This window comes from Primulina eburnea, chromosome 1 (genome assembly GCF_022965805.1).
Source record: "Primulina eburnea isolate SZY01 chromosome 1, ASM2296580v1, whole genome shotgun sequence".
In the NCBI taxonomy this organism is placed as follows: Eukaryota; Viridiplantae; Streptophyta; class Magnoliopsida; order Lamiales; family Gesneriaceae; genus Primulina; species Primulina eburnea.
The window spans coordinates 2,025,079-2,131,549 of record NC_133101.1 but is presented as its reverse complement, the minus strand read 5'-3'; the positions used below and the strand labels follow the sequence as shown (position 1 = coordinate 2,131,549).

The window sequence follows — 106,471 nt, the reverse complement described above, 5'->3', positions numbered from 1 at the left end:
GTAGCATCATCCAGTCTATGGTTTTCGCATAGCATAAATAATTGAAAATTTTGCAAATTTGGTTATTCACGTTGATTTTGATAATCTATATTATCTAATTTCTATTTTAGTCTATTAATTTATTATTCTTATTTCACTCTTTTTTTTTTACATATACGACTCTAATGTGTCATGTGTGACATAACGTAAAATACGTAGGTCTTTTGTGAGACGATATCATGAATCTTTATCTGTGAAACGGGTCAATTCTATCGATATTCACATTAAAAATTAATACTCTTAGCATAAAAAAGTGATATTTTTTCATGGATGACCCAAATAAGATATATGTCTCACAAAATACGACCCGTGAGACCGTCTCACACAAATTTTTTTGTCATGTAAAAAAGACTAAAATTGCAACACAAATTACCAAAATTGGTATTTAAAAAAAACAATAATAACTAAAATTCAATTATGCAAATATTACGAAGAAAAATCGCAAAACATAAAATATAGAGGTAAAAGATAATTTAAAAATATAATGTGTCCCAAATTCATTCTGTGGTGTAAGCATCATTCAATCTATGGTTATGTTACTTATGAACAACATTTAAAAAAATGGTATATCATAAAATTTCCACCAAAATTATAGTTCATGCCAAAAATGAATTAATTAATGTTCGCAAGAAGAGAAAAGCATGATGTGGCAACATTAGACATTAATACTTGGAAGTAGAATTTCTTGATAGAACATTAGATAAGAGATGAATTCAAGCAATGCTCACTTTCCTATAATTTCATCGTCATTCGTCAATAATACTTGGAAGTATTATCGACATAATGATGGATATGCACTCTTTGATGCCTTTTTTTTTTTATCTCACATATATTTCTCCATTAAGATTTAAAAAAAATATTTTTATTATTAAAAAAAATATTTTTTCATGAATTGAATCGGATTGCAAATTCGTTTTAAATTGGATCGTGACAAAATTAATTTGTAAGACTGTCTCACATGGATTTTGTGTAAACCAGAGACGGTGTAATAAAAATGCCAACATTCTAAAAATACAATATCAAGACACGCATACTCATACAATTTTTCGGATTACATCGATAATTACACGGTCATGACTTTCATACATAAACACTTAAATTGAGCATCGAGTATATTGGAATGATTCATCACCCAATAAGGGTAATTGAATAATAACTTTAAAAATGGAATATAATTTTAGTCCAAGGTGATACGTTTGAGGGATATTTGAGAGAATAGACTTCATTTGTAAAACATGTCTCTCTGATAATTGATTGGTCACGCCACAATGTCCTAAAACTTGAACTAGACGGCCGCCTAGGCGTTGCTTGACCGCACCGAAAAGGTTCTAGGCGGCCAACCTATGCTGCAAGGGCGCCGGGTCAAGACGGGCCCAAGTGTTTAAAGTGTTTTGGCAAATTTTTTTTGAGCTTTTAGTTTTTGAAAATCGAAGTAAAATAGAGCATAACATAAATAAAGAAAATTATACTCGTGCTTTTAGTTTTTTGTGATTGAAAATCCAATTAAAACCACGATTTGTTAACTTGCACTTGCCCTAAGCCGTCACTCTCATCTTCTTTGTTTGTTTACTTCTGCACATACAAGAAAATCGAACCAGACCTCAACAATAATTTTTTTCTTTATTTTGATTTCTTTTGCATTGTTTATTATTCTGATCATTTTTAAGAAGAAGAAGCACAAAGAATGAACCAAGTATCAATTGGATTTTAACAAAATTTGAGCTGAAATTTAGTCTAAAAATGATTACAAATATCTTCATATCGTGGAATCCGCCTAGCGTCGCCCAATCCCCGCCTAGGCGGCGTAGGCTCTAGACGCTAGTCTGGCGCCTAGCGAATTTTAGATCCATGTCACATAGTAAAGATAGAGAGGGAAAGTGACGAGTTTCTTTTGGGCAGAAGACTAGACCTCCTTATAGGAGACAATTGGAGTTTACAGTTACCTTAATAAATACACAAAAGCTCAACCTCGAGCTCGACTCAGCACATCCACAGCCACAGTTTCGTGGATATAATCTGTCCCACGGCATAAAACTTGATCTTACATCTTAATGCCAAAATGAGTTTTCCCCGTTTCAAAAAAAAAAAAATTATACCGTGAGCGTAGCACATAAGATCATCAAATATGACCAAAAAAAGTTGATCAAATCCAAGTATTTTAGCAACTGTTCATCATAAAAACTGGAAAGTACGTCTGCAAATGCTGTACATTGGTTACAGAATGACATAAGATCTGAAACGCTATTCGTTCCTTTAAGACGAAAAGGGAGGGAGGAAGGAAGGAAAGAAAGAAAGAATCCTTAAGTTCTACTAAAGCCCTGGGAATACTCAGCTTATACCAAACCCAAAACACTTGCTGCTCCTAAGCATAAAAGCTAGTAGTTAATAAGTTAAAATACATAGTTCGGAACTACCTTGTATTTAGTAACATAAGGAACTCTTTGAGCAGGATTGATAGAAAATCTGAATTCAGGAAGAGGAATCAAAAAAGTATTTCTCTAATCATGAGTTAGCAGCAAGCTGTTATTTCCCAGTCATTGGTTCCAAATACACGCCCTGCATACAAGGAAAAAAAATCTATGTTTAGTTAGCTTAAGATAAGTATCACATCTGCTGGGTCAGAAAATCCTGGAAATACGGATATTTAACCAAAGAATATGGGGAAAGAGATGAGAAGGAAACAAATGGGAAGCAACAAAATATTAAAAACTTATACTTCAAATACAGCGAAGACAACAGAAACATTAGCTTGGGCACATAATGTGTGTGCATTGTTTGAAAGGGCGTTGTGGAAAAAAACACATGAGAACTTAAACAAGAAAATTCGAGTAGCTCAAATTAGTAGTAGTGCAATTCTAGATTTTATAATAACACTTTATTTCTATCAAAGAATAAGATCGATGCTTTGATTAGTACCAAGAATTGGATTACCAGGCCACTGATGGGGAAGATTCATACAAACCCAATAACTAGAAACACAACCATAGAAAAACCAATATATGCTCTCCAAGAATTGCTTCATTGTTTATATGAAACATGAGTCTGTAAACCTACTATATCAGACAATGTTAGCTCATGCTCATCCCACTAAAATGAATGCAACAACATTTAAACAGATAATATTACAGCTCTCACTGAACAGTTACCTCAGCAAAAACAATCTATTCAAACATCTCTTTTGAACTTTCCTTGATACTTGAACTCCACCATATCTATCTACCTCCTCGATGCAGGTCCTTGACTATAAACATTTAACAAACTCACTTTGCAGAATGACACTTCCAGAGTCATTTATCCATCCACTCTATCAGCAGATAATGCGTTGAGAATAAAAGGAGGATATTGGAGTAGATAAGTAACGTATATGATCTTTTCGTCACGGTTCAATCTGCATTATGAACTGTTTCATGTCCTCGTGCTTTCAGATAGTGACTCAGATCTGAGGACCAATATAGCTATTTCACTTTCCACTTGTGTTTTAGAGGCTGGCCAGTAATTGCTGAACTTTAATATTGAGTTTGAAAAGAAGTGGTTAAAAGTGATTAAAGAGAGTAAATATGTTCAAAGTAATACTGGTCGCTCATTTTTAAAAAGACAACGCAGGTTGAAATTTCCACCCATTTATTACCAACCATCCCCTTGATAAGTTATCAATGCCAATCACTCGATTCTTTTAAGTGATGTATCAGTAGGAAACAGGGAAACAACTTTCTTGCGCTTGCTTATTCCTTTGTGGTCAAACTGGTATGCAGCAAATGGAAGACAAATACATGAAGCACTTTAAACTCATTCCCCCTTGTAACTCTGCACCACTTCTCTAGCCTCAGTTTACCTCAACAAATATTTATCTCACTTATTGGTCCACCTAATCAGAAGCAGGTTTATTCAATTTTATCTATCTATTTGGAACGAGTGACATATTAAGGTTCTGAGTGAACAATTAGTTATTTAATACATCAGTTCAGCCACTTCCGTATTTCTAGCTTATTGATATCTATTGCAAGCATCCTCACCAAGCACCTATGCAATCTATCTGAAAACTCGCAAGCATACTCATTGATGCTCTAACTTTACCTTATTTAGGCTGCCATCTCCTGCTAAGGATGAAAACTAGTTAAAAGAAGTTTAGAAATTCAAAGAATTATCAAAATCTCTTTCAAGTTTACCAAATATTATTAGACATAAGATGCAATAAAAACAAATCTAGAATTACTAGCCTTCTGAAGCAAGGAAACTAACTTCATGCAACAACGAGTAAATTTAAATAGTCGAAATATTTCCAGGATCCTACCCAAGATTTCCAATTCCATTATGTGGTTCAACATACTGCAGCTGAAGCTGATGTCCATAATGCGGGAGCCCAACTTGTTGCAGTGGCTGCACGACATTCTCCTCTAAAAACACTGCTGAACCAGCAGCTGGAGCACCTTTCCCATCCAAGAGCCTCCACATGTACCACGCCCCAATTGACCTATAAGGTCTCCACTTATCACACAATTGTTCTATCCTGGAAGGCCTAGGTAGCTCCTCCAAACCATACAGCAATTGCACACCTTTCCTAACACCTAAGTCACTTACGGGTAAAACATCGGGCCTGTGCAGGGAGAATATCATGAACATATGAACTGACCATGAACCTATTCCCTTCACCATTGAGAGCATCGTGAACAAAGACCTGTCATCCATTTTCACAATTGTCTCATCAGACAAAATCCCTGATTTATACTTATTCGCAAGGTCATATAAATAACTGGCCTTCCGGCTGGACACCCCAATTTGCTTAAGTTGTTGGGGAGAAAGTGCACAGACAGAATCCGGGAAAACAGCATCCTCACCACCACAAAGGGACACGAATCGCGTATATATAGAGGTTCCAGCTTTAAAAGCAAGCTGCTGGTACAGGATGCTCTTTGTGAGGGCGAGGAATGGGGGGTGGTGGGACTCAAACTGCGGCGGCTGGTGAATATCGATAAGGGAGGCAAGCAGGGGGTCTGCCACACGGAGGTGGCGGAGGCCTAATTCAATCTCTCCATCGGCAGATAAGGGTTTGATGATCTGTGGCAGAGCCCTGGAAGCTTGGGAGGCGCTCCGCCGCCTGCTTTTAACATTATTTGCATTAGTAGGTGGGATAGTCGTTGAGATGGCTGCAGAGGAGCTAGAGTAAGAATCTTCCCCAGTTGTTTGAGGCGGCGACGTTTGGTCTTCCGCGGTAGCAGACGCGGAAAGTTTACGGATTTTGGGGGGCCGAATCGGAATTTTGGAAGGGTTTTGTGAATTTTGAGAGATTTCAGCGAGACGGGAATGTGGAGATTCAGCCACAGAGCTGGATTGAGGCGGAGGAAGAGGAATTTGAGAATTAGAGTCAACAGGTGTAAGGTACACAGGCTGATAAATACAGTCTGGTCGAGTTTCAGGGGTTTGGGATTCTGGTTTGGGATCGGACAGGGCTTTGATTTGCGTGAGCTTCTGATCCGCCATGTGAACTCAACGCGAAGAACAAAAACTAACTCCGGCGGTGTCGGTGGCTGCTGCGACGGCGGATATTAGGGATTTGTGAGCGGAGGGGGGGGGGAGGGGAATTGGGTGTAGGGAGATACTGGTAATTTCGCGGGCTTAGCTAAGGGAAAAATTCAAGTCAATGGACAACCCTTGGGCCCAATTCATTGGTTATTTTTTAATATATTTTAATTTAGTTTTTTAATATTTTATATATTATAGACTCAAAAAAAAAAAAAAAAAAATTTATATATTATTAAGTATTTTAAAATTTAAAAAAAATTAAAAAATTTTAAAATTTCATTATCATTACAAAAATCATTAAAATAACATATTCAAATTAAATAAATCATATATGCATACTATATTATATTATAAAGATTTTCGGCATCTTTGCTATGATTTTTTTCGATAAATACTATCCAGTAAGTTTTTTGTGAGACGATCTCATGAATCTTTATCTGTGAGACGGGTCAACCATACCGATATTCACAATAAAAAATAATACTCTTAACATAAAAAGTAACATTTTTCATTGATGACCCAAATAAGAGATTCGTCTCACAAAATACGACCCGTGAGACCGTCGTACACAAGTTTTTGCAAATACTATTTACACTCCACAATCCACATTTTGTTAAATGCACTATATCTTAAATTTTTTTATCATAATTTAACGATAATATATTTTATTTTTTAGTAAATTATTAATAATGGTTTCAATTGCAAAAATAAGTTTTCAAAAACTTAAATTTCTAACATATTATTTATAGCTAAGTTTTTCTATATCCCTAAATATAGAAAATTGTAAAAAAAAAATATTGGACATTTTGTTCATCAAAACAATTGTTTCTTGAACTTTCATCTTCATCGTGTTTTTAATTCAATCTCCGAATCAAGTCATGTTTCAATTTTATATTTTTAATATTTTATTCAATATCATCTTGCTTTTTATATGATTTTATAAGATTTTTTTTTTCAAAATTAATCACAGCACTTCATAGAGAAGAAACAATTACTAAAAAACTGTTATTTTACCAAAATATTATTTATCAAATTTTTAGTTAATACATTTTGTTTATAAAGTGTAAGGCCCAAGATTTTGATTATTGTAATCCGGAATAATTCGAGATTATTGATTTAGGATCTGATATGATTATAGATGCATTATGCTGAGACCGAACGGGGCCAAGTGTATGAATTATACAAGAGTGGACAGAACTATTGGCGCCCGAGCGGTAGTTTCTGACCGCCCGAGCGCCAATGTTCAACAGAGATATGTCTCGGGCAGAACGTTTGGCGCCCGAGCGGTAGAATATTACCGCTCGAGCGCCAATGTGTGATAAGCCAAGCATCTGGGCAGAGAGTGCCGCGCCCGAGCGGTACTTTCTTACCGCCCGAGCGCAAGACGTGCATCTTGAAGAGGGAGCCACGTATCTTTTGACATGCATTGATATATATATATATATATATATATATATATATATATATATATATATATATATAATATATATATATATATTAGTTCTTCAATTTTTCAGAATTCAGACGGAAAGAAGTCGAGTAAAGGTTACGAAAAAATCCCTACGCCTTTTGTGAAAGATCCGTCCGTCCGATTTTGAATCTGACTGCGGTACCGAGTTCCTATCGACGTAGGCTACGACTGGCGCTGTGCTGGCGCGCTGTGCTGGCGCCCATGTTGTTGCAACGAAACAACGTTTAGCGACGGTTTTTAAGCATTCGTCGCTAATAGCGACGGATTTAACAAATCCGTCGCTCTTTGCGACGGATTATAAAAATCCGTCGCTAAATGTCTAATTTTTTAAAGAAAAAACCGGACAGAGGGGGCAGAGGGGCGTTCACAAAATCGATTCTTCCGTCCAACCAACCGCCCAACAACACAGAAAAGTTTGAGAGAAACACAACACAGAAAAGTGAGGTTCAACTGAAGGCAAATCTGGAGATCTCGTGCAAGGTTTTTCCGTGCGCCTCAAATCCGAAGGTAAATCGATGTACGACAGTTCATCGCCGCTGTTTTCTTCCATTCTACAATATGAAATGAACAAAATTAATTTTGGTTAAATATTTAAATTCCTTTATCTATACTATTATATTAAGGATGAGCACATGATAGTAACTATCTAGGAAGACACCAAGTTTTTTTTCCAATTTTACCCTTACATGATATTAATATTACACTTTTGTTTTTTGTTATTTTTTTTTCAAATTTCAACACACACTTTTATTTATTTTTTTTATTTCAACAATTTAAATATCAATTTAGTCACCCCATAAATTATCAAATTATACTGTAGTACATTGATAATGATAAAAAAAAAAATTACACACGCATCGCGTGTGCATAGTCACTAGTATACATTAAAATTGTGAGGTTTCAAGCAAAGTGTGATTTTGAGGCGCACAGAAAATTTTTTATTTGAGCCGCACTTACATTCACACATACATCGAACCAAATTTTTATTTCTAACAACTTCGATTTACATTCACGCACATATTTTTATACCCGAGGTTTTCTAACACATTCACACACAAATTCTACCGGGAGTGAGAAATTTTCCGACAAAATCGAGTTACCTTCGGATTTGAGGCGCACAGAAAAACCTTGCACGAGATCTCCAGATTTGCCTTCAGTTGAACCTCACTTTTCTGTGTTGTGTTTCTCTCAAACTTTTCTGTGTTGTGGGGCGGTAGGTTGGACGGGAGAATCGATTTTGTGAACGCCCCTCTGTCGTTCTTTTTTTAAAAAAAAATTGAAAAAACGTTTAGCGACGGTTTTTAAGAATCCGTCGCCAACAGTTGGCGACGGAATCTTAAAAACCGTCGCTAAACGTTTTTTCAATTTTTTTTTAAAAAACAAAATGCACACGTGGGCGCCAGCTCAGCTGTCGCCCACGGAACGCTCACCAAGGGGTGAGCAGCGTAACATTTTCGTATATATATATATATATATATATATATATATATATATATATATATATTATATATATATATATATATATATATTAGTTCTTCAATTTTTCAGAATTCAGACGGAAAGAAGTCGAGTAAAGGTTACGAAAAAATCCCTACGCCTTTTGTGAAAGATCCGTCCGTCCGATTTTGAATCTGACTGCGGTACCGAGTTCCTATCGACGTAGGCTACGACTGGACGTAAGTTTTGCTACGTTTTGATATGTTTTGAAAATATGGTATTGTCAGAATCTGATATGATTCATATACGATGTTCTTGGTTTGTTAAACATCGTATAATTGAAACTGGATTGAGGAACAGATACCATATGAAATTATTATGATTTTTAGAGTTGAGTTGATTGAGAATTGATATCAGAATTGAGTTGTTATCGAGTATGAGGTGTTGGGATTGATATCTGACTGATATGGCAGTGCTGGATATATTGAAAAGATAACGTTATGTTGTTGAAACAGAATTTGATTGATTTCTGATTTTATCCAGTATTGATTGAGTGGTATATTGATATTGTACCCTCGATATTGTTATTGTCAGATTGAGTATTGACAGGCTTTGAGTTCGAGACTTCGACAGGGTCAGAATATCAGAAAGAAAGGTATACATTAATGTTGTGTTGGGAGTGCACAACTCGAGGAAGATTTGACTCGAGTTTCCCTATATCACATACTTAGTTTATTACATTGATTCTTGTAATTGACGAGATTGATATATTTATTCTATTGATTTATAGTCACTGCATGTAATGACTGCTGATTCGCTAGTCATCGACTTATTTGCTTAGATACTGAAGGCATGTATTGACTACTGAGTCGTTGAGTCATAGGCTGATTCGCCTAGTCACCGGCTGATTCGTCTGGTTATTAACCGATTCGTCTAAACTTAAGCTGATTCGCTTAATTACCGACTGATTCATCTGGTTATTGACTGATTCGTCTAAACTTTAGCTGATTCACTTAATTACAGGCTGATTCGTCTGGTTATTGGCTGATTCGCCTAATTCTTGACTGAGTCGTCAATTCTGCGGCTGTTTCGCCCAGACACTGGATATATAAATTATATCGATGCCGTTTAGGGATTGATTCATTCCTATCGACTGAGATTCGGTATATTTATCATTATCCAAACATCAGGATCCCTAGGTTAGAGTTGAGTCGAGTCCGAGACGACGCGTCGGTTGGGTTGAGTCTGATACTGTAGTGACCCGTTCCAGAATCACCTACTAAACAAAAACTAAGCATGCAATTAACCTAATTAACAATAATCAGAGATAACAGCGGAAAAAGGCCGAAGAATCAAACGTTATACAACCCAATCGAAATCTAGAATAACCCAGAATAAAAAATATTCGGTACAACCATATCGAATCAAATGGAAAACACTGAAAACTAAACCAACCAGCTACTCAACGTCCTCCTCCTGCTCCTCCTGAGCCATCCAACCTGAGGCCTGCCCCGTGGGAATGGGGTGTCCAAGAATAAACAAAACCAAGGACGTGAGCGATAAGAACGCCCAGTACAAAAGTATGAGTATACAAACCTATATGAAATGCACATGCTATGATATGATACCAGGGTAGTCAAGAAACAGGAATCACAAAGGATCTCAAAATGCTCAGTCTAGAGGCGCCAAGTGGATAGTGCCGCGCGGTACACCTCTGGGTCACTGCATCCACTACAAGACAGACGTGGACCTAAAATGTCCCGGACCACCGAAGCCCTCCCGACCCGTCGGCCACTGTGTACTCTCGGTGTCCATGCGTCCACAAGACAAGGCTGAGCGGCCCCAAGATATAGCTTATCTCGAAAGAGATACAGCTCAACAGTAAAGGCTATCTCGAAGGAGATACGGCTCAACGTGAAATGCAACGTGCAGTAATAAACGTGACATAATAGCATGTATCAAATGACATATATCAATGCACCACATAATCATGCAACACATATATGAATGTATACTCAACCAGGATATCTCGGATAGTACTTTCGTACCTCTATCACAGCAATCCTAATCCACTGGAACAACCAGACAACAGGTCTAATCCAAGCCTATTCATCAAGTGAAAACCATCACTAAACTTATCTACCAGACTTAACTAGATAATCCTGAGATAAATACTGATAAAATTCCAAACCTTCGTCCGTCGCTAGCCCGCTGATGCCGCTAGCTCCCAACTAGAGCACAGCTCTGCTACAAGACCAGCAGCTCCCCGCTAGTGCCCAAATCTCGGAACAAGACTAGAACCTGTCAGAAACGACTGAAATGCTATGGAATTCTCTGAATTGGCGAGTCAAAATGAGGAAATCCGACCACTATTTATAGGCCATGTTCGGATCGTTCGAACCCTCTTCGGAACGTCCGAACTCTTACGTGTCCATCAGCTCTTGACAGCTCATGATCGGATCCTCCGATCATACACTTCGGACCGTCCGAACATGCACGTGTCCATCGACTCTTGACACCTCATGTTCGGATCCACCGAACTCACTTCGGACCTTCCGAACTCTTCGTTGCTACCGAACCATCTTCGGTCCGTCCGATCATGACCACGGTCAAAATTACACATTAAACCTTCTTAATCACCATTAATCAGTTAATTACCCAATTTTGGAATTCGGGCTACTACATTCTCCCCTCCTTAAAAACGATTTCGTCCTCGAAATCAGGCTTAGAGGATGAACAAAATGAAATAACAACATTGTTATTACAGCTCAATGGTTGTTGAATACAACTGATTACAACTGAAAACACAACATACATCTGTAATACCACTACAGTACAATTCAAAAGAGCTCTGGATGTTCTGAACGCATACGACTCTCTAACTCCCAAGTAGCTTCCTCAGTGCCTCTGCGCTGCCACTGCACTAAGACAAGAGGAATGATCTTATTCCGCAACACCTTGTCTTTGCGATCTAGAATCCGAACTGGTCGCTCCACGTAAGACAAATCCGTATCAAGTTGAACTTCAGATGGATGCAAGATGTGAGACTCATCTGCTACATAACGTCTCAACAAGGATACGTGGAACACATCATGAATACTTGATAGGTATGGCGGCAACGCAAGTCTGTAAGCTAAATCTCCCACACATTCCAGAATCTCAAAAGGACCAATAAATCTCGGAGACAGCTTACCCTTGAGACCAAATCTCAATATCCTGCGAAAAGGCGAAACTCGGAGAAACACCTTCTCACCCGGCTGAAAATGAAGAGGTCGACGCTTTGTGTTCGCATAACTAGCCTGTCGATCCTGAGCAGTTTTAATCCGTTTCTTGATTACTGCAACCTTATCAATAGCCTGCTGGACTAACTCCGGTCCCTCCACCTGTCGTTCCCCAACTTCGTCCCAGAATAATGGAGTACGACAACGTCGCCCGTACAACGCCTCAAATGGTGCCATACCAATACTACGATGATAGCTGTTGTTGTACGCGAACTCAATCAAAGGCAAATGATCCTGCCAAGCGGGTCCGAAATCCATAACACAGGCTCGCAACATATCCTCAAGCGTACGGATAGTCCTCTCTGATTGACCGTCAGTCTCCGGATGATAAGCAGTACTCAGACTCAGTGTAGTACCCAAAGCTGACTGGAAACTACCCCAAAACCGTGAGGTAAAACGAGGATCTCTGTCACTAACAATACTGACAGGCACTCCATGCAAACGTACAATCTCCTGAATGTACAATCGAGCCATACGATCGAAAGTGAAATCACGATTATATGGCAGAAAATGAGCAGACTTGGTGAGTCGATCCACCACTACCCAGATAGCATCGCTGTTCCTCGAAGATAATGGCAAGTGAATAATGAAATCCATCGTAATATGCTCCCACTTCCATTCTGGAATAGGTAAGTTCAACAATAATCCTCCCGGTCGACGGTGCTCTGCCTTAACCTGCTGGCAAACTAGACACTTGGAGACAAACTGATACACGCTGCGCTTCATCCCTTTCCACCAAAATCGAGTTCTCAAATCTTTATACATCTTATTGCTTCCTGGATGAATACTCAGCTTGCTTCGATGAGCATGAGACAAAATCTCGTCCCTCAAAGTGTCATCCTCTGGTACTACAACCCGATTAGATAAGCACAGAAGACCATTGGACTGATAATGGAAGCCGCTATCTCCACCCGCTAACCGAGCTAATCTCTGAGTCTTCAGATCAGACATCTGAGCATCTCGAATCCGAGCGAACAAAGCTGGCTCAGATAAAATGGTAGCAACACGAATGCTCTCCATACCTTTCCGATGCTTGAAGTTAAACCCCAACGAGCAACTATCCTGGATGGCACTAGTCATAGCACAAGTCTGAAGTGCAGAGGCTCTCACCTTGCGACTAAGCGCATCAGCTGTGAGATTCGCAGAACCTGGATGGTACTTGATCTCGCAATCATAATCCTTCAGCAAATCCATCCAACGACGTTGCCTCATGTTCAACTCAGCCTGAGTGAACAGATATTTCAGACTCTTATGATCAGTAAAGATCTCAAACTGAACACCGTACAAATAATGACGCCAGATCTTCAGCGCAAACACAATAGCTGCCAACTCTAGGTCATGAACTGGATACTTCTCCTCGTGAGGTTTTAGCTGTCTAGAAGCATAAGCTATCACATGACCATTCTGCGTCAACACACATCCTAAGCCTTGCGAGGAGGCATCGGTGTAAACACTGAAACCATCAGATCCTGACGGTAACGCCAAAACAGGTGCGGAAGTCAGAAGTCGACGAAGCTCTCTGAAACTATCTTCGCACTCGGATGACCACTGAAATGGAACATCCCTCCGAGTAAGTTGCGTCAATGGTCTGGCTATCTGAGAGAAATTCGAGATGAAGCGACGATAATACCCTGCCAGACCTAGAAAACTACGGATCTCAGTCACCGTCGTCGGACGTGACCAATTCAGCACTGCTTCAATCTTGCTGGGATCCACAGAAACTCCTTCCTTGGAAATCACATGACCAAGGAATACCACACGATCAATCCAGAACTCGCACTTACTCAGCTTAGCATACAATTGCTTCTCGCGAAGAATCTGCAACACAATCCTCAAGTGTTGGGCATGCTCTTCCACACTGTGGGAATAGATCAAGATATCGTCAATGAAAACCACCACAAACTGATCCAGAAAATCTCGGAAGACTCGGTTCATCAGATCCATGAACACCGCTGGCGCATTCGTCAATCCGAATGGCATAACTAGAAACTCGTAATGCCCATAACGAGTACGAAATGCAGTCTTGGAAATATCATCATCTCTGACTCTCATCTGATGATAACCCGATCGCAAGTCGATCTTGGAGTAAACAGAAGTACCCTGAAGCTGATCGAACAAATCATCAATACGGGGTAAAGGGTACTTGTTTTTGATCGTCACCCGATTCAGCTGGCGATAATCAATGCACAACCGCATCGATCCATCCTTCTTCTTGACAAACAAGACTGGAGCTCCCCAAGGTGAAACACTCGGGCGAATATAACCCTTATCAAGAAGATCCTGCAATTGCTGCTTCAGCTCTCTCATCTCTGACGGAGCAAGACGATAGGGGGCACGAGAAATCGGTGCAGTCCCTGGCATTAAATCTATGCCAAATTCCACCTCTCTAACCGGAGGAAAACCAGGAATCTCATCTGGGAAAACATCAGGAAATTCACAAACCACTGGAATATCCTCTAGACCAACACTACCTGTGGATGAATCAATCGCATAGATGAGGTAGCCTTCCCCGCCCGACTCTAAAGCACGACAGGCTTTCAGAGCAGATACCACTGGCATCGGAGGTCGCGCTCCCTCACCATAGAAAAACCAACTAGAGCTTTCAGTCGTACGAAACTGAACAAGCTTCTGGTAACAATCCACAGTAGCTCGGTAGGTAGTCAATAAGTCTATACCCAAGATACAATCAAAATCTTCCATCTCTAGGATCATAAGATTCGCAGTCAACTCGTTACCCTCAAAATCTAAGGGACAACCCATCACTAGACGCTTCGCTAACACCGAATGACCCATCGGAGTAGAAACAGAAAGAATGACGTCTAGAGAAACATAGGGTAACCTATGACGCTTAACAAATCGTGCAGAAATGAAGGAATGAGAGGCTCCTGTATCAATAAGAACAAAAGCAGGAATACCGCATAAATGAAAAGTACCTGCTATGACTCTCTCCGTCTCATCTGCAGCCTGATCCTGGTTCAGCGCAAAAACCTGACCTTGGGCACGAGGTCGAAGATTCGAACTACCCACTGCCTGACCCTGCCTCCTCTGCTGAACAGTCGTCTGAGATCCCGAACCGGATTCTGCTCCACCTCGCAACTGAGGACAATTCTTCTTAATATGACCCATCTCTCCGCACTGAAAACAAGCTCCTGCGGCTAATCGGCACTGCTCCGACGGATGGTTCTTCCCACAATGCGCACAAGACTCCTTCTTCTTACCAAAACGGAAAACACCGCTAGATCGAGATCCAGATCCAGAAGAAGAACCAGACTTCTTGAAAGACTGAGATCGAGGCCTCAAAGTACTCGGAGGTCTAGAAGAAGAAAGAATAGCCCTACCACGCTGGAGACTGATCTCTGCCTGGCGACACCGGTTCACTAACCCATCATAAGAAGTAGGATTATCACAGACAGTGACTCGATCAAAGATCTCCTGATTAAGGCCCTGGAGGAAATGATCATACTTGGCCTCAGAACTGCCACTGATATGAGGAGCGAAGGGTAACAACTCAAAGAATTTCTGCTGATACTCATCAACAGACATACTACCCTGCTTAAGGTTCAGGAGCTCAATCGTCTTGGCCTGGCGAAGGGCTGGAGGAAAGTACAGCTGCATGAACGCTGCACGGAAATCGACCCAAGTCGCTCTACCCTGGGACTGGACTATCGGCGCAGAAGTCGATCGCCACCACCTGCGAGCACGGCCCTCGAGAAGAAAACTAAGGGTCTCCATCTTCTGCTCATCGGTGCACTGGAATGCGCGGAAACAACTCTCCATGCGCTCTAACCAATCCTCCGCATCATCGGGAGTCTCACCGCCGACTAAAGGCTTAGGCCCCATCTGCATGAAACGATGCATATCGAAACGCCTAGGACCATTCCGACGATGACGATGCTCACGATGACGTCTATGATCGTCCTGGTCACCCCATCGACCTACACTCCCCTGACTACTCCCGTCATCAAAATGGTCAGCCATCGCTACAAGATAGAATAGGGAAAATGGTAAAATGGTCAACGGAAATCCCAAAACAGAATCTATATCCCAAAATCATAACCTGGCTCTGATACCATAAATGTAGTGACCCGTTCCAGAATCACCTACTAAACAAAAACTAAGCATGCAATTAACCTAATTAACAATAATCAGAGATAACAGCGGAAAAAGGCCGAAGAATCAAACGTTATACAACCCAATCGAAATCTAGAATAACCCAGAATAAAAAATATTCGGTACAACCATATCGAATCAAATGGAAAACACTGAAAACTAAACCAACCAGCTACTCAACGTCCTCCTCCTGCTCCTCCTGAGCCATCCAACCTGAGGCCTGCCCCGTGGGAATGGGGTGTCCAAGAATAAACAAAACCAAGGACGTGAGCGATAAGAACGCCCAGTACAAAAGTATGAGTATACAAACCTATATGAAATGCACATGCTATGATATGATACCAGGGTAGTCAAGAAACAGGAATCACAAAGGATCTCAAAATGCTCAGTCTAGAGGCGCCAAGTGGATAGTGCCGCGCGGTACACCTCTGGGTCACTGCATCCACTACAAGACAGACGTGGACCTAAAATGTCCCGGACCACCGAAGCCCTCCCGACCCGTCGGCCACTGTGTACTCTCGGTGTCCATGCGTCCACAAGACAAGGCTGAGCGGCCCCAAGATATAGCTTATCTCGAAAGAGATACAGCTCAACAGTAAAGGCTATCTCGAAGGAGATACGGCTCAACGTGAAATGCAACGTGCAGTAATAAACGTGACATAATAGCATGTATCAAATGACATATATCAATGCACCACATAATCATGCAACACATATATGAATGTATACTCAACCAGGATATCTCGGATAGTACTTTCGTACCTCTATCACAGCAATCCTAATCCACTGGAACAACCAGACAACAGGTCTAATCCAAGCCTATTCATCAAGTGAAAACCATCACTAAACTTATCTACCAGACTTAACTAGATAATCCTGAGATAAATACTGATAAAATTCCAAACCTTCGTCCGTCGCTAGCCCGCTGATGCCGCTAGCTCCCAACTAGAGCACAGCTCTGCTACAAGACCAGCAGCTCCCCGCTAGTGCCCAAATCTCGGAACAAGACTAGAACCTGTCAGAAACGACTGAAATGCTATGGAATTCTCTGAATTGGCGAGTCAAAATGAGGAAATCCGACCACTATTTATAGGCCATGTTCGGATCGTTCGAACCCTCTTCGGAACGTCCGAACTCTTACGTGTCCATCAGCTCTTGACAGCTCATGATCGGATCCTCCGATCATACACTTCGGACCGTCCGAACATGCACGTGTCCATCGACTCTTGACACCTCATGTTCGGATCCACCGAACTCACTTCGGACCTTCCGAACTCTTCGTTGCTACCGAACCATCTTCGGTCCGTCCGATCATGACCACGGTCAAAATTACACATTAAACCTTCTTAATCACCATTAATCAGTTAATTACCCAATTTTGGAATTCGGGCTACTACAGATACGACATGTTGATTTACATGGGTTATATCATTCATGTTTATGGAATGATTGATATTGATTTATATTTCTGATAGGAGACATGTTATAAATAATTCTTATATGCTTTCGTATATGCTTTTATATGATTGCATGTATACATTGTTTATACTGGGATATTTATATCTCACCGGAGTTATCCGGCTGTTGTCTTGTTTTGTATGTGTGCATGACAACAGGTGGAGCTGGATCAGGGTCAAGAAGAGGATGAGAGAAGATTAGATAGCGTGGAGATCCGGGCTTCGAAACAACATAGGATGCAGCACTGATATGTAGTTGAACCTAGTTGAATTCTTGTAGATAACACAAGATTTGTATGTTCATGTTTAATATGTAATTTGAGTAAATTACATTACGTTTCCGCTTGGTATTTTAAAAAAAAAAATTTAGACCATGTTTTATAATTGATTAATTAGTCTCAATAATGATTAAGAACTTGATTAGCATCCGGGTCCCCACATAAAGATTCTTCAAAATATAAGACAGAAATAAATTAATTTTAATATTTAGTGTTTGCCTATATAAAAATATGGCAAAAACTTGTGTGAGACGGTCTCACGGGTCATATTTGTGAGACGGATCTTTTATTTGGGTCATCCATGAAAAAGTATTACTTTTTATGCTAAGAGTATTACTTTTTATTGTGAATATGGGTAGGGTTGACCCGTCTCACGGATTAAGATCCGTGAGACGGTCTCACATGAGACCTACTCTAAAAATATATATGTTCATAAGAATATTTCAAAATAAATTTTGTTCATGGGTTAAAAAATTCTTAGTTAAGTCCTTGTTCTAACGTATATAGAGTTATCAAAATTGGTTATATTTATTCATTCTAGTAAGTTGAATTGACAATTTTCTTACTTGATCGAATAGTGGGCGGGCTAACTAAAAACTACCTAGGTCTATCGAGTCGATGTATCATAGACGAGTTTTTATTGGCAATTTTCAAGGCTTTTTTTATTAGTTTATCGTATTTTTACAAAATATTTATCAAAGTAATCGTAATTTTCATATTTTTAGCAAACTATAATAATTTGAAATATATATATATATATATATATATATATATATATATATATATATATATATATATATATATATATATATTATAATAATAATTCATGCACAAAACCCCTCCTTTATAGTGGGCAGGGCAAAATAATATATATTATATATATTTATTATTTGATGTATTTATATTATATATATATAATATAAATATATATATATATGTATGAATAATATGTATATAATATAAATATATCTTTAAGGTTTTTTAATTTGTTTATTTTGTTTGTTAAAATTTTATCAGAGCAATGCGTTTTCTTATAATTAGTCAAATTATTGGGAAATTTGACATTAAAAAAAATTGTATAAAAAAGCAGGGATAAAATAATGAGTAATTTATTTAATTCAATATGTCATCTGATTGAGTTCAAGCTAACCTAACTCTTAATCTAATTTCTCATATTTTACCACATTAACATTATCAACATTAATATTACTTCATGTGAGATATAGATCCTTAGACATATGATTGACGTACTATCCTAAAATTAACATCTCACTAACCTCCAATATCGATGTACTTAATTTTAATATTTATTTTAAAATTGTTGTAATGTTTCACGTAAATATTTTTTTATTTTAAATTATTGTAAAGACGAAAAACCAAAAATCAACAAAAATAATTTAGAAATAACGAAACGTACCATAAACTACAGAAAATTCTTGTGAAATCACATGTTCGAACTTTGTAGTTGATAATCGCGTGCGTGAGAACGTTTTGCATGGACTTTCTATTAGAGATGGTCTAAAATTTCGGAATTCTTTCTTTCAGTTTGTTACGAATGATATATTCGACACTGTTCATGATTAGATATAATTATCATATAGTATCATTCATTGTAAAAATGGTTGAGTTTGATCAAAATTTATCGTATAGTATCATCCAACCTATGGTTATCATTTAGCATAATTCATTAGGAAAATTACAAATTTGATCATTTATATTTGTCTTCTTGCTATTTTGGTCATTTTTATTGTCGAATTTCAGTTTTAGTCGATTTTGTTTTTGTTGTTACGTATTTTCTTACCGTAAGTATACAGTGTTAAGTTTTAGCACTTGAATAAGTAAGATTGTAAGAATATCATCCCTGGAAAATGAACAATTTAATGTTATACTAAGTAATATAATTAAAATAATATTAACTTTATTTATAAAATCATGTAGGAGATTTATAGTGTAAAATAAAATTGCAACAAATGAATGAATGATTAACAAGATTAATAATGAGAAAAATCAACAAAGACAAATAATATTAGATATTCGATTTCACTTCACTTTTCGAGATGTATAATTTTTATCAATATATATCATTATAAATTTTTCTGGTTTATTTACCAAGAATTCTCAATCTTTTCTACTCATTTTCCTAAATGACAAGTAGAAATTTATTACCTAATATCAATTCAAATATTCGTATTAAATATCAAATAACATAAACAACGCAACGACTTCAATGAAGTTATATGTCTTCCGAATTCTATAAACACCAAAGATATATTTTTCTATGATTTTTTATTTAAATTCTCCTTTTTCTATTGTCAGATTTCTAACAAATATAATTATTTAATTAAATTGATTGAATGCAATCAATTCAGGAAAACACAAATAATCTGACGAAGATACCAAATATATTAATCAAAAGATAAAAAAATCATAGTTTCAAATCAAGTTACGTTATTCTTCTACACACCAAATTTAGTTAATATCAGAATAAAAAAAGAAAAACAAAGTATGTTCTTGAACGTCATTCAAATATCAAAAGAAAGAGAAAATTAATTAAAACGACGATAGAATATGTTTCTCTGTCCGCGGATGTCGTTCGCCCTTCTTTGATTCAAGTTTGTTCACTCTACAATCTATGTCGCACATCTATCAGCCATCCTCTCTTGTTGCTCTACAAAATCTGCCAAAAGTACCACAAAAACGAATAAAGTTTGTCTTTTAAACTTCTAGAGTCTGAAGTCTCCTCGTCATGTACTTTTTTCAGGCGCTGAGTCACTTAGGCACCTGATTAAAAGTTTCCAAAAATAATTTATGCAAGGCTTGGGCAAGGCACCGGTGACAGGTGCTTAGGCGTCTTTGCTCTTGAAACAATGGCGCTGACAATAAGTAAGGTTGAGGCGCTTGTCTCTCGCGCGATTTCAATCTTCTATCGGCGTCAGTCGCTGAGGTGCCTGAATGTAGGCGATTAGGCACCTAGCTCTTAAAAATATATTCCTTCAGCGATTGCTCTTCATTCCATTCTTGTTCAATTTCACCTTTTTTGTATCTAAAAATTGCATGTCACTTTGATTCTTGAACAAATATGAAATGCATAATTCTGCCAAAAAAACTCACGCAAATCTAATTTTAAAACAGCGAAAATCAGAATGCACGATTGAATTCAGTCAATTCAGGAAAACACAAATAATCTAGCGAAGATCTCAAATATATTAATCAAAAGATTGAAAAAAAACATATTTCAAATCAAGTTACGTCATTCTCATACACTCCAAACCTAGTTCATGACGGAATAAAAAACAAAAATAAATTGCAAAACAAATTACTAAAAATGTCAATCTTTTCTATTTATGTGGCTCTAATGTGTCACGTGTCACGTAAAAAGTTTTCATGTGAGAATGAGTAAAATTGAAAAACAAATAACTAAAATTGGCCCCAAAAAAAATTAATGAATAAAATTCAATTATGATCAATATTCTAAAAGTCTTCATTTATGCTCTAGACGGTGGTACATCACTCCGATTTTTAGAAAGACGATGATTTTGGGCGGTATTTAAAAAATCGGTCATCTAGAGTACTGCCTAAGTGGTTGCCTAATTTAAGATATAGTTTTTTTTAAAAAAAAAAAATATATCAAAAAGATTGTTTGACACATTCTTAAATTTATATCAAATAAAGATGATGAATATATCATTGATTTTTGAGTTTGAATCTTATATATAGGAATTATTGGATAAATATAGAGATGAATATAAAGAACTAGATATTTAGTTAAAAAAAAAAAATCGATTTGGCAGTGGGTGGCCACATGCCTACAACTTACTGTTTTTTCGACACTGATCATGATGATATTGTAGATCAAAATCAAATAATGTCAAATATAGAGGGAGAACTGAAAAAAAAAATTCCCAAATTCGTTCTATGGTGCAAGTATAATTCAATCTATAGTTATGTTACTTATGAACCACATTAATAAACAATGATATATTATAAAATTTCAATCAAAACTATATGTTATGCCAAAAATGCATTAATTAATATGTTCGCAAGACATTAAAAAAGGCATAATATGGCAACATTAGACCTTCATACTTGGAAGTACAATTTCTTGATAGAACATTAGATAATAGATCAATTCAAGCAACGGTCACTTTCCTATAATTTTGTTTGTCATGCATCAATAATACTTGGAAATATTCTCGATATAATAATGGATATGCAGCCTTTGTTTTGTTTTTAAATCTTAAAGGATATTTCCCAAGTTTTAAATACGATGTATTGTAAGACGATCACACAAATTTATTTTTATGAGACAGACCAACCCAATATATAATTAAGATGAAAATTAATATTTTTAACATAAAAATACTTTTTTTTTCTTCATAAATTGATTCTGTTTGAGATTCGGTTTAAAATTCACTCGTGAGACAGTTTCACATGAGTTTTTTTTTATAAACCATATATAGTGTAAAAAAATCTCAACATTCTACGGATACAATATCAAGACACACATATACTCATCATATTTTTCGGATTACATCTATAATTACATGATCACGACTTTCATATATAAACACTTAAATTGAGATATTATAATGATTCATCACCCAAGATGGGGAATTTTACACTAGCTTTAAAAAAAATGGAATATAATTTTGGTCCAAGTCCAAGTTGATATGTTTGAACAAAATGGAGCATGCCAAGTACTTAGCTTAGGTGACCTAAAAATACTTGAGATAATTGATTGGTCATTGAGAAAAGATAAAGAGGGAAAGTGGTGAGTTTCCTTTGGGCAGAAGACTAGACCTCCTTCTAGGAGACAATTGGAGTTTACAGTTACACCTTTATATGTCAATTATTATATCATTTTTTTGACTCTTTTTTTTTTATCCTTCCCAATTCATGAACTTATAATCACATTATATATATTTTAATATTTTTTTTAAAAAAAACCCACAATAATATATATATATATATATATAAATTTATAATCTTTGTAATGTAATTATTTTAACTGAATGATATATTGTTTTAATTTTATAATGATAATATTTTTAAATTTTATGTAATTAGTTTCTTTATCTTTACTCCATTCCCAAAACCCCTCAAAGGCATCAATTCTTTAACATTATACACTGCCAAAAGTAGATCCTGTCAACAACGACGTTACTTCAGCTGTAAACAATGTAGACCAAATTCTCTTTTAATTCATTTTAAAATGACATATATATATATACACACACACACCATTTCTTTTGAAAATAAATCTTACAAACTCCGAGTCTCCCAAATACAAATTTATTTTTAAAAAAATTATTTTTCATCAAATTCAAGAAAAAAGAAAACATATGTGTGTGTGTGACATATTATAAATTCAATTCAAATAAATATAAATATATAATAATTGAAAGGAGAAAGAAAAGTTGGGAAGTGTGAATGAGTAATAATTCCCAGTCGTATCTCTCTCGCTCGTTGCTTTTGAGGAATGTTTTTTTTAGCAGTCCAACACAGTTTTGTTCTTGACTTGTAGTAGAAATCTAACATGTTTCTTTAATAATGGCCACTGCACTCTCTTTTTGGTGCCTACTATAGATTAAAAAAAACATTACATCCCCATCCTGAGCTTTTTAATCCTAGACATTTAATCAAATTTAAAATGTATGTATAATACTGTGTGAAACTTTGTGTTTTTGCTGAAATAATAAGAGGACGTTTACATATTTTGTTACTCGTTTGATACATGGTATGAGATAGTTTAAAACGATAACATAAGACATTTTATAGTCTTGTTATGCTTATACATGCATAGTTGATTCCATATTATGTATCAAACGATGTTTGTCTATGTAAGCACGATTTACTCGTCCAAGATATTATTTCTAACACACATTCGATTATGTTCCGAGTATGTTGTTGCTTTTTATAAATTATAAAATATAAAAAAGATGAACGAAACATAAACATGTTCCTTAATTAATTTAATATTAAACAAAAAAAAATAGAGTATTTTGTGGATATGTTATTAAAATATATATATATATATATATATATATTTATATATATTTGGGGAAATTATGTGACTCAGCATGCATGCATAGATTAGCCACGTGGTACGTGGGTTAATAACAATGATTAGGGACTTTTGGGGGATGAGAAGATTTGGTGTAATTATATCGCAATATTTGGAGAATTGGGCCCATCTGTGGGCCCCAAAGAATCCCGCATGACGTCATCATCACCACCTGCATGATTCCAAGGAAATCCCCTCAAACCCCGGGAAGAAAACATTAATGGCGTCCGTGTGGAGTTTTGTGTCATTTCCTAAATACAACCAAATTTACATTAATCGGCAAGCATAGTATAATATAATGGAGAGTTGTTTTTTTTTTATACGATTTTTCGGATTTATATTTGTGAAATGAATTGATCGTATGAAGTTTTATGTTCTGAATATATGAGTCTATGTTTATATTTAATATTATATTTTCTACTATTTTATTGGTATACATTTATTAAATGTATTAGTTACTTCCAACAATATTTTACATCATATTAAAAATATTTATTAAATAAATGTAAAATTTTATTTGGAAAAATTGTTTTTTAATAATTTTCGTAATATGTGTACAAACATATTATATTAATAATTTGGAATAAATGTTGTGTTGTTTGTATTTAGAGTATACATTATTATTCCGTATAAAATTTTATATAAAATGTATATTTTTAAGATCGTTTCGTTTTGTTTTTATAATTTAATCTAAAATGAAGAGGTTTTATGTTTTCAATTTTTCTAAAGTGAAGTTTACATTTCTGTGTTTTAAATATTTAATTTTTGTTGTTTTGGAGATACTATTTTTGAGAATTAATTTCTCGCCAAATTGGTGATATTCATCCCATCATCATGTCTCGTGAGAGCACAGTGGCGAATACTTCGTAATTCGTATTTTCAAATTTTTGACAAAGGGAGTAATTAAGGACTTTATAGATTATTTTTTTCTTATTTAAAACTTAATTATATATATATATATAATATTTCTCTTATAAAATATAATAAAATGTCTTTCTGAAAGAAATAGTAAAAAACTGTTGTACTGTTCAAATGAACTATAAAAATGATTATTTTTTTTCTAAAATACATATCAGGTATTTAGAATAAAATTGGAAAATTTATATTAATAAATATGAGAATAAATTCGTTAATTATATCCTAGATTTTTCAGTTACTATAACGATAATATGAGTGAGTCTCATGTGAGACCGTCTCACGGATCATAATCTGTGAGACGGGTCAACAATACCCATATTCACGATAAAAAATAGTACTCTTAGCATAAAAATTAATACTCTTCTATGGGTGACCCAAATAAAAGATTCGTCTCACAAATAAAACCCATGAGACCGTCTCACATAAGTTTTTGCCCGATAATATTTACAAAAGTTTTATGACATAGAGTGGATTCCAAGTCTTCTCCAAATTCTTTGAATATCTTTGTTGAAGAGATCTATTAGAGCCAAGCACAGTATATTCCATTTTATTACGAATAATTTTGAATGAATTATACTAAAATTTTAATGTTAATTACTATATTCAAAGAGTCCCCAGAATAGTTGGATCCCTATTTTTGTAAATGTGGGGCAGCATTTCTAAATAAAACATCACACATTAAATATTGCAAAATAGAGAGAAGTAAATCGCCCCCTTGCAAACTGCATTATTTGAACTAAGTGAGTCAGTCTCGTAAAGATATACGTGAGATCCTCTCACACAAGACTTATTCTCGAGATATTGAAGCCATTTTTCTAAATTCATGAATTTAAGTTCATTTAATTCAATAAGCTTCACGGAAATAGATATGTGAGACCGTCTCATACAAGAATTATTATTAAGATACTGAAACCATGTTTCTAAATTCATGATTTTTAAGTCCATTTAGTTCTTTGTTCGATATATTTATATTATGATTTCATATCCAGATCGTGGAGAAATAGTATATTTTTTGTGAAACGGTCTTACAAATCTATATATAGGTAAGACGAGTCGATCTAATCCATAGATATCATGAAAAAATTATTTTGTCTCACAAAATACTTTTTTTTTGTGGAAAAACGTATAAAATTCATAAATCAATAGAGTTTTCTCAGCACTCTGCCCAAATAACAGCGAAATATGTAATTATCCTACCACTACTTCTCCTTTTTTGTTATACACAATTATTGATTCCGCAAATATAAATAAATAATAGAATGATGATCAATTAATGTCAAGTAGATTATATACTCGACCTTTGGTGTAGAAAGGGAAGCTGAAAAATCTAAGTTAAAATAAGGAAAACACATATAATTTTTTGATTAACAGTAAAACGGCATTGGATAATAAAATAATTAATTGTGAATAGTTTGAAAAAAGAGAATATATCGGAAAGCGGTGTTTGTCGAAGGGAGATGACTCCAATCTCAAGACGATCCGATTCTCAATTTGTGTCTCTTTTTCTTTTGTTTTGTGCTGTTTACGTATTTGAATCTTTGGATCGATATTCCAGAGGCATTTGTTCCGCCTTCCCTATCATTACTCTATGTGCCCCCCCTCGCCTTTTCTTCTTTTATCCTTTCCTTTTAATTTGTCCCCATTTCGAACTCATCGAAATCTAAAACATTTTGACCCATTTTTGAACAAAAAACAAATTAAGAAGATCGAAGTTTATCGTTGAGACGTCGAATTCGAATATATTTATAATTAAAGTACTTAATGGATTTGGTCGAATTAGTTTATACCATTCGACGCTTATCCAACATGTCTGATCAGGTGGGATTACTTCATTATGAATACCAACACAAGCTTTGTTCACTTTTTGCATGTTTCCTTGCATCTTTGGGTCAAAGATTTCTCTAAACCCACAAAGCTTTGATGATTGCAGAGTATCTCTTTCACTTTTTCCTATTGTCCCCCCCACAAAAATAAGATAACTATCTAGGAATACATGTAGATTTGAGGAAAACTTTTTGAATTTATTATTTTAAATTATATTCTCAATTATTAAATATTATATCTTTTTTTAAAAATAAAATAAAAATTCTTCTGTATTCGGGCATGAGGAGGGTATGATTGAGGAGACGACCAAATGGATTGTTTCCGTCCACTTCACGTGATTCCAGGGGGCGCACCTACTGATTGTAATAGTAAGATTTAAGAATATCGAATATAAATTTATATTTTATTTATTATGAAAATTGGAATTTTATGGTAAACTATTATTCGGGAGATTAATTAATTTATTTTTTTGCGGTTTTTTGTATGCATACGTTTCTAGGATCTTATTTATCAATAGTTATTATTAGAATTAAAAGTAATATATCATATTTTCAATAAAATTTTAAAAATAGATTATTGTTGATAATATATAGTTATATCAGAGTAATGAATTTATTACAATATATTTCTACGGGTAAGAATAAAGATTTTTGTTATAATTGAATTTCGAACTTGAAAATTCATTACAAATTTGAGATTCTGATAACATATTTACTACAAATCATCGATATTTTTAGGATATTTTTAAAAGTAGGAGCTAGATGTATTTTTTTTTTGTTTAATTTTTTACGAGAAAAATAATTATTTTTTATAGTATTAAATTTAAGTGTATACAACATTGTAACAAAACATATGTATTTTAAATATAGATTTTTTTATGGAAAACATATATTTAATTGGACGTGAGTTTTTTTTAATTATTATTATTTTAAGGATTATAATGTCCATCAATCATATCCTGTGTAGTCCGGCAAATGGGATTGACAGACGGATTAGACAGTCTATAACAACAAATGGATGATAGTACTTATTACAATGATAATTACCAAGTTGAATTCAAAATAAAGATAAAATTTCCATTTATCATGAGTAGGTGTGGATACGATACGATATATCGTATCGAACTATAGTATTATATATCGTATCGAAAATATCGGTATGAAATTTTTTCATATCAATATCGATACCTGAAATTCGGTATATCAAATTTTCGGTATGAAAAAAGTTCATATCGGTATCGAAAACATTTTCGGTATACCGAACTTAAATTTTTTTAAAAATAATAATAAAAAATTATTTTATATACCGAAATACCGAAAAAAAATATTCCGTATCGATACCGATACCGAAAATTTCGGTATACCGATTTTTTCGATAAGTTCGGTATTTTTTTCGATACGATTTTTCGATATTTCGTTATTTCGATATTTTTTCTCACCTCTGATCATGATTCATAAAACGATCGGATAATGATTCAACCGGTCTATTTTTTTTAAAAATCTATTCTACCAGATTATTAATATATTTAAATTTTGAAGATCTTAAACATTTATATAAATAATAATAAAATATATTGATCGAAATTTAAAATTTAAACAACATACATATAATCTAATATAATTATATCTATATTTTTTGGGGAAAAATAATCAACAAAAATAATACTAAATTAAAAAGAATAATTGATTGGATCAATTTTTAACTGGTTCATCGGTTCATGATCGGTCGAACCAATGTTTTTGACAATAAAAAAACGATTACTAAACTTGGTACGAACGGGACGGTTTTCGGTTGAACTGAGTTTTTTTTTTTTGTTGTCGTAGTATTGACATGACGTCAGATAATGATATCATAATATTGAAATTTGATATTAAAAATCGATCTGAATTAAGAATCGTGATTTGCTTAAATAGCTGATCTAGGGAAGTATATCACTTTAATTTCAAAACACTCGAGTTCGTCTAGTAAAATGTAAACTCATGTCGTATAGAAAACACACTATCGTCCAAACTTGCTAAAAAGACTTAAAAAAAATCATTTAAGTAATATAGAATTAAGCCGGATCAAGGCACTTAGCCCCCAAGTTATTCACAACACGACATCCTAAATACTATGTAGAGTAATGAAATCAAATATTACTTTGTTTTTCTCAAATTTCAGGGTAACCTATTGTCACTTGCTGAAAGTTAGAAAAGTGGGGTTTATTGACCAGTTATCATCCTTTTGTCACTTACGGTGAGGGCAGTCTGAGTTGAGAATAAATAATATGTACGATTTCGTCTCATATATTTAGATTCGAAATTATTAGTCTTCACGACACGACGTTATAGTTACGTGTGTGAGTTTTTCTCGTGGATCTATATCCGTTTCTGTGTGACAAAATAATTTTGATATAAAAATATTAATTTTAATGAGTCGGGTTGAGTACAAGATTAATATAATAAAACTGACTCCTAAAATGATTTCATATGAGTTTTTGTGAATACTAATAGTCATATTCCAACAACATAACACATCATTAAATACGTTGGTGTTTTTTTTTTTTATGAATCATTATGTGTCCCAAAATTAGCATTGAACTAAAGTAATTTAAATTTTATTAGACAGGATTTATTTCACAGCAAATTCAATCAATAAATTTCTTTTTATTTTACAAACCACCAGTGAATATGATATTTTACCTGTATTTTTTTATTAAAATTTTGATCAACTCAAGCACATAGATATAAGATCGACCACAATATAGAAAGACCAAAATCGTATAAAAACAAAAATTGAAATTTTTGTCGTATATTTTATTAAGACTAGAAAAATGCACGTGCGTTGCACGTAAAAAACTAAACTACTGAAAATATATGTACGAAATTTTAATAATATTTAAATGAATTAAAACATGGTTATTAACATTTATCAACTGAAACAAACTAACCCATAAAAAATAAAAAAATCATGACCATAGACGGTATATAAATCAGAGAAAGTATCTTATCTACTTGACACACTTTCCAATATGCTTCTTGGTTGATTTTGACAACTCAACAGCTCTTTGTCGTAGTTTGTTATAACATAAATATAATTAATTTGATATGCTCAACAAGTATCTGATCGTCTTTAACATCTATTATGTTATTTACAATCCTTATCCGGGATCTGACATGCTCGTAGTTTGCTTCTTTATCACGACATTTTTTCGATTTTCTATATTGTTTTTATTTGATAATCTTATTTTTCCGACTATTTTTTTGTTGTTAAATGATTTTTCAGCTTTTGACAATAATCAACTATAACTCATAAGAAAAAATGCTTTTACTCGTGATAAGTTTTCACTTGTGACTAAAAGTATTTATAACCTATATATTCTTCAACAACATAACCAATGAATGGTGTTGCACCTTCTTCAAATATTGTGATATTTGTGATATCATTTTTATATATTTAGTATCATATTATCAACATATAGCTGTAAGGTTCATAAATTTTTAACAACTATTTCTCAATCAGTGAGAGAAAAATACTTGAATTTTTTCAAATGGCTATATCTTAGAATTGTGTCCTCATTTAATTTGACACAATTCAAGGAAGTCATCTTGATCGTCATTTTTTGGAAGCTTTGAAATAATGATTGCGAGCATCATGTCATGATGATGATATAGTTTCAATCTCATTTGTTGCGTTTAGAACATAATATTATATTATTCATTGAAACAAAACAAATTTTCTTCTATCGAGTTTATATTTTGTTTTATAATATTTTATATCTTGTGGAACGATATACAAAATTAATTATTGTATTTTAAAAAGCTTGAGAAGAGATACGAATAATGTTATTAAGATATGCATATGAGATATCATTCAAATATATGTCAAAGTATTTGTCTTATTCAATATCTCATCTAATAATATAACCATTTAGATTTGATGACCATTTTATGATAGTCAAAATTAATTTGATGAAATATTGTAGAATTTTATTTGAATTTCAATATTTTGTTAAGTGAATTTATTTGACGAGGATTTTTCTATGCTATCATCATATATGTTATAAATTAGCTAGTTAGACACTTTGACTAAAAAAAGAGACAAAAACAATCTCGTATCACCTCGAAATATATCGAGATAATATTGGAGAAAATAAAGTGAAACTGACTCAATGTCTCAATAAAATGCACAGAATTGATCTGTTATATTGTGTCAACAAAGTTTTAGAATTGTTCTCATACCATTATAAATAGAATGAGAATTATGCACAATTTGTTTTTCATGTATTTCTTTTTCTAAATGAATAATTTTTTTCTTTTTGAAAAAAACTATTTTATTGAGAAATATTGACATTTTATATGACATTCATATGTCGCACAACCATGAAGTAGCAACATAATCATTATATAACACTTAACGTACACATACAATTCTTCAATTCCTTCTTCATTATGTTTCGTTGAAATTTAAATTTGAATCATTCTTGATCTTAACATTTTGCTTTAAATATGATTTAATATATATGTATATGTTTCATGTTACTTAATTAGACCTAATTTCAAATATCTATAAAAAAATATGCTTGAATTATATCATACAGAAATTAGGACATATTATGTAGGACCGAACGCTTGTCGCTTTACCAAAAGCTATAGCTAGTAGTAATGGTGCAACTCAAATCTTTTAAATCGCGCAGCAGCTCAAGCACCATAGTTCGGCCGCTTAAGCAAGCAGGGACAATTATTGCATCCTTGTCGTTCACCAGAGGACTCTTAGACCTACCAAATTTTGTAGTTCACCTATTATTTTCATGATAAATAATATTACAAAAATAATATAAGCAAGAACATAAAAACTCAAATTAAAATGCCTTCTATCAATTTAAGTAAAAAAAATTGATTAGAGAATATAATAATGTCGTAAAAAATTTAAATATTGATTTATAGACAGAAGTTTGAAAATACATTTGCCCCAATAAATAAAAAATGTTATCTCTTGATATTATGAGACATAAGGTAAAAACGAATAAATATTTCAATCTTTTTAATATTTTCTAAGTCACTTCAAACTAAGTAATCTAAGCAAACAGAAAACATGCATTATGTGTTTAAAAATTAACAAAATATCTCAACAATAAAAAATTGAAAAATAACCGTTTTTGTTGGATATTTGATTTTGTTTTCTCTTTTCTTTGTGCAAACAATCAAATCACATAAACAATGCAAACACAATTACATGATCAATACAAAAGACATATAACAATCAAACATGTTAACGCTAGGGTAAAAAAAAACTCCTCTCATTGCAAGAACACAAAATGATCAAATGGAGCATATTATTTAGTAATATTTATTTAGCAGCATTTATAAAAAAAATTGACTAAATAACTTAAAAACAATGTTTGAAATCACTTAAAGACAAATATTTCTCTCAATCACATATCTTTATTGACACTTAAAGAGTCTGAAAATATTTTTATTCTAAATGGGAGAAAGAAATTTTGTATGAGATTAATATTTATAAATAATTTATTTTTATTCAATCCGAATCATTTCCCTTTGTCTTCCTGTTATTATTTGATGGCAATGTATAAATTTAAGTAACTAAAATTAAATTTAAAGTAAATTAAAATAATAATTAGTTTGATTGAGTTAAATACACTATTAATGATCTTATTAAACTAAGAAAAAAAAATGAATTAAATAACACCATTAATATGACAAATTGTAAAACAAAAAAATAATATAATAGTAAGCTAACAAATGAAAGTCATATACTTAATAGATTAATAATAGATAATATATCATTTAGTAATATGTATTTAGCATCATATATTGAAAATTGATTTAAAAAAATATATATTAATGATTATTATTAAATGAAGGTCACATTCATATATTTATATTAGTATAGATTAGTATAGATAGATATAGATTATTTGTAAGGTTTTTTCACAAAACAAATTTTAATCTCGGCTATTGAATTTAAAAGTTTAGTAATTAGTAAATAAATAATAAAGATAAGGATTAAAAGTTTATTAATTAGTAAATAAATAATAAGGATAAGGACAAAAGAGTAAATGCATAATTGTAATTAATAATTAATAATAAGGATTGAATTTAAAAGTTTAGTAATTAGTAAATAAATAATAAGGATAAGGACAAAAGAGTAAATGCATAATTGTAATTAATAGATAATAATAAAGATAAGGACAATAGAGTAAATTCACAATTCAATCTGTATATTTATATATATATATAGATATAGATTGATTAAAAATTTTCGAGCAACTTCAATTTTCTTGGGGGAGTAGCAATGCCAGTGGAGAGATTCGTATGCGGACACAAGTTTGATGTATTGGGTTTGAGACTATATATTGCCTCGTGATCGGAGAAGGCAGATCCATGGAAGACTGTTCCCGCTAGTCACGTGGGCTCTTTTGACTGCCCAATGACCACACCCACCCCCCACCCCCTCTCCGTGTATCTATATGTGTACGTACATATCAGCTGAGCTCTATAAATACTCACACAATAACGCTTCAATCTCCATAGCTTAACCCCACTTCGTGCATCATTCTTGAATCATATACACTGCACAGTGTAATCTTTGTTCTTTTCTCTGCAAACGTAGTTTTGTGTGATATTACTATTAGTATTAGTTCTGCTTATGTATCCAAACGTCACTTATTGGCGATCAAACTGAACTTGGATCCTGCAGATGACTACTGATATTTCGCCATTTTAATAGCTCTGTGTAGCCAACGGACAACGCTGGTCTCTGCTATTTCGTACACTCAAAGAACAGCTCTCTTTCCCAAGTGGTAGTTGTTCAAATTAATATTTTATTATTGTCATTACAAGTCGCTGTCAGATAACTATTTGCTCCCACTTCTTTTGTTCTCTCTCTGTCAAATTTATGTTCTTTGTCCTCTTCACCAGCATCTGCCCTAGTCTTGATCAATTTTTTCAATATTATTGGAGTTTACAAGAGAACCCTTTTGTTAAAAGATTGGATTTTTGAGTGTGGAAATCTCGAAGAATGATGCACAGATGCAGTAGCTCGAACATGGTGGGGGGTTGCACCTGTGGGATGTACCACACGCAGAGCTGCAATTCGTTTTCGATGCTTTTCTCCATGAACAATGGGTATCGAGGATACGAAGAAGGAGGGGAGATGTACTCTTTCTCGAATTCTCCTTCGTCTTCTGTGGATTGCACGCTTTCTTTGGGCACGCCTTCCACTCGTCTGACGAGTGACGACGGCAATCATGGTGAGAAGAAACGTTCTTCTCGTATATCTGCTTTTGGGTGGAACATCTTGCCTTCGAAGCAGACGCCGGCGCCGCCGTCCAGCTCCAAAAGCCACCGTGGAGGAAGTAGTGGGAACTCCGGCGGCGACCCCCTCCTCGCCCGCCGCTGTGCTAATTGCGACACCACCTCCACTCCACTGTGGAGGAACGGTCCAAGGGGTCCTAAGGTCAGTTTTAATTAATCAACAAGTTTCATTTACTTTTACAAGGATTTCCCCCACAAATTTTACCCAAAAATACATTAAATTGTGGTTGGTTTTGAGTCTAATTTCTCACAAATTTCATTTAAATAAATTTAAAGTCTGTCCATCAACTAGATTCTTGGGTCCCTTTAGTAATGGATGGCATCTGGAATATAGCCTTCAAACTTAAACTTGTTAATTTCCTAAAAAGATATATACACAACAAAAACGTAACATTTCAAGAAAAGAGTCCTAATCTGAAAATCAAATGAATTGCTGCAGTCACTGTGCAATGCATGTGGGATTCGCTTCAAGAAAGAAGAGAGACGAGCCACAGCCACAGCCGCCGCCGCCGCCACCAGCAACAGCGGAGGCGGCAGCCACGGAGCCATGGAAGCTCAACAGATGATGAACAACAACACATGGGCAGCATCTCAACCCCACAAAACACCCTATTACTACGGGAACGAGTACCAGTTCCTGCAAGAAGACAACCACCTCAATTCATGGCGCTTCAACGTCACAGACAGGCCAAGCTTCGTCCACGATTTCACCAGATGATCATCAATCAAATTAATTCCCAGAAAAAAAAGAAAAAAGAAAAGAATCCCATTAATCATTTGTCATCTGGAATCAATATAATTCATTCATTAATCAATCAGAATCTGAAAAAGCTACACACAATATTCCCTCTGCGCAGTTCGATGGCGATGGTAGTCTGATAGCTCAGTGTCACAGAGGAAATCTGATGTTTTCACATAGGTGGAGTGAAAAATGAGTTAATTCGATGTCACTTAGATCGCTTTTGGTTTTTTCATGTCTTCTTTTCTTTTTTTGTAAGAGCTTTCCCTTTTTCTTAAATACTAATGGTCCCTCTTTTTCTGTTGGTCTGTTTCATACACTTTTCTTTAATTTGACAAGTTTGAAACAAGCAGCTTTGCTTTATAAGCATATATATATATATATATATATATATATATATATATATATATATATATATATATATATATATATATATATATATATATATTTATTTATTTATTTATGTTGTTTTCTATGTAATCAGATGTTCCTTTTTGTACTATCTATTTTGTATATTTTGAATTTTTTTTATATATCCTGTTCAGTTCATATATGAACAACTTTACATCAAAAAATGACTAAAATAACAAAAAAAAACATGTTAAGATCAAAAATTAATAATATATGAAACTAAAATAGCAAAGAGACAAACATAGATGACGAGAAAAACAACAATCGACTCTAAGCAAATTTGAATTTAAAAGGATGATCTCCCTATTTTTGTCCCACAGTTGAGACTATCTTCTTATATCTAACTGTCTCAGATTTAAATATTATTTCATTATTGGGATCACATGATTTTTGTGAATGAGGGAATCATGATTTTGTTGGAATATTTTTTGTTATTGATTGATCGATATTGGCAGGTATTGGGTCAAGGAGGTCAGTGAAGAACAGTACCGAATTAATTTAAATGGGCCCATTGAATGAGCAAATTGTCACCCATTAATTAAGGCCAATAAACGGCCCATTTCAGCCCATGCCCATCCTTGCCCTAGACATTGCTTTACAACTATTTTTTTTAAAACAATTTCGTAATGTTTCTAGAAAAGTTCGAAAATTATATCGTGTCTTGATTATAAATTTCCAAATTTACCGTTTAGCATATAAAAGGAATTGGATAGATGGTATTTTCTTGAAGAAAGTAGGAGAGAATGAATGATTATACAAACTTATGCGATCATTTATATATAGATTCGTAGTACCACATATAAAGTTTTAGTTTATGTTTAATTTCTAATGGGAAAAAAGATTTAATCTTGAATTTGAAGCCTGATATTTTAACTCAAATCTAAATATTTAAATTTTAAAAATTTTAAAAAGATTTAAAATTTCAAGGTATTATCATGATATGAGAACTTCAAGGTATTGTCATATTATGAGAACTAATTGAAAGATATATATATATATATATATATATATATATATATATATATATATATATATATTTATTACTTAAATATTATTCATGTAAAATAAATAAAAAAAATTCATATCACAATTATTATTAGTACTTATTAACAATAAAATGTGGACAAATCACACACAAGTTGTTGGAAAATTCGATGCTGCCGCCTGCACGGGCAGATCCAAGGGCCAGAAATTTTCTGGCCCATTTTATTTTATTTTTTTTAAAAAATTCCATCCCCCATGATTGAATCTTGACCCTTGATTGGGTGTGAGGGCACTACCCCCACACCCAGGATCGACTCTACCCAAGTTGTTATGTTTAAACCCCAAACGACCCGACCAAAATAGAAAGTTAAAAAGCGCGGGATGAGGTCTCCCATCAGACCACTGTAAACTGTCCCCCAATAAAGCATCCATTGTACGACGTCGTTTCGCCGATTCCACCCTCTACAGATAAATAAAAGCATTTGAAAAAAGAAAGCTCCAGCAAGAGAAATTGATTCCAGAAAAATGGTGCACAGCGCCTACGATTCATTCCAGCTAATCCCAAATTCCGTATCAAGAATCGACGCCATCGAGTCTTGCGGCTCCACCCTCCTCCTCTCCTGCTCCGACGGCTCGCTCCGCATCTACGGCCCCGAGTCCTCCGCTGGGGAGGATCGATCCCCGCTGTCTACCGTTTCCGAATTCTATCATCACACGCTAGAGCTGAAGAAGGAGCCCTATGTGCTCGAGCGGACGATTAATGGCTTCTCCAAGAAGCCGATGCTCGCGATGGAAGTTATTAAGTCGAGGGAGCTCCTGCTCTCGCTCTCGGAGTCGATCGCCTTCCATAGGCTGCCCAATTTGGAGACTTTGGCTGTGATTACGAAGGCGAAGGGAGCGAACGCTTATTCTTGGGATGAGAAGAGGGGGTTCCTCTGCTTCGCGCGGCAGAAGAGGGTCTGTATTTTTAGGCACGATGGTAATTAATTACTCGTGCTTTTTTAGATGAGTTATAGTTTTTTGTTGGAATTTGTTTTTTATCTTCTGTTTTGAGAATTGAACTATTATATTTTGCTGACGGTATGATGGGGTATATGCAAGAATAGTCACGAGGATAATACTATTTGGCTGTTTCTTCATTGAGTTTTAATGATTGAATTTATGCCTGAGGCTTGATGGTAAACACTGCCTTATATACGAAAGTTTCAGTTTGATTTCATTGATTTAGGTTCTGGGATGCTGTTACATTTCCATTAGTATCTAGGAAGGCTTAAACTTTAGACTGCCAAAATAACTATGTCGTCTTTTGATTCTCCAGAAATCATGGAATCTGCGTTACAAATTAAACTAATCATCATGCATCTGTTTTAGTACATAATTAGGAAATAAAAGTGGATTTGGTATTATTTTGGTCCGTCGATCATCGGAAGCAATTTTCACCTAATTGTTTTATTTGTTCACTTCTCACATTCATAGCCTTCCTGACTTAATGCTACTTTTGCTTGTAGTGGGAGTTCTTTCACTTTTCGGGCCGTGGTATTCATTGATTTGGCATGATAAAATATTAATTCTCTCGATTAGGCATCTCAACATGTTTTACCTTGGAAGTCCATAGAATGATTTATTATTTCTGATTTATGATTTCTTAGGCGGGCGTGGGTTTGTGGAGGTGAAAGAATTTGGTGTTCCAGACCATGTGAAGTCAATGTCATGGTGTGGTGAAAATATATGTTTGGGGATTCGAAGAGAATATGTCATACTGAATTCAACAAATGGTGCATTGTCAGAGGTTTTTCCTTCAGGGAGAACTGCCCCGCCATTGGTTGTGTCTCTTCCGTCTGGAGAGCTTCTTCTGGGGAAGGTAACATATTTCTTTGTCATTGTCTACATGATGCCAACAACCGTGTTTTACACCCAAAGGTTTGTTTAATGGTGATTAGGTCTATCAATTACTCATGTCCCAAAGTTTACGGATTAAAGTACTAATTTTGAGCAAGTCTTGCATAAGTCCTATCCAAGCTTGACGCATAATGCAATTGTGTCTTGTTGCCTAAGTTTCTAGATGTATTATGTGATGAAATTTACCTGTGTTTTCTCCAGGATAATATTGGAGTATTTGTCGATCAAAATGGTAAACTTCTTCAGGAAGGTAGGATTTGCTGGTCAGAGGCTCCCACATCAGTTGTTATTGAGATGCCATATGCAATAGGTCTTTTACCAAGACATATTGAGGTATTTGGCATAAACTACCTATCACCTGAATGGAAAATGGTCTTGGGAAATTTTGCAATTAACAATTCTTTTTGGAAACGCAGATACGATCTCTTCGAAATCCTTATCCAATGATTCAAACTGTTGTTCTTCGTAATGCTCGCCGGCTCCTTCAGAGCACCCATGCTATGATTGTAGCACTTGAGACTTCTGTTTATGGGTTTTTTCCAGTTCCCCTTGGTGCACAGGTGCATTTCTTTTTCCCCCCCACAATCTCTGTCCCTTCCATTTGATTATGACTTTGTTAATTGTGCCTGTACCAAAAAATAATTGTAAACCGTACATCTCTTATGTGTTAGTCTTGTTAATATTGGCCATTCTTTCGTCCTATTATTAATTATATGGTGTAGTACCTGTTGGATTCAAGAAGTTGTACGCCTATTCAATTACATGGAGTCATAAGCTCGTAATGTATTCATATAGAGCAAGGGATAAAATTATGCTTTGATTTTCTTCATGACATTTTATTATTATAATTTATTTACTGCTGATTTAATATTTATATGGATTTTGTGATAAAAAACATAATTGCAGTGAGAAAGTTGATGTCAGAATTACTAAAAGAAGGCTCTAACGGTCATGTTTAACTTGAATTTTTACCCAATGGAAAAGATTACCATGACCTTATAAAATTTAATGGATATGTTTATTCCATTTATCCAGATTGTTCAGCTAACAGCTTCAGGCAATTTTGAGGAAGCACTGGCTTTGTGCAAGTTACTTCCACCAGAAGATTCAAGTCTTCGAGCCACTAGGGAGCAGTCAATTCATATAAGGTGGTTATTTTTCTTTGTTCTTAGTGTGTTTTGTTAGGTTTTATTTTAGCTCATTTCGTAAAAAGAAAACAGAAAGAAGACAAGGGTCGGAGTTATTCTACTGATACAAGGATGATGCTCATAACAAAACTCTTAAACTATAAAAACTTCTTATCTAGTTTATTGGAGTCAACTTTAATCGATTCTCCGTATCTTTGAATGGTTATGTTTAATCAGCAGACGTGTAAATTAATATTTATTTGTGCATAATCATGTTATCTTTTTTTTTATCCCCAACTTTTATAATCGTACTTTTTAAATCTAACAGTCCAATTATTCATAATTGAATTTAATTAGATTTAATCGCACTAAGTTTTTTTAGAACTTCGGGTTTTCAACCTGAAGTCGCATTGAGAAATCGAATATATGATTAGTCAGTTTAACTATATGTTAGTTGATATAGTAAGCAAATATCAATCTATCGCTTTCTGATTTTAGAATAACCAACAAATCATGCAATTTAATTGGCTATATTAAAAGCACACGTGATAAACGACACCAATCAATGAGTCAAAATAAACAAATGAAATCAAATTGAAAAACATAAAAAATAACTTGTCTCGACTCTATCGTGGTCTTAATCTACAAACATCTACTCCGTAAACTCAAAACAAAAACAAAACTCGTGTTCAAATTCATAGGGGAAAACATGATAAAAAAGATTGAAAGAAATATCAGCGGTTTAGGCACGTGTTCTTGAGAATATTGAAATATTCCTCTCAACTTTTCAACCATAGCCTTCCTTATTCTCAGAGAAAAGTTTCTGCCTCCTCTGATGTTCTGTTGAGTAAAACTCCTTGTCAAAATCTTCTTCTCTCTCCAATTTGTATATCCTGTTAATGGGTCTTAATAGAGGTGATAAGTCTCAATCTTTTAAAATTCCAAAACTCCCTTATCTAACAAGGTGGACTCCACGTGGATGTGGCAAGATTTTTTTTCCAAATTATATTTTAATAAATTTAAAAATCCCAAGTGAATGGGAAGGAGTTTTCTTTTCTTCTTTTATTTACTTATTTATAAAAATCATCTTGGAAAATAAGACAAAACCCTCCATCTTTTCTTTCCTTAATTATCGAGATATCGCTGTGTTTTCTACTTCCATCTTTCTCTGGGTTTTTCCTACATGACATTAAATTGTTTGACTTTTATCTCCAAAATTAAGCTTTTTTCACATTTTGGTTAAATCTATAAATGATATAAAATTAAATCAAATAAGCATAAAATATGGAATAAAAAAATGTTAGAAAAGCACGAATATGATAAAATAAAATCCCTAAAATATCTATAAGATTTTGGCTTATCAAGGTGCTTTTAGGTGTTCAACATAGTTTGTCCTAGAAATTTTTTCCACAACTGATAATTTTGTAAATCCAGCTGTAAGACATGAACTAGAGATGGTTAGTACCAGAGATTTGGGAAGCAGAAAGAGAGGGAATAATCTTTTGAAGTTGGATCTATAACTCATTTCCTTTTGAAATGAAGGGATTACAACTTCTAAATGGGAACAAGGAGCACATAACTTGATTTGTATCTTGTTATAAGTCATTGGCTGACTAAAATTGTTAAAAGCATCATAGTCCCGAGCTAAAACTCAAGGAAATCTGGTGAAATGTTTAATTCCGAGTATAAGAAACTTGAGTCGACATTGGATATCCCCTCCATTGAAATTTGGCTCATAGTATATTTAGAGAAGGAGTCTGTCTAGTCATCTTTCTTCTCTGTTTTGATTTCCAAACATGACTCCATGGCCACAGCTGGGCTATTTATGAATTAAATTTCAACCTGTCCAACTTCAATTTGCTGTAACATTGTTAAATATACACATTCGAAGTCATGTTTTTTTTTAAAAAAAATATATGATTTGCTATTGCATTGCGATATTAGCGACTATAACTGGTAAAATGAAAATAATTTGATCAAAAGTTTCACAGTCAAAATGATGTTTGATTTAACAATCCAACATGGGGTATGTAATGGCATGAGTTACTCTTACATGCGGAAAATTGTGATGTCAAACCTGTACATGGATGCAGATATGCTCACTATTTGTTTGAAAATGGTAACTATGAGGAGGCCATGGAACATTTTTGGGCATCTCAGGTGGAAATCACTTACGTGCTTTCTCTGTACCCATCAATCATTCTTCCCAAATCATCTGTTGTACCTGAACCAGAGAAATATATGGATAGCAGTGGAGATGCTCTAGATCTCTCAAGAGGTTCCTCGACCTTGTCAGATGATATGGAATTTTCAATTCATCCTCATGCATTGGATTCTGATGAGAGAGTAGATCTTGAATCCAAGAAGATGAACCACAATACTCTGATGGCCCTGATTAAGTTCTTGCAGAGAAAGAGATTCAATATTGTTGAAAAAGCAGCCGCTGAAGGAACTGACGAAGCTGTTTCGGATGCTGTCGGAAATAGTTTTGTTTCATATGGATACAATCGGCCCAAGAAACCAATTAAGGTGAGGTTTTTGCTATCTTTCACAGTCGTAAATCTAGATATGCCAAATTCTTGTTTTATAGATAAAGGTCTCAACTGTAGCAGAATTTAAGCTTGCGTTCATTATGGTTAACTGTAGCAGAATTCAAGCTTGCCTTCATTGTGGTGACTCGTGACAATAAGTAGTATTGTTTACCTTAAATAATTTTTTTGATTTGTCACCTTTGATTATCATTAGATTCCATTTCATGCCTAGTAGCACCTGTTGGACTGATTATTGTTTTATGTATTTCATTTTTGTGTGATTGTAATCTTTTTGGGGTTCTCATAGGGTCGAGCAAATGCACCCATCAACTCTGTTGCTCGTGAAATTGCGGCTATACTTGACACAGCGTTACTTCAGGCCCTTCTATTGACAGGACAACCTTCAGCTGCTCTGGAACTATTAAAGGGTCTTAATTATTGTAGTGTAAAAATATGCGAAGAGTTTTTGCAGGAAAGAAATCAGCATGTTTGCCTGTTGGAACTTTATAAATGCAATGCAATGCACCGTGAGGCACTCAAGCTGCTTCATAAATTAGTTGAAGAGTCAAACTCAAACAATCCACCAGCCGAGCTCTCCCAGAAGTTCAAACCTGAAATGATTATCGAGTATCTGAAAGTAGGTATATTTTACCATTGTGACACTATACTTGACACAAAGAAATACTTTGGCATTTATTTCAGCTGAAAGTGTTTCCCTGGGTCAGCAGAATCTATCATAATGCAAGTACACTTTCATACATTATATCCGATTTACTTAAAAACGAAGGACGCCAGGAAAAGTTTACTTACGGTTCTAGCTTTTGTTATACTTTTATTAATTGCTTTTCCTTTCGATTATTTCTCAATTGTGTATTTATCAGCAAGTTTTCTCTTACCAAAGCATATTGAGTGCACAAATATGAACAGTTTTGTGTAGATGGCGTAATGTTTGAATGCATCTAATTCAGTATATCAATTAATGTAAAAGATTGCAAGTTCCAAACAACTTGAAACTCCAAATTAATTGGTACAGCATCCAGATAACCCTGAATCATCTCCAGCCTCGACTGTTTAAGGAATTTTCCAGAAATACATTGATTGCAAATGAATTTTTTATGCCCTATTCCTTGATTTTGACTTCTGAGATCCATATTTGTTCGTAAAACTTCATGTCAAGCCTCTTTGCCAATATTAAGTACGTCAAAGTTCTTTACATAGCGGTAACGACTATAATTCATATTTGAGATAAATTTCGTGAAGTTAGCATCAAGCAGGATATTACTGCTATAGATATAATTTTGTGCCTGCTATTGTCTGACACCAATGACCTACTTCAACTATTTTTTTAAAAAAATCTGTCTATTTTTTCAGCCTCTCTGTGGCACAGATCCGATGCTAGTCCTAGAGTTTTCAATGCTAGTTCTTGAAAGCTGCCCCACGCAAACTATCGAACTCTTCTTGTCTGGAAATATTCCAGCCGACCTGGTAAACTCTTATCTAAAAAAACATTCTCCAAGCATGCAGACTACATATTTGGAACTTATGCTTGCAATGAATGAAAACAGCGTCTCAGGAAATCTCCAAAATGAAATGGTAAGGAATTACACATTCTGTGGCTGCTTTAGACTATACCTTTACGGCTTTAATATTCATGAAGTTTGTTAGGTAGAGATCTAAGTTATCAAAGTGCTAGTTTTTTAAAAAAAAAATACTTGAGGAAAATGAGTTACTTTTAATTGGTGGTGTAGTGCGCATATGACCTCCTCTCGAAAACATTCGTAAACTTATTTTCTGTCAAATAAAGACGGTATCATAACCAGATGGCTTTGTTGAAATGTTCTTTTGTATTGCTAATATTACTCATAATCTGTTAGTCTAATATGAACTAATCTTCTGAAATTAATTGGTTCATCCAGATACAAATATATATGTCAGAAGTACTCGACTGGTATGCTGATCTTAATTCTCAGGGAAAGTGGGATGAGAAAATTTATTCTCCTACAAGGAAAAAACTGTTGTCTGCTTTGGATAGCATCTCTAGGTACAACCCGGAGATAATATTGAAGCGTCTTCCACCAGATGCCCTGTATGAAGAACGTGCAATTCTATTGGGCAAGATGAACCAACACGAGCTAGCTCTGTCCATTTATGTTCATAAGGTAACTAACTATGTTCCCTGGTTCCATATTTTCCGAGGATCGTGCGTTTGATACCAAATAAACGTGTCATTAACTTTTGGTGTTATATGGATGTGTGTTTTACGCCTTTTTCAATTTTTTTTGAATTTTACTGGAACCCTTCTCTAGGAAGTTCTCCATATGAACTAGATAGACGTTGTAGCAGATCTACTTGCCTATTCACTAGCTTCGGACATTTGCTGCTATCTTAATTTGTAACACCTATAAGTACTACTCCAGGGATGTTTACTCGTGCATTGTAGTGTTGAGAAGTGCACAAGGTCCTGTGCACAAACCAATGTGCATCACTTCACTTTCATGAAGTGCGTGCATTGGCCGTGGAGAACAGCATTACAATAAAGGGTCAATGCATGCTTCAAGTATTATCCTTGTACATCAATGCATATTTGTTTTTTAATTATTCAATAATATGTAAATACATAATGGATTTATGATACTATTTTTTCATATATCTAGATTGTAAAATAACATCATTCGGATTGTCCATATACCTAAAATTACTATGTTATGTTTAATATGTTGATGAGCTTTGTTATTGGTGCATAGAAATAGGGTGTTAATATATTAGTAGCATTTAATGTGACATGTTTTATGTGTTTCGCCAGTAAAATGTCCTGCTCGTGTTTTCTGTATATCCTCTCTTCTTTTCTCTCTTTCTTTTTACCCATTGAAGCAACTCATCTTCATTTTCACGCAATCTAATCCTCTCTTCTTTGGTGTGTGGATAAATTGTATAGCTTAACGTTCCTGAACTGGCACTGTCATATTGCGATCGGGTTTATGAGTCCGCAGTTGGTCAACATGCAGCAAAATCTTATGGCAACATATATCTTACTCTGCTGCAAATATATTTGAATCCTCGGAAGACAACCAAAAACTTTGAAAAGAGAATTGCCAATTTGATTTCTTCTCAGAGCTTTGCTGTTCCTAAAGTTGGTCCTGGAACAGGTAAAACCAAAGGTCGTTTAAATAAGAAAATTGCGGAAATTGAGGTAGCGGAGGAGACTCGCATCAACGCTAGTGGCACTGACAGTGGAAAGAGTGATGGTGATACCGATGATGCAATTGAGTTAGGAGCTTCTATCATTATGCTTGATAAGGTCATTGATTTATTGGGCCAAAGATGGGATCGAATAAATGGAGCACAGGCCTTAAAGTTGCTACCTAGAGAAACTAAGCTAAAGGTAATTTCCTTGTTGGACAGAGTATATATGAATATAAGAAGCGGGAAATGCATGCGAGTTGGATTCTTCTGGTGTTCCTTGAGATGAATTACCTGTGATGCGATATGTCTAGACTGCTCTCTTACTCTTTTTTTTATTGGCTCACTGCAGAATCTACTTCCTTTTCTTGGTCCACTTTTGAGAAAATCCAGTGAAGCATACCGAAATTTTTCTGTGATAAAGAGCTTGAGAGAGAGTGAAAGCCTACAGGTATGTTTCTTTCAAAATGTTTGGGGATAAATTGGAATTTGTACACTCACAAAGGCCTGAATGTCAATTAATACACTCATTTCTAGCATGTACATATGTCAAATGTTAACAGACGTTGCCTTAGGACTTGCGTTTACATTTTGCTAATGAATGAGGCAAATGAGAAACTAATCATGCCAATCATAGTTTTCATGTACTCTTTATCCGAGCATTAACTGTGTAAATAATCTGTTGATCGTCAAATTCCGCCATTTTCTATGTAAAGATTGACCTTCTGGATTTGACAGCACATCATAAAGATTCCAATAAAACAAATTTAACTAATTTCCATGATTGCATTATGTTTTAGTTTCTTTAAATTATAATTTTTTTCTGAATCACAGGTAAAGGATGAATTATATAGCCATAGGAAAAGTGTTGTGAAGATTACTGGAGACAGTATGTGCTCTCTTTGCAACAAAAAGATAGGAACTAGTGTCTTTGCAATTTATCCCAATGGTAAGACGATTGTGCACTTTGTTTGCTTCAAAGATTCACAGAATATGAAAGCTGTGGCAAAAGGCTCACCGTTGCGCAAGAGGTGACAGTGCATCGATAAATAGCAGCAGCGGTGACAATATTCCCTCCATTGCAGTGGCAACTTTCGACGTCATTTGGGAGGTCGAAAATGAATTACAACGCGCTTTTTGTCTTCTCTCTATCTTCCTTTTCAACAAGGACCAGTTCTCCACTCGCAAAGCTGCTTGCCTTTTTTCTGTTTCTTGCTCTTTTGACTGAGAAACTGCAGTACACGAGAAATAATGGAACGGTGCCATCAACTTCTTGTATATCTTATTTATGATGTGCCAGGCTTGAAGTGTTCTGTTGTCGAAGGGTTTCATTTTTTTGGAAATTGCTTTTGTTGTAAATCAGTACCACACGTGATTGTGAAATGATAATTTTCTAATTTAATGGAAGAGCAACTCATTCCGTTGGTTGTCACTTGTATTACTTCCTCTTTTTATCTAGTTCATGTTAACTTCCTACATCAATTTCACTAACAATTGTGGAAGTGGGGTTGATAAGTTTGAGTGGCATTCCCACCTACAACATTAATGCTTTGGCTTTTGCTTATGGCATAACTTCGGTGTTTTTTGTCTGAGTACTCACGCAGCAAAAAGGCAATCCAGATGAGTCTTCATATATATTATCCATTGTACAAAAATCCCCCCAAACCAGACTATTATAAGTAGACACATGCATACAATTAGCTACCATCCCCTCAATATTCTTCGTCTCTTCCTCATCAGGCAGTTGCTGTCAGTGGTCGTTCTTGCCGAAATAGTCTATTTGATTGTGAGAACGCGAGCTTTTTCACGAACGTAAAGGATTATTTCCAGGAGTTTATCCACACTCCCATGGAAGATCATGTTTCCAAGTCAAATGGCAGATGGTAAGTTGTTTTATTCACCCGAAAATTACGTATTCTTTTGATTACGTACGTGGGTTCGAATGCTTTTCACTTATGGGTTTGATTTTTGATTAAATGCAGATGGTTGAAAAGTTTTCGAATGTAACAACTTCTGGTAAAAAAAAAAAAAGAAAAAAAAAAGAAAGGGTTAAAGTCAGGTGAACCTTTGGGCGAAACAAGAACGTTGCAATTTATGGAATGTTAGTAAATGGTGGATAATTAGTCTTATTCCTATGGTTTCAGTGTATTGCAATTTATGGAATGATTTTATTTTTATTTTTAATCGGAATTTCGAATGTTAGGAGATAAATTTTAAACTCATTAATTAAATTAAAGTCACCTAAAAAACTAGAATAAATTTGAAATTGTTGATTTGAATTCATGATTATAATTTCATAATTTTAAATTACTCAATCCGAATAACTCGATAATGTTCAAGATTTTACATCGATTGATGTAGATCCAAGTAGTATGTTTCATTAATTACATTCTCTTAGTAAAATTTCCATGCTATAAGATTGGATAAAGTTCTGAATAGAAATATTATAATCTCGTAGGGGATTATATAATAAATTTTAAGTGAAAATAATGGTCCATTAATTTGTTATATTTTGAATTTTGGTTGACCAAATATTCAAAAACTAAATTAGATGTAGCGATTTTAAAAAAATTTGGTCTCTAGAACCTGATAATGTGGGAGTACCGACGAGATGCTGGAAATTGGTAAAATATTCAGCATTATGTTAACAATTGAATCAAAATTATTGAATATATATATATGTGTAAAATCTCCGTAAAAAGTCTAAAAATATAAAATTTCTTTAAAATATCAATAGATTAATACTTTTATTTAAAAAAAAAAACAAACACATTTCACATATATATTTTATAAAATCAAATTTAAACTTTTTTATACCTGTTTTTTAAAATATGACATCTAAAATGCTATTAATTTCATAAAATAATTTTTTTTTTCCTGGAGATTTGATGCAATTATCCAGTTAAATTACAAGTAATAATAAAATAAAACTGCGCGGGCTTTTCATTATGAGGTTATATCTGTTGTTTTCTGGAACGCTGATGCTTCTGGTCCTCCAAATGGAAATAGATTCTGTGGAAAAGCTGTGTAAATTTGTGAGTTGCGAAATCTCGTTTTTCTCGCTTTTTTTAGCGTTAAGCTAACTGGATTGCTGATTGGATTTTCACAGTTGATATCTTCTGCGTTTCAAAGATGCCGCCAGTTGGATTATATTTGCAGATTATCTGTTTTCCTCAAGCCCGAACCTCCTTCAGTTCGAATCTCAGGTATATGTTGCAAATTTATGATTTATTTCTTGCTTGGATTGCTGAAATTTTGGACTCCATTCAACGTGATTGTAGCTTGAATTGGCCAAATTCTGTTGTCTCCATCAGTCAAGGATTGACAATTTGTGGCTAAATCCATGTGGTCTTTATCATATTATGCAAAAAAATTATTGCATTTAAAAAGAGAATTCTGGTGGGGAGAAGTGCGCACGGTTGGGAGAACTATTAAAATGTGTTTAGAAAGTCTTCTGCAGAATTGAGTACTGTGGATAATTTTATGTTTCTGATGAGTTGCTAGAAATTTGAGTTTGTGGATCATTTTCAAAAGTCTGAAATTCGGATGACTTGCATTAGTAATGTCTTCCCTTTCAACAGTTTCTGACACAGGTGTTGGAAGCACTTTAGAGGAATTTCATGAACTGAAAGTTCGAAATGATCCCATTTTGACTGGTAAATGGGGTAAGTGAATCAGTTATCCCATTCTATCCTGATCATTTTGGTAAGAACCATCTTTTTGTCCATGAGGATTGTGCTGTTCTAATTGAACTTGCATTTATACTTATATGGGTATGAAGTCTGCATAGTTTTCGCATGAATCAAGTTTCTTGTTATTTATTTCACATTCACGGCGTAACTCTGGTCATATAATGTTGCTGTCTTCTGATTTCCTATCCCCTCTATCATTGTAATTTTTTCCCCATATAACCCAACCAGGAAAATTAGCTGCTCATCGGATGCTTTCTGTTAAAATGCTTTAATGATTACTTTTAACAATCATATTTTTAACCATCCAAATTGTACCTTTTCAATAATCTATTGATCCTGACATATTTAAAATATTTTTTACTCTTTATGCCCGGCAATTCTCTTAATTCATGTTATATCAATTCATATTCCCTTACTATTTGTATGTTTTATTGCAGATGGAGTTCTTAGCATTGCTACCACAGGTAAGGTCTCTCTCGAAGTAAATTGTTTTTTGCTCAATTGCTGGGTGTTGTGTAATAATTAAAGCTTCGATTGTGGATGCATCTGGTCCTGGAACAAAATAAAGAATGTGAGGCTATTGTTAAAAGTCTCAGAACTAACTATTGAACGTATTACTTAACCAGTGGAACCTAAATCTAAATTCTTCTCTAGTTCGTTTTAACCCAAACTAATCTGATCGAAATGGCACACACTTGAATCAATATGGGTGATTCATGTGATAATCGATGGCATATATGCAAGATTTGACTATTTTTCAGTTTAGGAAATCCCTTGAGCCACATAATTGTGACGATGATATTATTTTAACATTGATTGTTTAACTTAGTACAATTTATAGGTTAAACTTGTTTGCATTGTAACTGGTAGAGAACTGGTTTGCTTAAGAGTCATAAAGATTTTCCAGAAAATAAATGTGAAGCCTGGCTGCTATTTTCATCGTTAGATCCACTTGATCAGGCATCACTGATACTGAGATTCATCACATGAAACTCGACTTGAAAGAAAATACTTCGTCAAGAAGGCTTGTGAGATTGCCATCAGCGGCAAAGAATGGCCCAAAATTCAGGCAATGTGTTTCCTCTTTTCTGTCATAAATGTGGAAACTTCTCTATAGAAAAGATTCTGGATCTGTTCTGTTATTCTTTTGCAGTGGAACTGAAGTATCATTGTCAATATCTGAAAAAATTGATGTTCTACTGGCAATGATGACAATCTTCATTAGGAAGGTTGATTTCTGATGACTGATTCATTTTCTAGATTTAATGAGTGTTGGGATGATTAATTAACTACACTGCTGATACCCAATTCATTTGCTTACTATTTTTTGCAGATGCTTGTTCTGAGATCTCCAGTGAGTTCTGATTGCCTCTGTTGATATGCTATTTTTTCCGCAGCATATATGTGTTTGTTCCTTTTGGTTTTACCTTTCCTTACCTTAGAAGGACCTCTACATTCGGGAGTTACCAAAGAGACCAAACTCCATTCAAGATGGTTAACAATTGATATGACATGTACTTGATCATTAGCTAATATGTTGGATCAAAATCATCAAATTGATTCCCCCATCTTCTAATTGATTCCCCATTTCAACGCACAAATGAAAGTGCATCTTATTTCCTCGGGTGATGGTAATGATCCTCTCAGTCTACGAAGTGTTTGTCTAGACTGCAGTGCCTTTTGAAATTTTAAAATTGTGTGTTCAGCAATTAATATAACCTCGTGATCTTTTGAAAAATGCACTTTGTGATTTTAGTACATTAAGTTATAATTTCTGGAATAACTCTGATGTAAGGTGATCTCACTTGTTGCTCATCTGCGCTGATATCTCCAGAAGATTGCAATTGAACTCTCTGTTGATTCTGGGGATATCACAGGATCACAACATAAAAGAATTGTACTGGAAAATGCATGCAGTGTCTTGCCTGTGGATGCAGCAAATGTTGACTTTCTGAAGTTGGGATTTGAAGACTATGTCTCTAAGCATGGAAACAGACTGGTTGAAGCGTGCCAGTCTTGCTCCTCAACTGGGTGTGTCATAGAATTTCAGTTTTCTTTATATGAACAGATTTATAACTACCAAATCTTTTTAACAGTAATCACATGGATGAACATCTGTAGATTCTGTCGAATTTTTAGTATGCTTTCACAGTATCGAAAACATAGACCAGCCCTGCCGGTAAGGCCAGACAAATCTTGAACAATGGCATGGCACAGAAGCTATGGTGTCAGAATGGATTATTAACCTTTGATTCATTATGTTTTCACGCAGAATAAAAAAATCATCATTGAGAAGGCTCTCACTTAGTCTTTCAGCATCACCTTCTGCGGACTGTGATAGTTATAATCATAACTCTGGCTTGACTGTATCATAATTCTATTTTTATTTTGATAATGTTCACAGAAAGATTCTCAAAGTTGGCACTGGGGTCGCGTGCAGCTCTGGAAACCAACAAGGTGGTGGACAGGTGATGGACGCTGTTATCATCATCAGTGAAACAACAGTGCCAGCTCAAACTTCCTGCTGCTGTTTGTATGGCAGAAAAACAGAGGTTTGTTCTGGGTTACATATTCTTTATATTATAAAGCAAAACTTATTGGTGGTAATTCTCGTTCAAATATCTCCCATGGAATTTTGTACCGTTTGGATCTGATAGCGTATTCTATTGAAGAAATAGTTTCAGCAAGAGCACATGCTCAGCGTGTTGCCAAATCCTCCCATAGTATAACATAATCATTCGCTGACCTACTATTGAAGTCTATGATGATGTCCTAAAACTTCTTATACCACGTAAAGGTTTAAACATATTTTTCATATTGTTTCTTCTGATGGATTTACAGAGATTAAAAAAGAATAAACAAGGACCTGGTGAATGGGATTATATTTTAAAATACAATATCAACAAATGACTTAAACTGATATTATTATTTGAACTAACTTATACCACCAGGTCCCTCTGAACACATTATATTACGTGGAAAAAAAAGCACAAAATGATCAAAAGAAAACCGTGGACGATTCTTGCTTTTGCCCTTTCAGCCTTTGTCATCTTGAAACATGGGGTTCTTCCTTCTTAGCGCTGATAAAGAAAAGATTTCCTATATGCAAATTTTTTCCTATGGGATTATATTTAAAGAATTTGCATTTCTGCATCTAGGTCTTGTATAACAGAGATTTCTCACCCAGTTCAATGCCGCAATCATCTCTTGACGCACTGACGAGCGTTGAATGGAAAAAGTATGGATTGACTCTAAGAAGTCTTGCAGATCAAGATGGTCTTGTCTTACTGGAGTGGGAGAACCTGCCACCATGTGTCCACATCGACATTGTTCTCCATAGATACAATAGACAATATCCTTGACTGTTGTTACAGAATTACCATGATATCCATCATAGATTCATATTCCTCTGAACTTTTGGTGTGCCCTACTACTTGGTGTTATGTTTTCTTCCTTGTTTTCTTAACTTGCGGCAAGAACAAAGATGTCTAGCTCAGAAAATAGTCGAGTTGATCGAACTCTAACTAGAAAATCTGTCAAGCTTGCGCTGAAGGAAATGAAGGAAAAGAATACAGGGGTCTTGCTCAGTGAGCGTGCACTTAAGGTTAGAATTTGTGGTCTCTCAGCTCTGTTAATAAACACCTTAATATCAAGATAGAAAGTTTATGTACAGTAAGAAGATATTTCCCTTCTTTTTCCCTATTTTCTTTGATGGTGTTCTTTATATTTTAGGTACTAACAACATAATTCAACTTAGAAACCATCACGATATAAATGGGAAAGCATCCGAAAATTGGGAATCACTCCAAAATTTCTTGCCGTTCTGTAGTCTCAATAAATGTACATTATACCTAATTTAGCTTGACATAGAACATTATCGATACGAAACTTACAGTTACAGTTGCCTAAGAACCAGCATTTTGTATTATGCTATGATAAGGTATCCAAGCAGAAATTCCAGCTCAAGTGGAACAGTTTCTTGAACTTACGTACCACTTCACATTTTCTTACTGAGCGTGGATGTAGAAGTGCTTGTGATTATATTGATGAAGATTTGTTGAAGTATGAGTGCATCATACAGCTAATTTTTTCCCACTAGTTTTCGGTTTAGAAGGTTGAAATTCATTCTTTGCAGATCTCCAACTATGCACCTGATCTTGCCAAGACAATTACAGGTCTAATATTGTCCTCAAACGACTTAAACTTCCAAGGACAATGCCTTTCTCTTCTTGGTTTGCAGTGCCAAGAAAGTAATAGGGACACTGTTGAGAAGTGCATCAAGGATAAATTAATCTCTGTTATATCGAAACATGATAGCAAATCTTGGGAATCCAGAGAAGCTTCGTCTCTTTTTGTAGATGACTATTCTCAACAGAAGCGAATTGGCGCAGACGAGGAACGTGAAGAAGGTGATGAAGTATTTCCCTATCCTGATTTCTAAAGAGAGATGGATTTCTGCAATAAAAACATATTTACTTTGAAATTATCTTTCTATGTCTTGAACTAGAGGTGCAATTCACATGCTTTTAGGCTGTGGGTTTTCTTACAATTAGAGGGGCAGACCAATTTTTGATAACTGCATTGATATTATTGGGAAAAGGATATGGCAAATCGAGTGTGCCAGAATCAAATAGCAAACTTAAGATTGACGAGTGGATTTCAGATTTCTCAGTCGAATCCATACTTTATGTTTTGAGTAAAAAATTTGAGCATATATTTCAAGTTCCTCTTTTTTTTTTTTTTGTCTTTCCTATAAATTTTGAAAGATTTTAAAATTATAACCAACGATATAAATCATACCACCTTATATTCTTTAAAATAAATCATTTCATCCTAGATTAAAACATCAATTAAAACACTTGAAGGGCGTCTAGCGAGTAAATGGGCTCCCTCACTGTGGAATTCGGGCTCAACTACACGAATCTCAAGTTCATCGCATAGAGTCCATCACCCAACTTTACATTCTCTGTTTTGACACTGGCCACATTGGCTTTTGGTTATATTGTCTATTTATATAAATTTTTAAAGTTTAAAATATATTATTTATTATATTATGTTAATATTTTACATAATATAATAATATTTTGGTCTGACCGTCTAAGTAAACTTAGGTTAGTTCGATCTTGGGTGTGGAGACAGTGCTCACATCCCATATCAATGATTGAGATTCCACTTCATGAGCAAAAAAAGTTAAAAAAAAAAAAAATTGGGCCAGAAAAAATTCCAGCCCTTGGATGTACTCCTGCAGACACTGCCTGCAGAGGTAGGATAGAATAATCCGTAAACCTATAAATTTGAGTGGATATTTTTTTTAAAGATAAACTGTTTCCACCTAGGTAAAACATTACATATTTTGATTAAAAAGGTTTACCTTATATTTTCTAAATAATTTTCCTAGCAAGATAACTTGTATCTTAGAAGTGTACTATCAAGACTCTGGAACCGGAAGACTGATTTCAAAGTGTCAATTTATATACACACTGTCAGCGTGTACATAATTTTCAGTCAACAGGAGAACTGTACAGTCCTTATTGCTTCCTCAACCTAAGACAATAATAAGTGCTTTTTCACCTCAACCAGTAATCTACACTCTATCCAAATGCCTCTACTCTAGCAACCAACAATAAATACAAAAACCAATTGTCATAAGATTTATGTATTACTTAATGGGCGTGGATAAAATGGCAACTCAAAGGAACCACCACTGTGTTACCCTTGGATCTTTTCTGGACTCTTTTCCCGGCCTCTAACTTCGATGAACCCAAACCTTCCAGCAAAGGTCGCGAGTGATTTTCATTTCATAACATGTAAAACTCGCAAAAATATGTATTTCACCTTCGCCGATGCCCAAAATGCGCCATTCTTCCCATTTTTGGGTCTATACCTGTCTACCCCATTGGAAAACCCAAAACCTTGAAGAAAATGACATTCTTCTGCTGCTAAATTATAAAAACATATTATGTGGTGCGAGTTTCACTAGACGTGCAAGTGCTTGAAAGAAATACCCACGTCAAGAAAATAGACTACACAAACATAACACGGAAACCCCATTATGCTTTCCACACATTGGTTTTCTTCTTCGAATATGGAATTAGTTTCTTCAATTGGTTGGCCATAACACCGGACGTAACTCATGCAATTTTTCCAGTTCTTCAAATATTAAAAAGCAGGAGACCGATTAGTGCGAAACACCAATAATTCAGATTCATATACACAGTTGCAATTGGTCTTCAACTAGTCATGTTACAGAACAAACAATTAGGCCATGAGTTAAAACTGTAAAATAGAGGATAAAACAACCAACAAACACTAATCATTTCGGTAAATTAACCATAAATTCGTACTGAAATCAGTGGAAAAATGAGTTGGCCCCCAAAAGCTTCAAAACTATTACTCTGTCCCTATTAGTAAGATGCATTTCATCTACTCTTGCAACTGATGCATCGCTAGGATAAACACGCAAACACAGTACAGTTCATCCAAACTGACTTCATTAGCAATCTCTCTTTACTGATTTCACGCCAAGGATGCAAAAAAATTAACCAAGGGGGTGAAAAACACCGATAAAATTCAGCCTGATTCAATCAACACCAGGAAGAAACAGTGAGCAGTGGAACATCATTCCAAGCTAAAGTAAGAAACCCCGGTATAGAAGATTCAATAATCTTGTAAAATGAGCTGTAACTGTAATTCCAAAGAAGTATTTTAGCCTGGCTTAATGCATAGTGGCTGAAGACTAATGGCTGAAAACCGGCACCCTCCATCAAAATCCTCCATCTTTCTTTATCTTCCATGCGCTCCCTTCTTTGTTCTTCCGGCCCAGCTACTCCAACTATTCTGTGGCCAAGCACCAATCTTTCAACCTGGATGCGCTCGGGTGAGTCTCGAGCCATATTCTGGTCTAGGGATTGAAACACAGCGGTGTAGTACTTGAGGGCATTCTTGAAACGAGGCAAGAACCCAACCCGATTCAAGCTCACTTCATACTCACCTAAAGTTACAACCTTGGGATTCAAGGACTTTGCAAGCTTTAGGGCTGTCTCTACGCCCTCATCACTGTCGTCAAGTAAATTATACAATTGAAGCATGAAGTTGACAGCAGTTACCTCATCCGGCTCAACCCGGAAACTCGAGTCCTTCAGCTCCCGAACCGGTGTCAAAACGGGTTCAAACTCAAAATTCAAATCCAAACGCTTGGCGAAGTCTCGCAATCGCTTCCCGGTAGCAAAAAGTGAAGCCGCCTGAGTATGCCCAAGAGCAGCGGCCGGTATTCCCGAAAGTCGAATCCTTTCAGGCTTCCCCGACGGTCTTGTCGCCAAAGCCTGCAGAAAGGCAGCCCATTGAACTCCCTGAACAATCCCGAAATCCACTACATGGATTTTCTTTACTTTCTCAGTGGCTTCTAAAATTGCTTGGTTTGCAGTAAAATGGGCGAATTTAGAGTTAGGGCAGGCATCATTAAGGGCTTTGTACGACGAAGTGAACTCTTCACAGGTAGTATCACTAACTGTGGCAGCTTTTACACGTCGAGGAGAGATTCTGCTATAAAGTGCCCCGGAGAAATAGTACGATACTCGCTCGAGAGGATCGCCGTGCTGGAAAACCGAATCCCTGAGTCGTACAAGTGATTTCATCGCCTTTTCTGGGTCTGAATCAGAGAGCCGAGCGCATTCTAATAAAGCTTTAAGATATGGCTTCCCTTTGGGGAAGGTTTCAGGAGAACTAGTGGAAGCAACAGTGTTACAATCACCAGCCACTACGACGTCTTCTTCAGGGAATACTGGTTTCTTTTCTTTCACGGCAGAATAATGCGGGACCAAGGCAGAGGTGGGTTCGGAGAAGGTAACTCGGGCAGGATTGGACGGCGGAGATGAGTTAGAACCGAGTCGTCTCGGGAACGTATCAGGATCATATATGTGAGCGGTAAAGTCAGAACCGGGCCGCCACGCGTCGCAATCCCTCCGAAGATTAGAGCTCTCCGTCGGATGCCCGCCGCCAATCAAGCTCTCTATCCACTCTTCCGATTCAAAATCGCCCCCCGGACCGTCGCACAAATCCGAAAACCTGAACCCTGTCGTGGAGTGGTGTTCCAAGCTGGGAAACTGAAACCCAGATTCGGTCGTCTCCTGCTCTCCACTCGAGACACCAAACGGGTCAAGAAACCCATAGCTGAGAGATGCTGAAGCCTGAGCATGGTGTTGAACTGCGACGGCGGAACTGGTCCCTGGCCATGGGCTGAGGCAGAAAGGGTTGAGGAACTGCTTCTGCTCCTGCTCCACTTGCTGCTGCTCCTGCTGCTGCTTCTGCTGAATCACTTGCTGCGCAATCGCCATCAGATTCCCGCTGTCCGTACACATGTATGCCATAGTAAAGCCCTTCTTCACCGAACCTTACAAAATATTGGAGCAGCCGCAGATGACTAGACCAAAAGTGCAAGAAAATTTAGGAGATGAGTACGAAAATACAATGAAATTTGAAGGCATGGAGAAGGGAGGGAGGGGTGCTGAAGGGAAGTCCTGCGAAATTTAAATAGTGAGAAGGGGGACTGTGAACAAATAATCTTAGGAATTCCTCGCTCTCGTAAGCATTAAATTATATTATTTATATTATATTTATTATTTATTTATTATATTATTAAAATATCTCACATTTAAATATTTAAAATTAAAAATAAGATCCATGTCAAATTTAAATGGGAAGGCACTTCCCCATTGACCATGTTAGACTTCCCTAGAAGATAAAAAAAGACTTTTATATATATATATATATAGTATGATTATTGGTTGAATAATTCATATTTATCTTATCAATTACATCAATTAGTTTGTTTGCTTGGATATGATTATATAGATGAAAGAAAAATTATATTTGTATTTATATAATTAACATATTTTTACTAACCAATGTCGATGCTGACATGAATTTTTGGAAGTAAACTTGCATAAACGTCGTGATTTTTTCAAAATATCATTTGAAATAAAACATGACAGATTTCAATAAAAAAAAGAAAAAAAAACATACAAATTACAAGATTAAAAATGCAAATTTATCCTTAATATGACAAAAAAAAAGAAAGAAAATATGTAAGTTATAAGACTAAAAATAAAAATTCATCGTTAACATCACCAAAAATAGAATAAAAATGCAAGTTACTTGACTAAAAAAATTTATTTTTAACAGGGCTAAATGAAAAAAAAATTACATGATAACAAATGTAATTATCCCTGTATATTAATAATGTTGTGATGGTAAAAATATTTGAGTAGGATGTGAAATTGTATCGAATAAATAATATTTTGAGTAGGATGTGAAATTATATTGAATAAATAATATGTTTGGTTTGATTCATTAAATCTGAGATTAGATGATGTATGACAATTTTTGTTTTTCCAATTAATATAAATGAAAGAAAGGTGCACATGATAATATTTTAAATTTAATCCAATGATTTGATTAAATTAATACAAATAATCAATACACAAATTTACAATCAAACATGACATAGGGTTCGATTGGATTATCAATTCTATCAAACCAACCAAACACAAGATAAGAAAATAAATTTACTGATTTTCTTATCAAATTTTTTCAAGCGAATTTCTGGTACATAATTTGTATGTACAGTCTAATTGACTAACATAATTTACAAGTTTTAATTCGAATTTTATCCATTTCACATATAAAGACAACGTCGATATATTTTTTATAGTCATAAAAAATAATTATAATGAATATCATTTACACTCCGATGTTATAATTTATTTCTTTTTAATATAGTAATTTATTCATAAAATATGATGTATAATGTACAAGGTGGTACAAAGAACATCACCCATGTATAATATGATGCGACAGTACGTTGTGAGTTACTTTATAATATGAGTGAGTTTTATGTGAGACCGTCTCACGGATCATAATCTGTGAGACGGGTCAACCCTACTCATATTCATAATAAAAAGTAATACTCTTAGCATAAAAAGTGATACTTTTTCATGGGTGACCCAAATAAGAGATCTGTCTCACAAATAATACCCGTGAGACCGTCTCACACAAATTTTTGTCTTATAATATATATGTTAATTCAAGTTCATGCTACTCAATAATTTAATCTTATAAAATAGATAACATTTGCGTTAACTCAAATGCCACCTAGCATATATTTCAAACGACTTTGTCGTATATGATTTCCTGTCTGTTTTTATCTGATTGTGGTTTATAAGTTTGACAAAAATTTGTGAGAGACGGTCTCACGGGTCGTATTTGTGAAAACAGATCTCTTATTTGGGTTATTTTTGAAAAAATATTATTTTTTATGCGAAGAGTCTTACTTTTTATTTTGAATATAGATAGGGTTGATCCGTATCACAGATTAAAATCCGTGAGACGGTCTGACATGAGACTCACTATAAAAGTTAATATAATGTATGATAAAAATTTAATATAAAATAAATAGATATATTTTTGTATATATCGTACATCTTACGATTTGGATGTGTGGTCGCCAATAGATTTCTTAGCACCGTCAAAGACGACTGACGATGACGTGGCTCTCATTCAGTTGTTCGTCCCATCTCTTCGCTCCCGGCCCGAACGGGGGGGCACAGTACTTCAGTGCAGTAACTGCGTTGCGGGGCCCACTGCTGCGTCACCGTACGTCTGATGACGTCATCAATTTATCGATGTTTGAAAATCTTTGATCTTGGCCGTTGGTCGGGATCGAACGGTGAGATCTGCCTGCTTCGTTTTCCGTTGGAAGGGGAAAGCGTGCTAGAGGAATAGTAGATCGACACGTACACAAAGCGGAGCGTAGTGGGCCCCCGATTGGGCCGGGTAAAAAATGGCACAGAAATGAGGTGAAAAGGGTTAATTGGGGGAAAAGGTAACCTGCCCCGATGCCTATTTCACACTTTGTGCCCTCTACGCCATTTATCCTATTAATTAGAATATGGTTGGTTTTATCATGTTTAGATTTTAGTATAAGCTACTCAACACATAAAAAAAAAATTAGAAACTATATTTTAAAAAATGTATACTGTATTTCATAATTTTTTGTAGTCGTACAATTTAATCGAAATGTGTATTAGCTTGTAAACTACACACATCATGAAGATATTTTATGTTGAGTACAAAATATTATTTTTTAGGTATTTTAACTTCATTCCTTATTTGCAACAATTATTGAATTCATTCGAGATTTATATTCAAACAATGATGGAAATGAACAAGTCAGGAATAATATACAAAGTGAGAAAGAAAAAGATTTTTTTACAAGAGATTTATCGTATATTCGTCGCAATTATTGCAGAATAATTAAACAATATTCTTATACAAATTTAAATTACCAATATTAATTATTTTAAATAATATATAATTTTATGTGTGTTTATATAAATAGCATTTATATAAACAAAATGTAAGCAAATATCAATTGTCAAACAAAAAGTAAATGAGTCAAATTGAATCGAAGTTTTTAGAAGATGAGGTGTTAAAAAGAGGAAGGTGTTGGGCCCAGTTTACCTATATCAAGGGCCGTTTTGTTTTGGCCGGTTTGGGCTCAGTGGGCCACATCGAGTCTCTATGGCCCACATCAAGTAGATTAAAAGGATAAAGGCCAAACTTTAGGGCCCACTGTTAAAAATATACGTAATAAAGCGAAAAAGAATTAAAAGCAATCTGAAAACAATTTTGGCATGAGAGCCCAAAGCGGCGGTAAAGACTTTTACACATAAATAAATTAACATGATTTTTTACTCATTTGCGAAAAATCATATAAATAAATAATAATCATTACTTTTCAGTTCCATTATGAGGAAAACATATAAAAATCTTATTCGTCAAAATAATCATAAATCGTGAATGACATAACATCGAGATTATTCTATGGTCATTCGATATCGATTTTTTTTTTTTTTTACTTAAAACGGATTTTGTTAGGATTATTTGTGTAATTTTTGTTGTATTACTTTAGTTAAAGCGTACTCACACCATTAAAGCGTAACTTTCCTCTTTTCTTTTCATTGAAAAAATAAAATAATTAGGTGTATTATGTACACACACACACACACACATATATATATATATATATATGTAATTTTTGTAGAGTGAGTCTCATGTGAGACCGTCTCACGGATCTTAATCCGTGAGACGGGTCAACCCTACCCATATTCACAATAAAAAGTAATACTCTTAGCATAAAAAGTAATACTTTTATATGGATGACCCAAATAAGAGATCCGTCTCACAGATACGACCCGTGAGACCGTCTCACACAAGTTTTTGCCATTTTTGTATATATATGTAATTTTTAATAAATGTGTCTATTGAGTGTAATAATTGTCTATGTGAGGTAAAATAATCGAAACGTGGTGTTTGAACGGCTATACGAGTTAAAAAAAAATTAGTTTTACCGTTACTACCAGTTATAGATTTTGGTAAAATGACAAATATATGATCCTAGATAAAAATAATACAAATGTCTTTACTTCGAGGGTTATCTTTAGAAAATGAAGATAGATATTATCTTATCGAATTAAAAAATATTTATTAATATTGTCTTCTTTTATTAAAATTCTATTAACATCCTTTAACATAATTGTCACACCAATTAGGATTGTCCGAAAATTAAATATCATCATCATCATCATTACATATCTCCCAGATGAAAACGACGTTCTTAAATATTTTAAATAATATCTAATAATTGAAGATGACCTATACTTGTTTGATAAAAAAATTAAATTTAATTAAAATCAACCCTTTAAATAATTCAATATGAAGATTTTATTACAGATACATGAACCAGCCCTTTAAATAATATTAGGAAAATTTAATTAAAAAAACTATTGTACAAATATTTATATCAGAAAAACCATAAGATAAATCTTAGAAATCCATTCTCTGCTACATTTCACAACATAAAAATTATTTGTTCAATTAATAGCCCAGTGTCTTCTTACTGACTCATCGAATAATTAACCTGTATGGAAAATAAATTAGCTTTAATTAAAAGTACCATAATTTGATTAAAGAATATTTATTTTAATTATTATACTAGAAATATTGATATTTTATTTTCAAATAATTAATAAATTTAATCACATCATAAAATTCTCATAAAAAATTGTCACATTCAATAAATTTTTTATTTAAATATTAAGTTTTTAAAAAATTTGAAAGAGTTGAGAATGACAGTAATCGCAAACAATCTATATTTTTTGGTTAAACCTGATCAAACCACTCATGGCCATACTATTCCTTTTCACGTTTACATTCTGAATAGATCGATTTGCGATTTCTACAAAGACTCATTGGTTTTAGCAAACAGATCACAATTATAGATACGTGAAAGCTAGCAAGATTGAAGTTTTCACCATAAAACAGTTGTAAATAAATATATATAAAAAAAATTTGTAAAGTGACGGTAGCAACGACGCCCGTGACTTTGATAACAACATTAACAACAACAGTGAAATGAGCTGATAAAAATAGACAATGTGAAAATGAAAATGAATTGGAAGTTTTTAATGTTTGACTTGAACATTAATCGTGATTGACTCAGAGTTTGAACAAACATAGACAAAACAAAATTATATAAAGAAAATCATAAATGAAACATGTCACAATTCTAATGTCTTAATAGGATGGAATGAAGTAGGAATGATGGTCAATATTTGATCAATTTTATGCGAACAAAATCTAGATCATTTTCTGCAGTAGATATTATTCTACTGTATGGTCGAAAGACACTGATGAGAAATTAGATCCTACGATCGAATTTCTTGTCAAATGAACCGTCGTTTGAGTTGTTAGTTTCATGAATTCGAACATTTGGTACTTATGTATTCCACCATAATAAAAGCTAAAATTTTTGATAACTTGAGGAAAGATGCTATTTCAAGTATCCACGGAAACCATTGAGGGGTATTTTCGTCAATAAAAATGTGAAAAAGTTGAAAAAGGATATACGACCACAAATAATACAAATTTAAAAGGCCCAATTTATTGGTGTTTGAACTAAGGGCCCAATTTATTATGGCCTGATATTACCGGCCCGAAAACTTGTGAACAGTTCTTCTTCCTCGGCCCAATGTTTAGTAAGAAATTCTAACATCTAAATTCATATTATTATCAATAAAATCCAGCTTAAAATAATGATTGGGATATTGGCTAGAATATTTTCTTTGTCATTCTGATATTTTTTCCCATGGTATCGCGCTCCCGTGGCCCTGAACATGTCAAATTTGTTTTTGATTTGCTTGGATTAATCAATAAGTTGTTTTCAGTTTATTTATAATTTATCATCAAGTGATTTAATTTTTAATATTTATAAACATTGTTTAACTTGTTCGTGTTCATCATTAATTAAAAATTGATGTGTTTTATCCAAATTCAATGGATTAAAAAAAATATTTATCGGGATATCATTTTCTTACCTGACGGAATCCCGAATATTCGGATCTCAATACTTGTCGAGTGCGATTTGAGGAGAAAAAAAATCTCATTTCTAATCGGGAAGTGGATTGGTAGATGAGTTACGAGTCGGATCCCTGTCCGATCCCACCCCTATTAAATATGAGTCGTCCAAATATGCAAATATCAAATTAAAGAAATGCACCATGTTACTCGATTTTTACTTTCTCCGTCACATGTATTTAAGTTTTTGTTCGTTTTCACATATATTGAGAAAATTATCCAAGAAATAAATTTATAAAAGAATTTCATTTGACTCTTATTTAATGAATGTTTTAATAGTATAAAAATTTATTGGAAGTAGTTATTAATATTTAATGATGGAGTAGATTGGTAAAAGAATAAAGAAAATAATTATGTATTAGAAACTCATGAAAAATGAAACGTAACTTTTGTACCGTCTATAAGAGACCTCACTTTGAGATGTATACGGATTCCTAAGGTTTATTTAATATGTGGTAGAAATTTGTGTGAGACAATTATACGTGTCGTATTTTGTGAGACATTTCTCTTATTTGAATCATCCATGAAAAATTATTACTTTTTATTGTGAATATCGGTAGAATTAACCCGTCTGACAGATAAAGATTCGTGAGACAGTCTCACAAGAAATCTATTCTTAATCTGGATATTTAATGACTTTAAAATTTCTTAGATTAAATACACCACCACGATTTATCTTCGGTATCAAAACCATTCTATGGTCCCTATTTCTGAACACATTGAAACTTCAATAAACCTGTATTTGTATTTTCAGTAGAGTAAAAAAAAAACCAGGAAACTATGAAATTAAACAATATATCAACTCATCTCTTCGGTAAAAAAAATCAACTCATTGGATTTGATCCAAAATAACTACTGAAAAAATTACGTGTATATGTAATCACATAATCTGAATAGAAACTACATCAATATCAATATAAATTAAAAATCGAACACCTACGAGAAACTAACTAGTTTTTTCAGGACATAAAATCGAACAGATCTGCTCTTGAGCCCGACTTTTAGCTAAACATTGGAATACAAAAAAAGTTTTTCTCTCTGCAGAATCCAAAGGCTCTACTTTACCATATCAGATGTTTGGTAACTTGGTATTTCCCTACGTTCATGTTGAGTTCATCTGGAGTAAAAAAAGTGCCTGGTTCAGTCAATATTTACAATCAGGAGACGGTGAAGCAACGAACAACTCAATTGGGGGGTAGTTATTCCCACTACTGGAAACTGAGTACAAGAGAGTTTCTAATCACTTGAGCGATAGTGCAAGCTTCTTGTGTTTTTCTCCAGCAACTCTAGATTGCTCTTGTATAAATTCAACGAGAAAAGGGTCGGAAAGAGCCCTACCAATATTAGAAGTCAGCAAATCAATAATAATGAGCTTGCAGAGTGGGCTTCCCAAGAAGCGAAACCTCTGTTTACATCAGGTAAATAAGTGTCTATTGCCCAGTAATAGTTGAGAACATTCACATGGATAAAGGTAGCAACAATCTTCTATCCCTTTTTCTTGCAAGCGACTGCCGCAAAATTCTCAAACGTATAGGAATAAGGATGCCAAGGCACATGATAATGAAGGAAATCCAGTAACATTTCAACAAGAGGGTACTATACGAGGAAACTAGAAGTACAATAAAGAGCAAGGCCCAAAATATAGACACCGCAACATCAGTCCTGAGAAAGTGTAAAAACAACACGGTGAAATAACTGAAGAAATATTTGATGGCATTATGAACTAAATAGAAACAAGAAAAGAAGGGAGTCAAACATAAAGGATAAAGATGGAAAAGAGTTAGTGTCTTTACAGGGTTACAGAGCTTGTTATATTACTGAAACATTGTTCACCATGAACTGAAAGAAAGTCACGCAGATCAAGCAAAATCCACTATTTGAATAATTGAGTCTATGCATTTGGTTTCTCAAACCCAACAGCAAGCACACACTAGATATTTCCTTTTCCACACATATATAACTGTTTAAATTTAAAGCGATCGAAAATTAACCAGGAGGCCGAGTGCCGACCAGTATAACAACTTCATTGCTGGAAGAAACAATTCAGATCGATAAACCAAAAGTAATGACAAATAGTTGCAACTTTTAATGCACCATTCACCATAGGCTGCATCGACAATTTCATTACAGTATAAAGTCTTCAAATGGTTCTTTGAGATATGGCTGAGCATTAAAATCTTTATGTATTTTCAAAATTGAGACGGAGACCAAAATTTTACACTATCCAGACAAGTAGCTTGTTTACATTATGCATGAGAAATCGCATTGAGTTCTAGCTCCCAACCATTGTTTCTCTCAATAAAAGCAGTGATCCTAAATATAATTCAAAACCATGTGCACAGTCAATTCAAGATTCCCATTCTGAACAAAGAAAAACTTGCATCTTTTCACAAAATTGCAATTGTATGAACGAACATAGAACATAAAAAATTCACAAAAATAATCACCAATTTACCAAAATATAATATATGCAGGTTAATTATGAAACACAACAAAGAGCAAAAGCATGAAATTACCTGGTGGAGAGAATGGGTTTGGGAGAGAAGACAGTGAGAGCCGGCCACTTGTGCTGAGATCGGATCTGGTAATCTCTCAGTTGCTCCACCAGCTTCGACCGAGTTATCATCGAGTTGATCCACCTAACAAGATCCCAATCCTGCCCGATAACAGTGTCCAATCGAACTGAAATGGGATCACAGAAAGCAGATTCCGCAGGTTAATAATCCTCAATCGACTTGTGATTTTTGCGGAAACGATGATTTTCAGATTGGAATTAGGTTTTATCTTTGCCAATTAGGAGTGGGGTTTTGGGAAACCGTTCATTCTGTTCGGCCTGCCAAAAAATGGAACCTAAGAAGGGAAAGGAATGGAGGTGTTAAGTATTTTAATAAATACGTTTTATCAAAATCACAACGACAATCCATTGTCGTCCAGCGGTTAGGATATCTGGCTTTCACCCAGGAGACCCGGGTTCGATTCCCGGCAATGGAACTTTTTTTGGATTCAACACAATAATTAATTTATTATGTGTTTATCCTCAACCAATGTATCGACAGGCGTATAAATTGAACCAGGAATGGCAAGATTTGGCGGCAGTGGCAGCCCACGTACGCTATACTACGCTACGCGGCTCTAATGTTGAGTACTACTGCAGCTACTACTACTAGCACTTGTGCTTCTAGGACCACCACCTTCTATATAAACCTGAAATCTCCCACAGATTTTACTCACAAAAACAACTACCAAGGTCTCACCAGGACCAAGAACTTGCTAATTGGTCCACCAATGGCACCAAATCCACTCACTGCAACCACTTTATTCCTCTCAATTTGCCTCCTACTGCCACATTCCCATGCCCGAAAAATCGGGGACAGAACGGAAACGAAGGCTCATTAGCCGAAACCTGTGCCACCGGACTATAAGTTCGTAAACATAGTTTTTCTCCCTACATTTGGCAATGGCCAGGCACCTATGATCAATTTTGCAGGCCATTGAGATCCTTACGCTAATGCCAGACAAGTTGAAACTTATCTTTGGAACAATTTTTTGGGTGGAACATCACGCCATTTTCCCTGGAATCGACTTTGGCATCGAGGGAGGAACGAACCTTTAACGGGACAATTTAGCACGATTCCTTTTTAACTATGGTAAGAGGGGGAAGAAAGTGTACCTTACCGCAGCATCACAGTGCCCGTTCCCTGATTACTACATTGGGAATGCACATCAGACCGTACTTTTCGGCTATGTTTGGGCTCAATTCTACAACAATCCTCCATGACAATTCACTTTTGGAATCACGAGCTTTGAAGAAGTATGCAAGGATTGGAACTAAATCCCAGCAAGAGAGAGATATTTCTTGGATTACCAGATGCTGCTTGCACGGGATTTGTTCCTGCAGGAGAACTTCACAAGTGCTTCAAGCGATTACGGGTTCTGCAAAATATGGGGGTGTTATGCTGTGGGACATATACCATGATACAAGGTACAGTTCTTCCATCAAAAACGATGTTTGATCCATTTTTCTCCTGGTGATTTTTAGTTGAGTTTGTCATGTAAAATCATGCGTAAAATCATGTCTATGTATTCGTGTTTGTTTATACGTATGTTTGAATTGTTGGCGGTAAATGCTTTTAGCTTCTTTGCAGCTCATCACCAGGACAATTGTAAAACTATAAGAATCAATCACAACAGAAGATTCAAATCTGTTCGAGGAGTCCAGATAATTTTTCATTTTTATCTTTTTTAATTAATTTGTTTGATCCAATATTTATTCGGAAACCAACTTTCCCTATGATAATCCTATAACGTTTATTAATTCAATTCTCACGCAAACAATATAAAACAAAGTATTTTTCAAAGGAAAAAAAATTTAGTACTCGGTGTCACTTGTAAAGTTTTAATACTGACACAACATTATATGTAACGTAATATGTAATATATGAATGTATGTGACATATTTTTTTTCTAAAGTTTTGATTTAGTTATAATATTATAAAGAATTAAATATGATATAAAGTTTAATAACATGATTTTTTTTTTCTAGTTATAAGATATGCAAATTTAATCATAAACCTGATATATTAAATAAGAAAATAAATAAAAAAACAATTTAACGAAAAAAATTAAATATGATAAGAACTAAGGAAAAATGATCCAATAGATCAATGACTCGTCTCACTTGATCGGCCCCCGAAGAATAACCACCTCCTCTCCTAGAGATCTGCTTTCTTTAAAAAAATAAAATAGAAATAAAAAATTATGATCATAAGTCCATCTCTCTTACAATATTACACGGATAATCACAAACTCTTATCACAGATAAATCATTCTTATTTTAAACGTGAAACGAGTCAACCCGACTCACGTGACACTCGTATATAATTGTGCACCAGAGTCGCATACCCTACTATGGTACGCACCAATAATCCCACCAAAAGCCGACCCTCCGTCTAATTCTCTCAATCAAAAGCTTTAATTCGAGTTTCCACAAGATAACCTTTTATGATTAGTTTAGTAAAGTAAAAATTTGAATGCCTAAAGTGTAAAGAAATGGATAAAAGGGGAAGGGGGTGGTAGCAGTAAGCGGACAAGGTGGCAGGGAAGTATCGAAACTCCCTCATTCTCATTTCTTGAAAGCTAATAAATACATCAGAAATTAAAATAGGAAGAACAAGTGATGAAGCATCGAACTTCTCTCATTCTCGCTTCATGAAAGCTAATACATCAGAAATTAAAGTATATCCTCACTTGACCGGACCTAACCAGTTGTCTTGTATAAAATATGAGCTACTTGATTTGCTGATGGCAAAAAAACAAACCATATTATTACTGACAAGTGACAAGATGTAATGGAACAGTCAAAAGACAACAACAACGTTATCATATCCAAAATAAGAAATGTAGTAGCAAGGGTCACGCATTAGAAGCCATAAAAACGAGTTTCAACGAACCCAGCCCCAAATACAGGAGAGAAAGAAACCAGCATCCATAGTAGAGAAACAGTCTGCTTTAAAACATATAACACACCAACTCGAATAGAAACCCACAAAATCTCAACGCCTGTAATCCCTTTCTTGAGGCTCAGATGCAGAACGATCATAACCGTAACCATCCTCATCCATGCGATCATAACGGTCATCACCACGATCAGTTTCCCTATAGCGGTCATAAACACCCTGACCATCTGGATCCTCATACGAACCTCGACCTTGGCGTTCATGATAGTTGTGGCGCCCATGTTCGCGTTCAGGCTGATTGGGCCACCCATGATCGTCTTCTGCATCTGCATTGTTACGATCTCTGTCTCTAGTACCTCGGTCTCGCTCATGCTTAGAATTGACACGATCGTAGTCATACTCACGGTCACGGGAATGTCCACGATCGTTGCCGTCCTCAGCTTCATAATCCTTTTCTTTTTCCCTTTCCCTGTCACGGTTACGATCTCTGCCACGTTCCCTGTCACGATCATCATGATCACGACCTCGATCACGGTCGCGAGGCCGATCCCTCTCACGGTCTCGACCATGATCTCTCTCCTTGTCCCTGTCTTTATTTCTGTCACGATCCCGGTGGTGCCTATCTTCTCTTCGGTCACGATCCCTTGGTCTTTCGTGCGATAGCTCACGAGATCTTTCCCGTTCTTTCTCTTTGTCTCTTCCCCTTTCACGAGATTTCTCCCTATACCAGAAAATTTGTCAGTTATAAATTTTAGTTTCATAAGATGCCCAGGAGGCAATCATTGATAAATTGACAACCGATATAACTTGTCCTGGATTTTAATATGCGATGGTACAGATGAGTCGATGACTGTTCTCAAAATAGACAGACTCATGATCCGTTACTGAACCCAGCTTCAACAAGTTCAGCAGTATATAGGCCATAATTTGTACAAAGTAGATACAGGAGTCCCATATTGTCAGGGGCTTTACCTATCTCGTTCATCTCGAACCCTTGGCTCCTCAGACACAGATTTTCCTCCAGACTGTCCTTGTTCTCTACAATACCAAAAAGAATATTAACCTTGTGTAAATTCTAACAGGTCGATGATGCAACATCATACTAACATGCAAGCCAAAGAGTGTGGTACTGTGGTTGGTAGAAGTGTCAAAATCATGATAATCACTTGAAGTGAAGAAAACCCATGAAATGTATGTAGTTCAGAAAAATAAGCACAAGTACAAATTAATTATCAGCTGCCGTGAACATAAAGTGGGTTAAAAAAGAGTAAGAGGGTAGGTGCTGATAAACGGAAAGATTTTTTTCCAAAGATGCTTCAAATTTATAAAATACAGTACCAAATAATTTATACCAGACAAATTATTAATTGGAAATAAACATGAATTGTGGCTAAAAACACAGTTGATCAAACGAAGAAAATAATATATGAACATTGCAACCATATTTTAAGCAAATTGCTCCAATGCATAAAACAGGTTTAAGTAAATAATTTCCCCTGAATGTAGCTAGGATCAAAAGCACCATAAGGTGACAATGAAATCAGCAAGTTTTAAAATATCATTATAAAGACAACAAACACTAGCGATGTAAACAAATCGAGCATGTTCGCGGACTTTCGAGCTGGCTCGATAAATATTTGATTTGTATTCGAATTTATCGAACTCGAGCCGAACTCGAACATGTTCGAACTTTTTTCGAGCTGAACTCGAGCTCAAATTATTTTGTTCGATAGTTCGCGAGCGGCTCACGAGCATTAATATTTTATTCATATAATATAATCATATATTAAATATATATACATTTCGTGCTTTCGGACATTTCGAGCTCTTAAGCTTTCATTCTCGAATTTTACTATCCAAACAATAATTCGTACAACTCACGAATAGGTTCGAGGATTTCGAGCCGAACTCGAAACTCTTTTCAAGCCAAACTCGAACCAAAAAATTAAAAAAATTAAGCTTCGAATCGAGCTCGAACTCGAATATACTTAATTCGAGCCAAATTCGAACCTTAAATTTGTACTAATATTCGGCTCGATTCGGTTCGTTTATACCTCTGACTAAGACCAACTAGGTTTCAAATTTCAAACATCACACAAAATTCTACAGCATCCTCGATTTTTCAACAGGAAAACTTTTTTTACAGTCTTGATTCAAAAAGGTGTGCAGCTGTCATGCATGTTCACACAAGACTTACCTTCCTGCATACTTCTGATTAACTTCTTCACCACCAACCCGACTTGTTCCAAGTCCACCACCAAGCCTGCGAGGCCGCCAGTTTGGAACGGTTCTGCCTCGCTCAACATCCACAAGCACCCTCCTGTTATCAATTTTTTTGCCATCGGCTTGTTTGTATGCCGCTGCATGACATATAAGTATAACCACCCATTAATAAGCATAAAATTACAGGAGAATAAATAGAAGTAAAGTCATGAGTGTGAACAAACCTTTCATATCCCGTGTATGCATAAACTCGATAAAAGCATAGCCTCTAGGCTTCTTTGTATCTTTATTTGTGACCAAGCGAACCTGAAAAGTAAAAAAGATACAGCTAGGAAACAATATCTACAAAATTTTTAAAATATACTCGAAAAAGACAAGTCTTCTAGTTATGTCTTGATTTTGTACTACGCCTACGGTAAAAAAATGCCTAAGGGCACGGCAGACAGGCACTATGCCTAATTAGCCGTGCTCACCTTTCAATCATAGAGCTCCCAAGCCAGACGCATCACCATCACTGCTAGAGTTTCCATAAAACGGTGGCCAATATACCAGTTGACATACACACACTAACTTCCCCTTACCAGGGATATTTCTTAATATAAAAAAATGACTACGAGTAATATATCGAAGACGATCTATCATCATAGTCATTGAAGCTTTTTAATACCTCTAAATAGAAAGATACTGCGTACTAAAATTAAAAGGAAGAGAGAGATGCTATTACTCCCAAAGCGATTTACCCATTGCAGGAAAAAGTTGCTTCCCCATGTTGCTTGAAATAATGACCAAATGGCACAAGGAATCATAGCTCTTAAAAGATTCAAAATTTTACCTTTGTAGTTATGAGGTTCCGTTTCTCACTTTGAATGGTCACTTGGGAAAAAGTTCATGCAGATGAGAGCCAATGTAGGAAATTTTACCCTCTTACCAAGTTTGAAACTAACATTTAAAAATGAAGCATGACTAGAAACTAAACCACCACCTAGTTCTGAAATATTTCAGCCCCAAAAAAAGGGGGGTAAAAGGAAGTAGCAGCCTAACTACAATTTCAACCAAAATAATACCTGGGTGCTACAGTTTCTGTTTTCGAATTAAACATGAGGTCCAGAAGGCATGAAATGCGAATTATTCTAACTAGCAAATCAGAGGTAAGGTTACAAGTCAAATTTCATGCATCCTCAAATAGAATCCCAAAACATATGATCAAGACACCTGACTAACTGCATACCAAGCATAGATCATCATTGAAGTGATGAAATGAGAATTGTTCTAAAGTTTAAGTAGAACAGTCGCAAATCAAATTTGATCTACTCTTGAAGAAAAAACAGAAACAGTTCCATGATCTATAAGCTATACATCTGATCACATACAGAGTGATTAGAATGTTTGCTTTACAAAAATACTAATTTTCATATTTTAAAATCTTTTGATCAATAGCACAGAAGAGGCAATCCCAAAATTTCTTATATTTTACTGACGCATGCCACACGGTTTCAATTGTACTAGATTAAATTATAATACCCATAATTCCTCCGGTTCCCTTCTTTCCCCAGTTCTGGTGGAGTGGTACAGTTGAGGGGAAATTCTTTGAGCCAAAAAAAAAAGGTTTTCTTAGACATGAATAACAAAAGGACAGTGTAACAGCGAATGTACACTCTTACCAACCCAAAAGATAACCTGAGCCCCGCTTGGGGCATCCTACAATACCTACCCTCTTGATTGGCCCATAAGCCTCGAACTCCCTTTTGATCCTGTTCTCAGATGTCTCATAGTTCTGGAAAAAGGAAAAAAAATCATATAAGAACAGGAAAAAAATCAACAGTAGCAACAAAATGATAACTAAGAAAAGGAGAACTCACAATCCTAGCAACGAACAATGTTTTGTATGGATCACCAGATATATTTGGGTCCTTACTTGGATCATCTGTGAAGAAAAACACAGAAACAAGATTAACAAACATTTGAATCCAAGTTCATCTGGCACTAGTTAACTACAGACTTGTATTGTATGGAAGGGAGAGATTTCGAGAATATATGAAATATCAAATGCCACTAAAAGCTGAATGAAAGCTGTAGCTATTAGCTATCTTAAGATTTAAGAAGTTTGTGAAGCTATAATCACATTTCTCGAATTCCTCAGCAACTTTTTTCGCTCCTTCCACCAGCCGAATTTGGTGAATCCTGGCCTTCCTTTGTGCCTTCATACAAGAAGAGAATCAGTAAATATGTATTGCATGCCCAAAACCAGGTCTTCTAATATCAGGGAGTGGGTTCAACCGTTCAAGCGCTGTGATTATGAACTTTAACTAAAACAGCAATACATAAAAAAAGGAAACTAACTACCTCACCAAAATATAAACTTTTAAGTGCCAAAAAGTATCAAAGAAATGAATCTCAAAGTTCTAATCATATACAGCAGATTTTGAGATGGAAAAATCTTACCGGAGTCTCACCCTCATCGACAGGGGGGGCATACTCAGGATCACCAGGGTTCGCAAAATTACTAACCAGTTGTGCAATACCTGTGAAATCAAATAAGATCATAGAAGCAAAAGTCAGGCCATATAAATTGGTGAGTGTGAAGCTAAATAAATGCAGAACAGACCTGTATATGGCAGGCATTTCCTCTTCTCTGGAGGTGGTTTGTATTCCAGAGGCGGGCGTGGTTCGAACAACTTCAAAAGATTAGTAGTTAAACCAGTGGGGTGACTTTGACCAATCTACAAGAACAATCATAGAAAAGCATTCAACACCGAGGGATTTTTCTTTGGCGAAGACAATGAAACAGCCCAAATCACAAACTAGTTATTATGAAATTCAGGAAAACTAACGAAGCGATATAGCGAGTCCCCTTCCTACAACTTAAAAATCTACCCACCTGAAAAAACAAAAGAACCTTGCTTCATTTCTCAAACAAAATAATTAACAAACCCAAAAGAATTCAACCAAGCATCTTCAATAGGGAGGGAGCAATACACTAATCCCTACACTACGTCCGTAAACCCAAACCTTGAAGGAATTAAATTTCCAAAATAAATCAAACTTCTACAGACCGGATAGACATTATATCTAGCGTATCCAACAAAAAGAAAATTCATATAAGCCAGCATCGACATAAATCCCGAATCGATGCAAATGATAAGAGTACCATTTTGAGTTGCATGAGATTGGCGCGGTTCTGAGCCTTAGTTCTCGCCTGCACGGCGGCGTTCTGGTCGCGCATCATTGCATCGCCGTAGTCCCCCATCGGACTCACCTTAGGGTTTTCGACTAAAGACCTAACGGAGTTGACTAACTCGCAATTTCAATTTTAGGGAACACCACCACGACTACTAGATAGATAATCACGATGCAACACGGAACTACCAATATATATATATATATTATACTTTCTGCTCCATTTTTTATAATTCATTCTATTTATAATTAAATAAAAATCAAAATATAATTACAAAAAATAATAAAAAAATTAAATTATAATTTTGATATATAAATCATAAATTAAATTAAATAAGAAAAAAAAATCAAAGTTGAAATTAAACATATAATTTAATGTTATAAAACAAAGATCATGTTCGTAAGCTATATATAATTATTAAAACATGTCATGATACCAAAAATTAGTTATTTTAATTATCTCAAATTAATAATATAATATATATATATATATATATATATATAAAATTTAATAATATTAATATTAAATAAATATATATTAGAATGTAAAAAATCATTAAACATATTTTGATATATTAATTTTATTGTATTTCAAATTGAAAATATAATCAAGCAAAAATTAGATTCACTCAATATCTTTCTCAAATTTTAAAAAATGAAAAATATTGAAAATGATATTTGAAACATTTTATATCCCAGGTGAGTTTTAAAAAACACCGTGATGGTCATGCCAAGTTTTTGTTGTTTTCCTGTGTGTCTTCCACGTTATCTCCCTTGGCAAAAATATGTGTGAGACGGTCTCACGGGCCATATTTTATGAGACAGATTTTTATTTGGGTAATCCATGAAAAGGTATTAATTTTTATGCTAAAAGTATTACTTTTTATTGTGAATATGGGTAGGATTAACTCGTCATATTGAGATCTGTAAGACGGTCTCACATGAGACCTACTCCTCCCAATATGACATATCCAACATGTATCACTGTTTTGTTTGTGTTCTAGCTCGGGTTTGTTCGACATAAAAACTCATGTTCATAAATTATAAACCATGAACTGAACAATATATTTCAAACATAAGAATAAAAAATATGTTGCACGATGTAGAATTAAGGTCCGACGGCATACTTCAATAAAAGTAAACATAGGTTTTTGGATGGTAAAATTATTTTTCCATTAAATAACTATGTAATTTTTTTAACTCGGTATAATTTAACTTGATTTTTATATCGATTTAAAAAATATATAGTGCACGATGCATTATCGGATTAACTTTGAAATAAAATTTATTTAAAAAGTATTTTAGAACGTTCCCAATACTAAAATGAATTCATATGTTACAGGAAATATGGTCAAGTTTGTGAAAAATAAGTCAATTTTTGAAGTTCATACACATGATTAATTCTCTAGCTATGCATGCACATTGTGAAGATCATCATCTTTGGCATAGAACTTGGCCAATAATAAACCAGAGAATGAATATTTTTACATTACATGTGATTTTTGAGGCAATGCTCACTCAGTTCTATGCCATATACCTTTAATGACATTTCTACCGCCTTTGCTCATCGGAGCTCGGTTTATCGGTCTCTCTCGAGTCACTGCTCGACGAAGATGGGTTCAATCCGTACTCACTCGTTGCTCCATACTCACTGCTATTGAATTCATGGCTAGACATCACCATCTTCTTGAACTTCATCATGTCAGCATTATAGGCACGTGTATCGTATGTCTTTGCGTTCCCGTTGGGGCTCATGTAACTCATGCACTGGCCTGGATTTACGCCCTCGTTTAGATCATCCAGTGAAGCATCTCCATCCAGTGTTCGAACAATCTGAGACACACAAGGTTTCACACACATTAATCAAGGAAATTGAGAAGTTTGATTTATCAAGAATTTTTGCTAGGTGGCATTATCTTCATACCTGGCTCATCTTTGGGCGTCTTCTGGCAGAATGGCGTATACATGCTGCAGCACAGGAAACCATAAGAGCTATTTCGTGTGGGATGTAGTTATCTTCCAGACGAGGGTCGACTAGTGGATCATAATTGCCATCTTCCAATGATTTGGACAGAAGGGGCCTAGCCTGTTTTGTAACCAAATGAAGTTAGAGTAAACGAAATATATAAGATTGAAAACTTGTAAATTTTATAAATTATTCGTTATCCAAACATCACATTCCAATCGTTCTAATGTTGTGCCATACAGATAGCAAATATATCAAAGAGAAGAGTTTATAACAAACCCAATCTACTAAGCTGTCTTCCATGTTCTTATTCAGAGGCCGGCGCCCGGTTATCAGTTCCAAGAGCATGACTCCAAATGAAAAAACATCAGATTTTTCTGTAAGCTTGCCGCTAGAGGCATACTCGGGAGCCAAGTACCCGAAAGTTCCCATTACGCGCGTAGATACATGAGTGAAATTGTCAGAAGTAAGCTTAGCTAATCCGAAATCAGCCACCTAGATTATAAGTCGAGTGGACATGTTACTAGAAAACATGGCCATCGATGATCTTCTTAGGTTACTTTGCTTTTCTAATACTTACCATGGCTTCGAAGTTAAAGTCGAGAAGAATGTTTGCTGCTTTAATATCCCGGTGGATGATACGAGGATGGCCTATAATCACAAGGAAAAGTTTTAAAATTCTGCCATTTTAACACACGTACGAACAGATGATTGTAAGAAGGTAAGAAATTTCATACAATCTTCATGGAGATAAGCAAGTCCCTTAGCTGATCCAACAGCGATTCGAAGCCTTGTTGCCCAATCCATTACTGGTTGGCCTTTTCCTGCACACAAAATTTACCCTTTTGAGGGGTAAGAATCTACACATTGAATTCAACAAAGGAAGATTTCAAGTAACTAAGCTTACCATGGAGATGAAACTGCAGTGTCTTATTCGGAACAAATTCATAAACAAGCATTCTTTGTCCATCAGCAATGCAGTATCCAACAAGGGACACAAGATGGCGATGATGGACACGACTAATAATCTCGACCTCGGCTTGAAATTCACGCTCCCCTTGCCCACTGCCGGACTTGAGGCTTTTCACCGCCACCTCCTTTCCATCAGGTAAAACACCCTTGTGTACGAGCCCGAAACCACCTTGGCCCAACAGATTGGATTGAGAGAATCCATTAGTTGCAGAGTTTAGCTCTTCATAGGTGAATTGGCTCTTGGAACCAATGCCTCCCATGTTTGGAGATTGAGGTTGTTGCATAGGTGTAAGATGCTGGCCCGAGTAACCCGAGCTGAAATCGCTGCTAGTGTTGGCCGCCGGAGGAGGTGAAGTAATTGGTGCACCCCATCCCCCGCCAACTACGACAACAGGTGTGCCCACGACTCCCGGAGGGGGCTCAAGATTCACTATGTGGTCCATTGGAAATGGACTATGCCAATGTGTTGAAGGGTTGTAGTATAGATCACCTCCTGAAATGAAAATCAATGACCCGTAAAGATTATTAGGTTCAAGTTGGATCTAATATCTTAAAATTTATTAAATTGTAGAAAACTTGAGCACCTGTGGGGGGGCATCCTGGATCAATGTAATAAGATGGTTTTTTCTTCCTCCTGGACAATATCAGGCAGGCAATAATAAGGGCAAGAAGCACTACTCCTCCAACGATGATTCCGGCGATGATAGCTGAATTTACAGTTGCATCAGGCGGTGGAGGGACAAGGCCTGTTGAGGAACCAGCTGGGTGACTTGAGGACCTATTGGTGGCGGCCGAGCGTGGAAGATGAGGAGGTGACAAAGATGGTGATGGAGGTGTTGGTGAAGCGGTGGCTCTTGGTGGTGGTGGAAGGATTACAGGTGCGGGAGGAGCTCCAGGGGCTGGAGGGGGGTTCAATATTGGAGGTGGAGGTGAGGAGGGAATGGTGGATGGCAGTGGCGCCGAGGAAGTCGGTGGAGGAGGTGAGGCCGAGTCATCAGGCGGAGGGGCTTGACGAGGTGGTGGTGATGGAAGGAGCGGAGGTGGGAGAGATTCTTCCGGAGGCGGTGTTGAGGCTTCTGGTGGAGGTGGTGAGGCTTTAGGTGGAGGAGAAGGTGGGGGAGGAGGAGATGTTGGAGGTGCTGGTGGCGATAATTCTGGTGGTGGAGATGTAGACGGAGGATGTGTTGACGACGATGTCTTGTCTGGATGTCCCGGATTTATTGGGAAAGAATCCGCAGTAATAACATTGTCGCTTAGCGATGGAGAAGTCTGAGGAGATTGCTGAGGCGATGAATCCATTTTAACAATGAACTCCAGGCGAAGATATGCGCCAATACATACGCCGGAAATTGAATTCTCCGGCGAAAACTCCTCTTCTCGACAATCCAATGCACCTGATTTCATTCATTACCATTTACCAATATTGCAAACTTGCATTAATGGTCATTCCATGCAGATAAAAATGAGGGATTAGCAAACTTGCATTAATGGTCATATATTGGCTCAATATTCGTGAACTTGATCCTTAATTCTCTTTGGTTCCCACTCATACATATACAAACCGGAAACAAGATTTCAACTGAGTCAAAGGCAAGATTTTTGCATTTACAGGAAACCAAAGACCAATTTTTTTGCAAAATTTTAACATACACATACATGCAAAAAAATGGTGGGTTTTGTCCCATTTCATGCATTGAATCCTTAAAAATGTTTCTTGCACGGGATAATTCCTAGATAAATGAACATAGATTCCCATGTTGTTTATACCGTTCAGAGAAAAATGGTACCTGAATGAAGAAGATTGAAGGACCCTCAAAAGGCAAGAAAGAGAGAGCCCTTGGCATTGTGTATTTTTGCAATTTTCGAAGGCCACACCCTCCCTGTGTCTTCCGACAAAAAAGGGCTCCTTTAATTGTCTCTTTTTAAATCTTATCATTATGATGGATATATTAGTTTCTTCTAAAATAACAGGATTATTTTAATTGAAGTTGAAATAATTATTTACTAATCACTTTTTTTTACTAAGAGTATTATTTTTTATTATGAATATGTGTATAATTGACTCGTCTCACAGATTAAAATATTTGAAACGGTCTCACATTAAACACACTCAACTTCTTATTGAGAATATGACATATTAAAAAATAATTATTTTTCACATTTTACGAATCCACCTATTTAAAGTCACCCCGATGGAACCAACGATTAAGCTCGCCCTGCGGCAGATAACTATGGCGGATGTGGTATGCAATCCAAAGCCCTCCAATAGAGCTATGCAGTCGCCATTTGTTGGCGCCTTCAGTACCATTCATCATCTGCAATTGCTTGGAACTCGCACAAAATCCTCTTCCTCGCGTCGTAGGTACAGTTCATATCCCTGTCTTTCGTGCAATTACAATGACCAGAGTAGTGTTTGGAGTGAGGATTTATGGACTCGGCTGAAACCTCGTGGGGAATTTAAGGTTGGTTGCAAAAGGGAGAAGGTGAACACGAAGGGGAAGGAGAATGTGTGGAGTGTCGATAATGAGATGGCAAAATTTGAGAAAGGTAAGGAGAGGTTAAGGAGGAGGAAAATTAAAGAAGGGAAGAGGGTGAGGAATGTGAATAGGAAAGGTGATAGAGTTATGGTGTCTGATTCTATGTTAATGGAAGTAGAAACAATTTTGCAAACACAGGTAATATCCGGTGATGCTTTGAAGAGTCTTGTTCTTTCATTTTATCAATCTGAAAATTTTCTTTTTTATGCTATGTGGTGATGTTATTTCAATCGGGTGGTGTGTCTGATTTTTCAACTTCGAATAGTCTTTTCCTTATGCTGTCAGTTGGACCATGGATATTATAATTGTTCGAATTGTGTTGTATTATGCCCTTACTTATCCTATGAGACATCGCAAAATGATTCTGAAAAGTAAAGTTTGGGTCACTATGGGAGCTATGATATTTAACAATTACAGTATTAGGTGCATATTAAAATTCTATTAGCTTTGAATAAATTGGTAACTGCAATCCTATCATAATAAAAGAGAAGTTCTTTATTTATCGTTTTGTAGATTAGCCTCTAGTCGTTGTTCAATGGGTCCATTTGCTGTTGCATTACCTTTAAACTGATGGAGATTCAAGAAATCAGTTCTATCAGAAACCCTGTATGTTTCTCAGTTATAGGAACGTGCTTTGAAAACGTATGTTCAAATTTATCATTTGATTCCTTTAGCATATCCGTAACAGTGACGATATTATGAAAACTGGCGAAGTTATTTTCTCATGTGAATTTGGAGACAGTTGTCCTCTTTCATGTAACTTAACAAAGTGAATGAGAAACATATGAATCTGGAACCCCAATCTGCTTTTGGTTAGTCGGTCAATTGGTGCTGAATGAAATGCACTTTTAACTGCTGGTTCAGTTCGGAGGGCTTCATACCTTCCATCCCTCCTCCACACACATTTACCTAATTTAATCCATGTACAGTATCATTGTTTCAGGAACCAGTTATTCTTCCTGCATGGAACACATTTACAAGTAGTGTCAGTGGAATATGGAAGGGTGTGGGAGCTGTTTTTTCTCCTATCACTGCCAGGATGGAGGCAATTGATATTGGGAGAAGGAATGAGAACCTATTTGACTGCTATACCGTGTCTCATCTCGACGTCGTTCCATCTACTTCTGGGACTCGAAAGTCTCATATTCAGAGGAAAATAAATTGGGTTACACTGAATCCTTTTGGTGAAGCTCAACAAAGTGGAAGTGGTGTTGGACATAAAGACGAAGATGCATCTGTTGGAAAATTCAATGTTTGCCTTTTGCCGAAATTTGATTCCTTTGACCTTGGAAGCAGTGATGTCATGGAAGAAGATGTAATGGGAATGGAACCTGGTCTTGTATTCTTCGAGGTAGTACCAAATATTGTGTATCTGTGCCTTATGTTGATCCCCTAAATTTTATTTATTGGTAGCTAACATGCGCCTTGGTTATTTCTTGGAGAGAACTAATAAATCTGTTGACCAAAACTAAAAGAAAATAATTGGTTTAAGGTACTTTGAGTGGATGATTGACGAAAGCTTATGATGTTTGTGGACGAATAAAGTCATGTAAGCTTGGTCATGGATTTGTTCATTTTTTTTTTCAAAACGAAATTGCAGGATGGATCTTATTCAAGAGGTCCAGTGGATATTCCGATTGGCGGATTAGAAGAGTCCAACTATTACCTTTCCCCAACTTTCAAATTTGAACAAGTATGTTAATTTCCTTGAGTTTCTTTTTGTTGTTGCCTCGTGGGTCGTCCTTTCTTGTTTAATCACATTATAAAATGTGTTGTAGTGATCTTGGCTACATTTGATTTCCCCAAGTATGAGATAAAGTGCCTAAATGCCAAGATTTAGTGCAGTAGAATGGTCATAGTTAGATAGTTTGACCCTGTATCATAAAAGGATGGAGTATTTGAAAAAATGTTGAAGTGCTTGTCGAGTTGAAATTTTAATGCATCGATAACTGAAGGTGTGCATTACATTTTTTTTCTCTATCTCCGAGTCTCCATGGCCAATCCTAACCTTACTTCTGAAGTCAGTCAATTCTATTTTTTTTTTAATGAATTTGTTGCATGGAAGCTGCAAAGGAATATGTTACTGTTATTTGGATCCAAAGGTTTTAACTATAATTTATAAGAGCTCCCGGCGAATCTTGAGAACCATTTAGTGCCTTTGTCCCCATCTGTCTCCATGCTTTGGCTCTGTCTTTCACCACTTGTATTGATTTTCGTCATTATCTGTTTTGTTTCTGTTGTCAATTTGGAGTATTATGTTTCAAGTTCTAAACGATTGTTTTTTTTATTACTGTTACCTCTTCTCTTCCTCTTTTTATTTCTCTGCATGTTTTGGTTCTAAACCACTAAATGAATGGCAAGAATTGGGCATATGATCTGATTTTCGGTAAACTTGTTTATGATGGAAACATTTCTTCTCTCGTTTCCTTGATTAAAAAAAATATGATTAATCTTTCATGTTTTCTTTCCAGTGTTTGGTTAAAGGTTGCCACAATAGGTTGCGTGTTGTGCATACTATAGAATTCAGTGATTCAGGTTCAGATATCCAAATTATGAGGGTTGCCGTTTATGAAGAGAAATGGGTTAGTCCAGCCAACATTTCTGACTCCAGGTATGGTAGGTCACCACGTAATTTTTCCCGTTTTAATGCGTTTCAAATTTTTATCGATATGTTGCAAACTTCCTTTTACCCCTTCCATTGGCTAACATGTAACAATCAGTCAAGGAACAAGATTTTATTTTTTGCTAGCGAGCTTCGTCAAAATTACCTTATGTATACATTATGGATCCTGAAAGTTGTTTATGTATTTTGTTAAAATCTATTCCACCAGGGCTGATTTTGTTCGCCATGGTTAAAACTTGTGTAGTTTATGAAAACATGTGGCAAATGGCAGGAAACGGTTTGTAAACTCTTGGAAACTGCTTACTTAATTTGGGGACACCGAGCAACCTGGAAAGATTTCAGTTTCATGATGCTACTTTTCTACGCAACTGATTTCTCTACTACCAAAATACACAAATATAATCTATGTTAGCTTAATGCCCATCTAGATTTTTTTTGTTCATATTTTTCCTCATTATACGATATTGTGACAATCCTGTGCCTAGTCACTATTGACTGGCTTGATTGCTCTTTAATCAGATGGATGGATTTTCATAACTGGAAAATGTCTTATTTTGAGGATAGCTGGAAAATGTATTGGCATGTTTTAAAACTTAATGCAAAAGTTGGTTCTTGAGCTCAAGAGATGAGTATCATTCTTGCACTATTTCATAAATAATCTTGAGAAATTCAGGATTTCTCAAGATCTTTTGGTAATGAATAATTAGATCCTCTGCCTGTCTGACATCTATTTAGCTCATATTTTCAATTTTTGTCACAACAGTGGGTCCGAGCTAGACCTGATGCCATTTTCCCAAAGGAAAAGAGTCCAACCCTCACAACTGACCGGATCCTGGAAAGTATTTGAAATAAGTGCCACACCGATATACAATGAGGAGATACCAATACAAGAAACCAACGACACGCCTTATGTGTATCTCTGCATGGAAAACCTAAAAAAGAGAACCTCCCCGGAAAACCTCGTGTACTTTGGTGAAGAAGAAATGCTGGACATGCAGGATGTTGCTGTCCTATGGCTGCCGGGAGGCGTTACCGCCTATGTCGATGTAAAGGAAGATGGAATTCTGTGTATTGGCGTTGGTTGGTATTCAGATGAAGGGATCAACCTTGTCATGGAAAGGGATTATGGGATGGATGGAAAATTCAAGGAAGTTAGATGGAAATCTGAAATGAAGAGAAGATGGTATAATCTTCCCGTCGCGTGATTTGTTGACATCTTCGTATGTTTTTTGGGATTTTTTTTCTTTGTTCATAGTTCATGGAAATGAAAATTTGATCGCTTAATGTATTGTAATTATGTCTGTCCGGACAGTTTTGTTTATATATTTTACTCGAGCAGTTTGCTCTGTGACAAGCAGTATCTGGTTAGGGCGGTTTTAACAATATGGAAACATGAATTATGGTTATGCACACAATTATTATGAATTTTGAGGGTTGCTTTGATTCTATTGGGTAGTACTACCAGATAAATCCAATGAACAAAAGAGAGAATCACCTATTTTTGCAATGTGCTATGTGAAAAAAAATAAAAAATAGATGTGGTCTGTTTTCGGTCATTTGATATATATATACTTGGAAGTTGGAAGTAGTATTACTCCAAAGATAGTATCAAGTAAATCCCATTCGAAATTATCGAAGTTAGTTGTTATAGTAATGTCTTTAATCTAAATGAGTAAATTAACTTTGGAACTGTATGATATTATTTTCCAACAATAATTATTACCACATACTTGTGAAAGGAAAGTACAAAGTGTATATATTTCGATATAAGATATAGGTACAAACTTCATGATATCATATCTTTTTATGAAATCTAGATATATTGGGAGTTCGTGTTATACATGTTATGTTTAATTCTGTTATTCAAACTTTTGTATTTGAATATTTATGCAGAAATAGAGTGCATTGTTTATTTTACACTTTGTTTAATTGAGGTTAAAGTTTTGATTTCACTTTGATAAAAGACCCATTGAAAATTGACATGAATAGATCATCTTGACTGTGATTTTTATGTCACATGTTCATGATTGATATATGTCATTTGATTGTATTGATATACGTGACATATATGGTTTAGTTGTGGTAGATACAACAAATACTACATTGATCCTATGTCGATATAATTAACGAATAAGATTGTTTAAGAAATCATATAGTTATGATAATAAAAGTTCTGATCTCACTAAGTTTAACACATTTATAAAATTACATATATAACCAAGTGAGATATGTTTGGAATTTGAAGGGTCGTGACTATAATTATAAAAGTTTAAATGTCATAAACTGATGTGGTCTAATCTAGAATAAGAATGGACTTAAGTATTTAATTGTAATGATATTATTGTGTTAATATCATCAATGATATCTCTGATTTGTTGAAAGGCTAAATTAAAAATAATCAATATTGTTTAATTATAGAACATATTATAATCGCAATGCAAAAACATGGATTCGGATAAGCTTCCGCAATCCTACGTATCATGTTTGTTATCTTGAGAACTGAATAGAATTTGGAGATTTTTACATCGAAATCTTTCGACCAAATTGATTTTTTTTCTTCATATATATATTTTTGTTTAAGATAATACAACTGGATGTGGTTATATCTTCGTTTAATTCAAGACTATGACATGGGTAGTTGTTTGAGTAGTTGAAAACATACCGAGCTCTTCTTGGGCACTTTTCAAAAGATAAGCAATGATACAAGTATAACAATGATGAGTGATGTCGAGTATGATTAATTGATGGGTTCTTGTGCATATGATTAGGGATTCTTTTGATCCGGCTCTATGAAAGATACCAAAACTCTTAATCATTCGATGGCTATTTAAAACTTGATATATTGTCATATTTATGGAAAAGGATGCTATCAAATTTATATCATATTTGAATTTTTTTACATTTTGACGAATGCAATCCAATTATTGTGACTATACTGACTATAACATTGATCGAGTAAGCATGTGTTGTTTTAAATATTTTTAATGTTCGTTTCTGTAATTTGGCCTGATTGTCATTTATGTCTTCTAATTTGTCAAATTTTAATTTTTAGTTTGATTGACAATATTAGTTCTTTTTTCGGTCGAAGTATTGGTGTAATGTCACTCATTTATGATATAGTACTGTGTCGTATCAATAGTACATATGAAAACGAGCTTAAATTGTAAAAATATACCGAATTAGCAAACAAAATTAGACTGAAATTTAACTAGTTAAATGACCAAAATCAGGTCAATTTCCATGTCTTTCTATCTCAAATATAAAAATTGTGTTTTCTTTTTCTTATATCTCAAATATAGCAAGTACAATGCGAACATCTTGTATAAAATAGAAAGTATTGAATAACCTCAAACGATTTATTTTTTATTCAGATGTTCACGAAAACAAATCGTGTAAAAAAAATACTATGAATGAATATCCAAGTATAACATAGAATCATCCATACTGATACGGATTGATACATGCAATACTAATTTTGCAAAATTGACTGCAAAAATTTCTTATGTTATTTGCATGCCAAATGTTATTTGTAAAATTATGATTTAACTGCATAAAGTTTTTTTTTAAAAAAACCATGAAATGTTTTTTTTAAAAAAAAAATTATTTACAAGATATCGTGATAGCTTTTTAGGGCCCCGATGGCAAGAACAGTAATGTCTGAATCGGGTAATATCAAGTGGCCCAAAAGTCTGACGAAAAAGATCCATTTTCATGGCGTTGGCCCACCGCATTACATAAAATCCCCCACCGGATCTTCCCTATTCCAGAAATCATTCAATCGCTGCAAAATCCAACGATCTTCGCATGAATCTTCATTTTCTGCATTCATAATCTCTGTCGTGGACCCATTTTCCTTGGATTTGATCGGGAAGATATGAGGGATGATGACGCGTTGCCAATTTCAACGCCCACATCTTCATCGATTGTATCGTCATCGTCCTCGGGGATTCCGAAGCAGGACCATCCGCCGAGTTCCGTCGGCGTTTTCGGCCGCGGACGGTACAAGTTTTGGGCTCTCGCAGCAATTATATTGCTAGCATTATGGTCAATGGTCACCGGGACCGTCTCTCTTCGGTGGTCCGCTGGGAATCTCAATCATGTTGCCGATGACTACCATTTCCCTTCCACTGATGATCTCGATGTCCTTGTATTGTCGATTTTCCCGTTTTATATGTTTGTAGATGCCTTAGTTGCGATTGAGGGTTTAAGTTAAGTGTGGTTTTTTATTTGTTCCTGTGTTTTAGGATTTGGAGGAGAGGGAGAAAATGGTGAAGCGCATGTGGGATGAGTACACCAACAGTCAACGGATCAGATTGCCTGGATTTTGGCAAGAGGCCTTCGTGGCCGCTTACGAGGATTTGACTAGCGAGGTGCCTGAAGTTCGACATGCTGCCGTTTCGGAGATCGCTAGGATGTCCGCGCTCTACATCAAGCTTGACCCTCCTCCTCTAGAATCTTCTATATCTTTGGTCAGTTAATCTGCTTAGCTTGGTTTTAATTTACTTTGGGTCTTTTTGTAATGGCTGATTTAAATATGGCTAGCTAGCTTCAAATCAAATACGGTAGTGATTGCGGAATGCAGGGTATGCATTTATTGAACTTGATTATGGAGTGAGTGAAATTTTATCAATACCACCTACTTATTCAGGCTCCTTAGCAGCATCCTAAGGTTCAATATTGATATGCCTGATTGTGGGGGAAGAGCGAGGTTCTAGGGGCTTTATTACTGCGTGCAAACTGGTTGTTTTTCATCAATTAATTTCTCATGAGCTTGATGTTACCTCGAAGAACCATTGGTTTGTCTATGAATCTTTGACTGCGTGTTGTTGAGAAAACCTTGTGAGTTGGTGAGTGTTTTTAAGGAAATTGATTGCCTTCATAAGACCAAGAACTCCCCGTGGGCTAATGAGTAAGTTCCAAATATTGGTTTTTAACATCCGTGGCTAGCCTAACCTTGAAGGACACAACCATGTCATCTCCGGTGTCTCCAACTTTTTTAAAACTGGCTTTAACTGTGTCTAGTTTGGTATGGCTCAAAATCTGGAACATAAGACACAAGCTCCATACCATTGTATCGTATCCATCCTCGTGTCTACTTTACCAGCTCAGCATATAAGGTGCAACTTAAGCTTTTGTCTTTCGGTCTTTATGTGGGGAAAAGAATAAAAACGAGCACATGAGGCGGGAACTTCATCTTTTGCCATATGAGGCTCTTAATATCTGTATATAATGATGGAATATTTTTTCCTTTCTCCCAATGTTATCCAGAGTTAACATGGTAACTGTTAATCTGATTGTGTTCTCCGTAGTGCTTAGTAGTAAACCTTAAATTATGCTCTAGTGGTGTGCCAAATGACTTGGTACCTAACCAGGAAATTTGGGCTGTCAGAATGAAATTACCTTCTGCCGCCTCAAATGTCCAAAATCTGGCCACGTAGCCAGATCGACAATTGACTTGTACCGTCAATGCTAGCAGAATCCTTCTGCTGACATCAGCAGAGCTTCACCTAAGACCTCAGATTCAGAAACAAGGTAATGGTGTATTTCCTTTGGTTCAGAAAAATGGCTACTTTGGACCTAATCGTTTCTATACCCAAAAGATACTTCTAACTCTGTGTTAGAAGCCTGTCATTTCCATTATTGTGTCATCTACATAGACAAAAAGTACCGCAGTTTGACAATCCCGCTGCTTGACGTACAAGGAATGATAATGACCTGGCAACTTACCTTCATCTCTTTAATGGCATTGAAAACTACAAATCCACCACACTACTACCATTTGAGGAAACCAACCAGACCACGATATCACTAAGAGATAATCTTTATTTCATAATGCTCGATGGTGAGTTTTGATTGTTGCTCAAGGTCAGAGCACTCTTCACCACATGAATATATGCGAACTATTTTAAAAGTTGCTTACTATGACGTGGAGTTTCTTTTATAACTTGTCGAAATATTATCCTATAAAATATCGTTTCATTACTGGAGCAGTTTATAATACCTATGGAAAGAACAGGTGGTAAAATGAGATTAAAATAAATCGTTAGATACGTTGCTTCGATACATACTTTATGTTCATACTCCTTACATAGAACATTTTCTCTTTACATTTTCAGAAATTGCGAAATTTGAATCGAAAGGAAGCTGAGTACACATCTGCATAACGTAAATCGTGACTTGGAAAACATGGAAGATCAGAGCCTGATGGTTGTTTCTTTGCATATACAATCAGCCTTGTTCAACAGTCTGTTACATACCTAATTTGAGGAAATATGGTTCTTAGTTCTCATTATTTTTTAACACAGATAGTTTTTCTTTTAGTTAGGCATCGTTTTGTGTTTTTTTTTCTTTTGATCATTTTGTGATCAACATATTACTATATGGTTTAAGAGTAAACCACCCATCATTCTTTTGATTTATGTAAAAGTTTTGTTACCATTTCTTTTGCTCCGGTCCGGAGATTATACCATCATAATTATTATTATAGTTGCGGTAACGACTGTTCTGCTCATCGCAGTTGAGTTTTAGCCTGCGGAATGAGTGTAATCTATAGATAAACACCATCCCATACTGTCATTCTTGAGGAATGAATGGAAAATTTGAAGGAAATTAGAGATCGTGGGCATGGTATAGTGTTTATGTGTGTGTGTGGGTGGGGGTGTTATTTATTTAATTTAATTACTAAGATTGTGTTGGTCTAGTGATTTTAATGAATTTTTGAAAATCTTTCTGTGGTCCCATTATTAGATACAAATACAATTGCATTTACAGTGACTATGTTTCCCTGGATTCCCCCTTTTGTACCGACGCAACTTCACTATGGAACTGAATCTAGTGTTGTATGTCAGATCAAAATATAACTCTAATGATTTATGAAAATGATTTGTTTGAAATAGAACTCAGCAGATTTCTTCTTGATGGAGACATAAGCATCATCTACTGTTTGAACAGTAATACATAAATTTAAATATGGTAGGACCAAGTACAAAATAGAAATGACAAAATTAATATTATTTAAAATAAACAAATTTAGAAATTTTCCGAACATCCTCTATGAATCAATAGATTAATACATTACTACCATACGCAAAAGATTCATTTTGTTGTTTATTTTTTAAAATTTGATTTTTAAGATGATATTGAAAATTTATTACATGTATATGTTCGATTTATATACATATATATACAATGAAGATGTATGATTTCTTATCTACACTATCCACACAAGTAGGATTTGAACTCAATTATTTGATTTTCACTCTATCTGCAAGTGATTATTTTCTTTTACTTTAAATGACACTTTAACAATATATTAAGTTATAATATTTTCATTAGTTTGCATCATGTTTCAAAATTTGATGTGTTGTAACATAAAATATAGTGGAGTGTAATTTCGATACATATAGTGGAGTGTAATTTTCACTCAATATTTTGATAAATATACCCTACCATTAGTTTTCGTAGTATACATTTTGTTGATAGTTTTTTTCATATATATTATTATTGTGAGTAAATGTATGTTTCACAAATAAGTTATTATTTAAAAAAATTACTTAAAAATTAATAATTGAATTGATTAGTGGAATCCTTGCCGAAAAATTTAGAAAAACCAATGTGCTAAAACGTGATAGGTGAGTGACACCCGCTGTATAGGGCATAGACACCTATGCAGTAGCTTAGGAGTCTATGCAGATTTTGTTTTTAAGGTTAAATGTTAATTTTTTTTGTACATCAGAATATTTATCCAACATTTTCTCTGTATCAGATTCAAATTCAAAATCTTACAAAATAGAGAAGTGCTGATGTGATAGACATATACATATACACATACTAACCCGCCTAGGCGGCGACCTATTAATGTCAGTCCAAACGAGTCATCATTTCAAAAATCGAGGCGGTAGATGACTGTCGGATATTATTTCGGTATCAGAACGAGGTCATAAATTCAATTCTATATTATTTACAAAGAAAGTGATCAACATGACCAATATAGTAGCAATAAATTAAAAAATAATAATAAAAGTAATATTCTATTAATATTTTTTGGAGTGTAAATAAATTTTTTTATATGATATAAAGTAATAGAATATTTGTAACATTTAAAATAAATTAATAATTATGTCTTAAGATGAAATAAAAAATAATAACATTTTTTACAGAAAAACGATAATATTTAGTTTTATTTTTATGCTCGAAAAATGCTTCCAACCAAGGACGGCAAAATGAAAATGTCACAACCCATATGTTTCCTCCACATGTAGTCCCAATTCGAGCCCACCAACCTGTAAATTGTAGTGATTCTGTTCATGCGCAGCTGTTGCCTTTCGCAACTTCGTACATCTCCAACACATTAATTCCATAATTATAATTTCAGAAAGGTTGTTTTTTTTTTTTATCATTTCGATCATCTATACATGAATTTACGCCAAAACTAAAATTCTCAAAATAAAAAGAATGATATAGAAAAATATAAACATTTCAGCCGAAGGGTCTTTCAAAACAAAATTAGCATCATATAAAATGTTTCCCTTGCATATAATTTATACCATCACATCATGTGTGCTCCATTTACGTAATCCTATAATCATATATTAAATTTGTAGAAACATTTTTTTTTCCGAAATTACATAACAAATTTAGATATAGCATAGAAGAGGGTATTACGCTCTTATTATCAATATACATGCAAAAACGTTGCATGTGAAATTACTAAACTCTATTCATCTATTTCATAACAAAAATTTATGTGAAATGATTTCAGGGGTCGTATTTTGTGAGGCAAATATCTTATTTGAGTCATCAATGAAAAATATTATTTTTTTATGTTAAGAGTATTACTTTTTTGTATGAGTATCGGTAGACTTGATCCGTCTCACAGATAAAAATTCGTGAGATCGTCTTACAAAAAACTTACTCATATTTATTTGTTGAGACAAATTGATTTGGATCGTAATATCGACGTCACAATCCACCTATTTTATGTGACGAAACGAGCTTAGCCTAGCAATTTTTAACAACTATAATTATTAAGAGTCCAAATTTGTGCTATATGAAATGGTACGTCGAAAATTAAAAGAAAAGGTGAAAAAGCCAAGAAAGTATTTCCCCTTTGGAGGTGTCTATCGGTCTATATAAACGCATGTCACCTTCCTTCTACATTTGCACAGCAACAATGGCGAAACGATTCAAGCTCAGGATCTGCAGAGCAATCGCTACCACTTTGCAATCCTGCCGTTCGAAAGACCCTTTCAATCTCCCGCAAGATCCTGTCCCTTCATTCTGCCGCCTCTCCCAGGTCAACGCCAAACGCCCAAACTGCCGCCACAGCCCCTCCGGCGGTTGTTTATCTGAAAATACGAAAGCTTTGGACAAAGAGATTACGGTGGCGAGTTGTCCGAAGCAATTCAAGTGGGAGAAGGAAGATAAATGCAACGTGGTTGCTAACGTCTGCCTAGAATCCAAACCTCGCCGGAAAATGTACAACTCATCCACCTCCCACGGCGACTCTGAAGACGACGACTTTACGTTTGCGAATCCTCCTCCGCTGCGGAAACCCGCGGCGGAGAAGAAGAAAAGACGCGCGAAGAGGAACAAGCGGAACGTCACTAGAAGGGTTCGCAAGAGCACCTCTTCAGGTGATAGTGGGTGGTTTAGCTGCGAATGCTGCCGAGGAGGAGGCGGCGGATACGAGGAGACAGAAACTCTCTTCTCCTCTTCCTTAACTCTGTCCACCGACTCTTCCTCAGAATTCAATCCTCATTTCCCATTAAATCCCATCCGAAAGACCCAAAACTCGACAGAAAATTCCCCTGAATACAAAAGGAAACTCTCCAAAGCTACGAAACGTCCGGTTTTAAACCCGGCGTCAGAGGATGAAATTCCGGCGAGGCTGTCGATGTTCATGAAACTGACACCATGCATCGTCGACGGCAAAATCAAGGAAAGCTTCGCGATCTTGAAGAAGTCCAAGAATCCGTACGAGGATTTCAAGAATTCAATGATAGACATGATTGTGGAGAAGCAGATGTTCGAACACCAAGATTTGGAGCAGCTGCTGCAGTGTTTCCTGTCGCTGAATTCCCGACATTACCACGGAATCATCATTCAAGCTTTTTATGAAATCTGGGATGCCATTTTTTCCGCAGAAGGTTAAAAAATTTTCTCCGGTAGTAGTCTCCGGCGCGTTTAATTCCAGATTCGGGTCCCTTTAATTAACCATCGGAAGAATAATTTTTAGATGTTCATCATATTTTTCTTTTATCCATCTATCTGTACGTATCTTGTTTCAGTATTTATTATTATATACTAAGTTATCATATGTTATTCACAATATTAATTCACCCATTTGAAATAAAATCGATCTCTTTGGCATATATTTTCAACAATTATATATTGAAATAAAATCTATATATCTTTGGCATATATTTTCAACAATTATATATTGAATCATAATATAATTTTATTACAAAGTTTAAATTTAAATAACCAACAAGAGAAGTAGCTCAAAATAAATACATCATGAGATACTTTATGCAATTAAATATAAATATTTAGTGTTTACAACTTATTTGAAAAAATTAATTATAAAATTTTCATTTACAAAATTTGAAAATTTGTAAAACAAAATGTCATAATAATATTTTAAGCATTTATATACACTTCTAAATTAGTTTTCATGCCCGTATAGTACTTATAAAATATCAATTTTTGATATACTATTATATATAAAAGTATAAATAATATAGATATATTTATTTGTTATATCCATATTTATGCATCATATACAATGAATGCCTAAATCGTTAAAGCGATTTGCAGACTCGAGATTATTCATATTTGTGCAATATCACATCGGATTTTGCTTTTATTCAAAATTATTTGATTTGATTTCGCACTCGTCCATACATTTCCATGCATGTTGCTCAAATTAACAAAACAATGGTGTTACTTTAGAATATGATGTTTGATAGAAAAAACGCAATTTCCATCAAATAACTCAGTTTCTTTGCAATTTTGATTATTTATATTATCAAAGAATAATTTATTATTCTCTTTTTTTAAAAAAATATTTTTCATAGAAAAGTTTTGATGTCACGTTGTTGTACACGCATACTGTATAAATAATATGTCACGCTAAAAATAGATGTATAATTTTACTCGATTTATCTATAACAATTTCTAAGAATTGAAATAAAATTATATTGCCTTTTCTTGAATAAAACTAAAGTAAAATGAGAAATAATTAATTTTAAAATATATAAATACAATTTTTTTTTAAAAAAAATGTGCATGAGAAATAAATAATTGAAAATTTCAAGGGAAGTTATTAACCAAACTCATTCAGAAAGTACATATGAAATTTGTTTTCTTTTTACAAACTGGATTTTGGTGTACGTTTCTTGGGATTGTATTGTGCTGTAAATCGATGGGTACGTTTGCTAGAAATGGCAAAGATTTACCCCATCCTCACGCTATCAGAGATTCTCTTACCATTTCATTAATATCCACACTATTTACCCGATCACTCAATATTTGGGATTATTTACATTTCTACAATTTTTTATTTTTATTTTTGAGATATGGGATTTTTATTCAAGATAAAATGCCAATTGAATTTCATTTGAATTTTTTAAAAATTTTTTTATGGGGTTTTGATTCAATTTTTTCATCGTTATCATTATACAATAGACATGTAGAATAATTGATTTTAAGTAATATTAAATGGTTTTAACATTTGGTACGTTTTGGAGAAGAATAATTTATATGGAGAAAAGGCCAAAAGTCGGGAAAAGGCTACACCGATTGGATTTTAATTGACATGATAGAGCAATACTTGGCTGATCCTGAGTGGAACGTGTCGATATATGGCATCGATTTTAATTGGGATTTTTTTTTTAAAAAAAGAAGAATTTTCATTTTTTAATTCGACGTGTATTTCATAAATTTTTAGATATATCAAGTTAGTCAAATAAATCGAACTGGACAAGTTACGTATGATATACTTGCACGAAAAATCATTGGGTATTGGCCAAAGAATTTCTGACCATCAGAAAACGCTAACTAATCTACTAACGTGAGCACTCTCTTGGAACGGAAAATTTCTTTTTATTGAAAACTATATTGTTGTGTTTTGATACCTTCAGGGAGGCTCGGGCCATGGGTGTTTTGGGCCAATCCGACAAATAGTCGGACAAATGAATGCTCAAGACATCTTCTTTCCAGGTTATCAGAAGTCCGAGCTTTGAACAAGTTCTCGGGTGATGACTTTTTACCCGAATTACCTCGATAATAGCACCTCACTCGAGTACATAAGTATGTGGTGCCTTATCTTGGCAATCGTTTATGACAAAATTAAATGGATTTGCCAAGACGAAAGGGACAGTTTGACGTGTCAGAAAAGCAGGATATGTGCAACATCTTGCCATAATTAGTAAATGAATACTGAAAACAAGGTCATCATTGACTTTCTTTCTATAAATACCAGGCTTGTTTAAACTTAAAGAATTCATTGACTGACATATATCTTGCCCCCATCATTTATCCTCTATAATATACATCACTTATACATCATTCTCTTTGCTACATTAGTTCTTTTCGTTCACCTGCTGACTTTAGCATTGGAGTGGCCACGTCGGACATCCCTCTAGCGCTCATTCACGTGGTTACCTTCGTGTTCGTAGGTCAGCACCAGCTTTTATCAGGAGAAAAATCTCTGGTTTGGACACATATTATTTTCATAACCCAACTTGGTGAAATTGCACACGCATCTTGCACCCATTTTTACCCGATCTCATCACGTTTAAATTTATTGAAATGACTATTTTGAAAAGTGAATTTGAAATTAAAGAAAAAAAAGTGCTTATGCTCAAATCAATCATTCTAATTTTGAACAAAATAGATACAATAGCATGATGAAATCTTTTTCCATCATGTGTGTGATTATTTTTATCATAATATATTTAGAAATTTTTTATTTAAATATGTGGCGTTTATTTTCATGTTCGTTTTTTTTTAGCTCCAACTCTTATCGTCGTATCCAATGCCAACGGAAGACGCTAGACATAGTGTACGGAAAAAATGGCTTCGAAAAAGAATAAAATTTGATTGGAAAAACTGAACATCAAAGTAACATGTCTATGAAAAATTATATATTTTAGGTCAATGTAACTTTAAATTTTTTTATTGTCAAGTTATCGATCAATTCACAACTTTAAATGAGAGTGACAATTTTTTCTCACGGATTCGGTGCCCCACGAAGAAAACCCGAAATGAGGTGGGTTGAGACAAGTATGAGATGTTGTCATCATCCTCGAATCCTCGCCGATAATAGTAATCATAATTATTTTATGAATAATAATAATAAAAATAATTAACAATAAGAAAAAATTTTATTGGCCAATTTAATGGGGATATGAAAGGGGTGGGAACGGAGACAGGGACGAGGATGATGATTTAATCTTCGCGGTGTTTGGGATGCGTATATAATAATGCAGGGGCTGAGATAAGGATGAAGAAACCCGTCCTATTGCTCATGAACATTTCTTATGTGTCATATATCATTATTATGGCAATGAGGTGCATTTGTCATTCCTCACAACTTTACCCACTAATTTTTTTTTAAATTTTAGTTTTTTTTTTCACCGAAATCATGACATGATATCATATAATAAGAAATGTTAGCCGTTTTACCGACATTTTCCTGTGTTACATCAATTTTCTGATGAAAAATGACTGAAATCGACAAAAGTGCATATTAGTAAATAAATTAAGACAATAAATTGATCGAAAAAAAAAACACAAGTTAGGACCCGTGGCGGATCTCGATTTTTTGTCTTTTGTAAACTGTCCCCAAAATCGGAATTCTCAATCCGCAAGACAAAAAGAAATGAATATATCTCACAGTATGTCTGATTGATCACTGAATAGTTTGTTGAGACAGAGGAGACAAGGTAGTAAGTGATCCATATGTCTACCTTTGATACAGTGGGGGTTGTTAAAAGTTAAATTTAAATGCATGGATTGGCATGCAATAAAAATGTACGTACGTAGTAAAATCTTTTAGCATGAGCATGGCATGACTGCCTCGAGCTAACTAACTCCTGCATTCCTTTTTTTTTTTGTACTAAACAATATCAACAAGTAGTAAATGAGCTCACCACCCTTAAAAGATATTGAGGTAAACATAGCTATAACCATGAAAACGATCTACACTTGGTGTTCGACTATTGTACGATTTAAAATCTTAATTAAAAATGCATCTTTCATCTAACTGTAATTTTTAGTCGAGCAACACGCGTTCGATCATACAAATTGTAAGCAACTCCTGCTTGCCGGTTATTAGATAATTTGGATATATCTAACTCCATTGGGATAATTTGAAATTTTAATGTGCTTCGGTAAATTTATTTGATGACATAAAGAGAAACAATATATAATATCGATAATTATAAACCATATATGATAAATGCACATTGTATTAAACATGTTGCTCACTGCTATTATCAAATATAACTTTTGGTTAAACGACAAGCGTTCGATAAAAAAAAATATATCTTAATGCATAAAATTGATAATAATGAAAATTCGATTCTACCAAACCACGATATGTACACGAGTGAAGTATGATAATATACCCTGCCTTGCGGGTTCAGGCTGACCCGATGCTGGATGATTTCTTGGGCCTTTCTATTTTAAGACCAATGATGTAAGCCATCACGCGAGAGGCTAGTTGCCCAAATGAATCGATATGATTTAAAAACATTTGATTTATATTTGAAATTATTGAATTTAAATCGAACTCATCAACTTTAATATTTTATTAATATGATATAATTTTATTAAAAAAATAAAAATATTTCCAACATTTATAATATTTATTTTCGAACAATAATTCAAATAATTCATAACAAATATTTTGAGCTCAAGGTCTAATCCGAGCAAAAAAATTAAATATCCTAATTTTGATTTACGATCGATCTCGAATATATCTAATCAGAGCTTATTCAGTTAATTGGCACCCCAACTACATCTCCAGATTCTTCAAGAAAAAAGCTATTACGACAAGTAATCAACAAATGGAAAAGCCAACAATCATAGGCTAAAGCCGACACTTGAAGATAAACTGAATTTCGAGACGACTTAGGGTGGTGAATGGTAAAAGAAGATTTTCCCTGCAACTAGCACTGATTTTTTTCTCCCTTGATCTTTTCTCTTCTCTGCTACTAGTTTTGTATCTAACAAGAATAATTTCATCACTCTGTCCAAATTACACAACTATACTTGAATGATACGACACAATGTTTATCAAAGTGGAAACATATCAATTCAAAATACCAAGAATTCAGACTCTTCCCAAGTATATTGCAACTTTCCGGGTAGATGGGGGTAAATATTTCCCAAAAAGAAGCATAAATTTCAAAATGCATACGGAAACGAAACAACTTTATAGTATTGATAAGCTTAACAAGCTTCGTTATACCATATAACAGATCACAGAAATTTGTTCCCATTTGCCAATCTCAGTTTTATTAGTCCATGTAAAATCACAGGATCAAATTTAAATTCATTGAGAAGAAAGGTCTTACAGACTTTTCTACGCGAAGTCCCAATTATCAATAAGGAAACAACACGAGGCATTGAAAAAGTTGAAACCTCAATTTTTGGATAACTATTCAAAATGTGTAAGCACCTAAAAAACAGTCGGCAGGCACTCAAAATACCAAAGATACGTAAAAACATGCACAAAGCACAGAAACTACTGAACATCAAGTATGTTTCTGCTGTTCCAAGCCTCTTCCAATTCAACATAAAATACAACTTGAGTTCCAAATATATTCTCCAGTATTGAGCTAGAATCATCAGCCTTGTTTCGTGCTTGCGGCCGAAGGCTTAGAAAATGTCATGCAACAACACTCTTCAATTATTCCTAAGACACGACTCACGTACTGCTGGTCTTTTCTGTCTCATCAGAATGAACCCCCTTGTCTAGCTCACCAACACCGGTTTTCTCAGTGTCACCAATGACCAACCCAAGATCTACTGTGAGCTTTCCCCATGCCTTCAACATATTAGGGGGGTACCGCTTATTTATTATCTGGATCATATCTTTTACCTCTTCTGTATGCCCGTTCTTCACCAACCCTTCTGCCAAATACTTCAGGGTATTAAAATCTGGTATCTTGTACACCTTCGCACTCTTCTTAAACACCTTATATCCCATCACGTAACGCTCGTGCTTGCACAAATTAAATATCAAAGTCCTAAAAGTGGCCATATTTGGATGACACCCTTTCTCCTTGAGGTCATCATACACCTTCTTGGCTTCATCCATCATCCCATTTCTAAGATAGCAAGTAATCAAATAGTTATAACTAACTGTATCAGGTTTTATCCCAGCTTCACTCATTTCCTCAATAAAACCCTTAACAGCATCGGGATCCCCATCTTGAATATGCATCAGCCTCACGTTGTAAGACCCCACATCAGGCAAGCATCGTTTTTTCGTCACCATAACATCCCAAAAGTTTTCCGCCTCGTCGCCTTTCCCTTGCTTGTACAGTGCTTGCAAGATTGGAGAAAATGTTGCAGCATTAATCTCAATCCCCTTCTCCTCCATCTCATTTAGCTTACTCATTGCCCTCTCAGGGGAACCCATCTCGCAGTAGGACTTAATCAGTATCCCATACGAAAATTTATCCGGTAAAAATCCAAACTTTGAAGGGAACTCATCAAAATATCCAGGCACGCGATCAAAGAGCTTGGAATGGAGGCAGGCTTTGAGGAGTGCGTTGAATGATATGGCAGATCGAGGGCTTCCTAAATCGGTCATTTGCTGGTAGGTTTTGAAAGCATTTTCAAACATTCCGGCAATGCCATAGGAGCGAATGAGGGAAGAGAGGAACGGCTCTTGGGTGATTTGAGGGAGGGATTTGTGGGATTCGAGAAAGGTTTCGATGTCGGATAAACGGTGGGATTTGGAAAGACGGCGGACGGTGGATTCTTGGGCGTAGCGGGCGGAGACGGGGTTGTCGTAGGAAATGTTAGCGGCGGCAGTGAAAGAGGAGTAGATTTTGAGGGCTTGATCAGGGTCGTATGTTTTTTTTAGTCTGTTTTTGACAGAGGAAACAGTGAGCGGTTTGGCGGCGGAATCCGTGGCGGTGGTGAGGCGGCGGACAAGGCGGAGGGTAAAAGACCGGGACATTTTAGGGTTTGAGAGCGGATAATTTGAGCTGGGTTTATGGGTTGTGGAGGAAACAGAGGGCTGACTGTCGAACAACCTTTTGTTGAAATTATTTAAAAATTGTTCAATTTAAATTTTATAACAAATAAGAATGAAGAGATGTGTTGACGAGATGGTATGAATAAATAATGAGTGAGTCTTATGTGAGACTGTTTCACGGATCATAATCTGTGAGACGGGTCAACCTACCCATATTCACAATAAAAAGTAATACTCTTAGCATAAAAAGTGATATTTTTTTATGGGTGACCCAAATAAGAGATCCGTCTCACAAATAATACTCGTGAGACCGTCTCACACAAGTTTTTGCCATAAATAATATAGTAATTATTTTAAAATTTTAAGAGATATTTAATATTATAAAATAAATAACAGGCGCTTTTCCCTTGCTTGAAGTGCATGTATTTGTACTTTATTTTCAGCAATACGTACTTTATTGTAAAAAAAATGTTAACATTTTATATCTAAAAATTATAGCTACATATCTAATTTGATTCGGTTGATATATAAAATTTGTATATTTATGTTATAATTCAATGATTTATACCTATATTTATTGTTTTGTTTTTTCTGTCTTATATATGGAATAATAATATATTCAATTAAAAGAATTTAGGGTCGGAACAAATAATTTATGCTATAATTTCAACAATTTGTACCATGTGAAGTCAAGAAGCTCCAACTAAGTTCTGTGAGATAAAGATTGAAAGATCCCCTCGTTTCAACATGTGAAGGATATTTTATGAAAGGTTATTTTTCCGGCGGCGGCCAATACATGGATCACATAGGCGGCTAAAGTCGTTACGCATTTGAACCACCCTTTTTGGGGGCCTCCTCCCATCGGGTGAATTTATGTGAAATCGAGCTTGTATTTTGATTTCCTAGCACAATTTGTTTCGTTATTCTTCATTAGTTTCTGAATTTCTTGAGCTTACAGGAAGCGAAGATCAAATCGAGGGAAAGAAAAAAGAAGCAGCGATGAATTGGGTTCAACGTAAAATCTACCTTTACAATGTCACGTTCGGACTCTACATGCTTGATTGGTGGGAGCGTTTACTCTTCAGTATCCTTCATTCACTCTCATTATCTTTCTCGAAGCATGATTCAAGGGATGGGATTTTTTTTATGCCTATTTGTTCTCAAAATTCAACAATTCAATCCCAAAATTACCTCGTAGCACCCCTATCTCCCTGAAACTCGCCACTTTGTCCTAATTCTCGGATCTACTCCTGAGTAAATATTATGAACATGTTATCATGTGTTTAGAAATTAGAATGATTTATTTGTCACCTAATAGGATTACGATTTATGAGTTAACTTCCATTTAAATTCTGGAGGTTACAAAAGATGAATTGGAATCTTGGATGATGGATAACTGCATGTGCCAAAAATTAGATTTTTTTTAAAAAAGATTGCATGAAACATTTAAGATGCTTTTTTATTCGAGGGGAGAGATTATCAGTGCTTGTTGCACTGAGTCCACTCCCAAGTACCCTGGCGCAGTCCAGATTTAACGATTCTAAACACGAGTTCTTGTAGTTGGGAACCTTAATGTGAGCAGATGCAGTGGTGCTTGTGTTAATGTGGTTCGTTTGCCTAAACGGGGCTCATCATATATCAGAGATTTACAGAAGGTATGGAGTTTTTCTTATATTTTCAGTTTAGAGTTGCATCGAGGTTGGGAAATAACCATCGAATTTCCGACTCATTTATCTAATTTTTAACATCCTAACACTTAGTTAAGATCAGCTGTATGGTGAGAAGTTGCTTGAAGCAGACAAATAGAATGATACAGCAACATTGACACACAGACTTGTGGTTTTACTATTGAATAAGCATCAAACTTTTTCCATCTCCTTTGTTGCGGATCAGTCGACACTCGAATGATTCGGTTGAAGTCATTTGTATTGTGTATCTGTTGTCTGTGTTATTATCTGCCTGATAGAACGGAGAACAAAGTTTCCATGAGTTATGGCTAGCAATCATTTGTAAAGATAGGCGAACCGAGGATAATCCTGAGGGGGACTGGTTGGGTTTAGAGGGACAAATAAATGGGGGATGAAACTAGTGTTTCTGAAAATTTTGATTCCAATTTTGTTTTTTGGTTGATGCCCCCCTGTTGTGTTGGCCATCGTTAGTAAAATAGTCACTACATGGAATTCAGTTAATTAGTTACATACGTGACACTTGATGCTCGCTTTTATTTTTAATTTACGGCTTATTTTACAGTTTATCCTCAAATCTCCATCATATCATTGCATATTTGCATTCTTTATGCCTGTTGTTTTTTGCCCATTAAAAAGTTCCTTTTACGTTTGTTGTCAACAAGGTAAAGCACACAATCTTATCTTATAAACAAAGGTCGGATGTAGAAATTTTTAATGGAAACAATAATTAAGTTGTGGTGTACAAATATATCGATTTAAACAAAAACTGAAAAGGGGAGTTCAAAACCTCAAATTTCAAATAAATTATAGTTAAAATTTATTTTGTCATTAGGTTTCTTATTGGTTTATCCTCTTAATCACACGTCAAATTTAGGTCCATTGTAGTTTGTGTTATTCAACTCTTGCCAAGTATATACACCCTTCTAATGATTTAGGTCCATTGTAGTTTGTGTTATTCAACTCTTGCCAAGTATATACACCCTTCTAATGATGTGTGGAAACTTTTTCATGCAGCTATCGTGATACATTACCAGTCGCAGGAGCCTCAAATCTGATCATAATTTGAACATGAAGTGTGGGATTGATCCATCTTTTCCTTTTCTTTCTTTGATATGTAAGTTAACCGAAGTTCTTGACATTATATGCTCCAATAATATTTTTGTGGTATAAATATAGATTTCTTGATTTTTGTTTTTTTTCCCAGACTGGATTTAGATCTTCCGAAAAATGTCTGACATGAATATTATATCTTCAGTCATATTTACATTATAACACCCAAAATTTCAACTTCCCCCCAGATTTTTGAGTACGAAGAAATAAGTATCAGATTCTGGAGAACTGTATTCAAGAATATGAGCTAAGAACATAAAACCAAAAAAAAAAGGACTTGGTTTTGATTGTATTGATCTGGAGTGACCTGTTTTTCCTGTAATCGTTGCTCGATTTTTTCAACCCCCAGATTTTTTCTCTTTGAGATGAAATTAGCCTCCGAAGTGTCGATAAAATAGCTTTGTTAACATCCAAGATTTCTATTTTGAAAATCTCGAAACGCAAGGGCCATAAGCATTGTATCCCAAAAGCCTCGGGATGCCAGGATTTTGCTTATTCCGTTGGGCACAAAATCTGTGATCCCAAGAAGAACTTGCAGGATGTTCGGGTGGATAGTTATGATCTTGAATAATTCATCAATGTCTAAGACATGACTCGTCCGCTGGCTGAACGCCCTAGGAGTTGATATCCGTCTATTGGGCTAACACTCAGAACTATGATCTCTCCCTCCATGCTCAGAATATCTCCGGTGCCAGTGACTCTCCGGTGCGAGTGACTCTCACGGATCATAATCTGTGAGACGGGTCAACCCTACCCATATTCACAATAAAAAGTAATACTTTTAACATAAAAGGTAATACTTTTGCATTGGTGACCCAAATAAGAGATCCGCCTCACAAATACGACCCATGAGACCGTCTCACATAAGTTTTTGTCCTTTTTTCAAAAGAAGTCATCATCGAATTGACGATGAAGTCAGAACAAAATTTTGTCCTTGTTTCTGTGTTACCCCAATAATACAGTTTTGTCCTTGTTTCAAAATATTCTTGTTCACTAATATTAGTGAAACAACTGCATTCCAAGCCCGAGAACAAAATCGTTTTGATTAATCTTTTTCCAGTTTTAAACGATGAACTGATTTCTGACGAAAAAATATCTAAAATTGGTGAATTATGGTATTTCTCTCGTGCTCCTCGAATAAAATAGGCCTAAAACAATTTTGACTCAAAGGAACACAGATGAAAAGAACTTAAATTCAAAATGAAGATAGTTGCAATATTTAAAGAGGAGTTCTAGTTGTTTTTTTTTAAATTTATTTATCTGTGAGACAGATTGATTTCATCTATAATTATTGTGAAAAATAATTTTTTAACATAAAATATGTTATATTTTCATGATCACAAAATTAATGGTGGAACGATACATTCTCACAAAAAAAATTGTCTATTGTATTAAATGGAAGAACTGAAATGGTACTTATGTGTTCAAATTAAAATGGAAATGAGTTCAAAGTATATTAAATATTCATTTCTTTTAATCATGGTAAGTTATAAGTCAAGTGTGAAGACCCGAAAGGCAAACACTGAAGAGGATAGACTTTCCCACACACAGACACACAGTCATTTACGCACGATACGGAAAATTCTCTTGCTTTTCCAAGCCACCGATTCATTATCAATTATTCCACGTATTCTGATAACCGACCTCAAGAATCGGGTTTCGGATTTGTTCCATTGTTTGCAGCGATTGTTAGCTGATTGGAGTTGGCGTAGCTAGATTTCAGCCCACTTGTGCTTCAGCTTCTGTGATTTCATCAGTCAATACGCATAAACTTTCTCGAAATTTCGATTTTTCCCGAACCCCATTTCGTTAAGCTTTGAGATTTTGGTTCTTGTCCACTTTTCTCTCTCGTGGGCTCGCGGGAGATTGGTTTTCCGGTGGGGCTGTTTTCATTACTCGTTTTGTTGGTTTGGTTAAGCATTTCTTGTTTTGGCCAGGAACTGGTTGTTAGCTATTAAATATGGTGGACTGACCAGTAAATATGTACAAGTTTATGAAGTCGCAAGCTTTGATGAAGTAATGGAGAATTTGTCGGAGTTCACTTTTTCTACAGTTCAAATCAGTTCTTGAATTTTCTCTTTGTAATAATCGCAGAAGAGCGAAATCTTACTGTTCAATCATTTCATGCGTGCTGAGTACCATGAATGATTCCGCGGTGTCCGTTGACTCCTCTTCAGGGAACCGAACTGCCGCCCCTCCGAAACCAGCTACTAAGAAGCGGAACCTTCCTGGAATGCCAGGTAAAATAAAGTAAAAATTGTGAATACTTTGTTCTTTGTTATAATTTCTGATCAATCAGTGGGAAAGATTTAATTCTTCATAGAGGGCAGTTTTTGTATGTGTTATTCCTAGATCCTGATGCGGAGGTGATTGCTTTATCCCCAAATACTTTGTTGGCGACGAATAGATTCGTTTGCGAAATTTGCAGCAAAGGTTTTCAGAGGGACCAGAATTTACAGCTTCATCGGAGGGGTCATAATTTGCCATGGAAGCTTAAGCAAAGGTCAGGTAAAGAAATAAAGAAAAGAGTTTACGTCTGCCCCGAACAGAGCTGCGTCCATCACGATCCCACACGGGCCTTGGGCGATTTGACGGGAATCAAGAAGCATTACTGCAGAAAACATGGGGAGAAGAAGTGGAAATGTGACAAGTGCTCCAAGAACTACGCGGTGCAGTCGGATTGGAAGGCGCATTTGAAGATTTGTGGAACAAAGGAGTATAAATGTGATTGTGGAACTTTGTTTTCGAGGTTCGAGTGTTTCATGTTTAACCCTTTTTGTGTTATTCGACTAAATTGAGTCATGCTTCTTCTGGGGTTGATTTGTGGTTTGAATGATTGGTATGCAGGAGGGATAGTTTTATTACACACAGGGCCTTTTGTGATGCATTAGCAGAGGAAAGTACAAAAGTGCAGGCGGTGGCTACGACTCCATGTGCTGATGAAGATCCAAAAGTTGATGTCCTTGCACCAACAGCACCACAGCAGCCTCCGTCGCCGCCACCAACACCACCACCGGCTGCACTACAGGCCCCAGCACATACACGCGTTTCCACTGATACAACCTCTTCTGTTTTACATGTTCAAACACCAGGTACTTTGACTAGATACTTGGATTTTGGCAGTTTAAGATTTGGGGTTTGTCCTATGTGTGTTGGTTCAACCAGAAATTTTTTTGTTGTTTATATGTCTGTGGTCTTGGAATTTAGTTATTTTTTGTCTGTTACTGGTGTTTGTTGGTATCTACATATTATATTGGACGAAGTCTGGTCTCGCATTTGAAAGCTCAAGAAGTGTGCTTGAAGAACTACAAGTTGATAGAGAAACAAATAATGATTCAGCTGAATTTAAAATTGAGATTCATCTGAATTGTCTTTTTGTTAAAGCTAGAGACATCAAGATGCAAAAGCTAAAAGGGATAGCACATATAGATTTAAAATGGAAACCCCTTTTCGTATTTATTATTGTTAAATAAAAGCCTATGATGCCTATCTTTCCCTTGCATCTTTATCTTTACAGTTCACATCTTCTTGGTTTTTACAGATTTGCTAGAAAGCACTATCCCAAATCCCACTATCACTCCGATTTCCGAGGAGACGCTCCCTCTGGTCAACTTGACAACAAGTTGCAGCAGCGGCTCCAGTAGCAATGGAAGTTCAAGCAGTAAAGTCTTTGCCAGCCTGTTTGCTTCGACGACATCAACAGCAAGTTTGCCATCTCAGACAACCGGATTTACTGATTTATTCCGAGCAATTTCTCATCCAGACCATGTTCAAGGCATCACACAACCTTCATCTTCCGAACCTGTATCACTCTCCCTGGCAATGAATCAAGGTTCGTCAATTTTCGGGACGGCAGGGCAAGAACGGAGGCAGTATGCTCCTGCTCCTCAGCCAGTCATGTCTGCGACAGCATTGCTTCAGAAGGCTGCTCAGATGGGTGCCACGGCATCAAATGCCTCATTACTAAGAGGCCTCGGGTTAGTGTCTTCCTCCACGTCCCATACTGGTTCACAAGAATGGAGCGGGCAGCGAATCGAGCCCAACGGGGCATCGTTAGCTGTCAGCCTTGGCCTTGGACTGGCCTGTGACGGGGGGTCAGGTCTAAAGGAACTCATGTTGGGCGCTCCATCGGTTTTCGGTCCTAAGCATCCTACTCTCGACCTTCTCGGGCTAGGAGTGGCCGCAAGTGGCGGATCAGGTGGCGGGCTATCGGCCCTAATGTCGTCCATCAATGGTGGGCTTGATGTTACCGGCTCAGCTCCGCCATTTTACGGTGGAGAATATGGGGGCGAAGACATGAGAAGGAGAAGCTCATGACTGGCTCTATGCGACAAAGGTGAGATACACCTCTAGCTAATTCTCATGTAATATTGATGTGGATTGATTGCATATTTTAAATATCTGTTATTCACGTTATATATGATTCAACAATTACAATTTTGAAGTCGTCTTTGTTTGTGTATAAAATATGCTTTATCTTGTCTCACCTAAATTTTCTACATCACACAATAATGCACACTTACAAGTTAAGATGGGAGCAGTTGAGGCTCTTTAATGTTTTGTCTGTTGCCTTGTAATGGAGATTGAGACCATGCCTCCATCTAATATATTTCAGCATTAAAACTTCAGATATGTTTTCTAATCATTCATTGTTCACGATATTTAATATTTTGGGACAGCTTGATATTTGCAAATAATGGATCCAAATCTATTGTGAATAAATTAATCTAATTGTGTCATTAATAATAAAA

The 106,471-nt window shown here is 35.2% G+C and overlaps 13 protein-coding genes, 1 non-coding gene and 1 pseudogene across 18 annotated transcripts; 10 read left to right on the top strand and 5 right to left on the bottom strand.

The window, feature by feature from the left end:
- Positions 1-2,178: 2,178 nt before the first annotated feature.
- On the bottom strand, positions 2,179-5,629 carry LOC140806142 (alkylbase DNA glycosidase-like protein mag2). The gene is made up of 2 exons (XM_073162673.1): positions 4,331-5,629; positions 2,179-2,595 (listed from the first exon to the last, which is right to left on the bottom strand). The coding sequence occupies exons 1-2, from the start codon at positions 5,515-5,517 to the stop codon at positions 2,574-2,576; spliced, it is 1,209 nt and encodes a 402-aa protein (XP_073018774.1). The 5' UTR covers positions 5,518-5,629; the 3' UTR covers positions 2,179-2,573.
- Positions 5,630-32,942: 27,313 nt separating this feature from the next.
- Positions 32,943-34,751, top strand: LOC140810212 (GATA transcription factor 19-like). The gene is made up of 2 exons (XM_073168084.1): positions 32,943-33,857; positions 34,155-34,751. Exons 1-2 carry the CDS (start codon positions 33,420-33,422, stop codon positions 34,431-34,433), a joined length of 717 nt encoding a protein of 238 aa, XP_073024185.1. The 5' UTR covers positions 32,943-33,419; the 3' UTR covers positions 34,434-34,751.
- Positions 34,752-36,286: 1,535 nt separating this feature from the next.
- On the top strand, positions 36,287-46,018 carry LOC140806019 (vacuolar sorting protein 39-like). Of its 2 annotated transcripts, none has more exons than XM_073162485.1 (12): positions 36,287-36,828; positions 37,499-37,710; positions 37,950-38,081; positions 38,165-38,308; positions 38,784-38,896; positions 40,969-41,404; positions 41,714-42,043; positions 42,778-42,999; positions 43,323-43,565; positions 44,342-44,788; positions 44,939-45,037; positions 45,421-46,018. In XM_073162485.1, the coding sequence occupies exons 1-12, from the start codon at positions 36,375-36,377 to the stop codon at positions 45,619-45,621; spliced, it is 3,033 nt and encodes a 1,010-aa protein (XP_073018586.1). In that variant the 5' UTR covers positions 36,287-36,374; the 3' UTR covers positions 45,622-46,018. The 2 variants fall into 2 exon arrangements, with proteins under 2 accessions (XP_073018586.1, XP_073018665.1); XM_073162564.1 differs by having other exon boundaries at positions 36,679-36,806.
- A 1,464-nt stretch (positions 46,019-47,482) lies between these two features.
- On the top strand, positions 47,483-52,927 carry LOC140805957 (type 2 DNA topoisomerase 6 subunit B-like). Its single transcript, XM_073162375.1, has 12 exons — positions 47,483-47,621; positions 47,696-47,792; positions 48,168-48,251; positions 48,716-48,742; positions 49,239-49,347; positions 49,432-49,507; positions 49,612-49,632; positions 50,113-50,309; positions 50,683-50,830; positions 51,437-51,631; positions 51,760-51,882; positions 52,414-52,927. The coding sequence occupies exons 1-12, from the start codon at positions 47,535-47,537 to the stop codon at positions 52,717-52,719; spliced, it is 1,470 nt and encodes a 489-aa protein (XP_073018476.1). The 5' UTR covers positions 47,483-47,534; the 3' UTR covers positions 52,720-52,927.
- A 1,529-nt stretch (positions 52,928-54,456) lies between these two features.
- On the bottom strand, positions 54,457-56,822 carry LOC140805880 (SCARECROW-LIKE protein 7-like). The gene has a single exon (XM_073162271.1). It carries the CDS (start codon positions 56,642-56,644, stop codon positions 54,863-54,865), a length of 1,782 nt encoding a protein of 593 aa, XP_073018372.1. The 5' UTR covers positions 56,645-56,822; the 3' UTR covers positions 54,457-54,862.
- An 8,444-nt stretch (positions 56,823-65,266) lies between these two features.
- On the top strand, positions 65,267-66,841 carry LOC140805821 (acidic endochitinase-like; annotated as a pseudogene).
- On the top strand, positions 65,670-65,741 carry TRNAE-UUC (transfer RNA glutamic acid (anticodon UUC)). Its single transcript has one exon. It is a non-coding gene; the product is annotated as a tRNA-Glu (tRNA).
- A 1,269-nt stretch (positions 66,842-68,110) lies between the features above and the next one.
- Positions 68,111-73,781, bottom strand: LOC140805745 (U1 small nuclear ribonucleoprotein 70 kDa-like). The gene is made up of 10 exons (XM_073162070.1): positions 73,578-73,781; positions 73,035-73,149; positions 72,872-72,951; positions 72,552-72,627; positions 72,289-72,353; positions 72,141-72,203; positions 70,654-70,735; positions 70,404-70,566; positions 69,179-69,244; positions 68,111-68,927 (listed from the first exon to the last, which is right to left on the bottom strand). The coding sequence occupies exons 1-10, from the start codon at positions 73,674-73,676 to the stop codon at positions 68,303-68,305; spliced, it is 1,434 nt and encodes a 477-aa protein (XP_073018171.1). The 5' UTR covers positions 73,677-73,781; the 3' UTR covers positions 68,111-68,302.
- Positions 73,782-75,087: 1,306 nt separating this feature from the next.
- On the bottom strand, positions 75,088-78,436 carry LOC140805670 (proline-rich receptor-like protein kinase PERK15). The gene is made up of 8 exons (XM_073161964.1): positions 78,332-78,436; positions 77,129-77,938; positions 76,480-77,037; positions 76,310-76,396; positions 76,153-76,223; positions 75,852-76,067; positions 75,531-75,692; positions 75,088-75,439 (listed from the first exon to the last, which is right to left on the bottom strand). The coding sequence occupies exons 2-8, from the start codon at positions 77,841-77,843 to the stop codon at positions 75,158-75,160; spliced, it is 2,091 nt and encodes a 696-aa protein (XP_073018065.1). The 5' UTR covers positions 77,844-77,938; positions 78,332-78,436; the 3' UTR covers positions 75,088-75,157.
- Positions 78,437-78,765: 329 nt separating this feature from the next.
- Positions 78,766-83,129, top strand: LOC140805566 (uncharacterized). 2 transcript variants are annotated; one of them, XM_073161846.1, is made up of 5 exons: positions 78,766-79,219; positions 80,025-80,432; positions 80,682-80,774; positions 81,553-81,692; positions 82,468-83,129. In XM_073161846.1, the coding sequence occupies exons 1-5, from the start codon at positions 78,776-78,778 to the stop codon at positions 82,907-82,909; spliced, it is 1,527 nt and encodes a 508-aa protein (XP_073017947.1). In that variant the 5' UTR covers positions 78,766-78,775; the 3' UTR covers positions 82,910-83,129. The 2 variants fall into 2 exon arrangements, with proteins under 2 accessions (XP_073017947.1, XP_073017984.1); XM_073161883.1 differs by lacking the exon at positions 80,682-80,774.
- Positions 83,130-85,424: 2,295 nt separating this feature from the next.
- LOC140805513 (uncharacterized) lies at positions 85,425-88,149 on the top strand. The gene is made up of 3 exons (XM_073161796.1): positions 85,425-85,851; positions 85,949-86,173; positions 87,821-88,149. Exons 1-3 carry the CDS (start codon positions 85,579-85,581, stop codon positions 87,866-87,868), a joined length of 546 nt encoding a protein of 181 aa, XP_073017897.1. The 5' UTR covers positions 85,425-85,578; the 3' UTR covers positions 87,869-88,149.
- A 2,679-nt stretch (positions 88,150-90,828) lies between these two features.
- LOC140810206 (transcription repressor OFP7-like) lies at positions 90,829-92,058 on the top strand. The gene has a single exon (XM_073168080.1). It carries the CDS (start codon positions 90,844-90,846, stop codon positions 91,855-91,857), a length of 1,014 nt encoding a protein of 337 aa, XP_073024181.1. The 5' UTR covers positions 90,829-90,843; the 3' UTR covers positions 91,858-92,058.
- A 5,281-nt stretch (positions 92,059-97,339) lies between these two features.
- On the bottom strand, positions 97,340-98,977 carry LOC140805455 (small ribosomal subunit protein mL103 (rPPR7)). The gene has a single exon (XM_073161743.1). The coding sequence runs from the start codon at positions 98,902-98,904 to the stop codon at positions 97,642-97,644; it is 1,263 nt and encodes a 420-aa protein (XP_073017844.1). The 5' UTR covers positions 98,905-98,977; the 3' UTR covers positions 97,340-97,641.
- A 628-nt stretch (positions 98,978-99,605) lies between these two features.
- LOC140810197 (uncharacterized) lies at positions 99,606-101,868 on the top strand. Of its 2 annotated transcripts, none has more exons than XM_073168069.1 (4): positions 99,606-99,692; positions 99,881-100,006; positions 100,505-100,577; positions 101,625-101,868. In XM_073168069.1, exons 1-4 carry the CDS (start codon positions 99,686-99,688, stop codon positions 101,674-101,676), a joined length of 258 nt encoding a protein of 85 aa, XP_073024170.1. In that variant the 5' UTR covers positions 99,606-99,685; the 3' UTR covers positions 101,677-101,868. The 2 variants fall into 2 exon arrangements, with proteins under 2 accessions (XP_073024170.1, XP_073024175.1); XM_073168074.1 differs by lacking the exon at positions 101,625-101,868 and adding an exon at positions 100,693-101,558 and having other exon boundaries at positions 99,648-99,787.
- Positions 101,869-103,208: 1,340 nt separating this feature from the next.
- Positions 103,209-106,212, top strand: LOC140805354 (zinc finger protein GAI-ASSOCIATED FACTOR 1-like). Of its 2 annotated transcripts, none has more exons than XM_073161645.1 (4): positions 103,209-103,960; positions 104,051-104,469; positions 104,568-104,812; positions 105,262-106,212. In XM_073161645.1, exons 1-4 carry the CDS (start codon positions 103,865-103,867, stop codon positions 106,035-106,037), a joined length of 1,536 nt encoding a protein of 511 aa, XP_073017746.1. In that variant the 5' UTR covers positions 103,209-103,864; the 3' UTR covers positions 106,038-106,212. The 2 variants fall into 2 exon arrangements, with proteins under 2 accessions (XP_073017746.1, XP_073017786.1); XM_073161685.1 differs by having other exon boundaries at positions 103,210-103,960; positions 104,073-104,469.
- The last annotated feature ends 259 nt before the right edge of the window (positions 106,213-106,471 follow it).

Excerpts from the sequence above, each read along its gene's own strand:
- LOC140806142 (XM_073162673.1), bottom strand. The coding sequence starts at position 5,517 with ATGGCGGATCAGAAGCTCACGCAAATCAAAGCCCTGTCCGATCCCAAA. Across the intron at positions 2,596-4,330 it reads AATGGAATTGGAAATCTTGG|GGCGTGTATTTGGAACCAAT; the intron begins GTAGGATCCTGG and ends CCTTGTATGCAG.
- LOC140810212 (XM_073168084.1), top strand. The coding sequence starts at position 33,420 with ATGATGCACAGATGCAGTAGCTCGAACATGGTGGGGGGTTGCACCTGT. Across the intron at positions 33,858-34,154 it reads ACGGTCCAAGGGGTCCTAAG|TCACTGTGCAATGCATGTGG; the intron begins GTCAGTTTTAAT and ends GAATTGCTGCAG.
- LOC140806019 (XM_073162485.1), top strand. The coding sequence starts at position 36,375 with ATGGTGCACAGCGCCTACGATTCATTCCAGCTAATCCCAAATTCCGTA. Across the intron at positions 43,000-43,322 it reads GAAATCTCCAAAATGAAATG|ATACAAATATATATGTCAGA; the intron begins GTAAGGAATTAC and ends TGGTTCATCCAG. Across the intron at positions 44,789-44,938 it reads CTAGAGAAACTAAGCTAAAG|AATCTACTTCCTTTTCTTGG; the intron begins GTAATTTCCTTG and ends GGCTCACTGCAG.
- LOC140805957 (XM_073162375.1), top strand. The coding sequence starts at position 47,535 with ATGAGGTTATATCTGTTGTTTTCTGGAACGCTGATGCTTCTGGTCCTC. Across the intron at positions 48,252-48,715 it reads CATTTTGACTGGTAAATGGG|ATGGAGTTCTTAGCATTGCT; the intron begins GTAAGTGAATCA and ends GTTTTATTGCAG. Across the intron at positions 48,743-49,238 it reads TCTTAGCATTGCTACCACAG|GCATCACTGATACTGAGATT; the intron begins GTAAGGTCTCTC and ends CCACTTGATCAG.
- LOC140805880 (XM_073162271.1), bottom strand. The coding sequence starts at position 56,644 with ATGGCATACATGTGTACGGACAGCGGGAATCTGATGGCGATTGCGCAG.
- LOC140805745 (XM_073162070.1), bottom strand. The coding sequence starts at position 73,676 with ATGGGGGACTACGGCGATGCAATGATGCGCGACCAGAACGCCGCCGTG. Across the intron at positions 73,150-73,577 it reads ATCTCATGCAACTCAAAATG|ATTGGTCAAAGTCACCCCAC; the intron begins GTACTCTTATCA and ends TTGTTCTTGTAG. Across the intron at positions 72,354-72,551 it reads TGCTGAGGAATTCGAGAAAT|ATGATCCAAGTAAGGACCCA; the intron begins GTGATTATAGCT and ends TTTTCTTCACAG.
- LOC140805670 (XM_073161964.1), bottom strand. The coding sequence starts at position 77,843 with ATGGATTCATCGCCTCAGCAATCTCCTCAGACTTCTCCATCGCTAAGC. Across the intron at positions 76,397-76,479 it reads ACTGCAGTTTCATCTCCATG|GAAAAGGCCAACCAGTAATG; the intron begins GTAAGCTTAGTT and ends TTTTGTGTGCAG. Across the intron at positions 75,693-75,851 it reads AAGACAGCTTAGTAGATTGG|GCTAGGCCCCTTCTGTCCAA; the intron begins GTTTGTTATAAA and ends GTTACAAAACAG.
- LOC140805566 (XM_073161846.1), top strand. The coding sequence starts at position 78,776 with ATGGCGGATGTGGTATGCAATCCAAAGCCCTCCAATAGAGCTATGCAG. Across the intron at positions 79,220-80,024 it reads AAACAATTTTGCAAACACAG|GAACCAGTTATTCTTCCTGC; the intron begins GTAATATCCGGT and ends TCATTGTTTCAG. Across the intron at positions 80,433-80,681 it reads CTGGTCTTGTATTCTTCGAG|GATGGATCTTATTCAAGAGG; the intron begins GTAGTACCAAAT and ends ACGAAATTGCAG.
- LOC140805513 (XM_073161796.1), top strand. The coding sequence starts at position 85,579 with ATGAGGGATGATGACGCGTTGCCAATTTCAACGCCCACATCTTCATCG. Across the intron at positions 85,852-85,948 it reads CTGATGATCTCGATGTCCTT|GATTTGGAGGAGAGGGAGAA; the intron begins GTATTGTCGATT and ends CCTGTGTTTTAG. Across the intron at positions 86,174-87,820 it reads TAGAATCTTCTATATCTTTG|AAATTGCGAAATTTGAATCG; the intron begins GTCAGTTAATCT and ends TTACATTTTCAG.
- LOC140810206 (XM_073168080.1), top strand. The coding sequence starts at position 90,844 with ATGTCACCTTCCTTCTACATTTGCACAGCAACAATGGCGAAACGATTC.
- LOC140805455 (XM_073161743.1), bottom strand. The coding sequence starts at position 98,904 with ATGTCCCGGTCTTTTACCCTCCGCCTTGTCCGCCGCCTCACCACCGCC.
- LOC140810197 (XM_073168069.1), top strand. Across the intron at positions 100,007-100,504 it reads GTGGGAGCGTTTACTCTTCA|ATGCAGTGGTGCTTGTGTTA; the intron begins GTATCCTTCATT and ends TAATGTGAGCAG. Across the intron at positions 100,578-101,624 it reads ATATCAGAGATTTACAGAAG|CTATCGTGATACATTACCAG; the intron begins GTATGGAGTTTT and ends TTTTTCATGCAG.
- LOC140805354 (XM_073161645.1), top strand. The coding sequence starts at position 103,865 with ATGATTCCGCGGTGTCCGTTGACTCCTCTTCAGGGAACCGAACTGCCG. Across the intron at positions 103,961-104,050 it reads GAACCTTCCTGGAATGCCAG|TTTTTGTATGTGTTATTCCT; the intron begins GTAAAATAAAGT and ends CATAGAGGGCAG. Across the intron at positions 104,470-104,567 it reads TGTGGAACTTTGTTTTCGAG|GAGGGATAGTTTTATTACAC; the intron begins GTTCGAGTGTTT and ends ATTGGTATGCAG.